This window comes from Girardinichthys multiradiatus, chromosome 22 (assembly GCF_021462225.1).
Source record: "Girardinichthys multiradiatus isolate DD_20200921_A chromosome 22, DD_fGirMul_XY1, whole genome shotgun sequence".
NCBI lineage: Eukaryota > Metazoa > Chordata > Actinopteri > Cyprinodontiformes > Goodeidae > Girardinichthys > Girardinichthys multiradiatus.
In genome coordinates this window covers 1,415,643-1,559,821 of record NC_061814.1, presented here as the reverse complement: position 1 = coordinate 1,559,821, position 144,179 = coordinate 1,415,643, and the positions used below count along the sequence as shown (strand labels likewise).

The window sequence follows — 144,179 nt, the reverse complement described above, 5'->3', positions numbered from 1 at the left end:
AAGCCGGAGTACCCGGTGAGAACCCACGCATGCACGGGGAGAACATGCAAACTCCATGCAGAAAGACCCCAGGCTGGGAATCGAACCCAGGACCTTCTTGCTGCAAGGCAACAGTGCTACCAACTGCGCCATATAAAGTATATATACTTTATATACTTTATATTTTTTTTTATTGTAATATAGATTGGGGATGTACCTTTCCCACAAATGTATAAGAAACTTTGGTCCATCAGAGACGCATTGTTAAAATTTGTTAGAACTCAGATTATCATTGTCCTGCTCATTTGTTTTAAGAGCTATAGTTTCTTGCTATCTATAACATTTTCAAATTTGTATTTTTGTTTACAAGATTCATGAAAGTCACGGGAACATACTGATGCATTACAGTATTAATTTCAAGTCAAATTTGCAGATTCATTCTCATTCAGCTCGCAGCTCCCAGCAGAGGTCAGTCATCAGTCTGATAACAGAGAGAAAACTTTGGAATCACTTTTTCCACTTAGCAAAAGGAAGGCCTTCTGTAAGAGGTTTAAATGGCATCTAAAACTGTATTTAGAATATATTGAAGAGTCATTATTAGGCCCGAGCAAGCTAAGCGCTGCGAAGGCCTATTGCAATTCGAATGCTTATTATTATTATTCAGGCGACAAATGAATTGCCTTTTTCGTTGGCGACAAATTAATTGCCTTTTTCGCAGCTTTAACATATTCACAAACTCATCAAATTTGGCAGAGCCATCAATCATGTGTGAAATTTACGTATTTTAAGGGTTTTGCAAAAGTAAATAAATAAAAATTGCTCAACATCACCCCCCTGAAAATTTCAAAAAAGCCTCCGCATTAACCTTACTTTATTGTACAGTTATGAAATTTGGTACACTTGTACAACTCCCAAGAACTACCTAAAACTCTCTTGCACACACGTCCTACAACAAGCAGGAAGTCGGCCATCTTGGATTGAAGTTTCAATTTTGACCCCATTTTTGCCATTTCTGGCCTCCGTATTAGATCGTACTCCTAGAGATTTTGATCGATCAGCTTGAAATTTGGTCAGTTTGCTCAGGAGGGATGGGGGATCTAAAGTTATCAAAATTTTAAGTTTTTGAGCATGTTGAGGTGGCGGAGCCAGGCCTCAAATTTTGACGACTCGCCAAAAAAATGAAATTGTTATAGCTCTTATAAGAAAAGTTGCAGAGAGATGAAACCTTCTGGTCTTGATCCACATCTGGCCCCGAACAATATTCAACATTCATATCCTGACATCATCCAAGCCCCATCCCCTGACAACAGGAAGTGTCGTGTTTTACTGTGAAAGGTCCAAATTTGACCCCCGTCACCTAATCAACACGAAACTGTCTTCAGTAACAGATAACAAGATGGTCTAAGTTGGTCTCCAGTACTAAGAGTTTTGGCTGGAGGGTGTGGCCGTGGCGGCGTGGCGAAGCCCGACATTACGCCATGGCCTTATGTTTGCTTCTGATTTCCACATTTTTGATCCGATAGGCACCAAAATTCAATAGGATTGATATTGGTCCAGCCCCCTACAGATAGCCAGTGAAATAATTGGTAGGCGTGGCCTAATTGCTCCACATCCCCCTCTAGAAGCATTAAAACAACAAGCTCCAAGGCATGCTTTGTCCGAGGTTTATGAAATTTGGTACACATATGTAAGTTCTCAGGACCTACAAGAAAGTCTCTTGGACCCATTGTGCAAACCCCACAGGAAGTCGGTCGTTTTGGATCAAAGCCGCCATTTTCTCTCATTTACACCCGTCATATCTGAGTGAACTCCTCCTACAGCTTTGAACTTAGAGACTTCAAAATCAATGACAATAGTCTTAAGGCATTGGGGATCAAAAGTTATCAAAAGCTTTTTGCTACATGAACGTATGTGGGTGTGGCCAAGACTCAAAATCTGACATTTCGCCATAAAACGCGGAACTGTACAAGGAAAGTCACAAATACATAAAACCTTCTGGGATTGATCCATATGACACCCTGATCAATATTCAATGGTTAAATGCTGACATCATCAAAGCCCTGCCCCTTGAGAACAGGAAGTGTAATGTTTCACTTAGTATGGTGTTTGATCCCCTTCACCTAATCAACATGAAACTGTCCAAAGTGACAGTTAACATGATGGTCTAAGTTGGTCTCCAGTACTGATTGGCTTGGCTGGAGGGTGTGGCCGTTGCGGCGTGGCGAACTCTGATGTGACGCAATGGCCATACGTTTGGCTCTAAAATACACATGTATGGTCCGATATACTCCAAATTCAATATGGTTGATCTTTTTCATGCCCCAAACAGCTCTGTTGGATTACATTGAAATTTGGAGCAACAGCACCCCCTACGATACTTCAAGGGCTATATCTATATCATACATCATTGAATTGACTTGAAATGTTGTATACATGATCATGAGTTAATGATGGACATGTTGACACAGTCAATTGATGACATCATTTTAGCCCCGCCCACTAATAAACAAGTGAGTGCAGCTTCCATGTGGAAGGTTCTCCCCCAAAATTTTAATGCTTTTCGCTAGACCAGAACTCTGCATGTCCGAAGATAATATGATATGTTTATGCATTTTAGTTTTTTGTTTATATTTTTTCATATTAATGTATTAATCTGAACAGGCATTGTTGTAGTATTTTATTTTTTTGATTATTTTTATGACAGACAGACAGACAGAAAATAATTGAATAATGGTCTAGATAATAGAGAATCCTTTTGTACACAATTCTACTAGTATTTTTGTAAAACATGGCAGAATAGATATTGGTCTGCAGTTATTAAACGAATGTGGCATTTCAGCATTTTCTGAGCTAATTCATAACCAATCTACTGAAAACTTAAACTTAAACTTTTTGGCTATATCATTAAATTTGTAAGAGATGCTAAACCATCTGAAAATGCACAGGGCAACTTGAAATTACCTTTTTATATTTGTAAGAGCTGATTCAGTAATTACCATGTTGGGACCACTGCCAAACACACTGTTTTCCAACATGGCAGCTTCTACCCCACGGATTTCCAACAGGAGAACTGGAAGGAGGGACACAACGCGCAAAAATCTCCTTACCAGCGAGCAGTCATAACTCTTCAAACTGGATACAAAAGTGACTACGATCATATCGATCATATGAACAAAGTTAAGTAATGATTTGGTAATGTTCGAGTACCCAGCATTCATTCATAATGCGGTGTCAACGCTTATGCATTTTGATGGTATTTTTTATTGATGGTATTTGATGTTTCATTTTAAAAGAGTTGTAACAACCTATAATCTTCTGAGATTACCTGACGCCGCTAACGGCTAAGGTAACACGAGACCCACCGCCATCTTATAAGTCTATAAAGAATCCTTTCTGAAAAACTAACTTAACCTCATTTCCAGATTCCTCAAGATAAACTTTGGTTCTCAAACATGAATAACATTGAATCGTAATGTTGCATCTTTCTATTGGTTATGTTTTTTAACCATCTTTGATTCACTTGTTCATATTGTATATAGAGTTTATTGGTCTTACTTATTCGTTCATTCTGCTTGGCAATTTGGTTGGATTGTTCTAGTACAGTAAAGGGTTGGTTGATTGAAATATGTTTGGCTTTGAGTTTACTTATTTTTGCTAATAAATTATTTTATTTTAAGAAATTGTGTGAATGTGTTCCATGCGTGTACATAGTTTTGCTGTTTAATAATGCCAGAGCTTGTTTTACCCTTTTCATTATCGTCCTAGTACCATGGCCTTATTGGGCTGGTATTCACAGGACAACACTTAACAGACCGAATCACTATTAAATAAAATGTAAACATATTTATATTAAATAATATAATCATAATCACAACACCCAGGTAGCTTAAATATCTTTGCAACACTTAAATTTTACACTAAAATATTTCTATTTTAGTTCTGATAAAGTGATTATAATTATTTCTGTAAGATTTATAAACACTATAGGTAAGTGATGTGGGATTTGTAATATAATTGTTGTAAAGTGTATTATTTGTTCTCAAAAGTTTCCAATAATTGAGCTGTAAACCAGCTTATATTCTCTTAAAGTGTGCTCCTGTAATTATTAGCCAGAATATTTATAAACTTAGTAATATTTAACTTGTTCACTTGTCACAAACTCTTGTAACTTTCTTAAAAACTGGAGAAAATAATTAGAATAAAGAACATTTGAAAATATCCCCAGCATTAACTTCCACATTACTGTTAAAGGGATTAATTATGAAGTCTCCTAATAAGTAACAGAGTTTATCTCTCTTCTGAATCAGGTCGAGTGACTTAAGCAGACTGTCATTACAGTCATGCATATTAGATTCAAGTGGGCAATAAATGACTCAAACAATGACACTTTTACAACCAGAAACATCTTAAAACTCTACAAAGACAGCTTCTGCCACCACTAAAGTTGATTTCAAGCATAAATAATTTCTCGTTCTTAATTCATAGTCATAATGAATGTAAAGTGATACTCCACCTCCCATTCATTTTTTCTTACATAACTGTATCTAAGTAATTTAGGATTTTTATTGGAGTTTTCTGTTAAGCACAGTATAATTGTGCTTCAACATACATAAAGTTGACGAATTGATAATATTTACAAGATAAACTTAATATTTAAATGAAACTTGGAAAATATACTGGAATCTATTAAAGCACATGAATCAAATTAAACTGAGACTCAGTGTAAAAACCATAGAAGGACAATAGTTTGTCATATCTCAGGCTCTTAGGCATGCACTGTCACCTCTCTGTCAAGCTGCCTTCATTTCTCAGAGCAGATCTCTTTTCAGAAACGTCTTCATTGATGAAAATCCTACTATTCATTCTTTTTGAGATAATTAATATATTTTAACAGTATTTATCATGTTATGTTATCTCTTCTCTTCAAGTGATTTTACACTGATGGTGATGATTGTGATGAACCAAACTGATGATGACTGCATGGTTTTGCTGTTATAATGACAGATGTGTTGGTATTATTTTGTTATTGCGTTTTGAGCACATAAACATCACCTTCTACCTTGTTAATTGCTAAATGCATTTTCACATTTCTATAATTCTATTTTAAATTTCATCATTGATAAATATGCTCCATTTGGAGACAAATATAAGTTCATTTGTATGTTGTTTTTTTTTTCTTTGAAAGGGTAAATACCTGTTTGGTGGATTTTTCCAAACAAACCCCCAAAACAATTATTATTGAATGGAATGACCATCTATGGTGAGATTCCAGTGAGAAGAAAAGAACCTAAGAAAACAATCCTGCAAGGTTTCAACTGGCAAACATGGTTCCAACAGGGTTAATTTAGAAGGTTTGTCTAGATTGTTATTAACTAATATATTTCTAGAACCTTTTTGCTTCACTTTTTTGAATAAATTTTGGTACAGCTAATGGTCCGATTCTGCCCTGTAATTTGCTATATAGTTGGATTGCAACTACATACTTTCAAAAGAACATTCAGACAATAAAATGTTTTTTTAATGTTCTGCTGTGTGCCATATTCATTTACCCTCACTTTTTAGACCTTAGATGTCTGAATCATTCTCTAGAGTTTTTCCTTTATTGCAATACCTGAACTTTTCAAATAAATCTCATAGTTCGTGAGATATATTCAAATCATTTTGCGTAAGCCATTTTCAAGCAGAACTCTCAGAGGCCTTAAAAGTGGAACTAAACCAGATGAAAAAACATAACCCTGCCCTCAGACAAATTTTGAAAAATGCCACCAAAGTGGGCAATGACAAGAGACACTGAGGGGCACAGCCAAGTGTGGGGATGAGTGGAGTGGGTTAAGCGGGGGTGTGGTCAGAAGGATGAGAGTGAGCAGAGATCTTTTGAGGTGGAGGATTTCTGTGGAGCACAGCAGGCTGGAGCCTTATTAGTTGGACCCGCTGGCTCAAGGCGCTGACAGAGATGCCTGAAATCGGTGTTGCCAAGGCAGTGGAGGACAAAATGGGTCCAGTTACTGAGTGGTAAAGTGATGTTAGTAGCATCATTGCTAACATGGGCTAACATTCAAAGCAGTAGCAAACTTACAGAAAGTTTACATTTACATGTAGATTAATATTATCTTAAAGCATCTGATCGAATGTATAAAGCATAAAATGTTATGATCATTGGTCACATTTCTAACTCCTGACCCGCTACGGGGGCATGTGTCTGAGTGAGCTGGTTTTATACCCAAATTTGGGGGTGGACGTAATCATGTACCAAGCTGTACCGTTTGGACCAATAGGAAAATTCAACTGTAGTAGCCACAGTTCAACCCAAAGAGGGTAGCAATGAGACGGTTTTAGGGCAAATAGTGCCGAATTAAACTATTTTAATGGAAAATGTAAACACTTGCACAGTTACATGAAGGTAGCATCCTTAAGGCCCAATTTAAAGAGTTTATCTGCAAAAAAAAATATACGGTTTTAGGTTTACTTCCACTTTAAGGGTTTAAGGGGTTAAATATGGAAGACAAAAATGGGATGGTGACATGAAGTAATATACTCTATCTTGATGGAGTTGATCACTTTGAATATCAAACCCCTGATCACAATACACATACACTATTCAAACTGAGAGCACATCAAAGCACCACACATACTTCAAGACATGATGATGCACAACTTATGCTTGATTTCCTTATGTTTAGTCCTGCAACATACATTTTTCAATACATCAACATGCATCTGGAGATAGAAGACAGTGTGACAAGACCGTAAGGAATTTCCTTCAGTGATCAATATTGTGTGGTTGTTGGTTTCCACTGTGTTTGAAATAATTAATCTGTGTGAAAACAAAGATTAATCACTGCAAGCAAAATAAGGTCTCTGAATTCTAATAGAATTAGTACGTCCAAAGTGTTTTACTATAATTTGCTGAAAAATACAATTTTCAGCAAGTACTGCTTTATTGGAGCTTTTGTCTAAATTAGAATTTTTATTGTCAAGTCGGCTTAAGTGAAAATTATGACATAGCTTGCACAAATTCAAAACTAATCGTTAGGTTCTTACTTCTGCTCATAAAATGATTAAGTCAAAACTCTTTGATGTACTGTATTGCCCTTTATAGATAATCTCTCCACATCTAGATTCTTTTTTGACTTCAAGCACCAGACTAGAGCTTGTCATACATCTGTATCCTGACATTTCTATGCTAACTTGGTTTCAGAAGACAAGAGTCAAAGGTTATTTAGAGCAGTGACCTTAGCAACGTTGTTCAAATACAGCTATTAAATGTAACTGTCTGATCCCACCAGCATTCATTATGTTAGTCAAGACAATGATCAATAGCCTGATTGGCTGGAACCATGTGTTGTTCAACTTCAGATGAGAAAATCTTCAAAGGTCACTGAAACTGGCTGACATTGTGAGGAGAGAGCATCACTGCACCCACTGACTTTTATTTTGTAGCAACTCCTTAACAAGCTGTATACTATGAGGTAGGGTGACTGCAAATCGAAAAGCAAATCACTTTGAGGGAGTGTCTGCAAAATATTTTCCCTGTCATCCAAATAACTGCTTACTTGACCAGAGGGAAACCCCAGGTATTTGACTTCTTGTGGGGAAGTTGAAGTACTGATAGTTGGTAGAATCATGTCAGTCGCTGATACACCTGGTAATAATTTAAATAATAAGGGTTACATGTGTCAACGTATTGGGTTGTGGGGTGTTTTGCAGAAGGATATTAGGGCTGAATTAGATGTATATAAGTGATAGGTGGTGTCAAAAACCACATCCTTTATGGTGATGGTTCCCAGACAAATTATTGAAAGAGTTACAAAACAGAAGTGGAATCCAGGATGTATTCAAAACAGTCATTAATAATCATGTAGGTTTGGATAAACAACTAAGAGTCTCAAAGTCATTGCAATCCCATGCTGTTGTCTAATCGTAGTTCCATTTGCTAACCATATCCTGTTATTTTACTAATGTGCATCTATTTATTTCATGGTTGCAATGTGTGCATCAATAATTTGAGACTAACATGGGTTTTTTTCATACGAGTGATACGACTCCCTGCATATAGTGCCCTTCCATCTGGGATGGCACAAGCCCTCAAAATGAGGGGAAAAAAGTTGTCTGTGAGTTGCAGCCTGAACAATGTCAATATTCCTTCTTTACATGTCCAGTGTATGAGCAATGGAAATTCCCTTATACTAAGCAACTGTAAACACTATAAAAAAGGGGTAATGACCCTGCAGAAACTGCACACACAGGAATAATCATATCTCATCGTCTACCTGCATGCTTCACCGGTACTTGTTTCTGTTTACACCGAAAAATTGCATTCAAATAGCTATGTCGATGAGAACGAGAAAGAGTACCTGTAGCGCTTTTTTGGAGAGGTGGGGCAACTTGGTCTTCACTTGTTGTTGCTGGGAAGGAGAATGGATTTCTCACCCACTTATTTGCTAAGGTCTCCTCATTCTGTTCAATGATCACCTGTTGTTCAGTGCCCAGTTGTAGCTCCGGTGTCAGGGAAGGACTGTGGGTAGGACCAAAGCGCAGACAAGAGCTCGGTAACCGCATCATAGTTACTTCCTTGTTTATTCATAAAAGTCCAAAAGGTAACAAAACACACTGCAGGGATGAAATAAGGACTAGATCAAATCTTGCGCAAACCTGCAGGTACTCATAGCAAGGCATAGCATAGTCCAAACGAAGCATAGGTATCCAAAGCGTAGCATAAACGAAGCATGAACAAAGCATAGACATAGAAACGTAGCATAGAAATGTAGCATAAACGAAGCATAGACATCACCGACATAGAAACAAGGAACCAGCCAGGAACTAAACAAACAGAACAACTAATATACACAGAGCACAGAGAGGGGAACAAAAGGCAGGTAATCAAAGAAACAGGGAACAGGTGTGACAAGGAACAGGTGAAACAAATACAAAGGCTGAGGATGGGTGAAAGGACTGAAACAGAAAACACAAACTAAGCAGAGAATAAATCAGAGGAGGAAATAAAGAACTAGAATAACTATGAACTAAAGTAATCAGAGAAACTAGAGGGGAACATAGAAACAATAACTTAAGAAATAAACAAAGAGCCATAAGGAGAATCAAAATTACAAAATAAACCAACAAGTCCAAAATGTCACTCCATGACATCCGGGTTCTCCACGACATCTTCTGATGTCAGGAATGAATGCAGAGACTTAATTGTGTTCTGTAAAAACGGGGTCCTTGAATGAGGGTTGCTAATGCCCCTTTTCCACTGGCTCATTTTAGGCAGCATGGCTCCGCTGTACTTGGTCTCTCTATGCAGTACAGTACCTGTTGTGTTTCCACTGACGCCTGGAGCTATGGCAGCTGAAGCTTCACTTCCAGCTGTCTGTGTAGTGGGTTGTACTCATATTAACGTTACTGTGACCAACAAGGAGTGTTTCCTGAGATTGCCCAGGCCTACATTTTTTGGCAAAAAAACAACTCCTTATATGGTCACAACATTGGATCCAGTTGGAACAAACATCTAGTTTAGGAGAAGATGAATCCATATTTAATCTTGTTCCAGGATACCTTAAGGGTTGTGATAACTTCTGAGGTATGTGCTTTGCGCACAGAAGAACCCCTTGCAAAATCTAAGAGGTCACCTGGACATACATTAAGGGCTGCATTTCGTCTCCAATTCTCCTTTAACCTGAAAAGAATAACTCTCTAATAACTGTTAAACACAATAAACACCTGGATGCTAATAGAAAATATTCCAATACTGCCTTATATGTTCTGAATCGGTTGGACTTATAAAGAGTGGAAATCTAAAGAGACATTATGAAACCAAACATAAGAAAAGCTGTATCGTCCCACATATTTCTTCCACTTGCAAAGCATTGATGTTTCATCATTTTAAACATTAACGCAAACGTTTCACACTATTGCCTCTCAAGTTCACTTAGAGAAAATTCAGTTCACTTGATCAACTACATCTAATACTTCAGCCAATTCGCTGTAATATTTATTTAAATGTATTTCTTCAGGACATATTGTAAAATAATTCCTTTCAGCAAATTTCCACACTACTGACAGTCCACTTACTTTTGCAGATTAGTTGGTACTTTTCAACTATCAGTATTGTTACTTCATTATATCAGTTGAAGTTATGCTTTTACTGTACTAAAATACATTGAAATTTTTTTTTCTCTAGCTATCTTTAACTTCTAAGGTAAGTTTCAGCAGGTTGTTCAGTTGATTTAGGAGCTCTGTGAAAGCTTTTGGAGCAAGTTTCAGCCAAAAGTAAAGCTACTTTGCAGATCACTGACATTTAATCTTCTCCATTTTTAAGTTAACAGTCTCACTACTTCAGCATATCAGCTTTTAAGTCTGGTTGTACATTGTGAACCTTCTGCTGATTCATTACGTTTTAGCAAGTTTTTTCATTCACTGCAGCTTCTTGATAAATTTCCAGCATACATATACCTATTTCAGTAGATCTACAAGCAGTTCTGCCAGTGTTTTTTTTTAAGTATCCATTTTACTGATTTTACGTTAACTTTAGGGTCTTTAGCACATAATAAAAAGTTCTCCTTTTCTAGTTTAGTTTCTGCCAATAAAGTAGTTTTTAGACATTTTCATATATTAACTTAACCTGCTTCATTAGTATTTAGCTGAAACATTTCAACTTACAGCTTTCACTCTGCATTTTTAAAGGTAATGCAATTTTTTGGTTTTATTTATGATTATCTAAACCATTTTCTGGATACGTTGAAGGACCTGATGATACGCCACTGCCGTTAATTCAAAAATTAAATAAACAAACGACTGACATAGCCTCATCTCTGTGGATCTTGTTCTTACTGTGCACTGTCTCACAAATGATACGTTCTTATAAGTGCCTTGAATCTTTCTGGAATTTTAGGAATACCTGCAGAAAAAGTGGATTAAGATGTACATACTTATATTTAAAGAATATTTCATTCTGCTAATGGTTATTTCTGTCATTTTGTACGCTGCTTGTATCTCACATTGAGCTGTGCTCCCTAGGCTGTATCTGCAGATGAACAAATGAGGCCTGAAATGTACAGGTCCTTCTCAAAATATTAGCATATTGTGATAAAGTTCATTATTTTCCATAATGTCATGATGAAAATTTAACATTCATATATTTTAGATCCATTGCACACTAACTGAAATATTTCAGGTCTTTTATTGTCTTAATATGGATGATTTTGGCATACAGCTCATGAAAACCCGAAATTCCTATCTCACAAAATTAGCATATCATTAAAAGGGTCTCTAAACGAGCTATGAACCTAATCATCTGAATCAACGAGTTAACTCTAAACACCTGCAAAAGATTCCTGAGGCCTTTAAAACTCCCAGCCTGGTTCATCACTCAAAACCCCAATCATGGGTAAGACTGCCGACCTGACTGCTGTCCAGAACGCCACTATTGACACCCTCAAGCAAGAGGGTAAGACACAGAAAGAAATTTCTGAACGAATAGGCTGTTCCCCGAGTGCTGTATCAAGGCACCTCAGTGGGAAGTCTGTGGGAAGGAAAAAGTGTGGCAGAAAACGCTGCACAACGAGAAGAGGTGACCGGACCCTGAGGAAGGGCCGATTCCAGACCTTGGGGGACCTGCGGAAGCAGTGGACTGAGTCTGGAGTAGAAACATCCAGAGCCACCATGCAGGAAATGGGCTACAGCTGCCGCATTCCCCAGGTCAAGCCACTTTTGAACCAGAAACAGCGGCAGAAGCGCCTGACCTGGGCTACAGAGAAGCAGCACTGGACTGTTGCTCAGTGGTCCAAAGTACTTTTTTCGGATGAAAGCAAATTCTGCATGTCATTCAGAAATCAAGGTGCCAGAGTCTGGAGGAAGACTGGGGAGAAGGAAATGCCAAAATGCCAGAAGTCCAGTGTCAAGTACCCACAGTCAGTGATGGTCTGGGGTGTCGTGTCAGCTGCTGGTGTTGGTCCACTGTGTTTTATCAAGGGCAGGGTCAATGCAGCTAGCTATCAGGAGATTTTGGAGCACTTTATGCTTCCATCTGCTGAAAAGCTTTATGGAGATGAAGATTTCATTTTTCAGCACGACCTGGCACCTGCTCACAGTGCCAAAACCACTGGTAAATGGTTTACTGACCATGGTATCACTGTGCTCAATTGGCCTGCCAACTCTCCTGACCTGAACCCCATAGAGAATCTGTGGGATATTGTGAAGAGAACGTTGAGAGACTCAAGACCCAACACTCTGGATGAGCTAAAGGCCGCTATCGAAGCATCCTGGGCCTCCATAAGACCTCAGCAGTGCCACAGGCTGATTGCCTCCATGCCACGCCGCATTGAAGCAGTCATTTCTGCAAAAGGATTCCCGACCAAGTATTGAGTGCATAACTGTACATGATTATTTGAAGGTTGACGTTTTTTGTATTAAAAACACTTTTCTTTTATTGGCCGGATAAAATATGCACATTTTGTGAGATAGGAATTTCGGGTTTTCATGAGCTGTATGCCACAATCATCCGTATTAAGACAATAAAAGACCTGAAATATTTCAGTTAGTGTGCAAAGAATCTAAAATATATGAATGTTAAATTTTCATCATGACATTATGGAAAATAATGAACTTTATCACAATATGCTAATATTTTGAGAAGGACCTGTATGGTTTCACACAAAGCTGACCACAAAAGAACACTTGCTGTAAAATGTATGTTTTCTTAAAGTTGTAGTGTTGTTGATGTGTGTGTGGAGTTACATGGGGTAGAAAATTAAAAGACTGCTGTTAATAGTAAGAAGACTCTGAAGGAAAAGCCTTCTCTGCTCTTCTTCTTCCAGTGATGGAGATGGAGTGCAGAACAGAGTAAAGTGATTAGGTTTTATTGTTTTCTCCAGACTCTTGGTTTGTGGTTGATTAAATTAAAGTGTGTAGAAGCTTGTTTAAGCACAGAAGAGGTCAAAACGACAGAAAACAGAATAGCTCCAGGGTACAAGAGACAAGTTGAATTTAGTATTATGGAAAATATGTTTTTCTAAGGAATTGTATAAAGTGTAGTGTCTTGATGATTTGACGTAAGAAAGGGATGAGGTGCTTGTGTTGTCCAGGTGTGTGGACATAGTCAAGGTGTTGCCCACTCTCTATTACGATATTCCGACCCCTTTAATGCCTCTTTTAAAAAAAATAAACAACAGACCACCAAAAAATCTAGTGACATTTTCTGCTGTTGTAAACATTTGGAGATTGTGATGTTGAAGTCAGAGTAGCATTCTAATGTCAGGTTCAAACAACCTAAAATACTTATAATCATCACAAAAAGAAGAGAAAGACAAATAATTAGTTACTCGCTGCGAGGAGAACGGACAGAGATGTGATTTCAGTTACAAATCTCATACCACTCTGAAAACCATCTGTTCGTTCCTCTCTTTTTATTATCTTTGGGGGTTCCCTAATTACAATAAATGTTGCTCTCTAAAGGATGGGGAAAAACAGCTGCAACGTAAACAGGTCATAAACACCATTATCTTGTAACAACACACTTCCACAATCTCCCCCCATCTTAAGATCAGTGTGTCTTCTATTCAGCACAATCAGCCTTCATCTTTATGACATCCTCAACTGTGACTGCTTCCTTCTCAGCTCCACCTTTGATTCTTGCCTGCAGACAAACTCATCACATCCTTACTCACACATACATCATGAAAGGTTATAAAGATCAAATAGTAAAGTTAAAGACAAGGAAAAATATAAGATGAAAGGAAAAAATTAAGATAAAACTATATACAAATATTCCAACATCTAACTCTTCTCAACAAGTAGCAGGTGCTGCTGTGGACCAGTCCCAAAGCTGGAGTCCCTCACCAGTAAGACTGGAAATATATCAAATATGCAAAAGCTGCTGCTGGCTGATCCTCTTAAAGGTTGGAACTGTTGCGCAGCAATCATCTTGTTTGGTTATCATTAACTATTATTAAGTGTTTAAGGGGATTTATTAATAAAGTAGTTTAGTAATCAATTTAACAAGCCAGAGCACCACTTGATTATCATGAATTCATAGCCAAACACCTTTCAGTTTCTTTCTATTATTGTGCTATAAGTACTGGCCTGATGAGGTTTGATAATGCTTGGTTCACACGGCAGGATTTTTAAATTGTCAGCTTATTTTTTAAACCTGAGCGATCCCATATGTGACAATATAAAATAGATATTACAGGTCCCACAGTGTGTGCTGTGCAGCCCCACGACAAGCACAACACAACACACGTTGCAAACCCTCTCGAGATTAGACGTGAGTTCAGAGTAGTTCCCTTCCGTGTTTCTGTGAAGCCACTTTCTGATTGGCTACATGTCACATTCAACAGGCTGCGTGCTCGTTTGTTGTCGGGGAACACCCCACATGATAGGATATCAGGGCAAGGCAATCCAACATGTTAAATTGAGGTCAGATGGGTCCCAACGCCATTCCGAACAGACTAGATCACTTGATACCACACACAGCAGGATTATCTCATGTGATTACTTTAAGAGCCATCACGATAATCTGGCAAAAATCAGAATAAAAATCCTGCCGTGTGAACCACGCAGTATATAGACCGATAGATGGAGTGAATTCATACTCTGGCCTTTTCTAACAGCATGGAACACTTATACGGAAAGATCACAAGCAACTTCTCTTTTCAACACACCAGAATTTATTAACACAATACTTCAACTTTACAGTTAAAATATGTTAGTCAATAAACTCCAGAAATAAACTAGTATCTTTTAATTTAACTGCACCGCAAAAGAATTAAAAAAGGTTTATAGGTATGTACTGTATGTGTATGTATGTGAAGCTAGGGTAATTAGTAAGCAAGATGGCAGATAAAACGAGAGGTGAGCATACAAGATTGCAGATAGCTCTGTGTAACCCGTGTTTAGTCAGATGACTTTAACTTTTGCAGGCCAAATTCCTCTGTGGCCCAACCCCTTTCCATTTAGCTTCCTTAAAGTCACGGGTCATAGGAAACTTCGGGGTCCGTCTTCACTGTGGCTGTGGCGTGCTCTGTTGGCGTGTCTCGAACAGATTGTAAAATCTGCGCTCGATACAAACTCGATGGCATGGTGAATCCTTTAGCACATTGTAGCACTAGAACTGGCGGCGATATAATTTCCAAACTCCATTGGTATGGTGCTGTAAGTAGCCATTCGGCTGTGCATGAAGTTAAGTCACCCTTACTCCATTGAAAGGGTAAAACACGCTTTTGTTGATGTGTAATGGAAACCGAATTATAGACAAAGGTTTAATATGTGCATCACAATTGTTGTTTGGTGCCCTAATTACATTTCATGCATGTTATGGCATTTTTTTAATTGACTTTGGAATGGCAATGAGGTTTTGTATGCTGATGGAACAGATGGTAGCTACACTTATTTAAAACGTAATGTTGCACAATAGTTTTATTGTCCTACTGAGTGTGATACTAAATTTGATATTGAATGAGTTTGGTCATTCAATATCAATTTAGTATTATTGAAAGTGCACTTTAACATGATTGACTTGAAACATATTTATCATTTACACGAGTTACTATTTAAATCATGATTTAGTCATATAACAAATGTGGGACTCTCGAAATGAAAAATGTAGTGACTTTTAATAATTACATTCTGTATGTATTTTGTATAAATTTATTCATACATTGAATCTTTATATGGATAATGTATTTGATAATTGATTATTTTGAATGAAATCCTCAATGTATGTTTCTGACATTTTAGGTCGTTTTTTTTTTTTTTGGACCAGATTCTTCAGCTGGATTCACAGATGGCGAGCTAGAATTATGGACTTGTATTGATGGACTTTCAATTGAGTTTTGTCACTCAATTCATTTTGTTTTTGTTTTGTTATCTGTAACAGTCACTTTAATACATACACCAAAACTAAAACTGAGTTGCTGCTTCTTGTTTTCATTTACACCTCAGGCTCTTTCAAAGGACATTCTTCAGATGCTGGTTGTGTAGCCCAGTCAAATTGCCTAGCCTTTACACATTACATCTGCATGATAACATTAAACTCAAAAACTGGCGCTAAGTTAAACACAGGACAATGGCTGCGGTTGGCGTTAGCAGCCCAGACAAAAAGGAAAATATCCTGTAAGTCTTTCTGCTCTAAATCCCCATGTGTACAGGTATACAAGTTTGGATGTGTGTGTCTCATAGGCAGGCTAACAAGTAAACAGCGTGGCAAACAGAGCAAGTTGCGCACTAAACAAAACAAGGTGGCAGTTAGCAGCATTAGCAGGCAAGACGAAGGAAACAATCTAGCCCATCTCTGAAAGCAATGCACTGTGTGTGGATGTGTGTTAGTAAGACAAGAAGAAAGGGAACCACAGACAAAGCTTACAGCTTACCAAGATCAGTGGCACTGGTCCTCAACTGCTAGAAATTTAATACGATAATGCAAAGCAAAAAAAAACAGCTTGTAACACCATGCTCACAGGCCTACTAACTCGAACAGTTTAAGCGCAACAAACAATAAAATAAACTAAATGTATATGGTTACATTGTTTAACTAAATGTATATTGCTAAACTAATTATCTCTGTTCAGACACACAGCCTTTTACTGAGGCCCACTCTTGGATAGCAGTCAAAGCACATGGTCCCACTGGGCTGGAAATACATTGCAGCTGCTTTAGCTGGTTAGCGGCTGGGAGCAGTTCTTCGGGAATTCTTTAGGTTCTACTAGAGCTGTGGTTCCAATGGGGTCTTCTTTCAGGCAGTGGAGGAAACTGTTAACTTTGACGGCAGGATTAGATGTGCTCTCTTCCTAGAGAATCTGTGCATAGATACTCCTCTAGCAGCTTGGACCACCGGACACACACAGTTAGTCCTAGATTACCAACTGTCGGGTCAGCAGGAACTTGATGAATATCACCAGAAAGCGAGGTCTTGTCTCTGTGCTCCTTTTATAGCTCAATGACGTCACAGGAGATCCCTCCTACCAAGGAACATTATGTGTAAAAACCTGTAAAAAAAAAGTGCTTGATTATTTTTTACTGTGACTTGTGAGCTCCTAGGACCACAAGGCTGCTAACCTAAAAAAACAAAAAACAAAAACAAAACAAAAACAATATATATATTTATATATATATATATATATATATATATATAAATACAGCTAACTTAAGTGACTCTGCCAGTGTTTACTTGCCTCAAAGTTCTATATGGGTCCCAAGCCCAGATAAAAAAGGAATTATAAAATTTAAATAAGAAAAGAATTACTGACATAGCAGTAGAGCGGGCACCCCAGATACAGTTGCAATATGCCCTTGAGCAGAAACAACTGGCCCATTTTGCAATATAGGCTAAGGGTAAAGGTAACGGGGCCTGAAGTGGGCATCACAAAATCAAAAATAAATCACCATTCATTATCATTATATTAAAACTAGTTATTAATTTTAATTCTAAAAATGGAAAACTAACATAGATTTAAATGTAAACCAATGACCATTTAATATTACTATAAATAGTAAATAATAAAGTTTATAAATAATACCCCCCTTCTCCTACAACTGATCTGTACCTGCTCGCTCGCTGTGGCAATTTATCGATGTGACCTCAGAGAACTTTGTAAATGTCAAAATGAACTGAATTGTCTGGAGCACAGGGAAGAAAACAAAATAAAAAAGAGGAGGAAAAAATTGGAGACAGATGTTAAGATACAGTAATAAAATGAAGCATTAGCTGTACTTCATCAGCACAGTGTGCTGTTAAGTTGATGACGTGCTTCTGGGCGATTAGCCTCAACATGGTATGCTAATCAGTACATAACTAGTTTTATATTTCTTTATATGGGCGGCATGGAGAGTCTTAACTGTTATGGCTCATTTGTAGAGATTAAACCTACTCAGTAGGTGTCTACATTGGCCTAATCTATGCTTTTATGATTTGCTGTATTCACCTGGCTAGTTAATGTTTTCTTGTTTATAATAATAGTCCATCAATGTTGTTTCCTTTTCACCTGTTTATATATCAGATTTTAGCCCTAGTTGTTTGTTGTGTTATATTCAAATTGTCTAAAGCATGTTTATTAAGCTCTACATCCTTGTTAAAGTACAAATTATTATTATTATGAATATTAATACTCCATAATTTCCCCAAATGCCATATTAAACTGCAGTTTCCTGCTTCTTTGCATATTCTAGTCAACATTTCACTGTAATTACAATAAAGTTGAATCAAATCTGACATGCATCATAAAAAAATACATTGCATAGTAGACAACATGTATCTATTATGTTTTTTATCCTTTTTCTAGAAATCATAATTTTTATATATTAGCTATAACACTACTCTTTTCATACTTTTTAGATATTTGAGGCCAACCTCTGCCATTAATAGAGATCACAATTTTAGCAGCTAAAACACAATTCTTCTGTCCCATCCACCTCAAAGGAGCAAAGGGATGTTGCATCAAACAATGCAATTTAATTTCTTTTGCAAGCATATGTAAATCGCCACGGGATTAGGCCACAATACAGGGTAGGACAAGCTCTGCCCTTGATGAAGCCGTATGTAGTTTGACTCCCGACCTTGAGACATTTGCCACTCTTCTTCTTTATTGTTATTGCAGTGTTACTGTACCCAGTATCAGAACAGCAAGCAACTGCTTGGGCAATAAATACCCGCTAACAAAATATTTTTGTTACTTGTGTTACTTTTGTTGCTTCCTGGGTTCTGGTGTTAAATGTGTTTAGTTAAATGCTGATAGATCTGGTTTCCTCTTATATTCTTAAGTCAATCAAGTAATCAGTTTTTGCGTGTTCTGGTCCCCATGCTCATCAAGTTAATTAGTCATTCTCTCTCTGTATTGTTTTGGTTCCCTGGTCCTCAGCTGTCTCACATTCTCCTGATTACCTCCTCTCCCCATTTCATTAGTTCACACTCCACTTCCCTCAGTATTTAGGTTCTCTGCTTTTCATTGTTCGCTACCAGATTCTCTGGTCACATCCCTAGTTCTACATCTCTGTGTTTTGCCTGTTACCCTACCTGCAATCCCCGTGTAAGTGTTTATCATTTATTATTTAATCATTGTCAACTCTCCATGCGGCCCCTCTCCTCCTGCTTGCACTTTCGTACTGCTCAACCTCACATTATGACATCTGGGGCTTCGACAACAAAAACCCAAAGCATAAAGACAAAGACACTGTTTCGGTGAAGTTTTTGTTTACTTATTGCAAGTCATATGTTTCACAATACATTTTCCAAACAGTATTGTATAGCCTATATTTTCCTAATATACAACCCCGCTAACCTTTAGCCTCTAAAGTTCAATTTAAACCAGTTAAAGCTGAACTGATCTTTGATATTAAACATTTATTCTATGTGAAATCGCAAAAAAGAAGCATTTTCAATGCTTTTAGCATTAGAAACACCTTAGAGTAAGATGAGCATTAAAATCTGAATATTTTAATCGTGCAAACTTACAATACCTGTAGTATTGAACCATAATTACAAATTCCTTTGAAATTTAATTTCTTATTAGTGAAACATTCACTTTATGTTTTAAAATAAACTAATAATAAACACATTTTCTAAAAATAATTATTTACCTTTTTTCTCACCAGCGTTTTTTAAAAGTCTAACATAGGTCCAAATCTTCCATACAAGGTCTTTTTTTTATGTCTTAAATTTGTATGTACTTGCATTGTACTTGCATTGGTTACTTTTTAAAGTTTTTACCCAATTCAGTTTATTTATATTGCGTCAATTCACAACACATGTTGTCTCAAGGCACTTCACAAAGTCAGGTACATACATTCCAATTAATCCTAACCATTGAACAGCGCAGTCAGATTCAGTTATTTATTCTAATTGGATAAAACGTTTTTCTATCTAAGGAAACCCAGCAGATTGCATTGAGTCAGAAACTTTCAGCATTCACTCCTGGATGAGCATGTAGAGACAGTAGACAGTCACTGGCGTTGACTTTGAAGCAATCCGTCATACTGAGCATGCATGTAGCGACAGTGGAGAGGAAAAACTCCTTTTTAACAGGAAGAAACCTCCAGCAGAACCAGGCTCAGTGTGAGCGGCCATCTGCCACGACCGACTGGGGGTTTGAAGGAACAGAGCCGACACACACAAAGAATACAGAAGCCCTGATCCAGGAGTACTTTCTATGGGATGGAAAAGTAAATGTTAGTGGATGTAGCTCCTTTAGTCGTTTCACCTAGAAAGAAAGAACAGATAAACTTTGAGCCAGTTTTCAAGGATAGAGTCTGAAAGAGAGCATTAATTCATTAGTTGCAGTAAAAGCTCAGTCAATTGCTATATCTAGTAGAGAGAAAGGGTTAAACACTGAAAGACAGGGCCAAGTGGATCATCTGTAGAAATTGAGCATTAAGTTGTTGCCAGCAGAAGCTCGGACAATGCCCCTCTCCAGAAAGGTGTCACAGGTAGACACAGAGTCAGGCCAGGTGTAGCTTCTAGGAAGAGAATAGAGAGAGAACCTAAAGTGAAAAACTGAAATAACAGCAAATAATGCAAAATTGGAGAGTAGTGTGAGAATGTAGCGAAGAGGGTGAAAGTGGTCATTATGTCCTCCAGCAGCCTAAGCCTATAGCAGCATCACTACACAGATAGTTTCAGTTTATTTATATAGCGCTTTTTTACAACAATGTCGTCTCAAGGCACCCCAGAAAGGGTCCGGAACGGCGCGGGGCTGCCGGGGAGGCCAGACCAAACCACCAAGTGCCTGAGCCAGGCCACCCCAGAATGGGCCACGTGTAGGGGCACTAAGTAAAATAATAAACTGATAAAGTTTGTCCATCAAGAGCCCACTGATGGCCATTCTTATACTAAAAACCACAAGGATCGGGATACCTCTCTCTGTTAGACTGATTGTAACCATTGGAAAAGAGAAGGGGTCATACAGGTAGCAGAAATGGAGGGTGTGTTTGCAACTCAACCATATCCACCTTCCTCCCTCCCCAACAGGGAGGGAGGAAGGCGGAGGTAAAAACTAAGGAAGATCATCTAAGCCACTCTGTAAGCTTTATCAAAAAGGAAAGTTTTAAGCCTAGCCTGAAAAGTAGACAGGGTGTCTGCCTCACGGACTAAAACTGGCAGCTGGTTCCACAGGAGAGGAGCCTGATAACTAAAGGATCTGCCTCCCATTCTACTTCCAGAGACTCTAGGAACCACCAGTAAACCTGCAGTCTGAGAACAATGTGCTCTGTTAGGAACGTATGGAACAATCAGTTCTCTGATGTATGATGGAGCTAGATCATTAAGGGCTTTATATGTGAGGAGGAGAATTTTAAATTATATTCTGGATTTAACAGGGAGCCAATGAAGGGAAGCTAAAATAGGAAAAATATGATCTCTCTTTTTAATTTTCATTAGAACTCTTGCTGCAGCATTTTGAATCAGCTGAAGGCTTTTAACTGCATTTTGTGGACATCCTGATAGTAAAGAATTACAATAGTCCTGCCTTGAAGTTACAAATGCATGGACTAGTTTTTCAGCGTCACTTCTGGATAAGATATTTCTAATTTTGGCAATGTTCTGGAGGTGAAAGAAGGAAATCCTAGAAACCTGTTTAATATGGATTTAAATAAAATGTCCTGGTCAAAAATAACACCAAGGTTTTTTACTTCATTACCGGAGGTCAATTTAATGCCATCCAGGTTAAGTGATTGACTAGGTGCACAAAATTTAAAGTCATCCAAGTTTTTATGTCTTCAAGACATGCTTGTAGTCTGTCTAACTGGTGGGGCTCATCAGGATTCATGGATAAGTAAAGCTGAGTATCATCAGCGTAACAGTGAAACTTTATCCTGTGCTGCCTGATAATGTGACCTATTGGAAGCATATATATAGTAAAGAGAATTAGCCCAAGTACAGAACCCTGTGGTACTCCACAATTAACCCTTGAGTTTAAAGATAATTTATCATTTACATGAACAAACTGGAATCTGTCAGACAAATAAGATTTAAACCAGCCTAGCACTATACCCCTGATCCCTACAGCATATTCCAGCCTTTCTAAGAGAATATTGTGATCGACTGTATCAAATGCAGCACTGAGATCTGAGAGGATAAGTACAGACACAAGTCCATTATCTGAGTTCATAAGAATATCATTAGTGACTTTCAGCAGAGCTGTTTCAGTGGTATGATGAGCTCTGAAGCCTGACTGAAACTCTTCAAACAGATCATTGCTGTGTAAATGCTCACACATTTGATTAGGAACTATTTTCTCAAGAATTTTAGATAAGAATGGAAGAAGTACGCAGATCTAAATTAAACCAGGGAGCCAGCCTCCTGTGAATAAGTACCTTCTTTTTCAAGGGGGCTGCATTGTCAAATACACCACGCAATGATTAAGTAACACTATGAACAAGATAATAAATTTGTGAAGTGGCAGAAACAAAATTATTGCCCTCCACTGTGCTTTTCTGTGATAATGAGGAAATTAAAAGTGGAACAGATTCTTTAAAGGTTGTTACAGCATTGTCTGATAATGGTCTATTATAATTAAATTTTCTTTCAGTTGTGGAGTACTAGGTTAAACTAAATTCAAAGGTTATTAAGAAATGGTCAGAGAGGACAGGGTTATGAGAAAATATTGGTATGTCTTTACTCTCAACGTAATATGTCAGCACAAGGTCCAGAGAATGAAGACAAAGGTGGGTAGGTTTTTTAGTGTTTTGAGCAAAGCCAATTGAGTCTAAGATAGCATTAAAGGCTATATTTAGGCTATCATTTTCAGTGTCAACATGAATGTTAATATCCCCCACTATTATAACCTTATCTGTATTTAACACTAAATCAGATAAAAGGTCTGAAAACTGATCTAAAAATTGAGAATAAGGACCTGGTGGACGGTACAAAACAACAAACAGAAGTGGATTTAGTGCTTTGCAATTTGGATGCGGAAAACTAACAATTAAATATTCAAAAAAGTTGTAGCTATTGATTGGTCTGCGACTAATTAATAAATCAGACTGAAAGATGGTTGCTACTCCTCCTCCTCACCCAGTATTTCGAGGAATGTGAAAATTTAAATAATTAGTAAGAGTTGACTCATCTATAGTAACATATTCCTCTTGCTGCAGCCAGGTTTCTGTGAGGCAAATTAAATCAATCTGATTGTCACAAATCAGGTCATTAAGTAGCAACGTCTTTGAAGAGAGAGATCTTATGTTCCGTAAGCCACATTTAATTGTTTTATTTTTCTTTTCTGTCTGAGTTGTGTTAATTTTTTTAGATTTTTATGATTTCCTCCTTTTACATTATTTTTTAATCTATTCGTTTTTTGGCCGTGGTCGAGACACTGTCTTAATAGGGTAATGGGTGGGTAGCAGTACAGAAGCTGCAGAGAGGAGTGTTAAACTACGACCCTGCTTCCTGGTCTGAACTCTGGGTTGTCAGAGTTTTGGAGAACTAATACATTCAGCCAGATTCCTAGAAAGAAGAGCTGCTCCATCCAAAGTGGGATGGATGCCGTCTCTCCGGATCAGACCAGGTTTTCCCCAAAATGTTGGCCAATTATCAATATACCACATCGTTTTCTGGACACCACCTAGAGAGCCAGCGGTTGAATGACAGCATGCAGCTAAACATGTCGTTACTGGTCAGATCAGGGAGGGGACCAGAGAAAATTACGGAGTCTGTCATTATTTTGGCAAACTTACACACCGAAGCAACACTAACTTTGGTGACCTCCGACTGACGTAACCGGGTGTCATTACTGCCAGTGTGAATAACAATCTCAATGTATTTATGCTTATCCTTAGCCAGCAGTTTCAGGTAGGATTTGATGTCGCCCGTTCTGGCCCCTGGAAGACATTTGACTATGGTTGGTAGTGTCTCTAGTGGCACGTTTCTGACTATGGAGCTGCCAATTACACAGTTGGCTTCTCAGCAGGTGTGTCGCTGAGCGCGGAAAATCTGTTAGAAACGCAGACGGGTCTTGTCCACCGAGTGCATGCAGGAAATTAAGATTAACACAAGTTTAATTTGGAAGATAATAAGTCCAATGATTTCCAATGCAAAATGAATACATACAGAATAACACAAAGAAAGATAATTACGTAAGGCCTTAAGGAGAGATCGCAGGTTTCCGCAAAGAATGGCTGTCTTTACCCATATGTCTACCTCATTACAAATACCAGCCCATCTTATACCCTCAACTTCAAAGCTTACTGACTGTGCCTCCCCCTTATGCAGTCTGGTGCTGTATCCCAACTTAGGGATAAGCAAAAACAAACTATTTCCTTTTTTCAGAAAGGAATATTGCCACTTTTTAAAGCTCCCTTGTTGCCAAGTGATAGCCAATAATCTAGACCATGTCATTCACACATCAACGACCCTCATACAACTTGGATGAGTCAGAGTGTATTTATTGTGTACTTAAAAGTGTGTGTTTTCACTCTGCTTTATAGGCTAGTTTTGGTTTACTTTCTGCAACCTCAGAGGGCTGCTGCTACTAACATTCCATGACTATGATATGTTATGCCACCACCAACACCACACACACATTCATATAAACACACTTACCCCAATTTCATCAGCGGATATAAGGGGAGTAGCCTAGAATTACTCTAAATTAAACACTCTTTTTTCCTCCATTTATTTATAGATGTTTTTGCTTCCTTGCTCCAATGCTCAATGCTTGACTGTTGCATTTGTGCAACATGAGCAAAACCTTTATGGGTTGTGTGTCTGTGTTTGCGTCAATATCTATGCGTGCACATGCATGCACTGTTTTTTCTGTGTGTGCGGGGATGTTTGCACCAACAGCCAGACATCACTTCCCCAGAATTGTGAATGTCATCTTTGAAACCCAGCAAAACATGAAAATGATCTTTAAAAAGAGACTTGGGTAACTGCACACATATTTACTGTTCACAGAATGACAGTTATATCAATTTCCAGCTCAACACAATTAGCACAATCAACTGCAGTTGGTGAATTAAAAGAGCTACAAGCATCAATTTCCTAAGGGGAAAGTTCTGCTGTCAACATTACACAGACATGTTTTTGACAGATAAAATGACATTACAATGTGTTTTTGTTTGGTGTGTTTATCAGAAAATCTTTTCATGGGCATAAATGTGTGAGATTGATGTAGATTGCATCCAGCTGTGCTGGGACTCCCTCATCAGCCCTCAAGAGCAGTCATGATTGCTGGTAAGAAATTACAAAATTAAGAAAAAATAAACACCTCACATTTTGCTTCCTGCTGAGATTTTCAGTCGCAGTGATCAATTTTGTCTTCCCCAGATGGACTGAGTCCAAGTGCGCTTTATGAGTTTGTGTTGAGGGAAGGGGATAGAAGGGCGAGACATGATGATATTTTCCTGTTTGCTGCCAGCAAACACGGAGAACAAGAGCCTGTGGCGCATTAGGAGTGCAGTTTATCACTTAACAGATCTTTTTTATGACGAAAAGTGGAGTGGAAATTATTGAGCAGGGAAATGCAGTTTCATAACTTATTTAAAAACGGAAAAACATGAAGTCATCCGGCATGTGGTCGACTGACTTACAACCTATCTAAGGAATAACATGCTCTAAACAATCCGCGTAAACAAATCTGTTTGGTGTGTAGCTCATTACAAGTGAGAATTCTACAGCCTGAACACAGAGACTATGGGGTCAAATGTGAAATTAACAAGCCACTGAAACATTGTACAAGCCTATATTGTTTTGGTGTAACAAAATCACAGTCAATTGAAATCTTTCTATTGAAAAATCCTTTGAAAAATCTTAATTTTTAAAACCTAAAGATACTGTTGCTTGCAGGAGCATGCTTTAGGTGACTGCATCAATTTACCTCTTTACCAGTTTTGTATGGATGCTGGTGTGTATTTACCCATTGCACACCCAATTTCTCATAGTAGTACTCGTAGTATTTTGATGAATATTGGCAATGAATAATCATGAAAATGCTGACATTTCATCTATGATTTCATTTTATGAAGAATTTATTCTTCATAAAATTCCATCATGTTTCCTCTGATTATATTTCTGGCCCCTGTTTGTGCCAGCTGAGCTGACTCTTATTAAATATCACTGATTGTAAGCCCTGATCAGACCACAATAATTTAGTTAGACATCGTGCTGTCACAAAATATTTCAGCCACATACACCAAAACCAAAGGTTATTAATACAAATGGTAGATTTAAATTCAATCTTTTTATTTTCCCAGCATGTTTTTTTTTTGTGACACATTAATATTAACATCAGAGTTCCATTTTAAATCTAACAGAAAATCTATGAAGGGAGCTAAAGATCCGAGCGATTTCAAGGATCCCTTACAACCTCAAAGACTTAGGGCTCATCTCCAACGATAATTTGTGAAAATACCAGTGGAAACATGCAGAAAGCTGGTCAGCAATTGTAAAACGGATTAGACTGCTGCAATGTCAGTAAAGAGTTTACCATTGATTATTGAGAAGAGTATAAATACATTTACACATGTGATTTTTAATTAAACTGTAAATCAAAACAATTATCTATAAATTGTTTCACAATTGATACTCCTTTTAAAAATATCTTGTTATGCTTTTAGACATGCCTGTCTCATTTTCCTAAAAACCAAAGTCAGTATATCTGTCAGTGGTATGAATAAATTTGGGCTGACTGTAATATATATATATATATTTTAAATAGACATGCATAGTCAACAAAAAAACTTTAAATGATCCGTTCTCAAAGATAGTACAATTTGACCAAACAAGTCATGTATGAAAAGACCAAAAATTTGTTGAGTGAAGATTCTCAGAGCATGACCTGTTGTTCATATCAAAAAACACCAGGCTGCATAACACAGAAAAACAATCTACTGTAAATGTCTTCACTCATTTGAATAAACAAACCATAAAAATTTTGTTTACCTTTTGGTTAATCTATTAACTCCTCATGAGGATGTAATAGCCAATAGAGCTGTGTGCAGATTGATTGATGTTTTTTCTCCTCCTCCTTCATTTACAGGGTGTGACCAGGAGGTGCAAGGTCTGCAGCTGCAGCTCATTAAGGCTCATAAGGAGGAGCTTAAAGACGAGCTGGTTTCCTAAGACATACGCCAGATTGTTTTGCTCAAATGAGTGGTAGTGGAACATCTACCTGAATCCCTCTCCTCTCTGCTGCTCCACCCTCAGCCCTCCTGGTAACTGCTGTCAGAGTCCATACAAGGAGTTCTTACTCTGCCTCTGATCCACTCACCTGCCTGTTCACCCTCTAAGGCATCATCACTCACCTATCACTGCCATCTGGAAGAAAATAAGGACAAAACGTCACTTGACCGATACATCTCACACTACTGACAACCTCAACTCTGGTGATAGACTCTCCAACTACGGGGGCTCCAACCAACTCTACATCAGTAAGCTCCGCTCACGTAGTATTAGTCCATTACTCATCATCTCCATAATTATACCTTACTACCTACCTTCCCTCCTAGTGCCATCCTGCAACCTGGTCCCCCAAACCTGCAGAACATAATTCGTGTACAGTGGAGAGAACAAGTATTTGATACACTGCCAATTTGGCAGGTTTTCCCACTTTGAAAGCATGTAGAAGTATTTAATTTTTATCATAGGCACTCTTAAACTGTGAGTGACAAATTCTAAAACAAAAATCCAGAAAATCACACTGTGTGAGTTTTAAGTAATTACTTAGCATTTTATTGCATGACATAAGTATTTGATATATCAGAAAAACAACACTTAATATTTGGTACAGAAACCATTGTTTGCAATTACAGATGTCAGACAATTCCTATAGTTTATGATGAGGTTTGCACACATGACAGCAGGGATTTTGGACCACTCCTCCATACAGATCTTCTCCAGATCCTTCAGGTTTTGTTGGTGTCGCTGGGCAATATGGACCTTCAGCTCCCTCCAAATGTTTTTGATTGGGCTCAGGTCTGGAGACTGGCTAGGCCACTCCATGACCTTATGCTTCTTATGGAACCACTCCTTAGTTGCCCTGGCTGTGTGCTTCGGGTCGTTGTCATGCTGGAAGACCCAGCCACGACCCATCTTCAATGCCTTAACTGAGTAAAGGAGGTATCATTGGCTAAGATCTCCTGATACATGACCCCATCCATCCTCTCCTCAATACGGTGCCTTCTCACTAAGCTGCTTGGCTATTTTCCTATAGCCCATCCCAGCCTTATGCATGTCTACCATTTTATCCCTGATGTCCTTACACGGCTCTCTGTTCTTGGCCATGGTGGAGAGGTTGGAGTTTGTTTGATTGAGTGTGCGGACAGGTGTGCTTTATACAGTTCAGACAGGTGCAGTTAATACAGGTAATGAGGTGTGCAAAGCAATTTTCTGTAGCGCAACTTTAAAAAGTGACACCAAAACAAAGAGGACTTTCAGCGATCACTAAAACCTGCTATTTTTATTTTTTTTTCTACCGTGTCCTGTCCAGCAGAGTTTCGCTCAGAATTGTTGTCTGGGTGCCAAGTAATTGCCCAACAGATTTACTTTCACAAGCAGAACATCATAGCTAATGCTTTAAAGCTCTGCTTGATATTTATAAAATAAACTTTATTATAAACTTCTTTGGGAATATTTCAATTGTTACACGGAGATTGAAATGAAAAGGAAAACAGAAGCTTGAAAAAGAGAGAGATGGGGCAAAAGGGAAAAATGGGAGAAAAGAAGGAAAGAGTGGAGAATAGAAAGAAGGATGAAGAGAATAAAATATTACACCATGCTTGCTTGTACACCTCCAGCTGTTTTTTTTAAATTTTTTAACAAAATAGCACACGGTATTTATGAATGTAAAATGTACTTAGTGAGAGGTGCAGCCCAATATAGAACATCTGTGTATCTGTCAACACCTGAAGCTTAACACCTATGAGTATGAGTGTGGAAGCGCTTTTGTATACAAGGTTTCTCCACAAAAATATGCCCCTTGGTCCCCGGGCGGACACTGAGGAGATCCGAGCCACAGACATCCAAAGGCCCCACAAAGCACAGGAACCCCAGGAGAACCACCGCCGGGACTACCGCAACCCCCCCAGAGAAGAGCAGTGGAGAGTCCCAGGGAAGCCACCCAGCAGCGACAATGCAGAAGCCCCAGGGAGCCGCAGCGACAAGCCCATAGACCCCGCCGGCTGCCGTACACGCCTGAGCACATCCAGCCATGGACCCAGAGACCCAAGACCCCGGGACACACCACCCCCCAAGCAGAGGCCCGACAGAGCCCAGGGGGCCAGGCCCAGGCAAGCAGACACTGGGAGTGAGCCAGCACACACCAAAGCACCCAGCCTCGGACACCGAGAACCACAAGTTCACCAGCAGGCAGAGACTCCAACCACCGGCAGGTAGTGTGGTGGGGAGGAAATAGGCCCCCCATAAGATGGGGGGGCCTAAGCTGATCCAGGAGAGGGAGCTGTCCAAGACCCAACCTGTCACAAAAAACAGGCACTCACAGTCACAATCACCCACTCCCACCCTCATGCATACACATAAAATCACTCGCACCCAACATAAAGACAAACAACAATGGACGTCATACACTCACTCACACTCCCCAGGCATACTCTATACTCCCAGGTCCAGGCACCGGTACTCCCTAGGGGCAACCATCCCTCGGACCCAGGAGGTGGTCCCTTTCCCTCCTGGGGCAGAGACAGGTAGACAGCCTGTTTCTGCCCCAGGACCCGGCGGTCCTTGCCCAGACCCGTGCGGCCCCGGCCCGGCCCCCGCCCCAAACCCAGTCCCCAACAAACCCCATCCACCTCTGGAGAGGGGGCTATGTACAAAAGAGGGGTCCACATGGCCCAAACCATCCTGCCAACCAGAGCCACCCCTGGACGGAGCAGTCCCGACCCCCCAATGAGCTCCCATCCCAACCCAGGGAGAAACACTATCCAGCTCAGCTCCACTATCGCCACCCAGTCGATCCAAACGCCGGCGACCCCACATCCCAGAAGTGGATACAACCCCTCCATCCCACAGGCTGCAGCCCCTCCTGAAGAAGCCTCTGATTGAAGACACTCTTATTATAGGACAGTCTCAGGAATGGGATGCTCAGGGTTCTCCATAATGTTCTTCATTTTATGAAGACTCCTTCTTTGCAAAATGATCTCCAGAGGTTCCAGATGAGTCCCCAGAACAGAGCTAGTTTTCTCAATTAGCTTGTTGAGCTTTTTTAAGTCCCTGGCTCTGATACTGCTTCCCCAGCAGATGATGGTAAGAGATCACACTCCCCACAACAGACTTATAGAAAATATGCCAGCATATGCAATATTCAACACCAATCTGGTATGTACAGTACAGTGGTGGATGCTGGTCTTTCAAGCAGGGGAAGCTCAATTTCAAGATCGCTGATTCGCTCATTCACTCATTTCGCTGTCAATCAAAAAGGGATTCAGCCTCAGACAGATCATCCAATCATCATGCAGGAGCTGAGCATTCGGGCCAACTGAGGCCAGCCCACTGTCCCATAGACCCCCAGAGACGCTGAGCGTCCGATGGGCGGGACAAAGTCCAGCATTTTTGCTTCGCTATTGAACTCACTGTTTAAAGCACTGTGAAGCTGCGGGAATGAGTGAGATTAAAGCTGCGTTGTTACCAGTGATGAGAAGCTGATTCTGAACAAAAGTAGCGCATATTTAGTCAATGACATGTACACACAACAGTATATATTTGATCACTTATTTTTTGACATTTTAGGGGAAGCTGAGCTTTCCTTGCAGTCTTAGAGCAATCACCACTGGTACATTAGCTCGCTTTGCACTTAACTGAATTACTTACCTAAAACAGCTTCCAGCTGAATGTAAACATCACTGGTACTGGAGAAAAATCTGCTTTAAATTGCTACCTATAGCATCCAATCAGCCCAAATCTGTAAATACTATAAAATGTAAGTCAGAATCTCCATTGATAAGAGGAGAGTTGCTGGTTTAAGGTATAGCTGGGACTCTAAGCTATTAATCGAAAGGACTTCAAAGTAATTTAAAAATATTTTATTTTCAAATATTGGCACGGTCTTACTTAACAATTTCAAAACATTAACATTAACCAGTTTAAAATGGTTAAATTGTTGTATAAATCTATCCAGGCATGTCTATGTCTGCTTATACTACTTTATTCAGTGAATAAATTCAACCGAGTCTTCAGCCAGTTCTATATATTATAAAAGTATAGCTAGTTTGAAAAATTGTACACATAAAAAGTGTCAAGGAAGGTTAATAACTTAACTTCAGCGTGATGCAAATAAGAGGAAATACAGAGGCTAATAACTTCCCCCAGTGAGAATACACAAAACAAGTATATGATTTACTGTTTACCTGACGTGAAACAGTTAGGAGGTAGAAGAACAAAAAAAGGTTTTTAAATGCCTTTTTTACTTAGAGGCTGCAAAGTTCATCCTTTGGAGTTTGCAAAGAGCAATAAAGATGGAAGATGGAAAGGTGAAAAAAAGTTTTGTTGTCTGATGAGAAAAGAGTTCATCAGCATGCCTGTACTATCAGAAAGAGACTGCACAAGTTCAACTTTCATGGGAGGTATTCAAGAACATGAAGGTCACACTAAACATTGCCAGAGAGAGTGAAGGAGAAGACCAGCAGGATTTCTGTCCTAATGTTCTTTGCACAAATTACCATAACACTGAATTATTTGGACACCGGAACAGAAGACATGTTTTGTGTAAATCAAATACAGCATTTTAGGGAGATAACTGTAAATAATGCTATTAGAAGTGTCATGGTTTGGGGATGCTTTGCTGCAGAAGGACTAAGCCAGCTAACCATCATATATTCCTGCATGAATTCTACCATGTTTCAGAAGGTGTTCAAGAATATTAGACCATCTATGAAAATATGAAAGCTGGAGCAGGAATGGACCCTGCAACAAGACAATGAGCAAAAACATACAATACACACAAACTAGATGCATGAAACCCCAAAAACATGTTACAGCTGAAAGTAAGGAGTGGGGCAAATGTTCCTCATACTGATGTTAAAGAATGATTGATGACTACATCTATAAGTAAATTCAGGCATGGCATGCAATAATCATCATGTAGGATGTCCTTCCCTTTTACTCAGCACTCATACAAATTAAATTATGTATCCATATGTCAATATATGAACATATCTTAACAAAGAACTCTATATTTTATGGGATGTCCCAATTTTTTCACAAGACTGTGAGGCAGAGGTAATTTAAATAGAGGTCACAGTGAGTTACTACATACTTAATGTAGAAATTCCAGACTCAACTTTCCCAGTCCTTTCAGATCATTTTAAAAAGTATGAAATGTGGATTTAATGGTTGATATTTTAACAGTTGGATGGGTTTATGTGCGAAATCTGTCTAGAAGGACACAGAATGAAAACAGGAAAGGGGGGCAAAGGAAGGACACAAGGATAGAAAGATGAAAAGAAGAAAGGACAGAAAGTACACAAGAATAAATAAGCAGAATGAAAAAGGGAAAGACTAAGGTGGAAAAGTACTATGGGCACAAGGAAGAAACGAAAGAGAGAATGAAAGACAAGAAGGAGGGGGGAAGAAAAGAAGGAAGGATTTAGGCATACCAGGAAAGACAAAAAAGGAAGCGCATAAGGACACAATATTTAGATAGTGACATAGGGAATAATAATTGTGTCACTACACTTGTCTTTCCATGCTCTTATTTTTTTATTTGTATTTTTTATGTTTTTGCATACTTATCCAGACCTTAAAAGTACTGCTATTGATACTCCGTACTTTCTAACCTTTTTCCCAGACTGTGTAGAAACCCTGCGGTTAAGGCGGTGATAGGGTCCCATCAAAACAGATTTATGCGCTTGCTTCTGTGAAGTACACAGACATCATGTTCCCTAGAATCAGTCTGAACTATCTCTCTTCTCTTTTTTTACAACTGCCATTGGTGCTTTCTGTGCCTCTCTCTCATCTCCTATTTCACCATCCGCTTAAAGTAATTTTAACCACCATGCCTTCTTACTTCCAGGCAGTTATTACCAGTCTAATTAATTCCACATGCTAACGCCGGTCAGGCCTGGTATCGCTTACTCTCACACGTACATGCATACCAAAACATTCAAGCTTTCACTCTCTCCCTCCCCCATTCTTTGATAATTGCATCCAACTGCTTTTAGCAAGAACAATTAAGTTCCCTTTAAAGTGAAGGCAAAGGCCTTGGAGTTAGAACACCATAGACTTGCGGACGTTCTGGGAAGGCCTGTAGAGTACAGATGTAGACATGACACAAAGGCATGGATGCAGTAAACGACTGCTGCAGGAAGTCTCTGAGGGCTCTTATGTTTCACACATGTCACAGGGGAATGCACTCATGTGGTGATGCATTGATTTAGTGTTTGTGGTACAAAATATACATGCTCAAGTTTCCAACCAAAGTAACTGGGAAAAACCCCATTTGCCTACCAACATGTAAATTGTTGGATGCTTGATCTCCTTAACATTGTTAGTTTAAATCCAAACTGCCTTCCATGTAAAATGCAGATTTTCTTAATCGTAACGATAGATATTATTGTACAGGGCACACAAATAACTTTCCAATGTTACCATCCTCCAGTAGACATAACAAATAGCTTTTAAAATGCTAGTTTAGTTATATTTACCTGAGTTTAAAGATGTCCTTCTGACAAAAACAAACTATCATTGGAAAGATAATCAAATGGGCAACATTATATGTGAGTTTATAAGTGAGGTATGTTTGTAAGTCATTTCTTGCTTGCCAGCAAACAAATTCTGTTTCTGAGACTTCAGAATACAATGGACATTTTGCCAATTTTGACTTGAGATTCCATTTTTAAACTTGCTTTACTTCGATTTAAACCAAAAAAAAAAAAAAGGAAAATCTCTTTATTAATACAGAGAAGTGCTTACTGAACTTAGCAATCTGAAAAACTATCATATCATACTTTTTTTAAATAGCCAACTTGATTGGCTTCTACACAAATAAATAGGACTTTTATGACAAGGTTTTAAAAACGCTGCCTTATTTAGAAATTTTCAAATGAAGCAGTTGTTACCAGTAACTCACCACCTCTAGCCTAAAAGATGTGGGAAGGGATGATATCATGGAATTTTTAATCCAGTCACATTCAGACACAAACCTCACTTTTGGTCGGCGACAGTTGGCATAAATGACACATGGTTTTAGGAGATTCAGTCATAAAAATAACTGTGAATTTAAGCCTATGAGAGAAGGTCTGTAAAGAGAACCTGCCCTGCCTTTTCGTAGCTGCAGCTCCACAAATAGATTTACAGGCTTTCATTAAAACAGCTAGCAGTTATGCAGGGCAGTGGCTCTTGGATGGCCATCTGTGTGTGTGTATGTGTGAGTTGGACTTTATGTGACTCGGTGTGTGTGTGTGTGAAAGGCTAGGCCCTAGATTACTTCCAGAAGTGCAGTTCCACAGCCTGCTGTTTCATTACAGCTACAAAGCAACCGCAATGCTACACAGAGTGCAGAGTTGCATTTTTTTCCTCTTCAGCTCTCCTCTATGCTTTGTCCACCCTTCCTCTCCCTCCTACATTTTCTTTCATGGTTACAGTTCGATCAAGAATCAACAGCTGTGTAAATTCACTTCTCTTCATTTTGGGACATTTTTGTGGGAAGGGGAGCCAAACTTATCCAGCTTCAAACAACTTTGTATTTGAACTAGCAGTTTTCTGAGCTGAATATTTGACTCTAAAGCGCAGCCTGTGAAATCCAAGCATTTTGTAACTGGGTCATTTCTCCTACATGTTTTCTTTTTATTTCAGTATAGTTTATAGCATCAACTGAATACAGACTATTCTTTTGGATCAATTTACTATGTTTTTTTTTATTTGAGAAATGTGGAGCAGGATTTTGTCTAACTGTTTTATATTAAATCAAACTAAAGATTTTCTGTTTTAGATGAGATTGTACTTGATTGTACTTGATGAGATTGTGCTAAATGCCAGAATACTAAGAGAGATATTTTTTTCAATAACTATCTTCAAAGTCCAAAATTTATAAACACTGACCTAGCAATTAATTTTTGAAAAAGCCCAATTTGGGTAAGGTCCAGATGGTGTTGTGCCTTTGTAAGCCTGTGATAGGTTAATTCATTTGAAAGAATTCGAGTGTGTCATCATGGAAAACATCAGAAGAAACAGGCATGATATCAAGTGGAAAACTGGGACATCCACAGCTTGATTTCAGTTTCCACATGCTCGAAGGTGCCACATTATGAAGTTTTAAGATTTTTGAGATGTCTAAAATAAAATCTGTGGCAACCCAGCTAAATTCATGATGAAACTATATATGAGATGTAGGATGACAATGCTGGAAAATTATAGGCCAAGAATGGAAACACAAGGCAGATACGCCATAGTCTTTTTTTCCTTTCTTTGTGCGGCACTATTGGCCCTTTTTTGTCATTTCTTGAAAGTAGGCAGACAGGAAATGGGGTGAAGAGAGGGGGAAGACGTGCAGCACAGGTCACCGTGGCTGGGGCCGGAACCAGGGGACAGCCGCATCGAGGGCTGTAGTCTCTCTATTCATGGCTTGTGCGCTCCAGCGCTGTACCTGCACTGCGCCCGCACTCCGCCCCAGATATGCTATAGTCTGATGAGAGCATGAGAGTAAGACTTTCAAGATTGATGTAAATGACTGCAAGAAATTATTTCGGTAGTCAACTAATCCATCAACATGTTTCCCTATTAGTCAACTAGTCAACAAATTTTTTTTAATCCATCTTTTTGTTGTGTAGGCACACATTTTGCTGTCAGTGCCAGTAAATGTTTCCCGGCACTTTCTTGGTGATCCTTCACCGTTGATCTATTCTGTCTCACTTTACTTCAGCTGGATGCCGTGTTGCCATGTGACTATGCCTCTAAAGGTGCAGCCATCACCGAACCACCAGCAGTTTTGTGGCAGTGTCCTGCACAGCTGGGACATTATGCTGACAACTGACTGTCTACCACTTGATAGGACATACTGTACAATCACTTACTAGTGTTCATAATACTTTGATCTCTCCAGGATCTGATAATACATATTGACAGAGATAAAACACTGCCATCTGTTCATGGACAGATGGTTGTGTGTGCTTGGGGTTAGTGGTTATTATCAACAGGACATGATGTAATTGACCAATTGCCCTTTTGGCTTTACAAGCAGAAAACAGGCCCTTCATGGGTTCATAACAACAATGTTACCTGAGTGTGTGTTTGGCTGTTTATGCCTGAGACATTTTGAGACCTGACATCGATTCTCCACACTTCAGACTTCCAGATGTGGTTAATTCAAGCCAGTACCTGGCAGGTTTTTAACAAACACACACACACACACACACACAAACATACTGCAGGTTATTAGTGCTGTTTATTGCAACCTCTTCCTGCACTGCTAATTAATACCATGTGTATTACTGTATGTGGATGGGTGAATTAATCCACTGCTTGACTCCCTTCAGTTGATCCCACTCATGCATCGCAAAAAGGAAGCATTAAGTGTTTTAGTAATTTGATTCATGGATTAGATGACAAGAGCAGAGAAAGATGTGGAAAAGGATAAGGGAGGAAAAAAGACAGAGAAAGACGCGTGGGTGTCTCCTGAGAGTTTTTAGTATCAGAGTTAAAGTAAGCTTGAGACAATAACTGCAGGAAGCGCAGATTATGTTGGTCCAAAAGACTAAAGCTTGGATCGATCAGAACCCACTCAGGTCCATCTAGACTGGAATAAGTGCTTGGTAGCATTTCGTGTGCAGTGCCTACATGAGGTGTATTGACACATTATGCAAAGTGACACTGAAAAGTCTGAACAGATTGACTATTTATAATTTTAAGTGCATTGTCTCATGATATATCAATTATCAAACTTAACACAGTTGATAAACTTTAAGCTCTTCTAACATGTGGATGAGAGCAAGAGTTTTAAATAGCAAATACCGGCAACTGTAATGTATCTAAATGTATGAAACCAAATTTAAAACATCTCACAAATAATTGCTATTTCCATACTTTTGATGTTTGGTGACTGGTGTGTGAAACACTACATCAAGCTCATATGAGATGAAACATGATTTTGGGAAGGTTTTTGCTATTTCTTTAAAGGAAATAAAAATTGCCATTATTTTTGTTTTCACAAATAGAGCAAAGGCTTAACAAATCACTAACTGTATTTTAAGGAATCTGCATTAGTGTATAATAATCCATTCCATATTTAATGGAGTTTTGACGAAAATTCAATCTGGAAGACTCACCTCCACCACTGGCTCCGTACTATGACTCCATCATGCGTCTCCACTCCAACCAATCAGCGTCAAGTCTGCATTCCTCCTTAGCCAATCACCCTTCAAGGCTTCGCTTTTAAGGACCTCCAACCATGGATCTCTCTGCTCTCCCACCGAGCTTCGACCCTCCTCCACCACATCGCCACCATCTGGCTTCTTAGCTCCTTCCCCTTATTATCGGGCCTCCACTCCATCACCAGTATCAGATCCCAGGGGAGGAAGACATTTCTAATCCCAATCCTAAATCATTCATTCAAGCTCATGTCATTCATAGCATTCATGTCTTCCTCCGAGGTCCGAGCGCGAAAGAAATAACATCTGCTATTTAACTTCTCTAATTGGCATCATTGTGTTTTTATTGTGAGTCTTTACAGGATTGAATTACCATTTCATATGATGTGTGGTTACTGCTTCCTAAAGGTGGCAGCGATGTCAAAACACCATTGAATGTTCTCATTTTTAGAGTTTTCAAGAAAGAATGAAAGGTTTTAATAATCTCAAACTGTGTTTTAAGAAATCTCTGTTTAGTGTAAAATTATCAATGTTGAAATAGAGGTGGTCAAATGTGTTCCAGACTTTTACAGCACCGGCAGACATTGCAGTCATCCGGAACTTCACATAGATTAATATATAAAAGAAAAATTTTAAAAACTCACTAAAAGTGCTTAATTAAAAGCAGCTTTTTAAAAAGGTTAATTGAAAACAGTAAAAACAGTGCCAAAGTCAGTATCTTCTCGGAACAACCTAGTACCTGGCATACAAGATCACAGTACCAAACTGGTTATTTAAGAATTAATTATCGGTATGACTACAGGTTTCCTGGCTGTTTATTTATCTCATACCAAGCACTCATTAATGAGCTTAAAAGATGGTGGGATACGTTACTCCCAATAAAATTTACTAAGTGTTTTCAACGATTAGTGATGGTTAGCCAGTCACAGTATTTGCACAGCTCTTACAAATCAGTTCTGTCTTTTCTGTCACGGGTTCTTTTTTTCTACAGAATACCCAAAACCAGCCTGATAAACTGCTCTTGCGTGACTATAGAACTGTGGTGGCAGCTATATTTAGAATCTCACTTTCTTACATTCTTCAAAATAAGAATCTCAAACATACGTGGATACAGCGTACCAAATTCAAAGTACTGACTTTTATTGCCAGGGTCCATAATAATAGCTATCGTCACAAGCTCTGAGCAAGTGAAAAGCATTTTGCGAGACAGATGTCACTTTGCCAAGAAATACACTGCCTGGCCAAAAAAAAAAGTCGCCACCTGGATTTAACTAAGCAAATAGGTACGTGCCTCCCATTGGATAATTACTGCATGGGTGATTGTTTCAGTTATTTAACCCGAACTGGTGCAATGAGTTGCTTCTCATTTCTTAAACAACCATGTCAAAAGGCACATCCTGTGGTTGTGGAAAAGATGTCAGTCTGTTTCAGAAGGGTCAAATCATTGGCATGCATCAAGCAGAGAAAACATCTAAGGAGATTACAGAAACTAAAAAAATTGGGTTAAGAACTTTCCAACGCATTATTAAAAACTGGGAGGAGAGTGGGGACCCATCGTCTTCAATGGTCATCGTCTTTTTTATCAAAAAGCGATATTTGACACAAAACCAAATTTTTTAATTCCTGTAAATCTGTTGATGATGCATGGGTTCGAGTATTAATAATATTTGTATTGCAGATATACAGGGGTTGGACAATGAAACTGAAACACCTGGTTTTAGACCACAATAATTTGTTAGTATGGTGTAGGGCCTCCTTTTGCGGCCAATACAGCATCAATTCATCTTGGGAATGACATATACAAGTCCTGCACAGTGGTCAGAGGGATTTTAAGCTATTCTTCTTGCAGGATAATGGCCAGGTCACTACGTGATACTGGGGGAGGAAAACATTTCCTGACTCGCTCCTCCAAAACACTCCAAAGTGGCTCAATAATATTTAGATCTGGTGACTGTGCAGCCCATGGGAGATGTTCAACTTCACTTTCATGTTCATCAAACCAATCTTTCACCAGTCTTGCTGTGTGTATTGGTGCATTGTCATCCTGATACACGGCACAGCCTTCAGGATACAATGTTTGAACCATTGGATGCACATGGTCCTCAAGAATGGTTCGGTAGTCCTTGGCAGTGACGCGCTGATCTAGGACAAGTATTGGACCAAGGGAATGCCATGATATGGCAGCCCAAACCATCACTGATCCACCCCCATGCTTCACTCTGGGCATGCAACAGTCTGGGTGGTACGCTTCTTTGGGGCTTCTCCACACCATAACTCTCCCGGATGTGGGGAAAACAGTAAAGGCGGACTCATCAGAGAACAATACATGTTTCACATTGTCCACAGCCCAAGATTTGCGCTCCTTGCACCATTAAAACCGATGTTTGGCATTGGCATGAGTGACCAAAGGTTTGGCTATAGCAGCCATGTATATTGACCCTGTGGAGCTCCTGACGGACAGTTCTGGTGGAAATAGGAGAGTTGAGGTGCACATTTAATTATGCTGTGATTTGGGCTGCCGTGGTTTTATGCTTTTTGGATACAATCCGGGTTAGCACCTGAACATCCCTTTCAGACAGCTTCCTCTTGCGTCCACAGTTAATCCTGTTGGATGTGGTTCGTCCTTCTTGGTGGTATGCTGACATTACCCTGGATACCGTGGCTCTTGATACATCACAAAGACTTGCTGTCTTGGTCACAGATGCGCCAGCAAGACGTGAACCAACAATTGGTCCTCTTTTGAACTCTGGTATGTCACCCATAATGTTGAGCAAAACTGTGCTCTTACCCTGCTAATTGAACCTTAACATTCTGCTCTTACTAGTGCAATGTGCAATCAATGAAGACTGGCTACCAGGCTGGTCCAATTTAGCCATGAAACCTCCCACACTAAAATGACAGGTGTTTCAGTTTCATTGTCCAACCCCTTCATATGTAATTGACCACAGCTACATTGCATGGCCAGGGCCCTAATAAATAAATATCATATACTGTTCACATGCGTAGGACCAAGCCTTCTGCCAGAGCTCTGAGGTCTGCCGATTAGAGACTACTGTTGGCCCCACATACACGGTTTTAAACCCATGGGACTCGGCCGTTTCAGGCCGTTGCACCCCGATTGTGGAATTCTGTCCTATTGTTCCTACATTGTGCTGACTCCATTGATTCCTTTAAAACACAGTTAAAGACAGAATATTTGTACAGACAGGCTTTTCAATAATGTGATGTTTTTTTCATGTTTTGTTGTGTTTTCTTTCTTGCATGTTTAAAAAAGTGCTTTGTGATTTTATTATTGAAAGTTGTAATACAAATAAGATTTTACTTACTGATGGGTCTAACCCATATTTGATTATATTCCACAGTCCTTGGGTTTAAGAAATATCTAGTAATACACAACACTGTCTGTCTATGTTTACATGTAGATGACATTTGATTTCATGCTATAAAGCCAAATTTGTTAATGGACCCAAAGGCACTAATAGCAGTTTTATTTTGTAAACATCTTCCACAAGGTTTAGGAGTGTGTTTATAGTTAGACGAGAACTGCAGCCTCCACTCTAATTCATTCCAAAGTTGTTCAAGAAGGTTTAGATCAGGACTCTGTGCAGGCCAGTCAAGTTTCTCCACACCAAACTTTATACACCTACTCTCGGTGGAGGAGGAAGCTTTTTCTCTGTCTCCCGCACCCCTCCCATATCTGCCCTGCTTCAGCTCTGTGTCTTGTCTTCTTTTTGGAGCCTCTTTTTGCATATCTTCCAAATTCTGAGTTATGGATTTGGTCAGCTGGTCTCTCAATGCAATTGATCAAATTTTCTCGACGAGAAGACAGGGTGAAGGAGAGCCCACTTGTCCGGGCGGGACGTTTTTCTCTGGATACACGATGGACTCCTGGCAGAAGTGGAGGATTGTGTGTCTGTCGCTAATGTCAGTCGAGGATGTGGAAGATGCGTTTATAATTGGATGTTTGATATCAGGATTTCTGCTTTTTGGAGTCAGCGGTTACCTGGCATATTGAGAAATTTGGAGAATGTCAGCAGCTGTTCTGGCAATTGTGAGGATGCCTGGCATGCACGATGGGATCTTCAGGGTGATTAGCACTCAGACTGAGATGTTACGTGAGCTGAATCGCAGACTGGATGTGATCCTTACACAGGATCGCAGGCAGGTTGCGGTTCCTGGACTCAGGGATGAAATGGGATAAATCTTGGAGAAAGTTTTTCGCTCAGATCTGGCAAAAGACCAGGAATTTGGCTGTTTGGATTCGCCTTTGAGAAGCACCAGCGAGACTCTCAAGGCTGATGGAAAATTAAGAGTCAGCCTAACCCAAATAATTATTGTTTTTCTGAATCTGGCTCCCCTGCACGGCCTTGATGGCTGGCTATCTTCAACTTCACCTGGAAGTTATGTAAACATGACGCTCTGCTCCCTCCCTTCCCTGAGGACATCAGTGGACCTGCTCAGAACTTTGTGGCCGGTTGATGAACATTCCAACGTACCATCAAGGACAATGGCCTCTGTGACAGTGCTTCATGGACTTGCACACACTCACTCGCACACACAAACATGCTCAAGATAAACATATGCATCCCCTCACACCACCTTCACCGTTCCCATTTTGTAAACTTGTTGCTTCTTTGTGCTGAGGTTTTTTGCAATCTCAAACTGTATCCTGCTAAGGATAAAGTGTGAAATATGATTTTTTCCCTCTACTTACCTAATGTGGCCTCTTTTCTCATCTAGCAAGGGCAGCGCCTGTGAGTGGGCAGCAAAAAAGCAACAGTGACCCGTCTCCCCCTTGTCTTGTGTCATGATGGATGTTTAGATGGGTTGTACTGGAATTCTAATTTCCCCTCGGGGATCAATAAAGTATCTTTGAATTGAGTTGAATTTAATTGAATTGAATATAGTGTAATTCTGTTTCTTGACTGGTAATAATTCATCAGTGTATGACATCGCAGTATTTCCATCTGATTGCATTGTGAACAGATTTGCCTCCAAAAAAAAAACAGCAACCACAATGACAGTGTTCTCTTGGGATTAAAAGCAAACAGCAGATAAGCACCACATTAAATTTGAATTTCCTATCCGATCTCCATCAGTAGCAGTGGAATTGACAAAGCAGATGAAAGTGACTAGAGGCTATTTCTTCAAGTCATCTTCTTAATCTTTGAAAGATGAAGGTGTAGCTATGTTTATATTCCTCTATTTAAAGTGTTTATTTCTAGATGTTTTGTACCATATTTACACTACAAGAAAAAGTTTGCATCTAAAAATCCAGTTCACGCAAAGCATCATAGCTTATAGGAATAAACTGGATACTGAGGGTTATTAGAGATTAATAACAAAACTGATCATTAATTTGAAAACCAAGATGGCGCCAACGATGGCAGCCTCGTAGCTTCACTCTCTCTTTGTTTTTGTGTGTTTTTATGTTTTTCAAGCCACAGTACTGTGGTGTCAGGCCACAATCCTGTGGTCTCATTCAGTAGAGAGGAGCTTCTCAACATCAGAGTCCTCTCTTGGGATTTTTTCACCATCTTTCATTGATTCGAGGTTCACTGAGCTCCTGGTAAGCAGAGCTGCAGCACTATACGGGATACTGCGCCGAAAGCGTCGGAGGGGAAACTGTGCTGGCGCTCTGGTAAAGCTCCGCAAAAGAGGACTTTGCACACCACTGCCTTCAATCCACCTGGCAAATGTCCGCTCTCTAAACAATAAGATGGACGAGCTGCTTCTTCTCACCGATAAAAACACGGACCTCCACGGAACAGCGGTTCTCTGCTTTACCGAGACATGGCTGAGTGAAAACATCCCGGACCGCGCACTGCTGATGCCGGACTTCCAGCTGTTCAGAGCGGATCGCAGCGCGGAGCTATCGGGGAAGAGGTGAGGAGGTGGAATCTGCTTTTATATAAATGAAGGTTGGTGCAGAGACGTAAAAGTGCTGGGAAAAACATGTAGTCTGGATCTGGAGTCATTTTCCATCATCTGTAAACCATTTTATTCACCGAGAGAGTTTTCCTCATTTATAATAATTGGCTCATATTTTCCACCGCATGGCTGCACTTCTGTTGCGGAAAAACATCTTGCTGAGCTGGAGAAAAATGACACGGACTCTTTCATCATAATACTGGGAGATTTTAACAGAGCAAACCTCTCCAATGAACTCCCCAAATACAGACAGCATATTAAGTGTCCCACCAGAGACAAAAACACACTGGACCATTGTTACACAGCTTTAAAGGACTCATATCATGCTGTTACCAGGGCTGCTCTGAGTTTTTCGGATCGTTATCCAATCCACCTCATCCCAACCTACAGACAGAGACTAAGAGCTTCCAAACCCAAGGTTCACACTGTTAAGAAGTGGACTGAGGAATCAAAGCAGATGCTACAGGCCTGCTTTGAATGCACAGACTGGACTGTTTTTGAAACCTCAGCCATTGACATATACCAACTAACTGATGTGGTGACATCATACATCAGTTTCTGTGAGGACATGTGTGTGCAGACCAAGACCTTCTGCATCTTTGGGAACAACAAGCCATGGTTTACTCCACACCGCAGGAATCTGCGCAGAGAAAAGGAAGAAGCTCACAGCAGTGGAGACTGGGGAGCATCTTCTCCCGATCCAGATCAATAAGTACTGGTGCCCCCCAGGGGTGTGTTCTATCCCCACCCCTCTTCTCCCTATACACAAATGACTGCACCTCACCGGACCCGTCCGTTAAACTCGTTAAGTTTGCAGATGACACCACTGTGATTGGACTGATCCAGGACGGTGATGAGTCTGCATACAGACAGCAGGTGGATCGGCTGGTACACTGGTGCAGTCAGAACTACCTTGAACTCAACCCACTCAAGACTGTGGAAATGCCCCACTGTACTTCCTGAGGCAACTCAAGAAGTTCAACCTTCCACAGGAGCTGTTGGTCATCTTCTACACTGCCATCATTCAATCTGTCCTGTCTTCATCCATCTCAGTGTGGTTTGGCTCATCCACAAAACAGGACAGGTCCAGACTGCAACAAATAATCAGGAATGCAGAGAGAATAATCAGGGCTGACCTTCCCTCCATCCAGGACTTATACAGGTCTAGGGTCAAGATAAGAGCTGCTAAAATCTCTGCAGACCCCACACACCCTGCACATACAGGTCCTTCTCAAAACATTAGCATATTGTGATAAAGTTCATTATTTTCCATATTATCATGATGAAAATGTAACATTCATATATTTTAGATTCATTGCACACTAACTGAAATATTTCAGGTCTTTTATTGTCTTAATACGGATGATTTTAGCATACAGCTCATGAAAACCCAAAATTCCTATCTCACAAAATTAGCATATTTCATCCGACCAATAAAAGAAAAGTGTTTTTAATACAAAAAACGTCAACCTTCAAATAATCATGTACAGTTATGCACTCAATACTTGATCGGGAATCCTTTTGCAGAAATGACTGCTTCAATGCGGCGTGGCATGGAGGCAATCAGCCTGTGGCACTGCTGAGGTCTTATGGAGGCCCAGGATGCTTCGATAGCGGCCTTTAGCTCATCCAGAGTGTTGGGTCTTGAGTCTCTCAACGTTCTCTTCACAATATCCCACAGATTCTCTATGGGGTTCAGGTCAGGAGAGTTGGCAGGCCAATTGAGCACAGTGATACCATGGTCAGTAAACCATTTACCAGTGGTTTTGGCACGGTGAACAGGTGCAAGGTCGTACTGAAAAATGAAATCTTCATCTCCATAAAGCTTTTCAGCAGATGGAAGCATGAAGTGCTCCAAAATCTTCTGATAGCTAGCTGCATTGACCCTGCTCGTGATAAAACACAGTGGACCAACACCAGCAGCTGACACGGCACCCCAGACCATCACTGACTGTGGGTACTTGACACTGGACTTCTGGCATTTTGGCATTTCCTTCTCCCCAGTCTTCCTCCAGACTCTGGCCCAGGTCAGGCGCTTCTGCCGCTGTTTCTGGTTCAAAAGTGGCTTGACCTGGGGAATTCGGCACCTGTAGCCCATTTCCTGCACACGCCTGTGCACCGTGGCTCTGGATGTTTCTACTCCAGACTCAGTCCACTGCTTCCGCAGGTCCCCCAAGGTCTGGAATCGGCACTTCTCCACAATCTTCCTCAGGGTCCGGTCACCTCTTCTCATTGTGCAGCGTTTTCTGCCACACTTTTTCCTTCCCACAGACTTCCCACTGAGGTGCCTTGATACAGCACTCTGGGAACAGCCTATTCGTTCAGAAATTTATTTCTGTGTCTTACCCTCTTGCTTGAGGGTGTCAATAGTGGCCTTCTGGACAGCAGTCAGGTCGGCAGTCTTACCCATGATTGGGGTTTTGAGTGATGAACCAGGCTGGGAGTTTTAAAAGCCTCAGGAATCTTTTGCAGGTGTTTAGAGTTAAGTCGTTGATTCAGATGATTAGGTTCATAGCTCGTTTAGAGACCCTTTTAATGATATGCTAATTTTGTGAGATAGGAATTTTGGGTTTTCATGAGCTGTATGCCAAAATCATCCGTATTAAGACAATAAAAGACCTGAAATATTTCAGTTAGTGTGCAATGAATCTAAAATATATGAATGTTTCATTTTCATCATGACATTATGGAAAATAATGAACTTTATCACAATATGCTAATATTTTGAGAAGGACCTGTAAACTGTTCAGAGTTTTACCTTCAGGCCGCCGCTACAGAGCACTGTTCGCTAAAACCAGCCGCCACAGAGACAGTTTCTTCCCCCAGGCTGTTTCTCTGTTGAACATTCAATGGAGTACAAAACAACAGCATACAGGTGTTGCAAATGCACCTTTTTATTATATATGTGTATATTGTACATTGTAAATATGTATAGTCTGTAATGCAAAAACAAAACCAAAGAACAAAGTGTTCCGAAATCAAATTTCTTGTTTGTATGTACGAACTTGGCAATAAAGCTGATTCTGATTCTGATTCTGATAGTTAAACATGTAAAAATATTTCATTTTCTAGACTTATTTTCCTTCTTTTTCTCTACAAAGTGGAAATGTTACAATGCTTAATACTTAAAATAATTTTTTTTTCCATCAGGTATGTTTGGGTACTTGTTTTAACCACTTGACTAAGAAATTCAAGATTAATAAATAAAGCTGATCTAAGTTAGTCCAAAAGTCAGTGTCAGCATTGTAGTATTTCATTTTTGGTGAAACCTAGGGCCTGAGTACTATTAAAGTGGATCAAGGTTGTTATTTTGTACTATGGAAATCTCCAGAATATTTTAAACGCTGCAGAAGAAGATATAGATTTGTTTAGCCTAGAAATTGTGGCACTTTAAAGTAAATATATAGGAACCATCCCTGAATATAGACTGAAAATTCAAAGAGATTAATTTGTTATATAAATGTGAATACACAGTGAAAGTGCTGCCATGAGTGCATTTTACACTTTAGAATCTGAAAATATATAACATCCAACTTTTTTTAATTGTACTACCTGCTGTCTAGCTTGGCTTAATCTGTCACCATTATAGGAAAGTGTTAATTAAAAATATACATATAAAATGTGTAAGCGAAGATAATATATTGTAAACATAATTGAAATGCATGAAAATGCTGTTATTTTCAAAAAGCTTGCCAAAAAAATAAATTGGAAATAAAAGAAATTATCCCACTCTCCTCTAATCAATTAAACACACTCCATCTTTTTCAGCATGTGTTTCACTGTGTCTCACATTAAACTTTTCATATGTGATGTGATTGTGAAGCACATTTGTTGTAGGTTTAAACTTAACTTCATTTTTATCTGAGCTGTACAACTACAGGTGTTAAAGTTATCAACATGCAGATTTCTCATCACATAGAATTTATCGCATCACCTGTATGACATAAAGAAAATGGAAGTTTAGTCACTGGAGTTTTCCACCAAAAGTGATTGTAACACCAGAATCCATTGAGTTGGTGGCATGACCCAATACTTTTGGCAATGTAGTGTATCTGAAGAAAATCCAAAACAGATACTTTTTCTTTGGCTTAGGACTCCAGTGGACCACATTGAGATTAACCAACATCTTCCAAATGCCACAGAGCCCCACCACCTCCTAATCCATCTCCTCCTAATTAGGACCTTCAAATCATTTCTCTGTGATACAGTCTGGGCCCCAGTGGTAACTCTATCAGAAATTGGTATATCCAGGAAAAACTTGGGCCCCTAATAGGAGATAGTTGTAAAATATCTGTGCTTATACTTGACAGAAAGAACAAAGCCAAAAGGATAAGAGACAGTAATTAACAACAAAAGCCATAAACTGTCAGGTACAACCAGACACAGAGTTAATATCAGCAACTAAGTCATATGAACTGGCTTTATTGAACATTAGATCTCTGTCAGGAAAATCATTTTTAATCAATGACTTCATTACTGACTGCGATCTTGATGTTATGGTAGAAAATGACTGACCACTGTCTGACTTCATTACTAGGGATGCACGGTGGCACGGTGGCGCAGTTGGTAGCACTGTTGCCTTGCAGCAAGAAGGTCCTCGGTTCGATTCCCGGCCGAGGGTCTTTCTGCATGGAGTTTGCATGTTCTCCCTGTGCATGCGTGGGTTCTCACCGGGTACTGAACTACAATTTTCTTTGTGAGAGCACACATCAAAGAAAAGGTGAAGGGGTGGCCACTTTGTTTAAAGATTTACTAAAGTGTAAAAAAGTATTTCTGAGCAAATTTGACTCTTTGGAATATTTGGCTCTCCAGGTAAAGAGCCCGGTCCGAACCATGTTCTGAAATATTTACAGGCCTCCTAAGTCCAAAACAAACTTTTTCAGTGATTTCAATGAGCTTTTATCTGTGATATGTGTTGATTATGACTGTTTAATTATTGTGGGAGACTTCAACATTCACATGGACAATCCTGAAGACAGAAGTCCAATAGATCTATGTGACACTCTTAGAAATGTTGGTTTGACTCAACATGTTAAACAGCAAACGCACAAACAGGGATATATTTTGGACTTGATCATCACTAAGGGTCTAAACATTTCCAAGGTGTCTGTAACTGATGTTGCCCATTCTGAACATTTTTCTGTTATTTTTGAAAGCATCATCTCCAATGGCTCATTTAGTCAAAGAGACATGATAAGAAAACGCATCTTTAAGGACGGTGCTGCTGAAACCTTTAACCAGATTTTCTCTTCTACCTCCACTTTGCCCTGTAACACTGTAGATGAGCTGGTAGATAACTTTCATTCTAAAATCTCGGACATCATTGATTTAATTGCTCCAATTAAAGTGAAAGTCATTCTTGGGAAGAAAATGTCTCCATGGAGAAGTGCTCCAGTCAGAAGTGAAAAAAAGGAGTGTCGAAAAGCTGAACGTAGGTGGCGAAAGACTGAGCTCCAGGCTCACAATATTATCTATAAAGAGAGACTATACAGATATAACCTACAACTGAAAAATGCAAGAGAATCTTTCTTTTCTGAGATCATCAGCAAAAACATTAACAATGCTCGTGCATTATTTGCCACGGTTGACAGGTTAACAAACCCTCCTGTAACTGTAGTATCTGAACTCCACTCTACCAGGGCCTGCAATGTATTTGCTAACTTCTTCATTGAAAAAATCCTAAAGATCAGAGGGGCAGTCAGCACATCCACATCAACTCCAGTACCAAAGTTGTCTCCAACTAGAACTGATTTTGACAAAATTTCCCAATTTCACCAAATAAACTACAAAAACTTAGAAGATAACGTACACCAACTAAGCTCTTCTTCCTGCTGTCTCAATGTTTTACCCACAGCTTTCCCTAAGAAAGCTTTGCCTGTAATAACATCTGATTTAACTCAAATAATAAACACGTCCCTTTTGTCAGGTGTTTTCCCCCAGGCCCTAAAAACAGCAATTATTAAACAGCACATCACCCTGGTTCTAAAGTCCCTTAACTGGCTCCCTGTAGCTCAGAGAATATACTTTAAAATACTTCTGTTAGTCTATAAATCACTGAATGGCTTAGCACCAAAATACATTACAGACTTGTTGTCAGTGTATCAACCACCCAGACCTCTCAGATCTTCTAGCTCAGATCTACTCTGCATACCCAGAACCAGAACCAAACATGGAGAAGCAGCTTTTAGTTCTTATGCTCCACTAATCTGGAATAAACTCCCAGAAAACTATAAAAGCGCTGAAACCCTAAGTTGCTTTAAATCAAGATTAAAAACTTGTTTAGTGTGGCCTTTGACTGTGCTATCTAAACATTATTAGTTCAGTTTTCAGTCCAATTTTCCTTTTGTTTTCTTATCCATCATTCTATTCTCTTTACTTTTTAAATTACCTCTGCTGTTTGATTTTCTGTATCATTGTAATGTTTTTCCTTGTGTGCAGTGCCTTGAGTGCCTTGTTGCTGGCGCTATATAAATAAACTTGGCTTGACTTGACTTGAGAAGATTTGGACAGTGCAATTTGGCTTTGTTCACCAAAGACAGAAGGCAGCTGATTCGTCCCCCAACCTGGAACTGCAGGTCCTCAAACTGGGTCATGGATAGACGGACATATTGCTGAAAGCGACCGTGATCCAGATGCAGCTCCTGGAATAGGTGATGGTACTCTCCCAACTGGTTCAATCTCTGGAGAATATGGTGAACCGAGGGACATCAATGGCTGCATCCACAAATAAAGCACCGTGACTCACTCCATGTTGAGTTGAAACCTGCAAGCAGCAGATAGAAACTCCTCCTATTTGATGTCAAGGTGTAGTGAGTGCAGCGTTGTTGCATGTTGGCCATGCAAATTGCTGGCAAAATGTGTGGCGAGTGACAGCATGCGAATGAGGCGAAAAATTTGCTGAAATCACGTTCAGTCTGAACGCACCATAAAATTATCAAAACATTTTCAGAGAAAGGAACAACATACTGACTGTCAAACGTGGTGGTAATATGATAGTCTGCAGCTGCTTTGCTTCTTCAGGAACTGAAAAAATTTGATAGAACCATTATTTCTGCTCAAAGTAGCTGTAGAATATAAACTATCTATGTGTGTAACTGGAAGGTGCAGGTAGAGGGGAGTGAAAACATAGGGAGTGAGAAGCATAGAAAGTGCAAAGTCATAAATTGGTGAATGACAAGGGAGGAAAGGGTAGAAAGAGGGAAAGGTCGTAAATGGATGGGGGTGAAGGAGACAGGGGAGGATGAGTTTGCTAGAAGAGAACAACCAGAGGCACTCCTTATTTGGGCCTAAGGAAATGTTATGTTATATACATGAGTGACATGATATATGTATATGTTGAACACACCCTTAAGACTGAATAAAACGAGCTGGAAACAGAGGATAGCAGAGTTGAGCTCACAGGTTTTGACTGGAGCATCTTTCTCTCACTCTGCAGAGGCGAACATAAGCTGATTGTACTTGTTTTTATTTCACTCTTTTGAAACCTGTACCCAAATCAACGGACCCGGGGAAGCAGAGACGGCTTCGACATAGCCCAAGAACAAACAGAAGGTTGTCACTATTTAGGTATAGGGGTGCTACAACATTTTCACTTCGGGACAGGATGGTTTGGGTAACTTTTAAGACAGTGTTTTGCTTTGAATTTCCTTAAAATTTGTTTTATCATCTGAAACAGATAAGTGTGACAGAAAAAAGCAGAAAAAAATCTAAATGTAATTTAAAAACAACCATTGATGCTCCCTCACTATGATTTTTGTATTCTTCTTTTATATATAGAAACATTTACAAAACAAATCAAAACTGAGCACACCACCATCAAAGCTGTTTTAATCAATGAAGATAACACAATTCAGTCATGATGTGGACAGAATGTGGACATGAGTAATACTACTAATAGTAAAATGGCATTTTAACACTGAAGCTTATAAGATCTCTATGCCATCCAGCTTTGTATTTTCCCTTTTGCTTATTCATCAGTAACACAAAGTTTGCAAAGACAGCCACATCCACACACACACACACACACACACTTAGACCCATTGCTTTTTCAGGAGTAGCTTTTAGGTTTGCCCTCAGGAAACTCCTCAAAAAAACTCAACTTAAATCTCTCAATCCTTGGCATGAAGCACACATACCCACACATTCAGGCACACAGCAATCCATCACCATGATCAAGCCGGGAACGAATTGGAGCTGGCCGGTCATACATCACCCTCTCTGAGCTTGTTAAAGACAGATGAAAACACACTCCAACACACACCTCTGTGGACACAGTGAAGCATGAGGTCCCTTTAAAATGACAAGCAGGGGCAGTAAAGACACTGCTTCACATGTTCAGATGGAAGATTACCAACCTTCAATGCCACCTTAGAAAGCAATGCAACTCCTACTCAGTAAAAGAGAAAGCAAACATATTTTCAATATAAACTCATGACATACTGACAACTGACAGAAGCTCTTGGTGTTAATTCACATGGCAATCCTTACGCATCATTTTCTAACATGACGGCATCCATATTTTCACCTTATTGTTCGACACATAACACTGTGTTTTAAAATAAATCATATTTGGTGACGTTTAGAGTGTGCGTTGTTTTATGCTGTTTTATGCTTCCTGATAATAGCTAAATGAAAACAATGTTAAGGAGGGGTTAGAAGTCACTGAAACTTAACAAATCCATACTCATAGTTCACCAATCAAAGATATGTAGCTAAATATACAGCATGCAAAATGAACTAGTCCACATTCATTCATTATTTTTTTGAAATTCCATGAAAATCCTGGAAACAATTTAAATATTATGAATTTGTTCTTGAGCATATTAATTAGGTTGACTTGTGATATTTGCAACATGGTCAACTTTTTAACATGTTTTAAATTCATTTAAAATCTAATTTAATATGACTCAGGTTTCAATAAAGTTGCTCTTATTTACATATTTCTTCTGTTTTAGTGGTTAGAAAACAATATAAGGTTGAAATGGTAACTTGGAATTAGCCCATTTGGAATACATTTTAATTGCAGATTATCCAGCTATGATTTCTCCTGTATCCTAATGCTACGCTTAGTAAAGACAAAGGTATTTGCTTACCTAGCCAAATGGGTTGACTTCAGTTGTTCCAACCAATTCCATGACCACAGGCATATAAAAGCAAGCACCAAGGCATGGAGTCTGCTTCTCCAAACATTGTAAAGGTGGGATTCTTTTACGAATAAAAGATGGGATTCACTGAGCTCCTGAAAGCAACCTTTGACAAATAAGTCCAGTTGTAAAACGTCCTTAGTGGTGTTGTGCAACAATATGTATGGTTTGGCTATGAATAACTATTAATAAGTACGAAAGACAATTATTGACAAAGTCAGTAATTTAACTACATTTTGCAAGATTACCAAGTTTTATGAATATCTACCAGGTTAGGTGTGATATTTTAGAACAACAGCTGAGGAAGTGAACTTGAACACTGTCATTCTCAACAAGAAGCCCTGCACACAGTCTTTTACTCGGCCAGTGAGGTCCAGACATTTACGTGCGTCTCCCCGATACAGCCACGGGTAAAAGAGGATGAAATGCACTTGGGAGGAGAGATTTGTAGATCCCTGATGTCAGGGATTCCAGCTGTGACACATCATTTCTGGGAGTTTACCAAGTGGATTGGTCAAAACTGTGCATCTTGGGATTGAGAGTTTTTATCAGTATTTTGTTCTTTGTGTATGTAGTTCAGTAGTTGTTCCATCCCATGGCAGGCCCAAAAATGGTATTATAACAAATTGGAAAAAGTTGGGAACTTCAGCAACTCAGTGACTTAAAAAAAGGCCAACAAGCTAATATAAAAGGCTGGCATTGTTGTGGAAAGTCCTCTGGAACCTCTGGAGATGATTGTGCAAAGAAGGATTCCTCTTAAAATGAAGAAAATGGCAGACAACCCTAAGCATCCTCTTCATGAGATTTCCATTCAACATTTCAAAGTTCTGATTCATTATTTTTGCCTTGTGACAGGGTGATGCTTTATGCTGGAATATGTTGTTCATTACCAAATTGCTTGTGGATCCATGGGTAAAATTGCTGGTAGAGGATATGTTGCTGTCACTTTCTGTGTAGTTTTAGCCAAAACCTGAGTGAGTCCACTGCCTCTGTAGAGAGGTAGCTCCACGCATGGATGATCTGAGGTTTGTTCCACTGTCAGTATCACACAGGACTCATGGTAACCTTAAAATGTTCTTCTCCAGACAGTGACCAGATATTTCAAACAGCCAGGAGACTTAATTTGAGAAAATAAATTCCTCTCTTCAGTCCAATCCTTGTACTTCCTCTAGTGTGTCAGTCTGTCTTTGATGGCTTTCCTGGAGATAAGTTCCTTCTTTGATCCCTTTCTTAAAACCAGGCCTGTGTGCAAAACCTTTGCCTCACTGTGTGTATACAAACACTCAAACCTAAGTGCCACTATTCCTCAGCAGGTTCTGCAATGGTGACAACCCAATACCTTATGCCCTTTGTTCACTGGCTTGATTTAGCCTGGCTCACTCTACTTGGCCGACTTTGCGATCATTTCCATTACTCTTTTACCCGTACAGGTACCTACTTTTTTCGCCACTACTTAGCATGTACGACCAGGGCTGAGTAGGGACTATATGTGATGTGAACAGACTGCGGTTAACTGTGCAAGTCAAATCAAAATCTAATTTTACTATTTACAAATCATTAACCATGCCTGAAGGCAGAAAGAAAAGAACGTCCATTTTCTAAATAACACGCAGGCAGGGCGGCCTGTATTTATTGACATCCTAAACCATGAAACAGCGTGTTTGGTTCAGAAATGTATTGATGGTCCTCAAGCGAACCACGGTCTGCAGCAGAAGGTAACAGGCAGAGAGCAGCTGGCAGTAATCACACTGCCTGCATCGTGTCAGATGAGAGAAGCGTCTCTCCTCTCTGCATCACCTGCCACACCTACCACCCAAAGTAGAACGAGACCGAGTGTAGTGCAGAAGCACTGCCTAAATAAAGCCAGTGGAAAAGGGACATAAATAGAACCCTCCTTGGAACACAGTCATGACAGTTGCTAGTCACTCTAGAGTGAGCTAAACGACAACATTTTGTGAGTTGGTTGAAGACAAATACATGGAATTTAATTAATTCAGTTGAATTTGTGGGGTGTCCAGTGGGAGCAATGATCGTCACCCGCGTGGCTTTGTTTACAAGTAATAGTTCACTTGCAAAAAGTACAATGTCAAAGCAAACCGCACCAAATGAAAAAAAATAAGTTTGCTTTTGGTCTGGACCAAACAAGCGGACCAAAGGACCTTTCTGGTATATTAAATTCAGCTTTTTGCAACTACTCTGTCTACCTTTATGTCTACTTATCTTTGAGTGCTCCAACAACACTGAATTATGACAGACATCCCCATAAAATTAAGTTTTACTGCTGAAAATCACAGCTTGTAAGTCCATCATCTAAGCTGCTGAGCAACCTAGGTAGATAAAGATGCAATGGGAGAAGTTATCAGCATGGGCGGATGGAATCACTCTGTTCTGGAAATGCTACGAAAAATAAACACTCAGGGTAAAGTGATATCAGCTTCCCTCCCCCTTCTTTTCCTTGAGCTAATCATAAGACAATTGAAATTCTTATTTGAAGAACATTGTGCAAATTCAGCATTTGGCGAGTTTTATGTTAAGTTGTTTTTAAACAACTTTGCAAATAATTGCATTTATCAGATCACTTTTCATAACAACACAGCTACCATTAAAAGCTGTAGTAGGTTTAGCAATCTTGAGCTAGAGCGATGGTATGTGCTGTGCAGTATGAGGGGTCAAAGTAACAAAAATTGATTTGAATTGAATTAAAGGTGTGAAATACAAACATGGTAAAACTGAGTGCCAACAACTTGTAATTAATATTGTTGCTGTGAAAATTAGAATGTGTGAATTTGGATGTCACTAAAATGATAAAATAGTAAATATTAATGTTATAAATATTAAGTTTATCAAATTTAACATTGCCTGTTTTCATTCACTGCCCTGATTTTAGCACCACTGTTTTTACCACTTCAGTTTTATCATTCATTGTTTTCATAGTGTAATTTTTGTTATTTCCAGTAGATCGGAATACGGCAGCAGCCCCGGCGCAACTGCGGAGTTTTGTAGTTAGTGATCCACAATTTCCAATGATTCATTGCGGGTCAAAGCAGATAGGTCAAGCTCGGGCAACAATGGCAAACTAACTGAATTAGAACTAACTGAAAAACAACATCTTTGTCAGTCTTAAAACTCTTTCATATGGCAGTAGACACAATTAAATATGCCCAAATATTTGAAATGAACATAGTGGATAACCTCTATTTTTTTTTTGTTTTTTTCTTCCTTGTTGTCTTGAATGTTCAAATCTGGAAAGAATCAGGCTGAAAGTGAGTGTGTCCGGTTAAAATGCAGCTGCCTTAAATAACTAACTACATTGTGTTAAATACTCAGTAAAGCAGAAAGATTTCAAAGAGTACTCTTGATTTCTGTGTTTTGTCTTGTTTCTTAATTTAAAGCAATGACGCTATTGATCCAGACTTGGATTGAATGCTGCAGAGTGGGTCTTGAATCGCTGTGAAATGTGCAAGAAAATTCCTGCATATCAGGCGAAAACAAGAGTGACAACAAAACCCATCAATGGCACTACAAGCTGAATCATTCAGCTCCGTAATTACAACTGAGCCGCAACTGGCCCACTGTGGCCTAACAGAACAGGGGACGGGGATGAGACGAGGAGGAGAAAGATAGATTTCACAAGCGAGAGGCTCCCGAGGCACTCATGGGGATTCTGGTTACAATATTGTGCTGTACAACTGTTTACAGCAGAGGGAAAGACAGATGCAGTAGGAGAGACAAAGGAACATAGGGCAGACTGTGGCCTGCTGCATGCTGTCATCTCAGCAATGACATAACTGTACTCAGTTATGTTTCATTCCAATCTTCGCCTTCCCCACAGGCACATGCACACATATTCCCTTCTTTATTTTATTGTCTTCCTGATGTGCTCTGAAAGCAACACTCTAACGCAGGGTTTGGAAGATAGGAGGCTGAAAAACAAATAACAAAAGAGAAAGACAAGCAAAGCTGAGAGAGCAAGAAGGAAGCTCAAGTTGTGTTTAGGGTGCTGAATGTTAATTAGTTTCTTTTTGTTTTTAGCCCATGGCAAAGCTTTCCTCTTGACTCTGCTGCTGGTGGATGCATGTTTGCACATTACAGAGAGCTGTTAGATGTTGTTTGCGACAGGAAGTTTGACATTTGTATTATCAGAGATCCCAACTTCTCTTTTTACTTTTGTCATTTAAAATGATTGTATGTATTCTGGGTGTACATTTCCTGCAAACTGAATTCTGCTTTATTTTAAAATGTTTCTTTCAGGTTTTTGCACAGTCTGGAAAAGTCTGGAACTTGATTTCAGTGTTTTCCAGATATGGAAACATATGTGAAAAGAAAAGAAAATATGCAAATAGATTGGTATTTCCAGACTGTCTTCTATTCTAGCTTTTTTGTACCCTTCCTTCCTGGTTCACTTCTTTTCTCTGTTCCTTCCATTATGACTGTATTTCCTTGCCTTCTTCCTTATACTCTTACTTCTTACCTGGTGTCTTCCCCTCCTTCTTCCTGTTCTTTCATCCTGCTGTCTTACATCCCTTCTTTCTGTCATTATTTTTGTTCTTTCCTTCTTTGTGTCCTTCCATTCTATTTTTCTTCTTTCTGTGCTTCCTTCTATCCAGACATCCATCTTGCCTTCTGTTCTACCTCCTTTCTTTGTGTCCCTTCTTCTGTCTTTTATTCCATTCTCCCACTCTATGGTGTGTAGAGTAACACATCACTGCCTTTCCCCTGCCTGCTGCAGTACACTGCTAGTGGTTTGCAAAAGACTGCTTCACTTTTTCCTCATTTACATGTGATATTGATTTGGCTGTTTGTAAATATTTCTGGTCCCCAAAAACATGGGCATGGTGTGGAATGTAATACAGCGTCACCTATCACTATAGCGCCAATTCACAACACATGTTGTCTCAAGGCACTTCACAAAAGTCAGGTACATACATTCCAATTGATCCTAACCATTGAACAGTGCAGTCAGATTCAGTTATTTATTCAAATTGGATAAAAGGTTTTTCTATTTAAGGAAACCCAGCAGTTTGCATCGCCTCAGAGATTTGTAGCAGTCACTCCTCCCGGATGAGCATGTAGAGACAGTGGACAGTCACTGGCGTTGACTTTGCAGCAATCCCTCATACTGAGCATGCATGTAGCGACAGTAGAGAGGAAAACTCCCTTTTAACAGGAAGAAACCTCCAGCAGAAACAGGCTCAGTGTGAGCGGCCATCTGCCTTGACCGACTGGGGGTTTGAGAGATCAGAGCAGAGACACAAAAAGAACACAGAAGCACTGATCCAGGAGTACTTTCTATGGAAAGAAAAGTAAATGTTAATGGATATAGCTCTTTTAGTCGTTTCATCTAGAAAGAATAAACAGATAAACTCTGAGCCAGTTTTCAGGGTTAGAGTCTGAAAGAGATCACATAGAGTTAGTCACAGTAAAAGCTCAGTCAGTAGCCATGTCTAGGAGAGAGAAAGGTTCAAACACTGAAAGACAGGACCATGTGGATCATCGGTAGAGTGTGAGCATTAAGTCGTAGCCAGCAGAAGCTTGGACAATGTCCCCCTCCAGAAAGGTGTCTTAGGTAGATGCAGAGTCAGGCCAGGTGTAGCTTCTAGGAAGATAAAAGATAGAGACCATAAAGTTAGAAGCTGAAATTACAGCAAATAATGCAAAATTGGAGAGTAGTGTGAGAATGTAGCGAAGAGAGTGAAAGTGGTCATTATGACCTCCAGCAGCCTAAGCCTATAGCAGCATAACTACAGAGATAACTCAGGATAACCTAAGCCACTCTAACTATAAGCTTTATCAAAAAGGACATTTTTAAGCCTAGCCTTAAAAGTAGACAGGGTGTCTGCCTCACGGACTAAAACTGGCTGCTGGTTCCACAGGAGAGGAGCCTGATAACTAAAGGATCTGCCTCCCATTCTACTTCTAGAGACTCTAGGAACCACCAGTAAACCTGCAGTCTGAGAATGAAGTGCTCTTTTAGGAACATATGGAACAATCAGATCTCTGATGTATGATGGAGCTAGATCAATAAGGGCTATATACAGGGGTTGGACAATGAAACTGAAACACCTGGTTTTAGACCACAATAATTTATTAGTATGGTGTAGGGCCTCCTTTTGCGGCCAATACAGCATCTATTCGTCTTGGGAATGACATGTACAAGTCCTGCACAGTGGTCAGAGGGATTTTAAGCCATTCTTCTTGCAGGATAGTGGCCAGGTCACTATGTGATACTGGTGGAGGAAAACATTTCCCGACTCGCTCTTCCAAAACACCCCAAAGTGGCTCAACAATATTTAGATCTGGTGACTGTGCAGGCCATGGGAGATGTTCAATTTCACTTTCATGTTCATCAAACCAATTTTTCACCAGTCTTGCTGTGTGTATTGGTGCATTGTCATCCTGATACACGGCACCGCCTTCAGGATACAATGTTTGAACCATTGGATGCACATGGTCCTCAAGAATGGTTCGGTAGTCCTTGGCAGTGACGTGCCCATCTAGCACAAGTATTGGGCCAAGGGAATGCCATGATATGGCAGCCCAAACCATCACTGATCCACCCCCATGCTTCACTCTGGGCATGCAACAGTCTGGGTGGTACGCTTCTTTGGGGCTTCTCCACACCGTAACTCTCCCGGATGTGGGGAAAACAGTAAAGGTGGACTCATCAGAGAACAATACCTTTCACATTGTCCACAGCCCAAGAGTTGCGCTCATAGCACCATTGAAACCGACGTTTGGCATTGGCATGAGTGACCAAAGGTTTGGCTATAGCAGCCTGGCCGTGTATATTGACCCTGTGGAGATTCCAACGGACAGTTCTGGTGGAAACAGGAAAGTTGAGGTGCACATTTAATTCTGCCGTGATTTGGGCAACCGTGGTTTTATGTTTTTTGGATACAATCCGGGTTAGCACCCGAAAATCCCTTTCAGACAGCTTCCTCTTGGGTCCACAGTTAATCCTGTTGGATGTGGTTCATCCTTCTTGGTGGTATGCTGACATTACCCTGGATACCGTGGCTCTTCATACATCACAAAGACTTGCTGTCTTGGTCACAGATGCGCCAGCATGACGTCCACCAACAATTTGTCCTCTTTTGAACTCTGGTATGTCACCCATAATGTTGTGTGCATTTCAATATTTTGAGCAAAACTGTGCTCTTATCCTGATAATTGAACCTTCACACTCTGCTCTTACTGTTGCAATGTGCAATCAATGAAGACTGGCTTCCAGGCTGGTCCAATTTAGCCATGAAACCTCCCACACTAAAATGACAGGAGTTTCAGTTTCATTGTCCAACCCCTGTATGTGAGGAGGAGAATTTTAAATTCTATTCTGGATTTAACAGGGAGCCAATGAAGGGAGGCTAAATTAGGAGAAATATGATCTCTCTTTTTAATTTTCATCAGAACTCTTGCTGCAGCATTTTGAATCAGCTGAAGGCTTTTAACTGCATTTTGTGGACATCCTGATAGTAAAGAATTACAGTAGTCCAGTTTTGAAGTAACAAATGCATGGACTAGTTTTTCAGCGTCACTCCTGGATAGGATATTTCTAATTTTGGCAATGTTCCAGAGGTGAAACAAGGAAATGGAAGTGGAATCTAGAAATCTGTTTAATATGGGATTTAAATGACATGTCCTGGTCAAAAATAATACCAAGATTTTTTACTTTATTACCGGAGGTCAATTTAATGCCATCCAGGTTAAGTGATTGACTAACCAGTTTCTTTTTTAAGATGACAACTTCTGTCTTGTCTGAATTTAGAAACAACAAATGTAAAGTCATCCAAGTTTTTATGTCTTCAAGACATGCTTGTAGTCTGTCTAACTGGTTGGGCTCATCAGGATTTATGGATAAATAAAGCTGAGTATCATCAGCTTAACAGTGAAAATGTATTATATGCTGCCTGATAATTTGACCTATTGGAAGCATATATATATAGTAAAGAGAATTGGATCAAGTACTGAATCCTGTGGTACTCCACAATTAACCCTGGTGTTTAAAGATGATTTATCATTTACATGAACAAACTGGAATCTGTCAGACAAATAAGATTTAAACCAGCCTAGCGCTGTTCCCCTGATCCCTACAGCATATTCCAACCTTTCTAAGACACAAAATATTGTGATCAACTGTATCAAATGCAGCACTGAGATCTAAGAGGACAAGTACAGACACAAGTCCATTATCTGAGGCCATAAGAATATCATTAGTGACTTTCAGCAGAGCTGTTTCAGTGGTATGACGAGCTCTGAAGCCTGACTGAAACTCTTCAAATAGGTCATTTCTGTGTAAATGCTCACACATTTGAATAGCAACTATTTCCTCAAGAATTTTAGATAAGAAAGGAAGATTAGATATAGGTCTGTAATTTTTTTAAGTCATCTCGGTCAAGCGAAGGTTTCTTAAGTAAAGTTTTAATTACAGCTACCTTAAAAGCCTGTGGTACATATCCATTTACTAAGGATAGATTAATCATGTCTAAAATGGGTCTGGTAATCAGAAGGAACACTTCCTTAAATAATTTGGTTGAGATTGAGTCTAACATACAAGTTGAAGGTTTAGATGAAGCTAATATTTCTGATAACTCAGGAAGCTCCACGGGATCAAAACAGTCCAAACACAGATCAGGTTCTGCAGTTATTTCCAATGTTGTCTCACTTGCTGAGGATGAAGTAATCATATTCGGGAGTATATCAAAGATTTTCTTTATAATAGAAATCCCATTGTTAAAGTCATGACTGCTGAGAGCTAAGGGAATTGATGGTTCAACAGACTACTACTAAAGAGAAACCCAGGATTATTCTTGTTATCCTCTATCAATGATGATAAATAAGCTGTTCTGGCTTGGCGAAGTGTCTTTTTATACAACAGTAGGCTATTTTTCCAGATTAAGTAGGAATCCCCTAGGTGTGTAGAGTGCCATTTTCTCTCCAATTTTCTAACATTGTGCTTTAAAGTATGCAGCTCTGAATTAAACCAAGGAGCTAGCCTCCTATGAATAATTACCTTCTTTTTCAGGGAGCTACATTGTTTAATGAACCACGCAATGATGAAGTAACACTATGAACAAGAGAATCAATTTGTGAAGGAAAAGAAACAAAATTACTGCCCTCTACTGTCTTTTTCAGTGATAATGAGGAAATCAAAAGTGGAACAGATTCTTTAAAGGTTGTTACAGCATTTTCTGATAACGATCTACTATAATGATATTTTCTTTCAGGTGTGGAGTACTCAGTTAAATTAAACTCAAAGGTCATTACAAAATGGTCAGACAGGACAGGGTTATGGAAAAATATTGTTATGTCTTTACACTCAATGCCATATATCAGCACAAGGTCCAGAGAATGAAGACAAAGGTGGGTAGGTTTTTTAGTGTTTTGAGCAAAGCCAATTGAGTCTAAGATAGTATTAAAGGCTATATTTAGGCTATCATTTTCAGTGTCAACATGAATGTTAATATCCCCCACTATTATAACCGTATTTGTATTTAACACTAAATCAGATAAAAGGTCTGAAAACTGATCTAAAAATTGAGAATAAGGACCTGGTGGATGGTACAAAACAACAAACAGAAGTGGTTGTAGTGCTTTGCAATTTGGATGCGGAAAACTAAGGATTAAATATTCAAAAGAGTTGTAGCTATTGATTGGTCTGGGACTAATCAATAAATCGGACTGAAAGATGGTTGCTACTCCTCCTCCTCGTCCAGTATTTTGAGGAATGGGAAAATTTAAATAATTAGTAGGAGTTGACTCATTTATAGTAACATAATCCTCTTGCTGCAGCCAGGTTTCTGTGAGGCAAAATAAATCAATCTGATTGTCACAAATCAGGTCACTAACTAGCAAAGTCTTTGAAGAGAGAGTTTTTATGTTTAGTAAGCCACATTTAATTGTTTTATTTTTCTTTTCAGTCTGAGTTGTGTCCATTTTTTGAGATTTTTATGATTTCCTCCTTTTACATTATTTTTCTATCTATTCAATTTAGGCCATTACCCTATTAAGACACTGTCTTAATAGGGTAATGGGTGGGTAGCAGTACAGAAGCTGCAGAGAGGAGTGTTAAACTACGACCCTGCTTCCCGGTCTGAACCCTGGGTTGTCAGAGTTTTGGAGAACTAATAAATTTGGCCAGATTCCTAGAAAGAAGAGCTGCTCCATCCAAAGTGGGATGGATGCTGTCTCTCTGGATCAGACCAGGTTTTTCCCTAAATGTTGGCCAATTATCAATAGCCCACATCGGTTTCTGGACACCACCTAGACAGCCAGTGGTTGAATGACAGCATTTGACTAAACATGTCGTCACTGGTCAGATCGGGGAGGGGACCAGAGAAAATTACTGAGTCCGACATTGTTTTGGCAAACTTACACACCGATGCATCACTAACTTTGGTGACCTCCAATTGACGTAACCAGGTGTCATTACCGCCAGCGTGAATAACAATCTTACTGTATTTACGCTTATCCTTAGCCAGCAGTTTCAGGTAGGATTTGATGCAAGTAAATAATTTCATGCCATTTATAATTAAATGTGAATAAAACCATAAAATGTTTTAACTGATACTTATTTTGGACTGTTTTAGTATATATGTTAAGAGATATATGAAAGTGAGTTCACAAAAAATAATTTTAATATCCCATGGGTGTGACAATTCTTATCTAACTATAGATGACTTTAAAATAATGGTTATAATTACCTGTTTCTGGGACTAGAGTTTATTTGGCACAGGTTATGTCAGAGTCCACCATAAAACCACCAATTCTAAAATCTCTTATAATTTACCATCAATCATTAGCAGGACCTGAGCAAAAAATTGCTTCAATTAGGAACCACAAGACTTTTGGAAACCAACAGCAAACTCAAATGTTGTGAGCTCCAATCTTGTTTTATAAACTCTGCCAACTGTAATATTATAATTATAAGGTGTTTAAAAGTCCTGATGTAATTCCATCTAGCTTTGGTTTGTGCAGTTTATATCCCAAGGACTGATTTTAGGTCAGCAGTGTAAACAGCATTTACAAACATCCTCTGCTGTTTAAACATTATTAGCATACACCAGGAGTATTATTATTAATAAAGTGATATATGATATTACATGCTGCTGCTGTGGCTCACTACCAAAAACCAGCTCCAGTTTTGGTAGGTGAAAAGGAATCTAAAAGGAACGAGAATGACATCTGGGATGAAAAGAGTTCTAAATAGGAAGAAGAACATTAGGAGATGAAAGGGGTTCTGAAAGAAATAAGAATGACAGATGTAATGAAACGGGTTCTAATCAGAGTGACAAGTAGGATGAAAATGGTTCTAAAATGACAACTGGGAAGAAAAGGGTTCTAAAAAAGAATGAGACTGACAAGTGGGATGAAAGAGATTCTAAAATAGATGAGAATGACAAGTCGGATGAAAAGCATTCTGAAAAAATGAGAAATGACAAATGGGATCAAAAAGATTCTAAATGAAATGAGAATCATACATTGAATTAAAATTGTATTAAATAGAAAAGAGAATGACGTGGGATAAAAAGGTACTTAAATGGCATAAGAATGACAAAAGGAATTAAAATGGTTCTAAAAAGGAATGAGAATGACGTGGGATGGAAACAGTTCTAAAATGAAATGAGAATGACAAGTGGGATGAAAAAGGTTCTAAAATGAAATGAGAATGACAAGTGGGATGAAAAAGGTTCTAAAATGAAATGAGAATGACAAGTGGGATGGAAACAGTTCTAAAATGAAATGAGAATGACAAGTGGGATGAAAAAGGTTCTAAAATGAAATGAGAATGACAAGTGGGATGGAAACAGTTCTAAAATGAAATGAGAATGACAAGTGGGATGGAAACAGTTCTAAAATGAAATGAGAATGACAAGTGGGATGAAAAAGGTTCTAAAATGAAATGAGAATGACAAGTGGGATGGAAACAGTTCTAAAATGAAATGAGAATGACAAGTGGGATGAAAAAGGTTCTAAAATAAAATGAGAATGACAAGTGGGATGGAAACAGTTCTAAAATGAAATGAGAATGACAAGTGGGATCAAAAGGGTTCTTAAATGGAATGAGAACGACAAGTGGGATGACAAGGGTTCTAAAAAGAATGAGATTAACAAGTGGATTGAAAAGTGAATGAAAATTATGCTGGTCAAGTTGCCAACTAATAAAGTATCTCTGTGACCTTCATTCTGGTTTGATTTGTTTTTTACAACCATGAGCTGCTGTTTATCAGACATATTAAATAATACTTGAATTTCAACCCCAAATTCCAGATTAGTTCAAAGGAGTTGAAGGGAGGAAGTTCAAACTATCTCTTCTATCAATCATAATATGCAACGTGAGGTTTTTGAACTGTTAGGAGTAAGTTCAGACATATTATTTGCCAAGAGAATTTATCACTGTTACAGACACTACATGCAATGTCATCAAATCTATTGTTGCAAAGCTACAGACACAACACCCTGTTGCGGTCATCCATTTTGGTCGCACATTTTGACATGCGCAGCTCAACAGACGTCGCAGCTCTCACGTCACTGGGAGTATAAACCGGCTGAGATGGAGAGTTTGTTGCCATTTCCCACGTGTCTCACAGGACAGCGCAAAGGAGGCGCATATCTGGAGAGACAAAAGCTCACAGGCGAACCTTTGCTCCACAAGGCCATTCCCAGAATTGCTAAGAGCACCCAGCTCATCGTTTTATCAGCTGACCACTGGGATCGAGACATCAACACACCAGGAGAACTTGTCTTTCCATTTAACCCAAATTACACATTTTGTCCATAAAACTGCTGGTTTGATCTTCAAAGACACTAAATGCATATATATTTTTCTTTTATTATTATTGTTAGGTAGTCATTTTTATTCCCTTTATGTAGAATGGTGCTTGTTAATTAGGAGAAGGTTTTTGGACCAGAATAATGGTATATCTGGATTATTTGGCTTCAATAAATCTTAATTAACAGGGGTTGGACAATGAAACTGAAACTCCTGTCATTTTAGTGTGGGAGGTTTCATGGCTAAATTGGACCAGCCTGGTAGCCAGTCTTCATTGATTGCACATTGCACCAGTAAGAGCAGAGTGTGAAGGTTCAATTAGCAGGGTAAGAGCACAGTTTTGCTCAAAATATTGAAATGCACACAACATTATGGGTGACATACCAGAGTTCAAAAGAGGACAAATTGTTGGTGCACTTCTTGCTGGCGCATCTGTGACCAAGATAGCAAGTCTTTGTGACGTATCAAGAGCCACGGTATCCAGGGTAATGTCAGCATACCACCAAGAAGGACGAACCACATCCAACAGGATTAACTGTGGACGCAAGAGGAAGCTGTCTGAAAGGGATGTTCGGGTGTTAACTCGGATTGTATCCAAAAAACATAAAACCACGGCTGCCCAAATCACGGCAGAATTAAATGTGCACCTCAACTTTCCTGTTTCCACCAGAACTGTCTGTCGGGAGCTCCACAGGGTCAATATACACGGCCAGGCTTCTATAGCCAAACCTTTGCTCACTCATGCCAATGCCAAACGTCAGTTTCAATGGTGCAAGGAGTGCAAATCTTGGTATGTGGACAATGTGAAACATGTATTGTTCTCTGATGAGTCCACCTTTACTGTTTTCTCCACATATGGGAGAGTTACGGTGTGGAGAAGCCCCAAAGAAGCGTACCACCCAGACTGTTGCATGCCCAGAGTGAAGCATGGGGGTGGATCAGTGATGGTTTGGGCTGCCATATCATGGCATTCCCTCGGCCCAATACTTGTGCTAGATGGGCGCGTCACTGCCAAGGACTACCGAACCATTCTTGAGGACCATGTGCATCCAATGGTTCAAACATTGTATCCTGAAGGCGGTGCCGTGTATCAGGATGACAATGCACCAATACACACAGCAGGACTGGTGAAAGATTGGTTTGATGAAGTTGAAAGTGAAGTTGAACATCTCCCATGGCCTGCACAGTCACCAGATCTAAATATTATTGAGCTACTTTGGGGTGTTTTGGAGTACTGAGTCAGGAAATGTTTTCCTCCACCAGTATCACGTAGTGACCTGGCCATTATCCTGCAAGAAGAATAGCTTAAAATCCCTCTGACCACTGTGCAGGACTTGCAAAAGGAGGCCCTGCAAAAGGAGACCCTACATATATATATATATATATATATATATATATATATATATATATATATATATATATATATATATATATATATATATATATATATATATATACATCTTCACTAAACCCCCAATATAAGCAGCTGAATTGAATTTTAAACACCAAATTTCATCTGGCATATTGTCATTGAGCTCAAAATGTGTGAACGTGAATACTTGAGTTGTCCCTCTTCACTTGAATTTCTATACCTTAAGAAAAGAAGAAAATGTGCAAAAAGCAGTTTTGAATACATTTTTATTCATCCCAATGACTCAGTTTCTTTTTTTTTTTTTCTCCAGTGAACAATTTGTCTGTAGATTGTAGATTTTAAGAGAAACAGGAATAAGTCAAAAACTATTTCTATCATGGGAGAAGAAGTGGAGGGGGTGGAGGAGTATAAATACCTCTGTGTTCACCTGGACAACAAACTAGAGTGGAGATGCAACTGTGAAGCCATCTACAAGAAGGGACAGAGCAGACTGTACTTCTTGAGGAAGCTTAGGTCCTTTGGTGTTTGCAGCAAGATGCTGCATATCTTCCATAAGTCTGTTGTGGAAAGTGTGATCTCTTCTACCATCATCTGCTGGGGAAGCAGCATCAGAGCCAGGGACTTAAAAAAGCTCAACAAGCTGATAAAAAAGGCTGGCTCTGTTCTGGGGACTCCTCTGGAACCTCTGGAGATCATTGTGGAAAGACAGATTCTTCATAAAATGAAGAACATTATGGAGAACCCAGAGCATCCTCTTCATGAGACTGTCCTGCAACAACAGAGTGTCTTCAGTCAGAGGCTTCTTCAGATCTGCTGTAAGACGGAGCGCTACAGGAGATCCTTCCTGCCCACAGCCATCAGCATCTACAACGGCTCTTTGAGGAAACCTTCATAATATGAGCTATAACAACATTTAATTTCCCTTTGGGATTAATAAAGTATTTTTGAATTGAATTGAATTGAATTTAAGACAATGTACAATACAAAAAAATTAAAAATAACATAACCCATTCAACTAATTAGCACATGTAGGGCAGTATAGTAAGTGCACAGCCCTTGCAGATATATTTCTTACACCTGCAGCACACAGTATGTGTTTTACAGTCCTTCTTTTGAGGGCAGAACTGACATCTCTTCCTCTTACTTGCCCTAGCTGGGGAAGTGGCTGTGGTAGATGGATCCTTAGGTTGATCAGGAGCTCCTGCACTCTGAATAGCTTTCACAACTGCTGCTGAGTTTTCCGTGCGGGGGACATGCTTCCTTATTTCAATGAGTGGAGTTACAGTGCCTTTCCTAGCTGCTCCAGGAACAACCTCCTCTTGTTCTGCTTGTGAGACATCCAGGTTGGGTTGATCTCTCTCCAAATCACAAAGGCATTGTAGGAGGAAACATCAATTATGTTGTGGAAGATGACCAGGGGCCAGCGGGCAGTCATTCTTCTGCAGCTATATGTTCCAATCACCTTATCCAGGTTGTCCACACCTTCTTTGTTGCGGTTATAGTCTAGTATGATGATTGGCTTCCTGTCCTCAAGATCACTAATGTCACCGTCTGGGTGCAGTGTGCTCTGAAGAAATACATTATTGTTTTTCTTTGGGAGGTAGGAAACTAGAGTGGTGTTGGGCATGAAGGCAAACTTTGAGGAGAAGACCTCTCTATTACTTTGACGCAAGCAGTGCAAGTGGGAGCTCAGGCTTATTCTTTCGAACTGTACCAATCATGGTGATCTTCCTCTTCAGGAGCTGCTGTCCGAGTTCATAAGAGGTGAAGAAATTGTCACGTGTCACATTGTGACCCCTCAGTCCCTCTGTCACATCAAGCACAACTCGCATCCCCTGGTTCTTCTCTGGGCATGCACTGGTCGGCTTTCCAGTATAGACTTGCATTTTCCAAGCATAGCTTGATATGGCATCGCAAGCCACCCATGACTTGGTCCCATATTTTGCTGGCTTGCTGGGCATATACTGCCGGAAAGGACAACGACCTTTGGACAAAAGACATTAGCATCAGTGATTAGTATCAGTGTCACAGAAAACAGTAAAAGAAATCAATAGTGAAAATCACTTTTATTACAAATATGACAACAGATTACCTCTAAATGGAACCAGTTGCTCATCCACTGTTACATCAGGCCCTGGAGTGTAGAGGTAGGGCAGCCACTCCACCCACTTGTCCCATACCTCTCTTATGGCTGCAAGTTTGTCTGTCACAAGTCTTGCTGGTCTTGACTCACGGTCATCAAATCGTAGCAGTCTTGAGTAGGTGTGAAAACTTTGAGTGGCATTGTGGCTCGGAAAATTGGCCTTCCACTCTGAGCATCCTATAGACTAGCTGCAGCCTCACCTTGGGACCTCTATACACCTGCTAAGATTAGCACCCCTAAGTAGGCCTGCAGGTCAATCTCGTCCATCTTTTTCCAGCTGTCTCCATATTTGCGAAAACCTTCCAGATTTGTCATCCCCAGGATTATTTTTTCTATTGCAGGTGTGATAAAAAGGTAGAATGTAGAGACAATATCATGGGCATGAGAAACGACATACCTTGTGGGTCCTGGGGTCATCTTTATGATGTTTTGCTCTGCATGCCTGCCGTGTTGGTCATATGCTGCTGAGGACCTTGTTATTTTGCAATTTTTTGAAAGGAAAGTCTCTTTTTCAGCTTCAGGGTTTTCTTCTTCTTCTGAAGATGATTCATCATGCTCTGGGTTGTATTCCTCCCCATCTTCTTCTTCGGACACATCCTCCACTTCCTCTTCTGAATCAGAGTTGTCTTGCTGGACATCTAAGAAAATGCACACTCATGGCTTCAGCACAGACAGAATTCGGGGTCCTGTTATGAGCAGCACCTTTATAACCTCTGGAAATGAACAGGTGGTCTTCTGAAGGCTGCGATAACACCACCTGATTTGCCTTGTTTACTTCTGCTACTGATTGATCTGAGACACATCTAAAACATTGTAACATTCTGTTGTTTGTAAATAACTCTGTGACCTTGATTTCAACTCTATTTGTCTCACGGGTCATTTTGACCTGAAGACCACCTTTGTACCTTTTTTTGTACAGCTTATATGGGAATGTGAATAAAAGCAACATTTCACTTTTTCTATTGTTGGGGCCAATCTAGGAAAAGTCATAACATTTCAAGTTAAAAAAATAGCATTTAGTGGATTTTTTGGGGGGTTTTAACACAGTGGCGGGTCATTTTGACCCGAGGACAACAGGAGGGATATCTATATATATCACCTTCAAATTATTCAAAATTTATGTCAACCTGGAACCCAGGGAGTTATTCTATGACTCTCATCCCTATAAGTATTCATACCACATTCCAAGTAACAAAAGCAACTACTTGTTTACTTTCTCCTGTCTTTGTCTATGATTGCAATGTGTTTTTCTCCACCGTTTTTCTTTTTTTTTTTTTACCATTTATTCATTTCTTCCACTGTCATATTAAGCCAGCCCTTACTCTGTCTCATCCCTGTCTCATGTGGCCTGCCGCAATCAGTCCATTTAGAAGGAAATGCAAATCCGTAATTAGCACAATCACATTAACTGCAGATGAAATGGTTGACGCTGCCCAAATTGGATTTTCTTCAATGCCCCTGTCTCAAAATCAAAGTCTTAATTAGTCACTGTTGCTTCTTTCGCTTAAGGCCTGAGTCTTCTTAGAGAAGTAAGCCGGGGTTGACAGCTCAAACAACAAAGTTGTTTGTAATGTTTGGTGTGGAGCTGTGTGTTTACCTGATCTATGAAATTTAAAAAAGTGAAAGTGAAAATAATGTTCAAGTAATCCAATTATCTTGTAACATGCAGAGATGAAAATATAGTGCATTGTGGATTTTCACATACCTCTTGAACTTTTCTCTACTTTTTTCTTGTTACAAGCATCCAGTTTTCTGGAACTTTTGTGACATAACAACAGAGAGTTCTGTATAATTGTGAAGTGCACCTTGCACCCTGTACAGCACCTTGTACACTAGAAGTAGATCACTTAATCTGTGAAGCTTTTCTTTAGTAATTATTGTAAATTTAATGCTAAGTAAACTTTGCTTCCGTACTGTTACCCACCCATTACCCTATTAAGAATTGAATAAATTAAAAAATAATCTAAAAGGAACGAACCATGAAAATCTCAAAAAAAAAATCAACAACTTTGACTGAAAAGAAAAATAAAAGTATTAAATCTGACTTAATGAACATAAGATATTTCTCTTCAAAGACTTTGTTAGTTAATTACTTAATTTGCGACAATCAGACTGATTTATTTTGTCTCACAGAAATCTGGCTGCAGCAAGAAGATTATGTTATATTTAAATAAATGTTTTCTAAAGATTGTAATATAAAGTTTTTAATAAATGACACAAGAGGTAGTATCTTTAAATCTTGAATCACCCCTTTTGTCTGCTGCTACTGCTCAATGCTGCTTAGCTTCGCCTCAAGTTGTTTCACTCTGTGCCTATATACTGTAACCCTGGATTTACACTGTATCTGCTCTGGTCGTGAACTTCTCCGGTCTTCTGATTTACATCCGCACCACCCTGCTCCGCTGCCAAGCCCAGAGGAGCTCCAAGAAGCAGACGCAAAAAAGCCAATGATAAATGTTTGTGAATGTCCAAAACAAATTAAACCGAGTAAAGCTGCTTAAATTTTTGTTTTATGCTCCAGATATTTTCATATGTTTTGTTCTACAATGGGGCAGTACACTGAGTGCAGGGAAGCTAATTTGTTGATAGGTTTGGTGCATTTAGTGTAAAATGCTCGGTTTATAATACCGTAGTTAATCCAGTAACTGAACTAATTGATCTAATATAACATATTGCTAATATATATATGTGTATATATAAATATATGCATGTATTTATTGATATAGCAAGATCTAGTCCGTCTTAAGTGAATCATTTTGAAAACCCAGATGTTATGCTCATTCTGTTTCCTTTTGGTACGGTATGATTCGTTCCACATTGACTCCAGCTGTGCTCCAGCATCCGGCAAAAATACTTTGGTCGAATTAGATGGCTATTAGATGATTATAAATCAATTACAAATCAGGTGCAAAACAAATTGCGTGTGTAATATCTACTTGGGGGTGCTGTTGTTCCCACGGGCAGTTAGAGTTGAGCCAGGGGTACTTAAGACCCACTTAATAAACTGAGACGTGTTTGCCTCTCATTGTCCTATTAACATGAACTCGAGCCCATTACTTTGGTGACAATGGTGCTTGGGTAAGTTTTCTTTCTTATACTATTAGCACTGGATGAACATGCTTGGAAGACTGCGTGGAAGCTCTCTTGCCAGTAAGGATGACTAGGACAAATACAGCTCGGTATGGGCTTATGATGTGTGTAATGTCAAAGTTTAACCGCCACCGTTATTCTGTGGGTAGGACAATAAGCTCTTCACTATTTGGATCAAGGAGTCTGAGGCTACCATGGCTCTTAAACTGGAGCTACACCGCTACTTTGGCCGCTCTTCGGCTTACTAGACTGGATGGCTCTGCTTGTGGGACAGCCTTCCTGCATCTACACAAGGTGAATTTGAGCGTGTTAAAGACAGACTAAATAAGGTGTTTGGACAGAAGCATTTCATGCTGTACTTTAAGGGTGTCTAATGGCACAGCTGGATAGATTACAAATGCAGGTAAAGGATTTTCTTTTTTTTTCACATGCCCTGCCGCAACATTTCAGGCATACCACATATTGCATATGGCTGCCTACATGTGCCAGGGCAGTTTTGCTCTACAAAAAAGGATATCTCAAGACAGTTTTGCAATTGTGTGATTGACTTTATTAAATCCAGATTCGATCCAGCATCAAAGCAGGCAGGCGACATTGATGTAATAGTAACTTGCATTTGTGACCTTAATCCATTTGTATTTTTTAGGTCTTGGTGAGTGGGTACGTGCATGTGTCTATGTGGGTGGGTGGGTGAGTCCAAATGTGGAGGGAGTTGATGTTGCAGCACTAGTCAGTCAGTCATTTTCTACCGCTCATTCCATAGTGGGTCGCAGGGGAGCTGGTGCCTATCTCCAGCAGTCTATGGGCGAGAGGTCACCAGTCCATCACAGGGCAACACACAAACAACCATGCACACACTCATTCATACACCTAAGGACAATTTAGAGAGACCAATTAACCTAACAGGCATGTCTTTGGACATTGGGAGGAAGCCAGAGTACCCGGTGAGAACCCATGCATGCACGGGGAGAACCTGCAAACTCCATGCAGAAAGACCCCTGGCTGGGAATTGAACCCAGGACCTTGTTGCTGCAAGGCAACAGTGCTACCAACTGCGCCACCGTGCAGCACTAATTGACTGAATTTAAAATGTCAGACCCTGCGCTATGCAGAGGTGTATACAATACTATGTGTATAATACTATACTATGTGTATATTACTGCAGTATTTTATTATCACATTTGCACCCCTAATAACAGCACAAAATAATGAAAAGAAAAAATCAAGTCTTTCAAAGTATTTAATAAGAAATTGTAAAGATGCAATCCTAGAAAGGATGAACTCCTCTGAAACCAGCCCTTTTTGTCTCTCACGCAATAATTGACTGGTTAGAAAAAGTAGTACGAAAAAAAATAGCCTGGACTTATGGGTTGTGGATCAGTGATAACAGATAATTAGACGGCACCACCATAGCAAGAAGACTAATTGTTCTCATCAGATTAAAGAAATAATTGCGTGTGGATACATCGTCAAAACACGGCAGAGGCAAATTTGATCAGAGCAGATGTTGAATTAATTGGTTTTGAGGCTGATTGCATTAATGCTCTGAGTCTATTAGTGATACAGAGAAGTAATTAACACCCTGCCTCTAACTTACATGTTGGCAACAGGACCCCTAACACACACAAATGAAGGTGATAAAACTTGCACCACATGAGTGATTTTTCTGTTGTTTGTAGAAAATAATGGTTTTGTTCTTTGCTTTTTTTTTTGTTGAATGTTATCTGTTAGTTTACAGTCCCAAGTAGAAAAATACATTAAGAAGCTGTTGGACTCACATTGGTAATCAATAGACATACATAATTTCAACTAATAAGCAGCATATTTATTGTTTATTATTCATGACTTAAAGCCAAATTTCCCTACATTGCTGTTCAATGATGCCTTTAAGTCCATCTTTAGATTTTCTTTTTTTTTCTCTGTTTTCATGTTTTATGATCATGTTTCAAGCTTCTATGTAGTGTTTAATCTTTCATTTACTAATGGTTGAAATCATTCAACCTTTTATTTTGAACATAAAGTTGTGGTAGCATTGAAACCATGTAAATATATAATTGTGCAGCAGGGCTGTAATCTAATATCAGACCAATTATGTAGCTTGTCATGAAACAGTTAAAAAGCCTAAGAGCTTGCTGTGTTGAGAGGGTTAAAGGGAAGGGCCATTTTAATGACTTAATGGGAAGCATATGATTCTGACATTTCTGTTTAACAGCACTTTTGCTGCATAGACCCAACAAAAATGGAGACCTCTTTCTGATGTTAAAGTCCCATGCTTTTTATGCCAACTAACCATTTTAAATGGTGTTACCATTACATTAAAGGGCTTTTTAATCTGCCAAAATCACTTCTAATAAAAATGTGGCCTCTAAACAAAAGCTGCAAAACAGACAGCAAATTTTATTTTCTAAGAGACAGCCTTCCAGAATAAAAACACGCTAGTTACTAAAGGCACAGGTTTGTTTCATGCTACACTTATTAATGGCTGTGGTCCCTTTGAAACCAGGTGGTTTTATGCATTGCATTAAAATAGACATACTATTTTTTTTCCTTACATCATAATTGTTCGGTTTTAGCTTAGTGAGGATTGCTAAACCAATGTCCATTGGCTAGATTCCAGAATAATTAAAGAGATAATTCTGAATATCTTTTATCTTTTTACATAAAGTCAGAAGCTGAAATACCAAGATTACCTTTGAACAATTTGGTAAAGCTCAAATGATGAGGTCATGGCTTTGTAAAATTCAGATTCCAAATTAACAAAATTGAATCAAATAGACCCCTCCCTAGGCTGCCACCTTAACATGGTGGAGGAGTTTGAGTGTCCCAATGATCCTAGGAGCTATGTTGTCAAGGACTGTATGCCCCTGGTAGGGTCACTTAAGGCAAACAGATCCTAGGTGAGGGATCAAACAAAGCGCAGCCCACATGATGGCCTTATGATGATGGCCAAAAATGGACAGTGTTCCCTCGCCCTCACCAATATCCCTCCTGTCTGTCTGTAGACTCATTATTGTCCTGAATCAGACCAATAACAGTGGTGTCATTGGCATACTTCAGGAGTTTCACAGGCTGGTCCAAGGAGGTGCTGTCATTTATGTACAGAGAGAAGAGTGGGGAGAAAACACACCCCTGGAGCTTTCAGTGCTCATGGTTCTTGTGCAGGAGAAAATACTATCCAGCTTCATCTGCTGTTGCCTGTTAGTAAAAAAGCTTGTGATCCAGTCAAAGGAAGAGGCTAGAACTGTGAACTAGGTGAGCTTCTGCTGGAGGATGTCTGGTGTTGAAGGCTGAGCTGAAGTCCACTAACAGGATCCTTGCATACATCCCTGGGTGGACAAGGGACAGGATGAAGTGTAGTCCCAAGCTGACTGCATAGTCTGCCGACCTGCTTGCCCATTGCAAATTGCAAGAGGCCTGTTTTGTCCTTCATTTGCTTCAACACTAGATGCTTAATGACCACAGAAATTAGAGCAACAGGGTGGAACACTTGAAGTAAGAGGACCCTTATGCTCCAGAGACTTAAAGATCGGAGTGAAGATCGCAGCCAGTTGGTTAGCGTAGGCTTTTGAGCAAAAGACCATCAGGTGCTGGAGCTTTGCTGGTCTTCTGACACTGAAAGAACCTGTTGACATCTTTCTCAGAGGTCTTTAGTGCAGGCAAGGGGGTCAGAGGGGAGGGGCTGTAGAGTTATCGGTGGAGGTTGCAGGCTGTTGTATTGTATGGGTGGGAAGAGTGACTGACTTTTTATCAAAATGGCAGAAGAAGCTGTTGAGGTTGTCTTCCAGTTGGGGGGATTATCACAGCATGGAGGGACAGGCTCCTGCAGTTTGTGATGTCATTCAGGCTCCTGCAAACTGCTGATGGGTCATTAGCTAAGAAGAAGCTTTTTAGCATCTCATTGTAGCTTCTCTTTGCTGCCCTGATCGCCTTTGTCAGTTTCTTTCTGGCCTACTTATAGAGGGCCCGGTCCCCCTGTAAACCTCTTTTTTGGTCCGACGCAATTTCCTCAGATGTGAAGTGAAGCCTGTTATATTGTTGTATGTACGAAAGATCTTGATCTGCACACACATCTTCACAAAAACTGATGTATGATGAAACAGTTTCGTCAAGTTCATCCAGGTCAGTGGCTGAAAGGTCAGTCTCTTCAAACACACTCCAATCTGTGCAGTCAAAGCCCAGTCCTAACAGTCCTAACCACAGGCTTCGAGGTTTTCTGTTTTTACCTGTAAGTTGGAATGAGATTTACTTCAGCAAAAGGATATTTCACAGCAGGCCAACAGCTTTGTTTGGATGAAATGATACTGGCTTCCAGGCTGTTTGTACATCTAGCTTCATTTAGAGACACCGTTTTGAATAGTCAAGGACAAAAACACAGCAGTCTTACTACAGCTGTAAACTTCATTTTGTCATATACATAACCTGGAGAATGTAATAGTATAGTTGTTTCCTGCAGATTGTTACATACCAAGCACACCGCCTCCCATGCATCCACCAATCCTTCATACATCATCAAAGTCTTCTTTATCACCATCGAAAACTGGAAAAAAGCAGTGCCTCATAGTTCACAGAGACAAGAATATACTGTGCTTTTCATGGAGTAAGAGGGACTGTTGCAGATGTGCCCCAGCCAATGTCAAATTATAGTCCTAGAGTGTGAACTATTATTTTGGTTTGAGAAGCAATAGTTTCTTTCTTTTAGCTAATCCATCTAAGAAATGCCTAAAAAAAGAGAAAATAGAAAATGATAATTTTCCATCAATTAACTAGAATTTGCAGTCATGCTTCACTGTTTACTAATTAAAATTATGCTGTAATCACAGCAATCAGTAATAAGCAGACATCAGATATTCCCCCCTCAAACAGGAACCCACTTCTTGAATGGGAAAAAAGCTAAGGACAGCAGCAGTGTGAGGTGCGAACTGATCTTCCTGGAGGATTTCATTTCATTGCATTTTGGTTTCATGTTCTGTCACATACATACATTTTAGATTAGGGGTTCTTTCATCCTTTTTATTTTTGTACTTTTCATACTTTTATGAGCCACATTAGTAGTTAGGCCAAATACATCAAAACTTTACTGGCATTACTCAAGTATTCTCAAAAAGACACCTGTTTGCCCCTTACAGATTTCTTTGTGTTTCTTTTTTTTTGTCACACTTTGTCCAGTTTGGCATTTTATAATTATAATTTTTTGCTACATTAAGGAAGAAGTTGTTCACCAATTAGTCTTTGATTTGATTTTCAACTGGAGCCATCTCTAGGCAAAGCCAAAACACCCAGATATTTTGCATGAAACTTAGTAGCAAGCAATAGATTCCAACTCATCTTCTTCTCCTGTGCCAAAGTGGCTGAGGCCATAGGAAAAAAGAACATACCATATAAAACAGCAAGTCAGGCTACAGAATAAATTTCTAGCCTCTTTTACAAGGCTCTCCAACTCCATCTTATAACCAATAGAAGTCAACATCACCACAGACATAAAAACCTAAAGCTAAAGCTATGCAGAAAAAAACATGCAACTGAGCCACATGTTCTGATCATCAGAGACAGTGCTGTGAAATGTTTAAGGAACATATTCAGTAAAACCACCAAGGTACTTTGTCTGTCTGACGCTATGATCTATGACATAAAGGAGAAAAGTGTGAAAATTATGGATTCACATCCAAAATTAGAAAAAAATGTTTTGCATACTAAGACAAATGACATTGCAGATCAGCAATCGGAATTACTGAAAAAATGACTTTTTGGCAAGCTGCTCTCAGTGGATGTCTAGCTCCTGTAACAAGACAAGCTGAAAGGTACAGTCTAAGCCAGTTGTTCTTTCAGAATAACTGGCTTGAATCAAGCTGGCTTGAATGAAATTCAAGCTCTCCAGTTTATCATCTTTTTTTCTGGGACCGGAAGTATATTTTAAAAAGAGATGAGATGGTCTCTCGCTCTCCTAATACGTTTGGGGCTAAATGTTTTGCCTCAAACAAAGCCTTTTCTCTGTATTCATTCTGTTCTTCCAGCCAAAGATAAAAGACAAGAGGAATTAAAACAAGCAGACGATAAGCTAGCACACAAAGGTCACAATGCAGCTGGAGTGATATCTAACCACTCCAGAGAGGTCACTGCGTTCAACACACCAACAAATTCATTTCTAACCATTTCACCATCTGAAATGTCACCCAGGTCATCACAGGTCATGGTAACCACAGTTGTTACCATTACTGGATTTTTTTGAGAAATATTACTACTTCTTAAAGCTGGAATTCAGAGAACACAAGAACCAAACAAGATGAGGCAGCATTTGGTTTTTATGCTCCTCAGCTCTGGAACAAACGTTCTGAAAACATGAAATGTCCAGAAACTGAGTCTTTTAAATCAGGACAGGAAACATTTTTGTTTAATGCAGCTTTTGAACAAATAATCTGACTAATGGACTGTTTGAAAAATGTGTTTGTGTTATGTCTTTAATTTCTGTATTTTAATATATTTTATGCTTATGTCTTTCATTCATTCATTCGTTCATTCATTCATGTCTTTCATTTGATGTTCTTTAAAGCACTTTAGATTGCTTTGTGCATACATGTTGCTATATAAAAACAGTTGTCTTGCCTTCATGAGTGCAGCAAGGTTTTTGTTCTCATGGTCTAAACCCTAGTGGAAATGGATACTCCTAACCCTAAACCTTACCTTAGACATAACCAAGATTTAAAAGAAGCTGAAACAGTATTTAGTTTTTCTTCTTTGAACATGCATTAAACATACAGTTGGAACTTTAGAGTGGTGCCACAGCTGAGTGGTGTTGAGGGGCTGCAGCTAGATATTGTAGAACTTGGAAAAGATAGCAGACACTCCTTCTATTGTTATCTACTGGAATAAGACCAGATACAAGTTATAAGTAACAAGCATCTATACCCATTTATCCATGTACGTGGGGCTAGTGCATATCTCCAGCACTCACAGGAAGGGCACAAGTCCATCACAGGGCAACGGAGACACTCATGAAACTTTCCACACACAAACACTCAATTAAGAGAGACCAGTTAAGCTAACATGCATGTATTTGAATTATGGGATGAAGCCACCTGGAGTACCTGGAGAGAACCCATGCATGCAGAGGGAGAACAACATGATGCAGAATGCTCCTGGTTGGGATTCAAACCCAGGACTTTCTGGCTGAAGCGTAACAGTGCTAACACTACACCACCATGCAGCCCTGTGTTCCTGTCTTGTGCTTCAAAACTTGCATTCCACATAATCACACATAGAGGACAATTTCTATTGGTGCTTATGTTGAACTATAGCAAAAGCTGAGAAGGGAATTCTGCCCTCCTCAACTTCCTAATAAAGGAAGACTCCTTGCTAAGTCTTCTACACCAAGTAGGATATGTCTAGATGAGGTCTGCTATTATGTAGGTCACAGGGAATGCCATTCACATGCTCTTCTCCCATGTATGTGTAGTAGAGGCTTTGCTGTTAATCTGGAGGTTCCAAAGTCCACAACAATCTCCTAGGTATCTGTTGGTATTCAGCACTAGATTATTGTCTGAGCCCCTCTGTGAAGAGGGAAAATTCCCTCCATGTAGAGAGCTTCCTAATTTTCATGAGACTAAAAACAGTCATGTCAACAACAAATATCACAATGATGTTTTAGGGAAAAATGATAATGCAGTGATATGCAAAGGGACAAGATTCCACAACCTTGTGGGTTTCTTGTGTTCAGGACAAGTGTAGATGATGTGAGGCCTCCTATTCTTATCACCTGGTCCCTCTGAACTTGTCAACTTGTCATCTCAAGGCACTTTACAAAACAATAAACAAAAAACACTTAGTTCATGTTTTTAGCCATACAGACAGATTCAAAGTCAATTACATACATCCCAGTTTCATCCTAGCTGTAAAACAATGCAGTCAAGTTCATTTTATTTTTCATTATGGTAACAGGTTTTCTATCCAAGGACACCCACACGATTGCATTGATTTGTGGAAATTTATCCAAATGTAATGACAAGTATATTACGACACTAGAAAGAAGAACTTATCTTTAACAAGAAGAATTCTCCAGCAGAACCTGGCTCAGTGTGAGCCGGCATTTGCCATGACCGATGGGGGGTTCCGAGGAGATGGAGAAGACACACAGAAAACTAATTTAAAAGCACTGATGGACCGACAGCAGCAGGTGAGACTGGGGAGCATCTTCTCCCGATCCAGATCAATAAGTACTGGTGCCCCCCAGGGGTGTGTTCTATCCCCACTCCTCTTCTCCCTGTACACAAATGACTGCACCTCATCGGACTTGTCCGTGAAACTCCTTAAGTTTGCAGATGACACCACTGTGATTGGACTGATCCAGGTCGGTGATGAGTCTGCATACAGACAGCAGGTGGATCGGCTGGTACACTGGTGCGGTCAGAACTACCTTGAACTCAACCCACTCAAGACTGTGGAAATGGTGGTGGACCTTTGGAGAACACCACCCCCATACACCCCCCTCACCATCCTCAACAACACTGTATCGGCCGTGGACCACTTCAGGTTCTTAGGAACCACCATCTCTGAGGACCTGAGATGGTCTTCACACATAGACCCTGTTTGAAAGAAGGCCCAGCAGAGACTGTACTTCCTGAGGCAACTCAAGACGTTCAACCTTCCACAGGAGCTGCTGGTCATCTTCTACACTGCCATCATTCAATCTGTCCTGTCTTCATCCATCTCAGTGTGGTTTGGCTCATCCACAAAACAGGACAGGTTCAGACTGCAACAAATAATCAGGACTGCAGAGAGAATAATCAGGGCTGACCTTCCCTCCATCCAGGACTTATGCAGGTCTAGGGTCAGGAAAGGAGCTGCTAAAATCTCTGCAGACCCCACACACCCTGCACATAAACTGTTCAGAGCTTCACCTTCAGGCCGCCGCTACAGAGCACTGTTCACTAAAACCAGCCGCCACAGAGACAGTTTCTTCCCCAAGGTTGTTTCTCTGTTGAACATTCAATAAAGTACAAAACAACAGCATAAAGATGTTGCAAATGCACCATTTTATTATATATGTGTATATTGTACATTGTAAATTTTTATATTCTGTAATGCAAAAACAGAACAAAAGAGTAAAGTGTACCGGAGTCAAATTCCTTGTTTGTATGTACGAACTTGGCAATAAAGCTGATTCTGATTCTGATTCTGATTTAGGTGTTATTTAGAAAAGAAGGCAGACAAAAAATTACATACATACCGAATTAAGACAGACATCTGCGGATTTGCTTAGGTGTCAAGAGTTCAGGATCCAGTGAGGGTGTCATCGAAATTCCACAGCACAACATCAGGAGGGATAAAAAGAACCCTAACCCGCTTAAATGCTGCATTTGTTAAAAGGGGTTGGTTGGTGTATGACAAGAGACGCCGTTTTTCTGATGGGACAACTCTGCCTTTTGGTTAATAGAGCATAAGAAGGGGAAGAAAGATTAAAAAAAATAAAAAATTTAACATTCCGCCGATGTACAGGTAATTGATTTTGATCCTAGATTCAGAACGCCTTTCTCGTGTATGATTGTAGGACCCAGCGGCTTTTGTAAAAAGTGTTTTGAAAAGTTGTAACCAAGTCATGGATGTTGTTCCAGAAAATATTGTGTGGATTTACACATCTTTTCAGCCGATGTATGCTGAATTGCAGAAGATGAATAAAAATATTAAATTTGTGGAAGGATTGCCTCATTCTTTTGAAGATGAAAACCTGTTTCCTCCTGATCAGAATCATCTGGTTATTTTAGATGATGTTATTGCCCAAGCCTCAGATGATGAAAATGTAATGAAGGTCTTTACACAGTTTCGTCACCATTGTAATACAAGGCGTTCTAAATCTAGGATCAAAATCAATCTCCTGTAAATCCATGGAATCTGACTTTTTTTTTTATCTTCTTCTTCTTATGCTCAAATAACCAAAAGGCAGAGTTTTCCCGTCAGAAAAAAGGCATCTCTTGTCATACACCAACCGAAACCTTTTAACAAATGTAGCATTTCTTAAGAGGAATCTCTTTTTATCCCTCCTGATCATGTGCTGAGGAATTTAAATGACAACCTCACTGGATCCTGCTAAGTAGCCCTCAACCAGCCCTTTGATGCTGTCAAAATTGACCCTCTCGCTGCATTCATGCACCTGAGTGATACCTTTAGCACACATCACTAGCTTTTTCTAGTTTTTGGTTTGATATGCATAACTCTGGGGTCATGTTGATGCAAACTCCAAAATGCTGTCTCCTGCAAACTTGTCAGTAAGATCACCCAGATAATTCCCCAACTCCAGAAGAGTTTCACCACTTTTTGTCACATAAATCAAACTGTCCGTGTCAATATAAATCAATCTGTCCTGCAATTGCTCCATGCTGCTGAGAAGTTTAAAACATGTTTAAGCAGTGGTGAATGCAGCAATAAACCCATTGTTTACCTTGCTTGGGGGAGAGATGACACGTTTGCTGTAGTTCCACTGCACTACACACATTTCAGGGTTGAAGAAATGGAAGTAGTTAACCCTGTATTTACTCGAGAACATGAAGCTGAAAAACACATCAGGGTTAGTGATGACTGTGGTCTGAGACAGATCACTTCGCTGCGCAAACTTTCCCCAAAAGCTGTTTAAGCACAGTTTTGCTACCTGTCTTTTGGCAGGGTTCACCTCAATTTTGCCTGCGTCTAATTGGATACCCTGGTGGAGTTTGTAGTCTGCTACATACTTAGACCTGCTCTCCTCATCCACCGCTTCAGAAGGGTAGCTTGAAGCCTCCTGCTTACCCTTTAAAAAGCAGTGAATGTAACCTTTAAAGATTGTGTCACTGGTCTTCTCAAAATGCCAAACTTCAGTGATTTTGGCGAGGCGATAACCACACTGCAATGCTTTACAAAACTCTACACTCACCCACACACCTGTCAGAGCTCTGTCCTCATCATTATGCCTGCAGGGACCTGACTGGTTATTTATTTCAGCACATGTGTGGCAGAAAGTAAACACCAGTTTACCTTGGGATGTTCTGTAAGGCAAAACAGGGAAAAAGAGACCTCGTGGGGGGTAGACCACAGCTTTGATGATGCCAAAGTAGCTGCTGGGATCATCAAAATTTTTGTAAATGATGGTGGGGTGCCCGAGGGGAAAGACGCAGCTAGCATTTACATAAGGGTACAGAGATGTGTAATCCACATAGTGTACAGTTTCAACTGGCCCCGCTGTGTAACTCAACCTCATAGGGCAGGTGCGTCCACCATACAGAGCATCTCGGGGTGATAGCAGTAGGGGTGCATTAACTTTCTCAAGAAAGCTGATCACACCCGGGTCTGATTTTTTCATTTCAGTCCACTCATGCTCCCGAATAACCTCGAGATGAAGGCCATAGACAGTTAGGAGTACCTTGCTTCTCTCAACAGTGGCTGCATAAAACTGTTCAAATGCGACCCGTCTCAAAGGACATGTTGTCGGGATCTGGGAGCCTGTCTGTTTTTTGCCTTCTGCTAACCTTATTCGTCCAGCAGAGTGTGTCGAAGCTACAGAAGGAACGTGGACAGGTGTTTTCCATCTTCTGATTGCTGTGTACGCTACTTAAGCCGTGGCTGCCTGCTACTCGTCGCCTGAGTGTTGAGCCTAAGTGGTAACCAGCTCAAGCCAGCTTTCTGGTTTTGATCAGTTCTGTTTTCGGTCTGTTCTGACTTGTGTTTTCGCCTTAGGAAACTGTAACCTCTGTGTGCGACGATCCTATCATTGTTCCTCTAGCGCTTGGAGCCTTTTTGATTACCTGTCTGGATTCTGCATACACTCCAGGACCGAGCATTCTTCATCTACTACTGGACCTATGCTACACTACGACAAGGGTACTCCTCCTGCAGACCTGTTCACCCTCCAACGTAACTCCAGCTTCACCCTCCGCTCACTTCCCACGGAGAGTACGAGTGCTGTGAACTCTACGTTAGTTTCTTAACTCCGTCTCCCCTGGCGGATTCCATTCTCTCTCTAGTAAGAGCATTTATCTTTATTTTTGATTTATATATATATATATATATATATATATATATATATAGGCTTGGTAGGGCCTACGCCAGGGTATTGGAGAAGAGAGTCCGACCGATAGTCGAACCTCGGCTTCAGGAGGAGCAGTGTGGTTTTCGTCCCGGCCGTGGAACACTGGACCAGCTCTATACCCTCTACAGGGTGCTCGAGGGTTCATGGGAGTTTGCCCAACCGGTTCACATGTGTTTTGTGGACCTGGAGAAGGCATTCGACTGTGTCTCTCATGATGCCCTGTGGGGGGTGCTCCAGGAGTATGGAATCGGGGGCCCTTTATTAGGGGCCGTCCGGTCCCTGTACGAGTGGAGCAGGAGTTTGGTCCGCATTGCCGGCACTAAGTCGGACCTGTTCCCAGTGCATGTTGGACTCCGGCAGGGCTGCCCTTTGTCACCGGTCCTGTTCATAACTTTTATGGACAGGATTTCTAGACGCAGCCAAGGGTCGGAGGGGGTCTGGTTTGGGGACCAGTGGATTTCGTCTCTTCTTTTTGCAGATGACGTGGTCCTGCTGGCCCCCTCTAGCCAAGACCTACAGCATGCGCTGTGGCGGTTCGCAGCTGAGTGTGAAGCGACTGGGATGAGGATCAGCTCCTCCAAGTCCGAGGCCATGGTACTGGACCGGAAAAGGGTGGCTTGTCCTCTTCAGGTTGGAGGGGAGTTCCTGCCTCAAGTGGAGGAGTTTAAGTATCTCGGGGTCTTGTTCATGAGTGAGGGAAGAATGGAGCGGGAGATCGACAGACGGATCGGTGCGGCTGCCACAGTAATGGGGGCGCTGTTCCGGTCCATTGTGGTGAAGAGAGAGCTGAGCCGAAAAGCAAAGCTCTCAATTTACTGGTCGGTCTACGTTCCTACCCTCACCTATGGCCATGAACTTTGGGTCATGACCCAAAGAACGAGATCCCGGATACAAGCGGCTGAAATGAGCTTCCTCCGTAGGGTGGCCGGGCACTCCCTTAGAGATAGGGTGAGGAGCTCGGCCATCCGGGAGGGGCTCGGAGTAGAGCCGCTGCTCCTCCACATCGAGAGGAGCCAGTTGAGGTGGTTCGTGCATCTATACCGGATGCCTCCAGGACGCCTTCCTCGGGAGGTGTTCCAGGCACGTCCCACCGGGAGGAGGCCCAGGGGACGGCCCAGGACACGCTGGAGGGACTATGTCTCTTGGCTGGCCTGGGAACGCCTTGGGCCTGGAGGTGGTGTCTGGAGAGAGGGACGTCTGGGCATCTCTGCTGAGTCTGCTGCCCCCGCGACCCGGTCCCGGATAATCGGAAGACGACGAGTACGAGTACGAGTATATATATAGATATATATATATATATTGCCGTCTTTGTTTCTTACCTGCTCTTTTCCCTGCACAGTTGGAGAGACCAGACTCCTGTCACTTCCTTGTAGGATTTAGGAAATAATAAACTTCTATTCACCGTGAGATTATCTCTGCTTGTGTTCTTTCTGTATGTGGGTCAGATCAGTGTCAAAAATGATGTCACATGTCTCATGAGGTGAATAACACAATTTATAGCCGTGGACAAAACAGCCATAAAATTCGAAAAGCAACCTTTCCACCGTTAATCTCCGCAAACCCATCCACAGAATATGGACCGATTTTCTTTTCCCCCCTTGTTTAATGCATGTCTATTTTTCTGCCGTGTAAAATCCAGCCAAGCCATTGAATGGACGCGCTGGAAAACGTCTTACTACTACGCCTGTAGTCCAGCGGTGAGGGGATAGCCAAGGTTTTAGGAGGAAGGAAATTGGTTACAAAAACCTTCATGCTGGCTTAGGCTATCGTGACGCATTTAAGCGGATCCACACTTGTCTCCTTAAAGAACTCATCCCTGAATTTAACACAACCTTGATAAAGAATGTCCACATCATTTTTACAATAACGAAGAGCTTCGTTCTCAAAGTCAAAGACCCCTTTGCTCGCTTCTCTGTACCATCTGTTAAACACCTGTTGTTCTTGAAGACTCATGCGTTCTACAGTGTAGGAGGATGGAGGAGGATATGGCCCCACGTACTGGAGATGTTGTTCGGAGGAGAATAGGTGGGGGAAAAAACCTATGGTCTGATCACTAAAACCTAATGCTTTCGGCATCGCACTAAGCTTCATACACATGAAGGACAGGCTATCAATGTACTTTAACCTGTAATCAGGGTCGGTTAAACAGAGAACTTTACGTCCCTGCATGCTGAGATGAGGTTTAATGCCTAACTACAGCATGGCTGTGAGAATCAGGTAGCTGTCATATCCACGCGCGTTATGAGCTATTAAGGTAAAGCCTCTGTACATCGGTCTCCTGAAATGGAGAAGTAATTTTTGGGTGCAATTCAATCCATAAGCATGCTATTCCACACCTTTCAGCGTTTTAACACAGACCAGATAGGGGATGTGCACACCGTTCTCGTCAATGAAGCATTCAAAATCATCTAACTGATTACAGGCTTGGGTGGTTTGAATGTAACACAGATGACCATCGCACGTCACATCTAAATCAGGAGGTATATTCTAACCGCAAATACGGCATTTTACACACGTGTGGTTTATCCTGCTTGCTGATTGGAATAACGTATATCCTTTTGCACACCTTGCACAGTTTTACCAACTCACAGTCACTCATAGGCCTGTCAGCACTATTTTGCGGGGTTCCCTGTGTCTACTGAAACAAGAAGAGTTACGTCAGATTCTGTGACAACCTGCACAGGCGACAGGTTTGTTAATTTCATGCATACATTGATACGAGTGACACACCGGACAATAGCCTTCACAATGGTGTGTGTCTGGCTTTTCATAGCTCCCGTAACAATATGCACAGATGTATCTCGATCCTATAAAACCCTTGAGATTTTTTATCCCATAGTAGTGACCTTGAAATAACAGCAGAAAGAGGGGGTTTGATCGATCAGGGAAACTGGTCTCAAATTTACACAGAGCTGCAGAGTCTGTAACGGTTCTGTGAAACACTACAATTTTTCTCTTTAGAATGTTTTCAAATTTACCAATGTCGCTGAAAGTTACTGCTGTCTGATCATCTAAACCAGCCCTGTGTTGCCACTCCCTCCCCAGCTCTAAAGCCTGATTATCAGTAAGGTTAGAGTCAGAGACATGTGCAAGACTTATGGCAAAACATAACTGATTACCGGTATTATCTACAATATACAGGTGACGCTTTTTCTTATTAATCAGTTCACAGTCTAACGTTCCTTTAACCTTATGTTTTGACCCTCCTGCAGGGTCATTAACTACCTGTAGAACAAATTCCAGGTTATTATCTGTAGGCATTTCAGCGTTGGACTGTACTAACTCATCTAAAAAATCCTCGAAAGCAGGCAGAATCATATTCCCATCATCGTTAATGGTAAACGTGACGTTACGGTTCAGATTTTCCCCGACTAATTCTAGCTGCACAACATCGTTATGTCTGGCTAAAGATCTTGCAGTATCGGCTAATTCAGTGAGAATACGCATGATGTTTATATAGACTGCAGCGAGATCAGGGACATTACCAGGGCAGGGAGGTGGGATGGTAAAAGGTCTCCTTATTTCAATGTTATTAAAACGTTCACGTTCAACAGTCACAGGAGGATCTCCCTCAATCTGATCAGGGTTGACTGCAACCTCTGGATTGAAATTTCCGCCATGCTGCCCAGTATGATCAGCGGTGTGTGACGTTGAAGGAATTTGTAAGTTATCTGATTAATTTTGATGAATGCCGGGTGGAGACGGTGTTCTATTTAAATCTTCAACAGCCTGTTCTAATGTGCACATTTCCCCCGTTGTTAGCAGGAGAAGTTTCTTGATTTAACCCGATGTTATCTGCTACTTCTGAATTAACGGAAATTTCACTGAGCAACTGACAACATTCCTTATTTCATTCAGCACATGTGTGATTTGGTTATCCATATTTACATAAGTATAAGAAGAATAAAACCCAGGGATCAGTTGATAATCACCTTGATATCAGCACAACGTGTCAGTAACAGAGTCTGGCATGCAGCCAAAAGCGTTAAGGTTGACGCTTTAGTACGACGGTCACATAAGGCTAGAAAAAGGCTAGAACAGAATTTGAAATACTATAACTTACTCCGTACACGGGGTATTTGAACGGTTGTGGGCGGTTTCAACTCTTCCTGCACTGAACTAGTACAGAATGTTATCCAGGCTTGGGTTCTGGATTAAATAATTCAATATATCTGTAAAATATTTATTCAGGGGTTAAAACAAGTCTGCAATATCGCATACACCCTTGAAAACATATGCATAGAAAAACATAGTTTTTTTACTTACTCTCCTCTTCCGGGAGCTGTTAATTTTTCCGGCGCACGATCAGGGGATAATACAGACTGTGGTGCATGAATGGTGTCAAGGTAGGAAAACTTTACTGGCCGTCCATTAACTCTTACATTACTCCTCACCTCTCATTGACTCTTTTTATTTGGCACTCCAAAGGACAATCCTCAGTCAGAGATCAGTTGTACATTTCCACAAGTTTATTATAACCAATCTGAATTCAGAGAGGGAGACATCACACTTACACTGTTACCTGGAAACGTCTGTGTGTTGTTTCACTGGGGGCTGCGTTACATTACATTTTATACCCCACGCTGCTATGCAGTACACATACACAATCATTCTGTCTGTGGATGTCTCCCCAGCAACAATATCAAAGAAACAGAGATACATTTCATCATTGAATTAAAGAATTGTTTCCCACACATCTTCAGGAATCTTCAGGGAGAGGAGTACCATGCCTCCCCAATACGCTGTCGGCTTCTCACGATACAGACAGAAAACACCTACAAGCTTTAATCTTGAATAATAAACACTCATTGTGTAAAAACTGGACTCTATAATACTAGAAGCTACTGTTAAGGTTTTTTCTATCAAAAACATAACTAAAACCTCCTAATAAAAATCAATCTATAAACAGCAAAGTCCCAAATATATCTTGGTCTTAGCTACTAATAATAATGCATTTATATTTCCACACTACTAATAATAATGCATTTATATTTCCACACTACTAATAATAAGGCATTTATATTTCCACAATTCCGCCTTTTGAGCTCCACCAGGAGATCACTCCACATAGGGTGCAGCCAGCTCCAGACCCTGAAGTCCGTCCGTCAAAGCACACATCTGATAAGTAGGAGGTTTAGATTCAGCACTCCCCTTCTCAATTGTGGCAGTGATGAAGCGAACCATCAGAGCCCTGATGCATGGTACACAGCAACAACCACAGGTAACCATTATGGCAACAAAAATAGCAATAGAAATCATTAATGACATGACTAAACCTTTCCATTTTCCAAACATATCAGTGAACCATTGCTCCAATGCATTGTCAATCCCTCAATGCTCGTGCATAGTTTTACTCAGAGTTCTCAGTAATTCTAAGGCGCTGGTTACAGATCCATCAGGAGCTGTGTTATTGGGGATAAAAGTACAACACATATCTCCAAACATGGCACAGACACCCCCTTTTTCAGCTAGCAACATATCCAATCCCATTCTGTTTTGTATGGCCATGAGAGAAGTGGGGGCTAGTTGTTCTGAGAGACCTTCAACAGCGTCCCGGGTTAAGTTGGCCAGTCGTAGTACATTGTAATGAATATAATTAATGCGGTCTACATTCTTGTTAGGAGTTATTGGAATAAACGCTGAGATTATGGGGATATTTTCAAAGCCAGCTGCTACTTGATTCGCTAATTTATACTCATCTGGGACTCCTTTAGGCACTCCGATTGCATCAATATAGGTGGGAGAGTTCTGCGTGAGATCAAAGGAGTTAGTTGTGCGCTTCCTTAATACATGTCTGCGCCTCCGAGCTGTTAGGACAGAGGGTAGATGAGTGTTATTAGTTCTTTTTATGACTTCACCAATTAACATCAGTGGTGCCTGTAATCTGACCATAGCACACACTCTCCAGGCTTCCTGAGGGATCCTAATCAAAAGTCTCCTGTCACCACAATATTAGTATAAACCAGCTCTAGCCCACCTGCCAATGTTTGAACCAGGTTCAATTCTGTTACACCAATCCTGTGGGATTTCACCTAGAAGCACAATAGCATTTGGAGAGGTAAAATTGACACATGTGTAGCTTCCATTGCCTTTATAAGGGGTAAATGGTCCAGCGAGAGTTTTATTGTTAATGGGCGGAAAAATAGTAGCCAGTGTGGTACAGTTAGTGGTTGGTTAGATTTAGCATACAATTATAGCAAGTATCAGAGGGGTACAGAGGAGCAGGTTCAGTGTAAAGGGTCTCGCAGCTGCACAGGCTACACAGTTAGACATATTATTTTCTTGCGCAGTCTTAGCCATCCATTCTAGCCATAGGTTAGCTTCAGTAAATCCTGTTTCCAATGTTATAAGGTCCTTCACAGTATGTACATCTACATAATGGACAAGGGACGGCCCAGGACTGGGAGTAGGTGATGCCGTGTCCTTAAATACTGTTTGCTGAGAGGGGGCAGAAGGTTTACTAGTTGTACCTTGATAATGCCTTTAGGGTCTTTTCCTGAGTTGTCGACACCTATGACAAAATAATACCCATTAATTGTCTAGTGGTGGATATGAGGGGGTTCGCAGGTCCACCAGGTGTTGGTGTGGCTCTAATCAAGGATATATTCTTTTGCAGCTGTCCTAAATTGTTCCTGTGGTCATAATGATGAGTGTAACTGCCTGGTCCAGTGTTCCACAATACCTGGTCCCAACCTCCACACCACGGATTCTAAGACAATTCACTGGGGTGGCCTCTCAACACACACATATAAGCATCATAACCATGCCAACCAATCTGGTTGGTTCCACAATTAATAATGTTACATAAGTCAAGTTGTGCTACCGTCATTCCTTTAGTATTAGCATGAATGGTCAATTTGGCGCCATAAGGGTCAGACAGGCTGCACATAACTATAGAAGGAGGCTGTTTAGTTTTGGTGCTCCCACCAGCGCCCTCCATTTTGGTTATTAGTGCGGCCGCTAGTACTGTAATTACACATGCCTGGAACTGACAATGCAATGGAACTTGCTGAAATTTAATCATCCTGTAAACTTTAATTAATCCTTTCAGAGAGAAGATAAAAATGAATTAAACCAATATCAATATACACCTCCTACTCCAGAGGGGACAGAAGGATTCTTTTACATTAACTGCTTTAGGCCCTGCTGCCTCTGCCTTACTTTTGCCTGAGGACTAGTGCATTTCCTGCTTCTGTAGTCTCAGGGTGCTTAAAACCTTCTGATCCTCAGCAGGGATTTCTTGACCCCTTCTAAGTGGAGAATGTCTTCTCGGTCCTATTATGAGTGTGAGGTTTTCTGAAGGTTTACAATTCACTTTTTACAGTGGTGATTCACTTTACTTATTTTCAACATGGTCTTGTTTTTCTGGTGTTTCTTTTATATTTTTTTCGGCAGCACCGAGCTTTTAGCTGGGTGTGATGGCCGGAAGGAAATATGGTTCTAATGGCTTTAGGAGCCTTTCCCGTCGGCATGGTATTAAAATACCGGTTGGCATGGATTTTTCGGTTGAGGAGTGTGGTTTAGCTGTTGTGGAAGTTGTCGGTTGTGAAAGCGTGAAAGCAGCGTCTAGGATGAGTAATGCGGTGGTTATGTTCCTGGACTCTATTGACAAGGTGAATAGCGTAGTTGAGAGGGCAATTGTATTGAAAAATGCACAAACTACTGTATTCCCTCAAATGAACCCAGCAAAAGGGATCATCCTGTCTAATCTGCCTCCTTTTATTAGTGATGATGTGTTGCTGAAGGAATTGTCACGTCATGGTCAGATTGTGTCAGCAATGAAAATGCTCCCATCTGGTTTTAAATCATCAAAGTTGAAACACATTGTTTCTTTTAGAAGACAAGTGTTTATTCTAAAAAATGATAATGAGGAGCTGAATAAAAGTAATGAAATTTAAGGTTGATGGATTTGATTATACTATTTTTGCATCAACAGAAACCATGAGGTGTTTTGGATGTAATCAGGAAGGGCATTCAGTCTGTAATTGCCCTGAAAAGGTTCAAAAAGAGGCAGAGTTTGTTCAGGTTAATGAAAATGCAGGGGAAGGGACATCAGATGTGGCTGAAGCTTCAGCAGTTAATGAAGGGAAAGGAGGTTCACCAGGCAGCGAAAGGAAATAGTTTCAACAGTTAATGCAGGAGAACAAAGAGAACTTTGCAATCAGGAAAGCATTGTGGTTGCCTCTAATTCTGCTGAAGTGTGTGAAGAATTAAGTCAAATGTCTACACAAGGAGTTCAAAAGGGAATGGATGTTGATGAATCAGTTCACAGTGGAGGAGACCTGATCAGGGATGATTAAAGTGTTTTTAAGGTACCCAACACTAAAAGAAAACCTAAAGAATTTAAAGGGGCAAAACCTAAAAAGATGCAGGTGAAAAAAAAGGGTGCAGAAGAGAGTGAGTCTGATGCTTTAACTGACTCTGATAGTGATAGAGAGTCTTCTGACTCCTCTATTCCTGATGGCCAGAGAACTAATGGATACAGTCTAGAACAGATTAGAAGTTTTTTGGAAGTAACCAAAGGAAAACGGGATGTGGCAAAAATTATTTTTTCCCTAATAGAAAACCTTTCGTTGTTTCAGTTAAATGGTTAATGAGACAAATGACTTCTGATGGCTTAAAAGACACTGAAATATATAGACCTCAAAAACTGATGCAGAAAATCAGAGCTCGAATTAAATTAACAGTTGACAGTTGACATAGCTTTTGCTCAAGAAACTCATAGCAGTGTTGATATTGAAGTTGACTAGAAGAAAGAATGGGATGGGAATCTTGTTCTGAGTCATAAAACTTCACAGAGTGCAGGAGTAGCAATTCTTTTCTCTAGAAATGTTCTTCCAGTTTCTATTGAAATTGAAGATACTGTATCTGGAAGATTGTTAAAGGTTATTGTTAAGTATGAAAATATAAAGTTAACTTTATTGAATGTGTATGCGCCTGTGGCTTCAAGTGAACAATGTGATTTTTTAGATAAATTAGCAAATACGCTGTTGTGAGTCAACAGATTACCTGATTTTAGGAGGTGATTTTAATTGTACGGTTGATCATTTGGATAGGAATCATTTGGAGCCACATATAAATTAGAGGAGGATATTGAAATGTATGAGACTTATAACTTGGTTGATATGTGGCATTCTGAACATGGAAAAACAAGGCAATATTCATGGACTCATTAGATAATTATATTTATTTAGCAAGATTAGGTAGGTTTTACTGTTATGGTCACCGTTTACAAATATATAGATCATGCAAAAAAAGATAATTTAAAAAAGGATTTTCTTTTTTTTTTGGATGCAATGGAGAACCATGAAATCTCACTTTACATCTGTGCAGCAGTGGTGGGATATTGGTAAAATAAAAAGAGAAATGGTCAAATCTATTGAAAAATTATAGACTGATATTGTGGATCTTCAGAATTTTCACGAGTCCAGAGGAAAATAAGGCCATATTCAGGCACTCAAAAGACTGATCTGCTTGGGTTTGGAGCACAAGGAGCTCTGGTAGGTTCACAATTTAAATATCTCTGAAATGGATGCTCCCTCTAATTTTTTCTTTAGTTTGTAGAAGATAAATGGACAAAATCATCTTATTCATTGTATTCGATCAGATGGAAAAAAGTTGACAGAACCCACTGAATTGCGGAAAAGAGCTGTAGACCTTTTTCAAAGCTGCAGGTCAGTGAGTTTAAAGATGACTCTTTGATAACTGAAGAGTTTCTAAATAACTTGCCAAAGTTTTCAGGGCAAGATAACACTATTTTGGAGCATATTGTAACCTTGCAAGAATTGCAGGAAGCACTGTTGAGCATGGAAAATGGTAAAGCTCCAGGAATATAGATGGCTTGACTGTGGAATTTTATAATTCATGTTGGTCTGTGTTGCCTGAAGATCTGTTGGAAGTCCTCATTGACAGTGTATCAAAAGGAAAGCTACCCCTTAGCTGTCGCAGAGCTGTGCTCACTCTTTGTCCTAAGAAGGGGGATCTTTATGAAATAAAGAACTGGAGACCTGTTTTTGGCAGCATCGCTGGTGTTTTAGACTAACCTGCTGTTGCTCCTAATAAAACCACGGAGTGATCTCCCAGTCCTCCATATAGAGTTTATCTACAGCCACTGTAGCTCTGGTGCCTTCGGTGATATATTTCTTCATGATTGAGAATGATACTTGCCTTCGATCGAGGATCTCCTTTGGAGACTGGTCATTAACGCTATCGTTCGTTCCCTGCAGATTTCTGCCCCGACTTATGACCTGCGGTTTTTGCTTGTAGTGCTCGAACTTTGCTACAATTGACCGAGTTCTGTTGTGATCGGGCTTCCTACCTCTGAGCCATTGAACACGATGGAATGTGATTTTTTTTACCTCGTCACTTGGGAGTTTCAGTTGACTTTGGAGAAATTAATGGACCATGGATTCGGCGTCCTCCTCTGCCCATTCTGGGATGCCGGAGAAGACAAGGTTGTCCAGAATGCCCCGAGCCTGTATTATCCAGGATGGTCTCCCTAATTTTTTTATTTTCTCCGAACAGCTGCATCATTCCATCAGTAAGTGTTTTTATGCTATCCCTCAGTGTTTGGTTCTCAGCTGTGAGCGAAGCTAGTTGTTCCTAGCCAAACTCCAGAGACTCCCTCAGAGCTAGGTATTCCCTATGGAGAACCTGCACCAGGGCGAGACAGGAATTCAGGGTGGTTAGCTTCCTGTCAATAGAGTGCAGGACATCAGCATAGCTTTTCTCTGGAGAGATAGTGGAGGTGCTGGCCGAACATTCTGAACGGGTGCGTTTTGATATTGGTGTGGCAATGGGTGGAGATTTTTGTGGCTTGCCTATTACAGTGTTATCAAAACATTTGTCCACATTGCTCTCCAGGCTGTCCAAGGTTTCCTCATCCAGTTTATTTTATTAGGAAAATATAAGACAGTGGTTAGTTGTTTAAACGTTTCTATGTTTGGCTTGAATTAATTGCTTTGTTTTACCTGAGTTTTGTTGTGTTCGTTTACCAGTATACCGCCATATTACTTATGTACAGCTCTCGTGAGATCTCAGCCGCTCATCACCTCCAACCTCCTTTTGACGGCAACTTGGATTTTGGTTGGTATTCAGTACAACCCCCCTGGTCCAGCTGACCAAACCTACATTGTTCCCTGAACCTGTTCTAAACATTGGTTCTGGTTGAAGGCATTTCCACGCGAAAGCTTCGCCACTTGACGTGCCCGACGTGCTATTAGCGAAAAAAGCTCTTCGAAACGAGCCAAAGAAATACAGTAGCCTTAAAATTTTGCGTAGTCTGTTATGATTAGGGTCTTTTTGTCTGCACCTCCCCAGTCTGCCTCTGATTCCTCTGTGTGTAGAGGCAATCTAGAACATTGTTTTCACCTGCCCCTCCCCTGTCAGCACCCTAATCATGACTCACTTACTCCATCTGTTGTCCTGGCTTTATATGCTGTGTGCTGGCTCACAAACAGCCCCATATTATCAAAAGCCTTGTGTGAGTAAATGTCCAGCGTACCTTCCCTGCCTGACTGCCTGATCTCGTTTCTGTCTCCTGGATTTCCCTGTTCTGCCCTGCCCTTGTCGGATATTTCCCTGGCTTCTGATCTCTGGACATTGACCTTGTATCTGCCTCCTGACTGCCGCCTCTTGCCTAACCCCTGGATCTGTCTGCCCGCATCTTCCTCTCTGTGTCTGACCTCGTTTTTGTGTCTCGTCTACCGATTCAAGCTAAGTCCCCTCATCCTGTCGCCTGTTACCACTTCCCCCGCTTCAGCCCTTTTTCAGTCCCCTGACAACTGCATTTCACTAACCTAGTGTGTTACGTTAAACCAAGGAGTCTCATTCTCAGTCTCTCAGGTCTGCTGTAATGTCATCTCACAGTCACCAGCCGAAAATCAGCATCCTTACTCTCTCATGGATTCTGAAAAGGTTAGAGGCTTTCTCTTTGAGCTTCTCCTTGCCCACAGTTCTCTGCTCAGCCACTAACCTATCTGTCTTCCCTCAGAGGTTCCTGGTCTCACATGGTGGCTTCCTGCTGAGCATGAATCTCAATAAGCCTTTTTAGTTTCATTTGTTATCTGTATCCTAACCAGGATACAGATATCCTCCAGAACAGATATCGAACACATGCCCCTGAACTCAAATGCCATGAATTCCCTCCCCACAGGGGCACACCCCCACAGATGAGCTTCATCTCCGAAAAGCCAACAAAGATACACCCACTTGGCAAGCTCCATACACAACTCCTCTCCATGCACCCCCGCCGCATCCTGCCCCCCATCACACAGCAAACTAAACCCGGCAAGAGATCCTCGACCAGCACCTGGGGCTGGCGGCCCCCACCACTCCCCCCTCAACCACACAAACACCACATCACCAGCATTGCAATGATAGCCCAGCGAGAAACATTAAGCAGTTCAGCTCCACGATCGCCGCTCATCCAATTCAAATGCTGGTGACCCACATCCAAAAAAAAACAAAAACACAACCCCTCCCACCCCACACGCTGCAATCCCTCCACGCCACCCTGCAGTCCTCAATGCAACCGTCTGGGAATCAATTCCTGACCCTGAGGCATCTGAGCATGTAATTTCTCTCTTCTCACTCATCTCCTTATTTCCTTATATGAATTGTTTATTTTTAATAGGAATTGAGTCATTGATATTCTATTTAGTGAAGATCTTCACCGGCTATTAAGCATTAGAATGGCTTGACATTAGCAAGTTATTAAGCTATCTGTGTACATTAGACAGTCATGATCATTGGCTGTTCTGATGTGTGTGAGAGAGTGTTTGTATAGTGTTTTCCCCCTGAGCTGGTGCTTCCATTGGTGGGTGGGGCCGAGCAGGCAATAGCAAAAACATCCGACTTATTTATCTTCATCAAGCAGCTAGGGATAGCTGCCAGACACCTTTACCTTGCATGAAGATCAACCAACATGGTAACTTCAAGCCTTGATTCATGTCAAGCTTTATGTTTATGTCCAAGTGACTAACTTTGTATGTCTTATACATCTCCCAGACTAATTCCTATCAAGAACTGTTAAATTGAAAAAAATGGCTTCCTTGAGCCTCAAGTCACTTCCTCATTCTGTGGAAAATCTGAATACCTGGATACTCACCTGCTCCACAGTCATCTTCTGGGCTGTTATTTCTCTGGTTGGCTGAAAATGTTACCTGCCTGCCTTTCCTTCACTACTCCTTTCTGAAAACTCCCACAACCACTGATTTCACATGACCTGCAAGCAGATCAGATAACTCCTCTGGAGCCGCATACAAACCTTGGCCCAAGTTGATCTTATCTCTGTTGAGTCCTTCTGCAACAGGAAGCAAGGAATTTTTGGTCTGTTTCATGAATCTGAACTTTGCCATTCATCTATGTTTTTCCCTTGCAATATTGTGTTCTGTGTGTGTGTGTGTGTGTGTGTGTGTGCGTGCGTGTTCGAGCATGTCTGTATAACCTTGTGTAGATCAATCCTGGACGGAACACCAACATTGCGTGGACATTTTCCTTGGTCCACACGAGGTCATGTGGGTTACAGGTTAGGTTTCGGACTAAGGTGTGTAAGTGAGTAAGTCAGGAATGAGTGTAATCAACACAGAGAACCAGAGACTATGACTTGCTGCTGGGGTTAGACTCTGAGAAATAATTTACATCTGCCCATTAATCATACGCATGATCACATTTTCTCTTTGGTGTTCTGGATGATCCAGTTTCTTTGCCACAGCAAGCTAACTTCACCGGGGCTTATTTGGTCACATTATCCAAGGAACCAAACTCTGCTTTGTTTAATGGGGACCAAATGTCTATTTTAAAACAAGAGTAGATAGTTGAAAAGTTGAAAGGTAACTACACTGTACCCAAAACAGCCTTATGTTCTGGGCCACAAGATTTATTGGAGATTTTAGTTGTACAATTTAGTGGCAGTTTATATATGCATAACAGAAAATTAGAATGTGGTGATGGACAGTTACGTAGCATACCCTGTTTGCTCGAGGACACTGTGTCCCATAACTGTCACTTAACCAAGTAAGCAATAATTCCCTCAGTAGTTTAATGAGCCTGGACTTAATCAAACCTTAAATACAAAGGTGTCAGAGAAGGCGACGCTAATGAAGGTCAACTGTAAAACTGGGACGTGGATCATTTTGGAGGCAACTGATTTTACTTTGCAGGTGTCCACTTGTGTACTCTTTCTATTACAGTTTCATAAAACAAATCCATTAATACTCATTACAGAGTGGCTCTGTGTTTCTTCTGAAACACACACACACACACACACACACACACACACACACACACTTCATGGTGGCTAGCTAATGCAGTGTGACCCCATCTGTCTTTCAGCTTTATCTCCCCTGGAGAGTGTCTGGTGGGACTGACTGACTAAATGTCCATGACTGTATGTGAGACAAAAGTAAGGGAAGCAGGATTAAATTAAAGAAAGATATTGCTCCTTGTGTGTCCAGAGGCTTCTCCTCTTTTCAGTTTTCCTCTCCTTGATAAGCTCCCAAACTGTTATCCCTGCAGAATAGCCTATGATTCATTGCCCCTGTATACATGCTCACTTACACATTTGGGGCCTCGTCTTTACACAAGCAGTGTAAGAAGGCTCAGATTGAGGGAAGAAAAACTTGACAGCTTAAGTATTAAATTTAACCGTATATTTATTGTTGCAGCTATATACAGGTCCTTCTCAAAAAATTAGCATATTGTGATAAAGTTAATTATTTTCCATAATGTCATGATGAAAATTTAACATTCATATATTTTAGATTCATTGCACATTGACTGAAATATTTCAGGTCTTTTATTGTCTTAATACACATGATTTTGGCATACAGCTCATGAAAACCCAAAATTCCTATCTCACAAAATTAGCATATTATTAAAAGGGTCTCTAAACGAGCTATTAACCTAATCATCTGAATCAACGAGTTAACTCTAAACACCTGCAAAAGATTCCTGAGGCCTTTAAACCTCCCAGCCTGGTTTATCACTCAAAACCCCAATCATGGGTAAGACTGCCGACCTGACTGCTGTCCAGAAGGCCACTATTGACACCCTCAAGCAAGAGGGTAAGACACAGAAATAAATTTCTGAACGAATAGGCTGTTCCCAGAGTGCTGTATCAAGGCACCTCAGTAGGAAGTCTGTGGGAAGGAAAAAGTGTGGCAGAAAACGCTGCACAACGAGAAGAGGTGACCGGACCCTGAGGAAGATTGTGGAGAAGGGCCGATTCCAGACCTTGGGGGACCTGCGGAAGCAGTGGACTGAGTATGGAGTAGAAACATCCAGAGCCACCGTGCACTGGCGTGTGCAGGAAATGGGCTATAGGTGCCGCATTCCCCAGACCTGGGCTACAGAGAAGCTGCACTGGACTGTTGCTCAGTGGTCCAAAGTACTTTTTCGGATGAAAGCAAATTCTGCATGTCATTCGGAAATCAATGTGCCAGAGTCTGGAGGAAGACTGGGGAGAAGGAAATGCCAAAATGCCAGAAGTCCAGTGTCAAGTACCCACAGTCAGTGATGGTCTGGGGTGCCGTGTCAGCTGCTGGTGTTGGTCCACTGTGTTTTATCAAGGGCAGGGTCAATGCAGCTAGCTATCATTAGATTTTGGAGCACTTCATGCTTCCATCTGCTGAAAAGGTTTATGGAGATGAAGATTTCGTTTTTCAGCACGACCTGGCACCTGCTCACAGTGCCAAAACCACTGGTAAATGGTTTACTGACCATGGTATCACTGTGCTCAATTGGCCTGCCAACTCTCCTGACCTGAACCCCATAGAGAATCTGTGGGATATTGTGAAGAGAACGTTGAGAGACTCAAGACCCAACACTCTGGATGAGCTAAAGGCCGCTATCGAAGCATCCTGGGCCTCCATAAGACCTCAGCAGTGCCACAGGCTGATTGCCTCCATGCCACGCCGCATTGAAGCAGTCATTTCTGCAAAAGGATTCCCGACCAAGTATTGAGTGCATAACTGTACATGATTATTTCAAGGTTGACATTGTTTGTATTAAAAACACTTTTCTTTTATTGGTCGGATGAAATATGCTAATTTTGTGAGATAGGAATTTTGGGTTTTCATGAGCTGTATGCCAAAATCATCCGTATTAAGACAATAAAAGACCTGAAATATTACAGTTAGTGTGCAATGAATCTAAAATATATGAATGTTAAATTTTCATCATTACATTATAGAAAATAATGAACTTTATCACAATATGCTAATTTTTTGAGAAGGACCTGTACAAGCCAGTTTATGTTTTAGTTTACTATTTGGAGAGTTAAGGAACGCCCCTTTTAGTGCTGGGGAGTTCCAGCCGGACTCAGCCATAGGGTCTATGTGCCATTTCTGGCAGTTTCCTTATCGTCAACCCGCTATGCAATGTCTCCTTCAATAAATACAGAAATGAATAAAAGATGAAAAGATGAATAGTGGTTTAATTTATTATATTCTTTGCCCACCTAAGAGTTCTGTCTCTGAGAAGCCTAATGGAGATCTTACTTGAATCATCAAGAAAGGAGCGAGGAGATCAGCGAAAGACCAAGGAGCACTGGAGGAAGAAGCCCCAACAGTTATTGAGCTCCCTTGAGAAGGGCCCTAGTGTCAGGGAGATGACTTCTCAGAAGGCGGAATGGGCAGATTCAGGTGGAGCGGTGGACTGAATTAAAGGAAAAACAGATGGGGTCAGGTTGGTTAAAGGAAGAGTTTGGAATAAAATCCTGAAAGTGACAGGTGAGTTTATCCAGAGTGCGAGCCATGTCTGTTGTACAAGGGACTGGAGGATGGAACTATGATGACTGAATAGGATGACTTGCAGGAGAGAGCTGTCCGTAATTGTGCCACAGTGTCGAGATGACCAGATTGTTCTAGACAAAAAGAGGAGCAGTGAGGAGACTAATGGCAGCGATCTCAGAAAGATTATTTTTTAGATCCAAGGAACACTGGAGAATGGAAACTTGGAATCGAACATGGAACTGTTTCTTCAAAATAGATATAGGAAGACAAGATAACAATGAGAAAAGCTTAACCTGATTAGCATACTGACTGAGCTAACAATCTGGCATCTGCTGTTTGAGATCGGTTCCTCTTTAAGCTCCTCCTGATTAGTCCTGACAAGCTGCAGCTGTGGGGCCACACCTCCCAGTCACACCCTGCATAGAAAAGGCGAGAGAGACACAACAAACACACACCAACCAACACACAGCTCTGTAAATATAACAATCAAAGGTTTCTGTAGTGAAAAAAACACCTATTAGCAGCTGACAGAATTCTCAGTGCTTGAAAATGGTCTGTCTGTCCCTCTTTTACTGGGAGCTGCCACACCAAAGATTTAAGAGGTTGTCAACAGCCTGATAAGCAGTCTTTACTAACCAACTCAATACAATATGGGAATCCAGGGCTATTTTCCTCCCTCAAAATAATGGTCCTATACATAGAAACATCAGGTTTTCAAGCTTAGACCAAAAATTAAATATAATACCCATAATGAAACTGAGATGTGCTTATGTTTGGGTTTGAGTTGAAGATGCCATCATGCACATGGTTCTATAAACCCACTGTCATCTGGACTAAGCAGGCAGCACTGTGATGATTGTGTTCTTTGATTTCCCCAGTGCATCTAACACAATGCAGACCTAATTACTGTAAAAGAAACTCCAGAAGACACAGGTGGATTCCTCCACAATCATCTGGATTTCTGACTACCTGACATACAGACCATTTCTTTTCCCTCTGTATAGCTCAATCTTATAGTACAAGAACACAGTATTTTCAGTCTGAGGCCTCCACAGATCCAGTGCAACACAAACCGCCACACGAGATGGTTCCTGTCAAAAAAAACCTTCTATTATGACTCTTAGAATAAACTTGAAAAATGGGAGGTACTATAAAATGTACCTTAAATCATATTGCATAATTCATATTGATTCACCAGTTGAGCTCTTTAAATGTAGGCGGGCCAAGCAAAGACCTTCCCAACACATTCACATCTGTAAGCCATTTGGGGCTTCAGGGAAGGTCATCAGTGGTTCAAGAAAATTAAAACATAAATAAATAAAAAAAGAGTTTGTGCTGTTCAAAGATGTTCCAGGACACTAAAACTGAAGGTAACATAAGGAGGTAATTCATACAGACAGAGTATTGACAAATTAATCCAAATTGACACACTAAATTCAGTTTCAGTAGAGCATCCAATTGCAATGTGCACTTTTAAAATAAAGCACATTATTTTGGAGAGAAAGCTGTGATGAAATTGTCTGCATTTTAATTTTTGTTATTTTAGATTTTATTTTTCAGATTAGTAATATATTGGCGTTTCTTAATGTTTCCAAATATATATTTCAATCACTAAGAAGTACTTGATGTGGATGCCACTACATAGGTTGCTTCCATTTTGACGTTTGTAGAAAATGATCGGTTAGAAATTTAAATGTTTATATTGAAGAAGCACGGACATACATTATACGCATTATACATAATACATTTAAAAATTTACTTGTGAATGATGTGATGTGATTCTTTATCCATCCATTGTGTACACCTGCTTATCGTCACAGGTTTCACAGGACAAACAACCACTCACGTCCAAACTCATGTAGCATGGATGAAACAGAACACAATTCATTCCACCAAAAATCTCTCTTAATTATTTTATTTATATATATTTTATTTCATTAATGTTATTGTCTTTCATTTTTATCTTGAGATTATTACTTAAACAAAATCTTTGTATTAATTTTGTGGAAGTTTAGTTTTTTTCCGCGGTCGTGACTTGTGATGTCATTTCCTCCTTCTCCAATCCGTTCATGGCTGATATGGAGGAAGGTGAGTTTTTCACAGAGTCTTCGTTGATTTGTGGTCTAAAAGTTGCTGTAGGAGATAAAATGTTGTACAATCTTTTAGCTAACATGTTAGTCAGATGTTTATTTCATTTTGAATATGTAGTTCAGCAATGGAATGAAAGTTAAGCCTTACTGTTGTAGCTTATGTGTTTCCTTTGTCATGGGAAGGTGAACTGATGTCGGCTGGGTGTTTATTTTGTGCTATTGAACTGTTTGAGTTCATTCTGTGCAGAATAAACATGCCATCAGTTAGGCTGACCCAATGATCGGTTAGAACTCCTGAGCCCTCGTCATTACACAACGCAGCATCTTATCGATGATTTAAATGGTGTGACATGGCCGCAGCAAAGCCGGTAACGCTCAAACTTAATGGCAATTTAGAGACACCATCAAATCTTGTATTTCTCGAGTTTCCTGAATGTCTAATATTCAAGCACATTTTACACACGTTTCATGAGCAGAGTCACTTGTTTCTTAGAATGTTTTTTTGATTTTACTAATGTTAACATGGATGGCTAAAGCTTATTTGAAGATACAGTAAACAATGTCATCCCATCTTTTCAGACTCGGTGAGATATCTGCTCCAGTGAGATCTCTCAGGCGCAGAATGGATTAAAACATCAGAGCAGTAAATTGCTCTAGTGAAAGGCAAACACACATGTAGATTTGCACATGCACTAATAAAATAAGAAATGAAAAGTCATAACATTACACTTGTAAGAAGAGTTAGACATACTGGCACAGTTTTAGGAAACTGATTAAACATCAGGCAATATTACTACATATGATGCCATCTGTTTTTACATCTTATTTAAAAAAATATGTTATAACCTGTAAAACAAAGCATACTGCAGAGCACGATGCCTTTATAGAGAGCGGTTCAAGCCCTAGAGTCTTTCAGTACGTATAAAGTCTTATTTTCAGCCTGACAATGGGTTATTGTAAGTGTAGCACAAGTCTCAGTCACTGCTGAGTCATTATCTCATTGTCTTGACGTTAAAAAGACAACTGCATTTGGGGAATGAAAAAAGTTTCCAATTAAAGATCCAATAAAACGACTTTCCATTTGAAGTACATGACTTCTCATCCAACCCAGAGTAAATAACCCAGCCAGCCACCTGCCTTATGCTTTGTAGGAACATTCTTTCCCTACCACTGAGTTTCACGCCACTCATTCACCCTCTCATGTTGAAGTCCAATATCTGGTATCCCTGTAATACATGTAACTGGGATTTCCCAATTGTAAAGTCTCCAAAAGCACTAACTAAATGCAAGTATTACAAATCTGCAGGGCCTTGGCTTAATATTCTACTTTGTCTGTGCCATCACAATGAATTGCTCAACTTCATCCCTTACCCTATCCTAAGCACAACTCTATTTTGTTTTATCTACCTGGTTTTTAAACTGTCTTTTGTTTTTTTAATCTCTCTGTGTGTTTTGTATATGTGATGATTTTGTTAAGCACTTTGGTCACCAATATTGTGGATATGGAAAGAGCTATACAAAGACCTTCTGTGTTTTCAGGTTTACAGTTTGAATCAATTTCATTTTATTTCTGACACTTAAAACTGGTTCTCTCAAACATGATAGCAGATCAGTATTGAACTTACAGTTACTTTTAGCGTACTAAGTAATGGTATTAGAATAGAAAGGCTCCAATTTATATTGCAGCTGAGTACTTGAAGTCTTAGAAATAATGGTGGAGATTGTGCAATAGTATAATACCATGATATTTCTTTTGAAAGTCAAATCTAATTATCACATAAAAAGGTGAGTGCATTTTGGGTGCTTGTCAGATAAAAGAATAGTGAGAGTGACAGACACTGACTGTTGTAAGGACTGTGAGAATACCATGACCTTTGTGAATGACACTAATGTTGGCATTTCATTGAAGAATCTTTTCAGCGAACTAAAAAGCTGTTTCACATTGAAATGATTCTGGGCAATATTTGATCATCTGCTCAGAATCTAAAATACTTACTTTAATTACCCCAACTGGATAATTCTACTCTGAACAGCGACATTAAAACACATGTTGAGCTTTATGAAGAAGTCTTTATTTATGCAAACATTAAATGGGAGCATTTTTAAAAGCTTTTTCAGCATTTAATGTTTTTGTGTATTTTTGACCATAGATTACAATTTTGAGTTAAAAGTTGGTGTACTATACCTAAGGTTTACTGCTTGGGCAACAGGAGATGTGACAGATGCTTTTAGATTGGTTTATTAAAATCATCTCATATTGTTTCCACAAAGCACACTATTTCTCATATTTCCAATAAAACTAGCAAGTAAGCAAACCTAAAATGTGATTTTCGTGGATGCAAATTAAAAAAAAAAATCACAACTTAGCCTCATTTCACATTATATTAGCAGGGTGGTTTCTTTGTTAATTTGTCATTTTCACCCATCAGTTCAAAATGCCATATTTATATTTATATTTGTGCTGTATTTAAAAAGAAAAGGTAAAACAAAATGCTAACCATTAACCGATCTAGCAGTACGTGTGCTGGTGCTGTTTCTGAACTTTCTATCAGCGCCACATAAAAGTTTGATTCTTAGTTCAAAACCTAAAGTTAGACTGTTTAAACTTGAACTAGACAATTTGACACTAAATAAAGCTTCTTTACCACAAAGTGAGGTTTATGAAGATTTTATTTGAGAAAATACAAAAACTTGTATTATAAACTTGAGTCTTGTATTAAAACATTTTTCTAGGTAGACAAGCATAAACACTAAACTATAGGCATATTATAGATTGTTCAAGACACAAAATAGTTTCTTAATTTTTTTTAAATGCTGCTAAAAGTTTGTGTTGTATCATTGTTGAATTGGACGAATTACTACATCTCTACATCAAAAGGTAAAAAAAAAAAGTAGTTTATGGGGTTAGTTGTGTTTTATTGCTTAATATTGCAAATCAGTTTTCTGGCAGCATACCATAGATGGCTGACAGAGTTTGACCAACTAAACATAAATGCTCATTATGGAGAGAAGTAACCATGACATGTTTGCCGGCTAATTTCCCTAAAAGGATGACAGTCAGACATAGGACATATATAGATAGATATAAATATATAAGCATTATTTAATATTTAATGCAAAAAATAATACATATATACAATTAACATGAACAAACATTAAAAATTATCTAAAACTACTGTTGGGGTCATCCATTTGGGCCGATGGCTGCGCAGTTGGATATGCGCAGCTTTGCCTTCGTTGCAGTGATAGACATCGAAGCTGATGTCATCAGAGCTGAAGAAACAAACTTTTAAACCGCCATTTTCAGTGTGTCTCACTGGACGACGCATGGAGGCGCATCTCTGGAGAGACAAAAGCTTGCAGGCAAACTTTTTTCTCCACACGGTCATTCCCAGAAGAGCTTGTAAGCTGGAAATCTGTCTGATACAAGAAGGTCAGAAGATTATATTATATATACACCGATTGAAGACCCCGCTGACACCCGGCGCAGGTAAAAACACACAGAGGTTTTATTTCCAAGGAGGTGAGTTTTCCTCCTTGTGATTCAGTCAACTAAATGGTTCTTCTTGTTTTTTCCCGTTTTGGACGGATGTGAAGTTTACCGTTTTTGTTTTTTTATTTTAGTCGATCACGGACGCGTGATCCCCCCACCCCTCGTTTTTCTTCATACCTGACTCATCCTCAACTGGTGGAGAGAAGCAATCACAACAAAGTAACTTCGTTCTTTTTTTATGTTAAATCGGATAGGTGCATTTGGAGATCTGGGCAGGGTGAGGCATAGTTAAGGTTATGTAGAATCACCAGTAGTTAATCCAAGGTATCAACATGTTGTGTCCAATACTGATTTAATTGTTTTATGCTGAGCTCCCTTTGATTTGCTGTGCAAATGCGCTTAATCACGAGGGGTGGATGCGATCAGCAAGGTGCGTGTTTATGTTTTTGTCCGGCTGATTCCAAATCAGCCAGGAGTTAAAGTTGGACTTTTAAAGTTTTTCCATTAAAGCAACTGCAGTCTGGGCCTCGCCGGACCACTCCTTTGTTCCAGTTTTATTAGTGGAGTTTTTCCACTGACCTCCCACCTCAGACTTTTATAACTCTTTTATCCTCTAGTTTGGACATAGTTCTGTCATTTATTATTTCTGTGTTCTTCTTCGTATTTATTAGTCCACCCACTCACTGGTTTATTTTATGACCTTCTGTGTTTCCTGTGTTCTGACTTGTCCTTCACTTGTGCCCCTTAGTAGTTCCTCCTCTTGTCCTTAGATCCCCTTCAGTTATTATTTACTTAGCGGTTTGTTTCCCTTTAGATTACTTGTTTCTCCCCAGCCTTGCTTATAGTAGTTTCCTCCCGTTCAGTTCTTTATGTTTATTTGTCCTCCCTGATTCATTATGTTAGTATAGTTCTCTGTGTTTAGTTCCTCTCTGTTAGTATTTAGTTATTGGTTACTTTCCTTTACGTTCTTGTTGTTGTTTAGATTATTGGTTGTATTTGGTTTTCGTTTCCCTGCTCCTCCTTGTGAGGTAGTGTTTGTTTATCTTTAGATCTGGTTTCCCTTTGGTTTAGCTATAGTTTAGTTTCTCTAGTGTCCCTGCGATTCCCAGTCCTATTGCCATATTAATATTCATTCCCTCAGTCTCCACAGCTGGTTCTCGCACCTGTACATTAGCATCCCTCCTATTGGTCCATTCTCCTCCTCTCCCTGCTCTTACACCTAGTTGTACTCATTATTCTCCACTGGTTCCTCACATCATGCAAGCCATGAATCGTCAGGTCTCTCCTCGAGTTCCTTGTGTTTCCTTGCAACTTGCTAGTAAGGTATTTTGTCTGTGAATCTCCAGCGACCTTGTAAATGCTGACTACAAACCTTTATTAAAGCAGATCTTACTTTACAACATGCCGAGCCCTAGTCCCTGTTTGCTTTTTGGTCCAAAACTACCTCAGACTCTGACAGAATTATATGGCTTCAATAAATCTTCACATATATAATTAAGAGAAGTTCGTGTTTATTTCGTGCAGGAGTGAATTATCTGTCAAAATAAGGTCGAAGGTCCCCCACCTTCCGTGAAGCGGTTGAATAAAGAGTGATATTTAGTGGTTTTGGTAAATATTTATCAATTATTAATGATAATTAATTAATTGTAAGTATTAAGAACTTTGTGCCCATAATCACAATACCAGAGGACATCTCTGATTTCTATTCGTAAGTAATGATTTTTGTTTAAGAAATAATTTTTCTGAATTATTATTTTTAAATATAATTGTTTATAAATATTAAATAATCAATAATCATAAACCTTACACTACCAAGCAAACATGAAAGAATAATAGAAACTTATGAACCATCCAAATGTCCATATGAAGAAAAACGGAGCACATGATATGGTTGAAAACCATAACCAAAAGAAATGATGCAATGATATTACAGTTCAGTTCGGATATTTATGTTTGAGAACCAAGGTTTATTATGTGGAATTTGGAAATGAAGTCAAATAGTTTTACAACTAATTAACAATAATTGGTAAATGTTAAAACAACCATCACAATGCAAATAAGAGGGTTGAGTAAAACATTTTTTAATAAAATAATATTTTAAAGAAGATTTGCCAAATTTGAAATCAATAACCCTTTTTGGACAATTGATCTTAACGTTGTCTTAATTAGCCACCATTATTTTATTAAAAATATTTTAGGAACTAATATTTTCATAATTAGAAATCAATAACCCTTTTGGACATATGATTTTTAGTCTTATGTAATTATTTCTCAGCAAATTGTTGAACTGAGTTAAGAACTCTTAAAATGTTGGTGGTAAACTTTTTTTAAAGACGCCAGGGGGTGCACAGCCAATAGACATATGGAGAAATGTGGTGAAACGACATCCAGGTCACCGGCTGCTAAAACAAACAATAAAAAAGCTTATTTAACAAACTTAGAAATATTAAAGTGCGTATGAGCGCTGACGGTAGGCTAGCTAACGAAGGAGCAAATGAAACAAACTTTGTTGTAACACACAACTGACTACTGGTTGGCTATAGCAGGACTATTAGCTTGTTATGCACTAGTGGACAAAACATTTGGCATGTTTTAAGCATTATTTGAACCTACTTATAGCAGGTTTATGGAGGTTAAGTAAAACAACTTCACATTACTGGGCAATCAGTGTTACAATATCTCATTAAAATAGTTTTTAAAAGTTTGTTCGTTCGTTCGTTCGTCGTCTTCCGCTTATCCAGGACCGGGTCGCGGGGGCAGCAGACTCAGCAGAGACGCCCAGACGTCCCTCTCTCCAGACACCTCCTCCAGCTCCTCCAGGGGGAGCCCAAGGCGTCCCCCGGCCAGCCGAGAGACATAGTCCCTCCAGCGTGTCCTGCGCCGTCCCCTGGGCCTCCTCCCGGTGGGGCGTGCCTGGAACACCTCCCGAGGAAGGCGTCCAGGAGGCATCCGGAATAGATGCCCAAGCCACCTCAACTGGCTCCTATCGATGTGGAGGAGCAGCGGCTCTACTCCGAGCTCCTCCCGGATGGCCGAGCTCCTCACCCTATCTCTAAGGGAGTGCCCGGCCACCCTTCGGAGGAAGCTCATTTCAGCCGCTTGTATCCGTGATCTCGTTCTTTCGGTCATGACCCAAAGTTCATGGCCATAGGTGAGGGTAGGAACGTAGACCGACCAGTAAATTGAGAGCTTTGCTTTTCGGCTCAGCTCTCTCTTCACCACAATGGACCGGCACAGCGCCCCCATTATTGTGGCAGCCGCACCGATCCGTCTGTCGATCTCCCGCTCCATTCTTCGCTCACTCGTGAACAAGACCCCGAGATACTTAAACTCCTCCACTTGAGGCAGGAACTCCCTTCCAACCTGAAGAGGACAAGCCACCCATTTCCGGTCGAGTACCATGGGCTCGGACTTGGAGGAGCTGATCCTCATCCCAGCCGCTTCACACTCGGCTGCGAACCGCCACAGCGCATGCTGTAGGTCTTGGCTAGAGGGGGCCAGCAGGACCACGTCATCCGCAAAAAGAAGAGACGAAATCCACTGGTCCCCAAACCAGACCCCCTCCAGCCCTTGGCTGCGTCTAGAAATCCTGTCCATAAAAGTTATGAACAGGACCGGCGACAAAGGGCAGCCCTGCCGGAGTCCAACATGCACTGGGAACAGGTCCGACTTAGTGCCGGCAATGCGGACCAAACTCCTGCTCCGCTCGTACAGGGCCGGAGGGCCCCTAATAAAGGGCCCCCGATTCCATACTCCTGGAGCACCCCCCACAGGGCATCACGAGGGTCACAGTCGAATGCCTTCTCCAGGTCCACAAAACACATGTGAACCGGTTGGGCAAACTCCCATGAACCCTCGAGCACCCTGTAGAGGGTATAGAGCTGGTCCAGTGTTCCACGGCTGGGACGAAAACCACACTGTTCCTCCTGAAGCCAAGGTTCGACTATCGGTCGGACTCTCCTCTCCAATACCCTGGCGTAGGCCTTACCAGGGAGGCTGAGGAGTGTGATCCCCTTGTAGTTGGAACACACCCTCCGGTCCCCCTTCTTATAAAGGGGGACCACCACCCCAGTCTGCCAGTCCAGAGGCACTGTCCCCAACCGCCACGCAATGTTGAAGAGACGTGTCAACCATGACAGCCCTACAACATCCAGACACTTGAGGTACTCAGGGCGGATCTCATCCACCCCCGAAGCCTTGCCACCGCGGAGCTTTTTAACCACCTCGGTGACTTCAGCCTGGGTGATGAAAGAGTCCAATGCCGAGTCCCCAGCCTCTGTTTCCACCACGGAATGCGTGATGGCAGGATTGAGGAGATCCTCGAAGTACTCCTTCCACCGCCCGATAATGTCCTCAGTCGAGGTCAGCAGTCTCCTGCCCCCACTATAAACAGTGTTGGCAAAGCACTGCTTCCCCCTCCTGAGGCGCCGGACGGTTTGCCAGAATCGCTTCGAGGCCAACCGGTAGTCCTTCTCCATGGCCTCACCGAACGCTTCCCAGGCCCTAGTTTTTGCCTCTGCCACAGCCCGGGCCGCAGCACGCTTGGCCTCACGGTACCCGTCAGCCGCCTCAGGAGTCCCACAAGCCAACCACAGCCGATAGGACTCCTTCTTCAGCTTAACAGCATCCCTTACTGCCGGTGTCCATCACCGGGTTCTGGGATTGCCGCCACGACAGGCACCGCAGACCTTACGGCCGCAGCTATGGGCAGCAGCATCGACAATAGATGCAGAGAACATGGTCCACTCGGACTCTGTCTCCAACATCCCCCGGGATCTGGTCGAAGCTCTCCCGGAGGTTTGTATCAACCTCAAAACCAAACCGATCTAGCTTGTAACCTCAGGCTTTGTGGTCTCTTAGCATTCGAATAATTCAACTTTAGAACCACAAACAAAAGAAAACACCATCAAATAAACAATATTTAAATAGTTTCATCCTAAACTAATTTTCTCTGCCCAGACACTACCTCTTACATGAACCGTTCTGATGAACAGGAATTAGGAAGATCCGAAGGGGATTGAATTGATAAGCAAAGGTGAACAAAGAAAGGATTATTTAAAGTAGCAGAGTCGTACTCACCAGTGTGTTTCAAAGTCGTTCAGATGCTGCATAATCTCCCTGATGCGATCAGCTGGGCTGCCCTAGGTAATGAGAAAGAGGTGTGGCTGGGAGAAGTGTTTTGTTAGTGGCTCCATGACATCATGGGTATTCCAGCCGCAATTCCTCCTTCCTGGGTTGTACTAAAATAGGTTAATGCAATGCATTTTGGGATTGGGAGTATTTACCAGTCTCTTTTTTGGTGTACAGTTCGAGTACATGTTTCATCCCATAGCTGGGGCACAACATACCAAATGTGGCATTATTACTGAATCTATACAGTTTATTTTGTGGGTCCATATAACATGTTTCAGAAGCTTTGTTTAGATGTAGTTACACAAATATGAGCAATAGTGCAGTGTTTTTTTCTTAGAGAGATTAGTTTCCTCTAGGAAACCTTTCAAACAGGCTATTCTCAGTCTGTTTTTCTGATTGTACTGTTATGAACCTTAACACTGGTAAAAGAATAACTTTAAAATGAAGAGACTAAGACTGAGCTGTTGGGTTAATTCTAATTTCCCTGAAGATACAGTCTCATTTCAGTGTCTGAACGTTTCCACCTGTAAATCCTCCAAAGCACACCTACAAATCTTACTGTCAATGCCCCCAAAAAGAAGGTGTTGGGTGTTGAAGTACCTTTGTCAAACTCTGCAGTAAGAATACTAACATCTGATTAAGATGTTGTGGAATTACCTTGAACAAGCGGTTTATGCTTAAAAAAACTTGAACTGAAACAATTCTACAAGAGTAGTGGATCAGAATTCCTCCACAGAAATGTGAATGATTCACACCCAGTTATTATAAAAACTTTATGGCAGTTGTTGGAAATGGTGGAACAACCAGTTTTAAGGTTTAGGGACCATTAACTTTTTTATATAGAATTAGATTGGTTGTATCTCTGATACTGAAATGTGTATAATGATTTGAAACATTTAAGAGTGGAAAAAAAGCAAAAACAAGAGAACCCAATGAAGCCAGAAATACTTCTTCATGGGACTATAAAAGGCTGTGAATACCACAGTTTTTGAATGCTCGACCTGTAAAAGAAAAGAAATAACTGAAATAACATTTTGAAGATACAGTATGCGGTGGTTCATAATAAAAGCAAATCAGATTGCTGCAGTGTTAATGGAACAGTCAGAGCAAGACATAGAGCCAGCCTCCTTTAATCTGTCTGATAGGGGCAATCAACTGAAGAAACATACAGAAAGATGGAGCAATGCAAGAGGACCCACTTTCACTCTGATTTTCTCACATTGCCCTTATCTCTGTGCCCCCTCTCTATCTCCAGCTGTCCTTTCTCAAGGCTGTTCTCCTCCTTTTAATCATCTCTCTTTCTCCACTCATTCTTATGTGAGCAAAAAGCAGGGAGGAAAAAAATGTGGAGTGGGAACATCTCAACAAACAGGGACAGTCACATAATGGACTACTCTATTACTGAAACAAGCAAAATGGCATTGTGCTTATGAATGACAGATGTAATAGGGTAGACCAAAGAAATGGGAGTGGGAGGAGAGGGAAGATGGTCAGAGAAGCTGAAAGAGAGAAGGGTAGGTGCTGTGAGAAACAGAGAAGAGGCCTGGAACAAATTCGTGGAAATCGTAGATAATAGTCCATAGGCACCAAAGATAACCTCTATTATTTGAGGCAGATTTGTATGGCGCTCCGTGTGATACAAACCTGGTGAGATAATACCAATATTCACTCAGATGGGCTATGTTAAACCTAAATTTAGATTCACTTTTTGTCTAACAAGCATTATGACCTTATCTGGGTTTAGTAAAAACTTTATGTTCCCCTGCCAGATAAAAAAAAAACTTATGCATTTATCCTTTGAGTTATTTAAACATTGTTTATCCTTTTAGTTTCTTGAACACATGCGCGCAGTTAGACCTGGGATTCCAGGGTGGAAGCCCTGGATGTTTTTTGAATAGCCCTGGACTTCTTGATAGAAGAAATTTAGAAGTATTAAAAAGATGCAGCCACAAAATGGTATTGTACTTCACATTTTTATTTAAAAACAATCAGATTTTTTCAATTGTATTCCATATAATCAAGTCCCGCTCCACCTAACCTGACAATGAGTTAAAACGAGAAGACAAAAAATTGTTATTTGCGCACTCGCAGCACCGTCTCTGGCTGCGCAACTACGTGCACAGCCAGAGACGGACTCCATTCCGGAGAAGTCCAGAACAGCAGTTTACTCCAGGTCGACCTGCCTCCTTCATTACCTGAAAAGTTACACTGAGCGCCTCAAACAGGCGCATTTCAGAGCAAGCACGGAGCCAACTGGCGAGTGGGAGCCTGGTGGGTGTGTGTGTTCAGAAACAGGTGGACGCGAGCGGTATAACCCAGGAGAAGATAGCGGTAAAACATGAATGCTGACTCAGGATGAGCTGATTGTAAGTTACAGCTAATCACTTATACACCCAGCAAGACATGAGGTGGAGGTTCACTCTAATGAGCATCTTCAGGGTCATGATGAGGGACTTTCACCTGAGCTACAGGTGAAGTTAAATGATCTGTCTGTGATAGAAAACAGTAGCAACCTTCTCTGTGAGCTTCTAGCCAGATTTTGAAATAGAATAAAGACAATGGAGCCTCAGGAGTGGAACACTTTGATGAGAATGTAACGTTTAAAAAGGTCATTTATGTAGATGACAAAAGAAGCACATTTATCTGGCCCATAGTAAACATCTCTGAGTTTAAGAAAAACCTTTTGTCAGCAAAAATTCAGATTAAGTTATTTTCTAAAATCCTCAACATGTCATTATTTGCTTCAGCAAAATGGTTTTTCATCAGGTCTAAATGCCGTTTCTCCTTGTCCTTCATTCAGCTTCTAACAAAAATAAAAAGTAAAATAATTTTAAACCTTTTTTGTTTGATTGACAATAATTTACATTCAGTCTAAAACCAGCCGAGACAAGTTTCTTTTAAATTACCTAAAGGTCCTTCTCAAAATATTAGCATATTGTGATAAAGTTAATTATTTTCCATAATGTCATGATGAAAATTTAACATTCATAAATTTTAGATTCATTGCACACTAACTGAAATATTTCAGGTCTTTTATTGTCTTAATACGGATGATTTTGGCATACAGCTCATGAAAACCCAAAATTCCTATCTCACAAAATTAGCATATTATTAAAAGGGTCTCTAAACGAGCTATGAACCTAATCATCTGAATCAACGAGTTAACTCTTGCAAAAGATTCCTGAGGCCTTTAAAACTCCCAGCCTGGTTCATCACTCAAAACCCCAATCATGGGTAAGACTGCCGACCTGACTGCTGTCCAGAAGGCCACTATTGACACCCTCAAGCAAGAGGGTAAGACACAGAAATAAATTTCTGAACGAATAGGCTGTTCCCAGAGTGCTGTATCAAGACACCTCAGTGAGAAGTCTGTGGGAAGGAAAAAGTGTGGCAGAAAACGCTGCACAACGAGAAGAGGTGACCGGACCCTGAGGAAGATTGTGGAGAAGGACCGATTCCAGACCTTATAAACGTGGACAGTTTTCATTTACTCCAGGCCAACAGACCCAAGGAGAGCAGTAAGAAGAGAGGAGGGCATCTGGCTGTGTTTGTGAATGATACGTGGTGCGACTCTGGGCATTTACCTATCAAGAGGCCTCTGCAGTAAGGACATTGAGTTGCTGTTTGCATGAGGTTGTATTAACTGCCCTAGGAGATTATACGTGTTATTGTGATAATGGTGTATTTGCCCTGAGACAGACTGCATCGCAAACTACATTAACCTATGTGTGGACAACACTGTGCCCCTCATGAAGGTATGGTGTTTCTTTCATATCAAGCCTTTGATCAACCCTGAAAATTAAGGCTCTCCTCAAGGAGAAGAAGATAACCTTTACATCAGGAAACAAGGAGTAGCTGAGGGCTGTACAGAAGGAAATGAGAAGGAAGATCAGAGATGGAAAAAACATCTACAGGAAGATGGAGGACCAACTGCAACAGAACAACATCAGTGGGGTTCGGCAGAGCCTGAAAACAATTGCATGTCACAAATAAAACTCCTAAGCTGTAGGAGAAGTAGGATGAGGGAATGATCTGAATTAGTTCTTCAACAGATTTGATCAGACACTCACCTTGCTGTTAGTCTTTAGCTGATTTCTAATGCAAAAGTATATATGAACATGTACTTTTTAAATTATTTGTATTACGTTGTCATTTTTCCCTCACTGTACAGTCTCTTGTCTTGTTTTTTTTTTGTTTTGGCGCTAGTAGACCTGAATTTCCATATGGAGGGACAATACAGGATATTGCAGAAGGTAGAGCAAAGGTAGAACAAAATTATTATTGAGGTAACAAACCTATTCAAACTAACCTTGTATTTTAAAATATAATCGTTTGAAAATGGCTTTTTTGTATTCACTCAGGTTATGTTTGTCAAATAACATACGTTGTTTGATGATCAGAAACATGTTAGTGTGACTAAGAAGTAAAACCAGAAATCGGTTAGGAGGGAAATACTTTTTCACAGCACTTAATAATTCCAATTGCTGCCAATTACATCATTCTTCATGACCAAATGCTCGAGCTCACTTGTTAATATATGTGATTTTAGGCTAAGGATAATTCTGTAACTTTCTGCAGATTGCCTTAAGCAGCATGTGAATTGGGGTTTAAAATGCTGGCTGCATGCTGGTGTTTCCTGGAGGAATTAGAATTAATGTATCTTCAAAACCAGCTTTTGCCTCTCACTATCATGGGCCTTAGTCAGCAAAATGAACAGAGCATTTCTCCAAGACGTGATACAGGCCTGAGATATTATCTGTGCTGAGAGAGTTTATAAATTGTCTCACCTGGAAAATGTCAAGTGCGACCATGTTTTCTGTGTCAGCAGGAAGTAGCTTGCCCTGAGTGCTTCTCATTATTTTTCTGCATTGCTTTTTAGCTCCATTCTGTAAATGTGTATGAAATGGCTGCAAAGAGGAACTACAAGAAGAAAGAAGCTGAAACTGGTTCACTGAGAGGTTCAACTAGCCAAAAGCGACACGTGGACCTACATTATTTGAATCATGGACAAACAAATAATGGGACACATTTTTCTGCTGCACATCCATGATCTGACTATTCAGTTCCACAACATAGCACAGGGGCTCTTGGAGGCAGTAGGGTACAGTGAAACCATTGTCAAGTTCACCAAACTAGTTTGAGATTATTTGATCTTAGTGACATGGTGGATTCTCCTGCTGAAGGTAGTTATCAGAAGACGGGTAAAGTGTGCCTGTACAAGACACACACACACACTGGACACTGGATGGAATCATGTAATGTGGTTCCTTGTGTTCCTTATGGTTACCTTTTATTTAAATGTATCCTTTTAGATTTGAGTGGCCTGTATATGGTGTGGCTCTTTTCTAACTCATTTTCCCTTTGGTGCAGAAGTTGCCGAGTGTGACCTTATGTGTTCACCATAAACTGTCCAGGAGCTACATTTAGACTCTTCTAAGTCTTGCTTTCTTTACGGAATAATGTGATAAATTAACATTAATTGATTCATGATCCTTCTTATCTCAGTGCTTCTTAAAATTGATACACCCATAAGTCATATAGCTTTGAACCTAGGAAACCTAGCAAAAATACTCAGGTAGGTTGTGGTGTTTAAACGATGCACACTTGGTACCAACAGGTCCAAAGTACAAATAAAATAATCCCACACCATTACACAACCACCCCCGGCTGTCCGAACTGTTGATTTTGGGCCTTTATGTTGTTTATGCCGAATCTGACCCTACCTTCTGAATGTTGCAGCTGAAATCAAGACTCAAATGACTTGGCAAAGTTTTTCTAATCTGATTTCAAATCTGATTTTAGTGAGTTTGTGCAAAATGTAGCCTCGATTTCCAGCAATCTCCTGGCATAATTCTTGCTGGATTTTTGAACAGACTTAATTAAAAACAATGAACCTCATTTAGAATCAGTTCAGATGTGGGTTTGATATCATCACCCTTTTGAAACACCCCACTGAGTCCAGTTGAGTTTTAAATATCCGGCTGTATGTGAATTTAACTAAATTAGAGAAAATTTTTATCTTCATTAGTCTATCCACTGTACCGCAAGCTGGCAGTGAAACATCCACACACCACCGTCCTTGAAAGTTACGAATGTTGTTCTGCTTCCTCCAAAGGATTTTTTAAAACTGTGACAAAACAACTCAATCTTTGTCTCAGCTGACTCTACAATGGTTCTCCAGAAGCCATTTTGGTTGTGTGGGCACTTAACTTCAGCTGTGCCCAAGGATGTTGAATGTGGAGAAGGCAATTCTGTCTTGGCCAACACTGCTTTCAGTTTAGGAGAAATAATGAAAACATTTAAAAGAAGTTTTGAATGCTATTTTCTGCGACTGAAATCTGCAATCAATTTTACGTTTGGTTATAAACAAGCAATACTTTTTCTTTTTTAATTTAAAATTGTCAGCATGTTAAAACATTTGGTATGGAAAACCCTTTTCTGTGTCAATTGACACATTGCCCATTTAAGATTTGATCTAAATTCTGTTGAAGATTGTGTACTGGTCCACAGTCCTTTAAACATTTGAAAGAAAATGTACTTTCTGACCTGACATGTATAGCGTGACAGTCCGTCAGCAGCAGAGGGTAACATTTTGCCAAATATGTTGATTAGCCATATGTTGGTTTTTGAGGTTAATAATATCTTTACTTTTTTAAACTACATGCATCTTTTCTTCATGAATCCTGGTAATACAAACCACTGTGGTTAAAGTCCAAGTTATTGGACGTTTATTTGAACATCTAGTATAGATTTGGGGAACTGTAACAGAGTATCTGTAGAGTATGTAAAACAGAGTGAGAGAAAGTGCTTTCCACCATCAGGTTCCTCTCTGTGGAACCACTTCCCAGGTATCTGTGAGGCAGACATCTGGTCTACTTGTATGACTGGACTTAAACGTTCCCTTTAGAAAAAGCTTAAACTTAGGGTGGCTAGGGCTATCCCTTTAGTTAAGCTGTTGTAGATAAGGACAAGAAGCCAAAATGGTGAATCATTATATGTAGCTATTGACAGGACATTTTAATTATATTTTTTATGAAAAATCTGTCTCATAAAATAAACAATATTTTTCTCATCAGTCTCAATTTTTTTTTAAATGAGAAAGCTACGTTAATTGACATAATCAATGAGCCCTAATTGCATTGAACAAATCAATTATAAAATATGTTTATTTAAATATTTGTATAAATTGAAACTGAGTTATTAAATTGGATCTAGTAACAAATTGAATCAATAGTTAACCTAGTTATCAGTTATCACAGTACTACAGGTCCTTCTCAAAAAATTAGCATATTGTGATAAAGTTCCTTATTTTCTATAATGTAATGAGGAAAATTTAACATTCATATATTTTAGATTCATTGCACACTAACTGAAATATTTCAGGTCTTTTATTGTCTTAATACGGATGATTTTGGCATACAGCTCATGAAAACCCAAAATTCCTATCTCACAAAATTAGCATATTTCATCCGACCAATAAAAGAAAAGTGTTTTTAATACAAAAAACGTCAACCTTCAAATAATCATGTACAGTTATGCACTCAATACTTGGTTGGGAATCCTTTTGCAGAAATGACTGCTTCAATGCGGCGTGACATGGAGGCAATCAGCCTGTGGCACTGCTGAGGTCTTATGGAGGCCCAGGATGCTTCGATAGCGGCCTTTAGCTCATCCAGAGTGTTGGGTCTTGAGTCTCTCAACGTTCTCTTCACAATATCCCACAGATTCTCTATGGGGTTCAGGTCAGGAGAGTTGGCAGGCCAATTGAGCACAGTGATACCATGGTCAGTAAACCATTTACCAGTGGTTTTGGCACTGTGAGCAGGTGCCAGGTCGTGCTGAAAAATGAAATCTTCATCTCCATAAAGCTTTTCAGCAGATGGAAGCATGAAGTGCTCCAAAATCTCCTGATAGCTAGCTGCATTGACCCTGCCCTTGATAAAACACAGTGGACCAACACCAGCAGCTGACACAGCACCCCAGACCATCACTGACTGTGGGTACTTGACACTGGACTTCTGGCATTTTGGCATTTCCTTCTCCCCAGTCTTCCTCCAGACTCTGGCACCTTGATTTCCGAATGACATGCAGAATTTGTTTTCATCCGAAAAAAGTACTTTGGACCACTGAGCAACAGTCCAGTGCTGCTTCTCTGTAGCCCAGGTCAGGCGCTTCTGCCGCTGTTTCTGGTTCAAAAGTGGCTTGACCTGGGGAATGCGGCACCTGTAGCCCATTTCCTGCACACGCCTGTGCACGGTGGCTCTGGATGTTTCTACTCCAGACTCAGTCCACTGCTTCCGCAGGTCCCCCAAGGTCTGGAATCGGCCCTTCTCCACAATCTTCCTCAGGGTCCGGTCACCTCTTCTCGTTGTGCAGCGTTTTCTGCCACACTTTTTCCTTCCCACAGACTTCTCACTGAGGTGTCTTGATACAGCACTCTGGGAACAGCCTATTCGTTCAGAAATGTCTTTCTGTGTCTTACCCTCTTGCTTGAGGGTGTCAATAGTGGCCTTCTGGACAGCAGTCAGGTCGGCAGTCTTACCCATGATTGGGGTTTTGAGTGATGAACCAGGCTGGGAGTTTTAAAGGCCCCAGGAATCTTTTGCAAGTGTTTAGAGTTAACTCGTTGATTCAGATGATTAGGTTCATAGCTCGTTTAGAGACCCTTTTAATGATATGCTAATTTTGTGAGATAGGAATTTTGGGTTTTCATGAGCTGTATGCCGAAATCATCCATATTAAGACAATAAAAGACCTGAAATATTTCAGTTAGTGTGCAATGAATCTAAAATATATGAATGTTAAATTTTCATCATTACATTATGGAAAATAATGAACTTTATCACAATATGCTAATATTTTGAGAAGGACCTGTACATTTCAATGAATAATAAAGCAAAACTAAGGTCCCCTAAAACTTAATTGGAATTTCTTAAAGTGGTACTAAACCCTAAATCAACTTGATTTTGCAGATAAAATGTATAAATTGGGTCTCAAGAGTGCTATCTTTACATTACTGTGCAAGTTTTTTTTCATTTTTATTTAAACTTGTTTAATTCTGCAATATTTGTCCTAAAACAGTCTTAGTGCTACTCTGGTTGAACGGTGGCTATTGCAGTTGAATTTTCCTTTTAGTTCAAACAGTACACCTGGGTACATGTCTACGTCACAGCCCTGGGTTCGGGTATAAAACCATCTCACTCAGACACACACCCGAGCATTGATCATAGCGTTTTATGCTTTATATCTTTTGTGGAAATATAAATGCCTTATCATTAGTAGCTAAAGCTAAGATATATTTGGGATTTGCTGCTTATAGATTGATTATTATTAGGAGTTTTTAGTTATGCTTTTGAGAGTTAGAAAAATCCTTAAACAGTAGCTCCTAGTGTGGTCACACAATGAGTGTTTATTATTCAAGATTAAAGCTTGCAGGTATTTTCTGTCTGTATCGTGAGAATCTGGCAGTGAATTGGGGAGGCATGGTTCTCCTCTCACTGAAGATTCCTGAAGACGTGTGGGAAACAATTATTTAATTAAATGATGAAATGTATCTCTGTTTCTTTGATATTGTTGCTGGGGAGAATTCCACAGACAGAATGATTGTGTATGTGTACTGCATAGCAGCGTGGGGTATAAAATGTAATGTGGCGCACCCCCAGTGAGACAGCACACAGACGTTTCCAGGTACCAGTGTAAGTGTGTGTCTCCCTCTCTAAATTCAGATTGGTTTTTATAAACTTGTGGAAACGTACAACTGATCTCTGACTGAGGATTGTCCTTTGGGGTGCCAAATAAAAAGAATCGATGAGAGGTGAGGAGTAATGTAAGAGTTAACTGACAGCCAGTAAAGTTTTCCTACCTCGACACTTTGATCATATGTTTTACTTGAGATAATATAAATAGACATGTAAATGTAAATTTTCTGAAAGTTTGCTGTTGCTCAGAAACTGGACTCATTCTATCCTCCACTACCTTGGCAGCACCAGCTTCGGGCATTGCTGAGTCAGCGCCTTGATCCAGTGGCTCAAATTGACAAGGCTCAGGCCTGCTGGGCTCCATAAGGCCTCCCTCAACCTCTGGTGATGATGGGGGTGAAAAATCCTTCACCTCAAAAGATCTATCTGTTGCGAAAATATCAGCGTCGCTCTGCTCACTCTCCATGCTTCAATTTGTTAAATTAAGCTAGCTGCCACCTTCTGCCATCCTTCTGGCCACAACCCTGCGTAACCCCCTCCACTTATCCCCATACTTAGCCGTGCCCCTCAGTGTCCCTTGGCACTGCACATTTTTCAAAATTTGCCTGGGGTTGGGTTATGCTTTTACATCATGTGTAGTTACACTTTCAGGTAATTAAGAATGAATGTTCAGAGTTTATTTACCCAAATACTGTTAAAATTATTTGAAACCCTGCCAGATTCAGGTTTAAACTTTCTTTTAAAACTGATACATCCTCTTACTGTCAGAGAATGCTGGACTTGTGTAGGACCAAGGTGCAGGGCAAGGAAGTGGCATGGTGAGCTGAATAGTACATCTTTAATAATAAAAGGCAAAAGCTTACAAAAAAGTCCAGGTCCTTGAACACAGGCTTGTAAATAAGGCTTGTAGTTACAGACATGGACAAACAGGAACAACAGTGGGTAACAAGCAGGAGAATCCAGTGGCAAGAACAAAAAAGCAGAGAACATAAATGCTGAGGGAAGTGGAGAATGGACCAATGAACTAAGGGTGCTAATCAAGGAGAAAATCAGGAGCAGCTGGTGTGGGAGAGAAATGATGCAACTGAAGGAGGGTGATTAATTAACACAAATGAGCAGGGATTCCAGAGGAGGTAACAGAAAACATCTAAGTGAACAGAAATAAATAAAACAATGAAACTAATTAAAGAACATAAATCAGAGAAATCAGACCTATGAGCTGAAATAACAGCAACAGAAGAATGTAACAAGAAAAGATGAGTAGACATCAAAACCAAACACAGGCAGATTATGACATTCCACCCCCACCCCCCCACCCTGCCTTGTTCAGGCGGAGGGGGCGGGGGCCCCAGAAGAAGGGCAAGAACCCAGACAAAAAACAGCCCAAACAGCACAGGAGGGGGCCAAAGAAGATGGGCAAGAACCAACACAAAAAACAGCCCGAACAGGGCGGGTGGAGGGGGCCTCAGAAGAAGGGCAAGAACCAAAACCAAAAACAGAGTGGGCAGAGGGGGTCTCAGAAGGAGAGCAAGAACCAAAACAAAAACCAGAGTTCAGGATGGCAGCCAGGAAAATGTCCTGGTGAGACACAGAGTTCAGGAGAATGGCCAGGAAGTCATACCCAGCAGGAACAGAGTTCAGGAAGATGTCTGTAAGGTCATTCCGGGCAAGAACAGAGTTCAGGAGGATGGCCGTGAGGTTGTCCCGAGGAGGCACAGAGTTCAGGAGGATGGCAGTCAGGTGGGCGATAAAGGAGTAGGGACCTAGGAGATCAACGATGGTTGAGAAGTACCTGGTGGCTGGCAATGTAGAGTCTGGACGTGTCAAGGACCCTTGAAGAACCTGGTCTGGAGGCCGGCCAAGAAGCATGGTGGGGGCTCTGAGAATCTTGTCCGGAGGTCGGCCGACAGAGGCGTGATGGACCCTCAGAGAACTCTGTCTGGTGGCCGGCTGAGAGGTGTGGAGGACCCTTGGGGAACCTTGTCTGGAGGTTGGCCATGGAGGGAAGAGGACCCTCGGGGAATCCTGTCTGTAGGTCAGCCAGGGAGCACTGACAAACATCTGGGAACCCTGTCTGGAGATTGACCACAGAGCGTAGAGGAACCTCCGGGAACCCTTTCTGGAGGTTGGCCACAGAGGCGCTCTGAAGACTTGGGACCACTGAGGAGCTTTGCAGATTTGGGACCAATGAGGAGCTCGGGACGCTTGGAACCACTGTGACACTCTGGGAACTTGGAACCATGGTGGAGCTTAAGGTAGCACCAGGAGGATACTCAGCAAGACCCTGAAGAGTGGTGCAAGAACCAGTGGATTCCGGTTGAAACCTAGACAAGGCTCTGGAAACAGGTGTTTGGGGGCCTTGATGGAGCCCGGATGATCTGCGGTGGAGCCCGGATGACCTGCAGTGGAGTTGTTGTGGACAATCAGGAACACGAGGCGGGTCCACCTGGATGTCCTTATCATGAAGGTCAGGAGCAGGAGACGATAGCAATGAAGGTGATGATGATGGCCGGTCAGAAGAGACTGATATGTCACGCTGATCCTCAGAGGACGGAGCTGAAGCGTCACGTTGACCTTCAGTTTAAGGGGCTGATGTGTCAAGCAGATCCTAAGTGGACGGAGCTGACATGTCAACGTGACCCTCAGTGGACAAAGATGAAGTGTACTGGAGACATGCTGGTGGCTGTGCTGTAGCGCTCTAGATACATGCTGCTGGCTGTGCTGTAGCGCTCTGGAGACATGCTGTAGAGGAAGGTGATGACTGTGTCAGGAGTATAGATGTCAGTGCTGGGGATAAAGTAGTAAAAATGTAGGTGGTGATGCAAGAGCAGCAGATAAGACGGTTTTCTGGTGCAGTTAAGCAGCGAACTCTGCTCCTGGAAGCTGCACAGGGAAACCACAGTCAGCTATCTCCTGCTGAAGCCCACTGGAGGGCACTGGAGGAGCAGTGGAGAATCCTGGGCTTGGAGACGAGTGGAAAACTAAAGCGTGGAGCTTGATTGGAAGCTGCAAGCCGGAAGCGGAGTCAGAGATACCGGGCAAAGTGGGAAGGTGTCGACCAGACCCTCCGAAAGAGGTGAGGAGGCGCCTGTCTGAACCTTCAGTACAGTGAAGACTTCATCTTGGCCATCTGGGAAAATGCAGGAGGCGCCAGCTGGACCTTCTGGAATGGGTCAGGTGTGTCTCTACAAGGGTGTAGCTTACAGCAAGAAGAGGACGAAGCTGGTGATACAGGAGGAGGCAGCATTGAGGAGTGTGGATCCCCAGAAGCTGGAGTGGATGTGTCAGCCTGACTCCTGGAATTTGGAGCGGAGGTAGCCAGTCGATGCCGTCTGCTCCGAGCAGTGGTGGAAACAGCAGGAGACATCTAATCAGATGGTGGAGACAGGGAAGGCTGTGACCAAGGTGGAGAACTGTGCTGATCCAGGCAAAGGGAGAGCATAGCCTCAGACATGGAACCCAACAGCGAGTACCGGTGAAAATGCTGGTGTTCCTGGCCCTGAACTGGGCGGTCTACCTGGCGGAGGTGGAGAAGAGGTTCATCATCGTAGCCTGGTACCTGGCAGGGAAATCTTCAGCGTGGAACCCCAAAAGGTCCACTCAATATTCTCCAGCAACAGTGAAGAAGGCAGGATCTCTACATCCTCCCCATACATGGACCTCATCTCTTCCTTCTGCTGCTGGATCCAGCTGATCAACTTCTGCTTGGTTCATATGACTGGATTCTTCTGTCAGAAATGCTGAAATTGTGTAAGATCAAAGTGCAGAGTGGGGAAGAGGCATGGTAGGATGAATAGTGTGTCGTTAACGGTAAAAGGCAAAAGCTTACAAAAAGTCCAAGTCTTTGAACACAGGCTTGTAAATAAGGCTCGTAGTTACAGGCACGGACAAACAGGAACAACAGTGGGTAACAAGCAGGAGAACCAAGAGGTGAGAACAGAAAACCAGGGAGCATACATGCTGAGGGAAGTGGAGAATGGACAAATGAAATAAGGGAGCTAATCAAGGACAGAATCAGGAGCAACTGGTGTGGAAGAGGATGGCGGCAACTGAAGAAGGGTGATTGATTAACACAAATGAGCAGGGATTCCAGGGAGGTAACAGAAACTCCTGTAGGTACCCTTTCTGTTCTAGACCGCCTCCTTGAGTCCGTGAAAAGCAACGCCTACTACATCCGTGGTAACTCCGTCGAGCTCCGAAGAGCATGTGTGAGAGGTACAAGTTCAAGCAATAAAAATCTACTTGGAGAGGATTACAACGTTTCAACTGAATGTCTAAATGACAAATCTGCTTCCTTATTTGGTGCAGAAAGAGTGGTTTGCATCCTATATTTAAATAAAACAGTTAACTTTATTGTAAATATAAAAATAAATAAAAAATTATATTTCATATATGGTTAAAGATCTCTATTTACTCTACAGGTCCTTCTCAAAATATTAGCATATTGTGATAAAGTTCATTATTTTCCATAATGTCATGATGAATATTTAACATTCATATATTTTAGATTCATTGCACACTAACTGAAATATTTCAGGTATTTTATTGTCTTAATACGGATGATTTTGGCATACAGCTCATGAAAACCCAAAATTCCTATCTCACAAAATTAGCATATCATTAAAAGGGTCTCTAAACGAGCTATGAACCTAATCATCTGAATCAATGAGTTAACTCTAAACACCTGCAAAAGATTCCTGAGGCCTTTAAAACTCCCAGCCTGGTTCATCACTCAAAACCCCAATCATGGGTAAGACTGCCGACCTGACTGCTGTCCAGAAGGCCACTATTGACACCCTCAAGCAAGAGGGTAAGACACAGAAATAAATTTCTGAACGAATAGGCTGTTCCCAGAGTGCTGTATCAAGGCACCTCAGTGGGAAGTCTGTGGGAAGGAAAAAGTGTGGCAGAAAACGCTGCACAACGAGAAGAGGTGACCGGACCCTGAGGAAGACTGTGGAGAAGGGCCGATTCCCGACCTTGGGGGACCTGCGGAAGCAGTGGACTGAGTCTGGAGTAGAAACATCCAGAGCCACCGTGCACAGGCGTGTGCAGGAAATGGGCTGCAGGTGCCGCATTCCCCAGGTCAAGCCACTTTTGAACCAGAAACAGCGGAAGAAGTGCCTGACCTGGGCTACAGAGAAGCAGCACTGGACTGTTGCTCAGTGGTCCAAAGTACTTTTTTCGGATGAAAGCAAATTCTGCATGTCATTCGGAAATCAAGGGGCCAGAGTCTGGAGGAAGACTGGTCAGAAGGAAATGCCAAAATGCCAGAGGTCCAGTGTCAAGTACCCAGAGTCAGTGATGGTCTGGGGTGCCGTGTCAGCTGCTGGTGTTGGTCCACTGTGTTTTATCAAGGGCAGGGTCAATGCAACTAGCTATCAGGAGATTTTGGAGCACTTCATGCTTCCATCTGCTGAAAAGCTTTATGGATATGAAGATTTCATTTTCAGCATGACCTGGCACCTGCTCACAGTGCCAAAACCACTGATAAATGGTTTACTGACCATGGTATCACTGTGCTCAATTGGCCTGCCAACTCTCCTGACCTGAACCCCATAGAGAATCTGTGGGATATTGTGAAGAGAATGTTGAGAGACTCAAGACCCAACACTCTGGATGAGCTAAAGGCCGCTATCGAAACATCCTGGGCCTCCATAAGACCTCAGCAGTGCCACAGGCTGATTGCCTCCATGCCACAACGCATTGAAGCAGTCATTTCTGCAATAGGATTCCCGACCAAGTATTGATTGCATAACTGTACATGATTATTTGAAGGTTGACGTTTTTTGTATTAAAAACACTTTTCTTTTATTGGTCGGATGAAATATGCTAATTTTGTGAGATAGGAATTTTGGGTTTTCATGAGATGTATGCCACAATCATCCGTATTAAGACAATAAAAGATCTGAAATATTTCAGTTAGTGTGCAATGAATCTAAAATATATGAATGTTAAATTTTCATCATGACATTATGGAAAATAATTAACTTTATCACAATATGCTAATATTTTGAGAAGGACCTGTATAAGGAAATACAAACTAACTCATCGAACACAGGAATCCCTGAAAGTCATCTAAACACAAGAATGGAATGATGAATTTAAACGAGATGAAATAACAGCAACAGAAGAACATAAGAGAAAACTAGGACTAGAGACTAAGAACTCAAATTCAAAACCAAACACAGGCAAATCATGACACCCACATTGTTTTATTATGGTTTGAGACATGCCTGTCTCATTTGCTATGCAAAACAAACATACTAGGTTGAATGAAAATCATTTTAAATTTAAATCTGAAAATGAACTGTACATGTGTCAAATTTACACAAGATTTGGAGATAAATTTTTAACAGCTTTATAGTTTGACAGTCTCAGGCACACACTGTAGAATAAATTATTATTTTAATTCAGTGTCGTTTGATGATGAAGACAGTTAAACAGCCTTTGTCAAGTGATAGGTGTGCATGTATGTTTATATATTAGTATAACCTCTTAACAATACTCTGCAATCAGCTGTCTTTACTTTATCCACAATTTACTTTTTGTCCAATTGTTGTTCCCGTTAGGTTTGTATTCTTTATGTTTGTTTATCTTCTGACCACATACATGAAAAGGAATCATCTTAGGAGGAATGATTGCTGCTCATCAGTGTGGGAAAAAATATATGGTCAATAGTTTACTATTCAAAGTCCATCATTATAGAGAGTGACGAAAACTATGTTAAAGTCCATCACAAGACAACTACAGAAAGATCGAACAAAAATATATTCTCTTTATAAAGCATATAGCACCTGTTGGGACCCACAGCCATGGATTTCAACATTAAACTCCAGTACGGACATTTCTGGAACTTTCAAAATAAATTGCATTTAACAGACTTTCAGCACAACTTCAGAAGGGGGAAAGGGGGTAGCAGAGGACATCCCATGATGCCACTGCCCGCATAAACCCCCCCACCTTCCCACAAGTCTTTCTCTTTCCACACGGCCTTCGAGAAGGACTGGTCAGGGGAGGCCCAGCGCGCTGATGTCTTTTGCTGACAAAAAGACATAAACTCAAACTGGATCCAAGAGTGTCATAAGATCACGCGATCATATGCACAGGATAAGTATGAGTGGAGCACTGTTTGTGTACCCGGTGATTTCATTCATGAACAGGGAAATTAAGGTATAAGAGTTGCTTACCTTTTTTCTCCGAAGCCCCCGCAGAAGCAAAACTGTGTCGCAGAGAAATCCCCAGTAGAGAAGCTGTTTCTACAAGCCGAGTCTGAAGGAAGGACCACGGCCTGAACCACCGTGTTTACGGTAACAAACAGCTGGTTGACGGACAGAACGAGCCGTCTTTCAAGGGTTAGCTGAAAGACCCTTGACCCCCGAAGCTACCGAGCTAACCGCTTGTTGACTGTGGATACCTCCTTCAAACTTCACCCTTGGACAACATTTCCTCATCATAGTCAGAGGTTAGGTTTTGGGCAGAGACAGATTTAGGATGAAATGAACTAAACGTTTTTCATTTTATGAACTTTGTGTGAAACTCGGCTATCTTAGTGCTAGCAGGCTATCTGTAGCACACGTGCTGGTTTGTGTTCTTTGTATTTGTTAAGGTTAAGATAAACTTTATTTAAAGGGTGATTTTAAACAGAACATTGCTCATAACGCGCCGTCCGCGCTTATGCATTTTAACCCTTTTATTAACCCTGGTATTTTGAAAGGTATGTGTTGATTCTGGTGCTCAGCTATCCGCTTCTTTGTTAGCTTAACGGCTAACCGGTAAAAACACGTGGTTGCTACAGATAGCATGCTAGCACTAAGACTATTCAACAGAATGGTTGTTGTTTTCAAGCTAGTGAATAATAGTCCCTGAACATCATTTACTAGATCTGATAATTAAGTAAACACCATTAAGCCCAGTTCTTCAGAAAGATTTGGCTCTTTTCCAAAATACTCCCTTAATAATATTTATTCGAATATTATTTCAATAACTAAAGGCAGCTAATTAGACACTGTTGAGAAATGGCCATCCAGAAGGTTGGTTTTATTCAGCAGATCATTATTTAAAACATTAAAATCATATTTTATCTGATCTTGCATTGTGAAGGGTTGTCTAAACGTTTGCTGATTATTGCCTAAGTTGGTTCCAAGACTAACTTAACTTCACTTCCAGATTCTTCAAGATAATCCTTGGTTCTCAAACATAAACATTGCATGGTAATGTTGCATCACTCTTTTTGGTCATGATTTCCAATCATCTTTAATCAACTTGTTTATATAGTACATAGCCCATTAGTCTTCATTATTCTTTAATTCTGCTTGGTAGTTTAGTTGGATTGTTTTAGCATAGTAAAGAGTGTTGATTGAAACATGTTTGACTTTGAGTTGACTTATTTTTGTTAATAAATTCTTGTATTTTAAGAAATTGTGTGAATTAATTCCATATATGTGCAGAGTTTATGCTGTTCAATAATGTCAGAGCTCGTCTCACACCTTTCTATTTTGTCCTAACACCATCGCCTTACTGGGGTGGTATTCACAGGACAACTCTTAACAGACCGAAATATTATTTGATAAAATATTAAAATATTAATATTAAATATTAAATAATATTCTCATATTCATAATTACAACACACCATATGACATACAAAGTTCTAAATGATTCACAAGACTTCTGGGACAATTTTCATTGACCAGATCAGGTTAAATTAGAAGTGTTTGACCATAATATACAGCAAAATACTTGCCAAAAGCAAAACAGCATCAGCACAAACCCTCCATGTGAACTGTCAAGCAGCCATCAAATTGACATCAGGGCATAGTAGAGTGATATATGATGCCATCTGTGCAAAAGCAAAAATCCTACCCTGCTCAAAGGTTATGCAGAAAGTCAAGTATTTGCTGTTTTTGCTGTTAAAGACAGTCCTCCAAGCATTTGAATCATGTTTTTTTTTTTACGAACAGGTTTTCTACTTAGACTGTATCTGTGTTTTTATAGGAAATGGTGAAGTTAAGAAAGTTAAGAAAAGTAAAGAAAAGTTGGAGTACAGACTAAAATAATTAATTCTAATATTTTGGGGTTGAACTGTCTGAAAATCTTATGTTTTAATCCATTCATTGATGCACTTGGTGTTTTTTGGTGCATATTTTTTCTTAACATAACATCAAATTCCTTAGAGCTCTTCTGTCACATTACACATCTGGCTAATAGGGGAATATTCCTTTAAAACTGGGAATTCTATTTGGTCTCTATGAAAGCCTAAGGTTATATTTCAATAATTTTACAATCTGGTAAAGACCTAATGATTGTTATTATGTTGAGATATATAAAACCTCAGAGTTGAAAAGGCTGTGATTTATTTTCCCTATAACTTCCCTGAATCTCTCCTTTAGCAAACTAACTTAACTTACTTTTGTATTTTCTGGTACAGTAACACAGAATAGGAGGTGATATTTCATATTTCATGTATTTTTTGCAAATATTTTGCAGAAATCTAAAACATGGTTTGCAATTTAAGTGACACAAATTAATCTGTTTTTTGTTTTAACTTTTCATGTATTTAGTGTCAGTTTTTTAGATGAATTAGTTTACCCCTAAATTATTTGAGAACATAGAAACGGCAAGTTGTACACATTGACCTTGGTCATAATGTGATAATCTGTGTGCTGCACTTCTATTAATGTTTCTGCTGTGTGTATCAGGGGAGTTTTGAGCATTTGCTGCGTGTTTTTACAGGTATTTTCTTGCACGTCTCCATGTATATGAACGCACTCTGTCCATACATGGGTATGTGTGTATATTGGTGTGTGTCACTTTATATATGCATTCACAGCGGCCTCATCTATCACATGAGGAAGAGAGTTACAGAGTGTGAAATCAACTTTGACATTCATGCTACTAACCTCCCAAGGCCGTCTTGAGGCGGAACACTTAGAGTCGAGTGTCACTTTTCAGACAGAGAATAATAGCGAAGTCTTCTCCGCCCTTTGACGGCAACTCTTATTCATTTTGACCTCGCCAATAGAAATAATAGACTTAATACTCCTGTTGCTTTCCTCTAATGCTAATGCTGTCATTGCACCCTTCCTTATCATTCTGGTCTTTTCTTTCGAGTAGTTTAAAAAGTCACATTGGAGAGTATAAATCTTGAACAGAAATGTCTGAAATAGCAAAAAACAAGAAATGTACAACTATCAAGCAGTAGTTGCATGTGTTAACATATACACAAGGTCTTGAGAAACAAAGGCCTCCTGATGGTCAAAAACATTAGCTCCAACCAAAAGCAATTGATTATTTATTATAAAATATGAATGTAAATCAGCAAGTTTTGATGATTTTCAAAGAACACATATATGACACTACCCTGAGTATCTGTATGTTTTCTCAGTAAATGTCTGTTATTCTTAATGATGTGACATGAATAAATTAACATTTGAGCATGCTGCTCAAGGGGCAATTTTGTGTTTCACCTTCTAATCTCAATTAAAAACAAATATTGACTTCCTCATTACTGCCCTTGTTTTATGTCTTTTTATACGTCCCTCATCAACCTCTTTGTTTGACATTACACTTTTTATGACCCTTTCACATTAGTTTCCTCTCTTTAGGGCTGACACCTAGACAATAAAAAAACCTTTAAATTTTTGTCTGTGTTTTTAAACTCCTTGAACCTTTTTATATTTTGTAAAATTCCAAACACAACCATCAATGTATTTTATTCAGACTGCATGTTGTAGGTAAACATAAAGAAAGGTATATTTCTGAAGCAGATGGAAAAGGATACATGATAAAAAGAAATTTCAAATTAAAACTTAAAAATGTGGCATTTTTATTTTGCCCTCTTTACTCTAATACCTCTCAAAAAAAAAAAAAAACAACAACTCAACTTATTCCCTCCAGAAGTTACCTAATTAGCAAAACAGTGTAACGAGTAACTCTGAGGGCCCAAAATTTCAGCTGGACACAACAGGTAAGATTCAAAAAGTTTATTAAAAGCTCTGGATGTTGTTAGGCAGGAAACCCCCAGCGGCAGGCTCAGGAGCCTCTGAAGGCAGACAGGTAGGTTAGTGGCTGAGCAGGAAACTGAGAATAATGTTAAACTCAGAGAGAAAGCCACTAACCTTCTCACAATCCGTAAGTGAACCAGGAAGCTGATCTTAGGTTCCTCCGAGTGTTGACGGGGCCACAGCTGGGAAGCGTCCTACAGATTCTTGGGTTTATTAACCCAGTGACTGAGCAGATTCTGGTGGTCAGGAGACAGAAACTGGGTCAGAGCTGTGGGAGCAGATAAGGGCAACAGGATCCGAGGGAGAAGCTTGAATCTGGGTCCAGGGTGCAGAAACGAAGTCATGCACGGGAAGGCAGATTCAGACTGACAGATCCAGGGGTTAGGCAGGGCAACTTTGTCACGAGGCAGAAGCAAGGTCATTGTCCAGAAAGCTTAAGCCAGTGAGTTATCTGATGTGGGCAAGGCAGAACAGAGAAATCTGAGATGCAAAACCGAGATCAAGATCAGGCAGGCAAACAAGGAAGGAACGCTGGACATTTACTCACGCTAAGGGTTTCAATAATCTGGCACTGTTTGTTTGTTTGCATGCTGCTTATAAAGCCAGGAATGCAGGTGAAGTGGGTGAGGTTTTATTAGGAGCAGGCTGGGAAGGAACAAGTGAATATAATCATTAGCGGCAGACAGACGGAAAACAAAGCAGATGTTGTAAATATGAATCTGAGAATATTATTTAATATTAATATTTTAATATTAATATTTTAATATTTTACCAAATAATATTTCGGTCTGTTAAGGATTGTCCTGTGAATACCAGCCCAGTAAGGCGATGGTATTAGAACAGAATAGAAAGGTGTGAGACGAGCTCTGGCATTATTGAACAGCATAAACTCTGCACATATATGGAATAAATTCAAACAATTTCTTAAAGTACAAGAATTTATTAACAAAAATAAGTCAACTCAAAGTCAAACATATTTCAATCAACACACTCTTTACTATGCTAAAACAATTCAACTAAACTACCAAGCAGAATTAAAGAATAATGAAGACTAATGGGCTATGTACAACATAAACAAGTTGATTAAAGATGATTGGAAATCATGACCAAAAAGAGTGATGCAACATTACCATGCAATGTTTATGTTTGAGAACCAAGGATTATCTTGAAGAATCTGGAAGTGAAGTTAAGTTAGTCTTGGAACCAACTTAGGCAATAATCAGCAAACGTTTAGACAACCCTTCACAATGCAAGATCAGGTAAAATATTATTTTAATAAAATAATGTTTTAAATAATGATCTGCCGAATAAAACCAACCTCCTAGATAACTAATTCTCAACGATGTCTAATTAACTGCCTTTATTTATTGAAATAATATTTGAAGAAATATTATTGAGTATTTTGGAAAAGAGCCAAATCTTTCTGGAGAAATGGGGCCTAATGGTGTTTACTTAGTTATCAACTCTAGCAAATGATGTTCAGGGACTATTATTCACTAGCTTGAAAACAACAACCTTTCTGTTGAATAGCCTTAATGCTAGCACACACGTGTTCTTACCAGCTGGCCGTTGGGCTAACAAAGAAGCTAATAGCTTAGCACCGGAATCAACACATACCTTTAAAATACCAGGTTAATAAAAGGGTTAAAATGCATAAGCGCGGACGGCGCGTTATGAGCAATGTTCTGGTTAAAACCACCCTTTAAATAAAGTTTATCTTAGCTTTAAAACATACAAAGAACACAGAACCGGCGCTTGCCGTAGCTAGCCTACTAGCGCTAAAGATCGCCAGGTTCCACAAAACAAAACTTCATAACATGAAAACGTTTAGATCATTTCATCCTAAACCTATCTGTTAATCTGCCCAAACCTAACCTCTGACCGTAGTGAGGATATGTTGTCCAAGGGCGATGAAGTTCGACGAAACGTCCACAGTCAAACAAGCGGAACATCTGCGTTCGCTCTGTGAATGATAGGGTTAGCTTCCCGCTAACTTCCTCAGTTCCTCCCGATCAGAAGGTGCGTTCGTTCTGTGAACAAAAGGTTAGCTTCCCGCTAACCTCCAGCTGTGGATGAAGAACGAACGTTGTCCGCTGCGGTCTCTACCGTTTTCCTTCAGGCTGAGAGACTGCGTCCTGGCCGGGGTCTCTCTCTCTCTCTCGAACAGTTTTGCTTCTGTGGGGCCTCGAAGAGAAAATGTAAGCAACTCTTACACCTTAAGTTCCCCGTTCATGAATGAAAATAACGGATACACAGACAGTATTTCATTCTACTTAACTTTGCATATGATCGATGATCGTATGGCTTGGGATCCAGTTGAATTTATGTCTTTTTGCCAGCAAAAGACATCAGCGCACTTTCCTCTCCTATCCGGTCCCTATGGAAGGCCTCGTGGAAGAGGAAGACTTGTGGAAAGGTGGGGAGCAACAAGCAAACCCACCCCAGCTCACCGCCTTCTCCACGCGGGCCACTCTAGAGTAGAAGAGAGTCCAGCCCCTCTCGAGGAGATGGGTTCCAGAGCCTGCGCTGTGCGTCGAGGTGAGCTGACTATTTCTAGTCGATATCTCTCGACCTCCTGCACAAGCTCAGACTCCTTCACCCCCAGCAAGGTGGCATTCCATGTCCTTAGATCCAGCCTAAGAATCCGGAGTTTGGGCCGCTGAGGTCTCCACCCGCCCAATCCTCTTTGCACCAGTCCCTCATGGTTGCCCCTGCAGGTGGTGGGGCCACTGGGGGATGGCTTCACGTCTCTCATTCGGGCTTGGCCCAGCCAGGTCCCACAAAGAGCAACCCCACCACCAGGCACTCTCAAATGAGTCCCGATCTCAGGCCAGGCTCCAGGCTGGGACCCCGGCTCATGCCACGTGCCTCAATTGTGTGGTCTTCATGAAGGTGTCTTGAACCGCTCTTTGTATAACCCGTCACGCAGAGCCTGTTCGCCATGGGAGACCCTACCAGGAGCATTTAAGCCCCAGAAAACATAGCTTCTAGGATCATTCGAGCACTCAAACCCCTCCAACACGTTAAGGTGGCAGTTCAAGGAGAGGTTCCCTTTCCAGCAGGTCAGCAACTTTAAACATGCAGCCAGAGCTATAATTGTTTGGATCTAAAGCATATTTAAGTTTTAGAATGGTCTAAATCAATTTGAGAATTTGTGGTAAGAAATGGAAATTTATGTTAAAAGACTTCCTTTATTCTGTCGAATTGAACTTGAGGTAGTTTGCAAAGAAGAATAACAAACTTTTCAGTCTGTAAAAATGAAATGGTAGAAACATCACCCCCAAAAATGGCTGTAATTGCAGCAAAAGCTGGCTATATAAATCATAGACGGTAATGACAAGAATACAGATACACATCACACTATTGAGATTTTTATTCATACTACTTTTTGTTGGTCTGTCACATAAAATCCTTTGCGTTTGTAGTTGCGGCGTAACAAAATCTAATCATGTTAAATGTGAATAAATGCTTTTGCAAGAGACTGTAGAGCTATGTAAGTAAAGGTGTGTTGGGACCCAGCCACGGGTACAAAATGAAAGGCAAGTACAAAATTTTCTGGAACTTTCAAAATAAATCGTATTAACCTACTTCCAGCACAGCCAGAAATGGGGGTAACAGCGGACTTCCCTTGACGTCACTGTCCGAATAAAAACAACAAACTGACCTCTTTCATGCAGGTTCCCAGAGGAACTGGACAGAGGGACACAGCGCGCTAATGTCTCTTTGCTGGTACACAGACATAACTCTTCAAACACTTCACTTCACTAAGTTAAGTAGGAATGAATTGCTGTTTGCGTATCCGGTATTCATTCCTGAACAGGGGTAATTAAGGTACAAGCGTTGCTTGACTTTTCTCTCTGAGGTCTACAGAAGCAAACTGTGTTCCAGAGAGTTCCCAGCAGAGACCCTGTCTCTACAACGCTGAGTGGAGCAGTTTTCCCAGTCTGAAGGAAGGACAACGGGACCACATCACCGTGGTTACAGCAGTAACATGCAGTTTGGCCGGCCGACAGAGCGAACCTCTCCACCCCACAGCTACAGAGGTTAGCTGCAGCTACCCCTTTGTTCACTGTGGATGCCTTCTCCAACTTCGTCGCCCGGACAACTTTCCCTCAGCATGGTTCACGTAAGATGTAGTGTTGGGCAGAGTGTAGTAATTTAGAATGAAATAATTTAAACATTTTTTGTATTATGACGTTTGGTTTTGTTTATGTTGAAAACTCTAGTGCTAGCAGATTATCTGCTCAACACATGTGCTCAGTTTTGTGTTCTTTGTCTGTGCATTTTAAGGTTAAGACAAACTTTATTTAAAGGGCGATTTTAAACACAGAAGATCGGCCATAACGTGTCGTCCACGCTTATGCATTTTAACCCTTTTATTAATGGTATTTTAAAAGTATGTGTTTAATTCTGATGATAAACTATAAGCTTCTTTTGTTAGCTTCAACCGCTAACAGCTAAGAACATGTGCTTGTCTGCTAAAGATCATTTACCCAAAAAGGTTGTTAGTGTTCAATCTAGTAAAATATTTCCCCAAATATTATTTTAGTAAACTTGATAACTAAGTGACACAATTAAGCCAATTTCTCAAAGATTTGGTTCTTATTCAAAATAATATTTTCTTTAAATATATTTTAATAAATACAGGCAGCTAATTAAACACCGTTGATAATTGGTCACCCCGAAGGTTGTTTTTATTCAGGAGATCATTCTTTAAAATATTATTTTATTAAAACAATATTTTATCTGATCTTGCATTGTGAATGGTTGTTTAAAGGTATGCCAATTATTGCCCAAGTTAGTTCCAAGACTAACTTAACTTCCATTCCAGATTTTTCAAGATATTCCTTGGTTCTCAAACATAAACATTGCATGGTAATGTTGCATCACTCTTTTGGTCTTTGGTCATGATTTCCAATCATCTTTAATCAACTTGTTTATATTGTACAGAGCTCATTAGTCTTCCTTATTCTCTAATTCTGCTTGGTAGTTTAGTTGGATTGTTTTAGCGTAGTAAAGAGTTTGTTGATTGAAATATGTTTGACTTTGAGTTGACTTCAGAGCTACAAGTGGTGATCCAAATCCAGTACGCTAAGCTATCTCTCTGATTTTTAAATCTATTTTCTTAACACTTGCTCCTGTATTGGGACTGAATTTTGGGTCATCTGTGTAAATCCTTGTAAAAGAATATTTCTTTTGGAAAACATTCCAAACCTGTAAAGGGTGATTTCTAAAACAAGTGGTGCTCAAATACTGAAGGAATTGCATGTGAAGTAGTTGTTCTGGGATGAATTCAAGGATCACATTGATGTAACTTTAAAGCCAAGCAAACCATAAACTGATTAAAAAGGGAGAGATTGTTTGTCCATGATTCTAAATTTACCTAACAGACTGCTTTATAGTGCTGTTTAGTATTTGACCCCATCTTTGTCACACAAAAATTAACCCTTTGTTAAGTCATTAATTATTTTTGTGTTTAAACATTTTTTTGGGTTCAGTTTCACTTGTAGCCACAATTAGGCCTCATTATTGCCAAACCTGTAAACACAAGAAATCACTTAAAATAGAACTTGTGTGACAGCATGAAGTAGACTAGGAGATCTCAAAGGCAACACATCATGCACTGATCAAGAAATTTAAGAACAGATGAAAAACAAAGTTATTAGCATTTATCAGTCTGTAACCCTTTCCAAAGTATTTTCTAAGGCTTGGAAACTCCAGCACACCACACCTTTATACACAAACGTAAAACAACGTGGAACAGTGGGACAAACTCTAGGAGTGGCCTAGCAAAATTACTCTGAAAGTGCAATGATGACTCAAAAGACCCCTGAACAACTTCTAAAACTCTGTAGGCCTTACTTGAAACAATAAAGGTCAGTGATCATGACACAACAACAGACTGGAAATAAATAGTTTCAATGAGAAAAAGAACCCAAAGGCCTATCTCATCCCTAAGACCTTTGGGGAAATACTCTGTGGACTGATGGGACAAAGTGTAAATGGTTGAAAGGTGTGTGTTGTGTTACATTTCAGAGACCTAAAAAAATGAGAATGTCCAACTGCTGACTAGTTCTTGTGCACACCACCTGAAGCACACCACTAATTTCACCTCTGAAATAACTCAACCCACCCCCAAAACTCTGGCTTGGACTAGTTAAAGTACAGACTCTTATGTGATTTACATGTAGCGACATGATCTTAAACAGCCTGTACATGCACAAAACAAATCTCTAAATTGGTTAAAAAAAAACAAGTCTGCAAAGAAGGACAGGCCAAAACATGAGACATTTACGAGTATGGTATAATGTGGTGACATTAGTTATTCTTTGCAAACCTGAATAGCTACTGTGAATAAGTCAGGATTGTGTCAACGTAGCACTAAGCTTGTTCTGCTTCTAAATTGGCCATTATTAAAAACATAGTCTGGATCCCCTCCTTGAACCGCCACCTTACTGTTGTAGAGGGGTTTGAGTGCTCGAATGATCCTAGTGATCCTAGAGGGGATGTTGTCTGGGGCTTAAATGCCCCTGGTAGGGTCTCCCATGGCAAACAGGATCTGGTTGACAGGTCAGACAAAGAACGATTCAAGACGCCTCCATGAGGACCGCAAAATTGAGGCATGCGGCGTCGCTCGGTACGGCGAAGCCGGGGTCCTACCCTGGAGCCAGGCCTTGGATCACGACTCATCTGAGAGCGCCTGGTGGCAGGGTTGCTTTCCAGATTCCAGGAAAGGCTGGAGACATAGAGTCCGAGTTGACCATGTTGATTTTTATTGTTGATGCTACCCCCTGTAGCTGTGGCCGTAAGGTCTGCGGTACCTGTTGCGGCGGCAATCTCCGAACCCGGTGGTGGACACCGGTGGTAAGGGATGCTGTGAAGCTAAAGAAGGAGTCCTATCGGCTGTGGTTGGCTTGTGGGACTCCTGAGGCAGCTGACGGGTACTGTGAGGCCAAGCGTGCTGCGGCCTGGGCTGTGGCAGAGGCAAAAACTCAGGCCAGGGAGGAGTTCGGTGAGGCCACGGAGAAGGACTACCAGTTGGCCTCGAAGGTATTCTGGCAAACCATCAGGAGTGGGAAGCAGTGCTTCGCCATCACTGTTTACAGTGGGGTGGGGAGCTGCTGACCTCAAGTGTCTGGGTGTTGTGGGGCTGTCATGGTTGACACGCCTCTTCAGCACTGCATGGCGGTGGTGGACAGTGCCTCTGGACTTTTCAGACCGGGGTGGTGGTCCACCTTCATAGGAAGGGTGACCGGAGGGTGTGTTCTAACTATAGTGGGATCACACTCCTCAGCCTCCCTGGTAAGGCATATGCCAGGGTATTGGAGAGGAGAGTCCGGCCGATAGTCGAACCTCGGCTTCAGGAGGAGCAGTATGGTTTTCATCCCAGCCGTGGAACACTTTTCCAGCTCTACACCCTCTGCAGGGTACTCGAGTGTTCATGGGACTTTGCCCAATGTTGGTCCATGTGTGTTTTGTGGACCTGGAGAATGCATTTTATGGACAGGATTTCTAGGTGCAGCCAAGGGCTGGAGTGGGTCTGGTTTGGGGACCATTGGATTTCGTCTCTTCTTTTTGTAGATGATGTGGTCCTGCTGGCCCCCTCTACCTGAGACCTACAGCATGCACTGCGGAGGTTCGCAGCAGAGTGTGAAGCGGCTGGAATGAAAATCATCTCCTCCAAGTCCGAGGCCATGGTTCTCGTCCTCAAAAGGGTGGCTTGTCCTCTTCAGGTTGGAGGGGTAATCCTGCCTCAAGTGGAACTCAAGTATTTATGGGTCTACGTCCCTACCCTCACATATGGCCATGACCTTAGGGTCATGACCGAAAGAACGAGATCCTGGATACAAGCGGCTGAAATTAACTTCCTCTGTAGAGTGGCCGGGCACTTAGTTAGAGATAGGGTGAGGAGCTCGGCCATCCGGGAGTAAATCGGAATACAGCCGCTGCTCCTCCACATCAAGGAGGAGCCAGTTGAGGTGGCTCGGGCATCTATACAGGATGCCTCCTGGATGCCTTCCTCGGGAGGAGGCCCAGGGGACGGCCCAGGACACGCTGGAGGGACTATGTCTCTCGGCTGGCCTGGGAAAGCCTTGGGCTCCCCCCGGAGGAGCTGTCTGGGGAGAAGGAAGTCTGGGTGTCTCTACTGAGTCTGCTGCTCCCACAACCTGGTCCCGGATGAAGCAGAAGACTGCGAGTACGAGTAGTTTGGACCACACTTTAGTTAAGATTTGTTGAGTCATTTTGTGGAAGGCGTTATACAAACATTTTACAAACAATTTGCTGCATTGCACTCAACATGAGCCAGTTGCTGGTACCAATGTCTGCCAAAGTTAAAAAGTTAGGATTTTGAAACTGCTATAATTTTCCATTATACCATTCTCACAGTTTAAAGTCCTTTTAATAAGATGCCAGAGTGACTGAAGTTCTCTCCTGCTTTATAGAACATAGATTGATACAGTGCTGCCCACTGCCAGTCAAGGACATGAACCATTATAGTGCGGAAACCAAATGTGTTCCATGTATATATTATTCCCAATAAGTTAATACTGTTTTCAAATTACAGTAGTAAGCTAAAACAGAAATGTCTATGCAGCATCTGACTGCAGGCTCCACATGAACAGGGTATAATTGAACTTTATGAAGCGTGGAATATTATAAGTAAATTTAATATCATACAATGCCAATATAAAGTATTACACCCCCATGAATGTTGGAATATCTGGACGCTGCCTTTTCTCTTCACTCTTCCTTACAAAACAGCTTGATCTATCTCTCATGTTCTGTTGTAATTTCCTGATCCACTTGCAAAATCAAACATGGATAGATATAGAAGATATAAAGGAAAGGAGGTTTATTACAAATGTTTTTATAGTGAGAACTGTACCCAACTAAGAGTATACTCAGGTCCAGGATTTTGGTGTCATTTGGAACGCACACTGAAAGTTACAATCAAGACTAAATTTTCTTAGTGATTAATTTTGCAATAAGAACATATTAGAGTTGCTTACTGTCTGGAGGAGTATGACAGAGGTGGAGGGGGAAGAGGCGATCGTGGTGATGAATGGAAGTTGTTTGGTATGAGTTTTAACAGGAGTCATGGTGGCTTTGAGCTCGGTGAGCTTGATGAGCTTGAGTTCCGCAGGGTGAGATTGTTTAATGCTGGAGAGAGCTGGCAGGCAGGTGAAGGATGGAGAACACTAAAATCAAATAAATGACTGACTTTGAAAAATGCTGTGACGTTGTACTATTACTATATAATAGGAACTACAAAAAAAAAAAATCAGACCATTTATCTTTGGTTTTGTGTATTTTCAACAGTTTTGTTCTTTAAAATAACAGGATTTTTTTTCTTTTTATAAAATTAAAAACATTACAATGTGATTCAAAATGTATGTACTTACAAATAATATTATTGATGTAAACTATTTTCTAAACATTGGGTAAAAATGACAAATTTCAATCACACTGTTAAAATGGACTCTAAAGTATATATTGCCGACTTTTAAAAGTACTGCTTCACAAACAAAAGTGCAATAACACCTGGGTAAAGGAAAAGGCAGGTGTGTTCACTGAGGTGTGGACAACTCAGCTTCAGTCATTAAGCCAACTTACCACATTTGGGGGACCACTGGGGTTGCCAATGTTATTCCAGGGACCCTGCCCCCCGGGCAACCTGGGAAACATAGTAATACGTTTGAGCAGTGGCAGAGAAACTACAAGAATTCCAAGAGCAAATAAGACTTGGGAAAAAAAACGACAGCGAGGAATCTTAGACTTGACTATACCAACATACGTCGATCAGGTGAAGAATGATTGTCCTGCAGCTCCTTATATTCCCCAGTGGCTTTATTGGGGAAATCAGTGACAGGTGTGTGGTCAGCAGCAGTCAGCAACGCCCACCAGCAGATGTTCTCTGTAGAAAGGAGGACTCACACCAGGATCATAACACCATCACTAATCTTATTTTTGCTCAGTCACTCTGTTTTTGAGTGACGGAGTTTTTCCATCGCTTAATTATCCATGAGATGCCTAGAGTGTTGGAAATATTTTTGTAGCAATCTCCTGACTAAGTAGTGAGGAGATTGCTACACGCAGACAGACAGGTATTTAAATGCTACAATCACATGATGTGTTGTGATCTCCATTTCACTAACCGTGACACTTGCTGAACCTCTGTTCAATTAGGTCCATCACTTTAAAAGGGTGAAAATTTATACAATAATTTATTCAATGTATATTTTGTTTTTATTTTTTAGCAACAATGGTAAATATTGACTGTGACTCATTAACAAAAACACTAAAAAAATTAAACATCCAAAGAGGAAGAAAACATTTTTTTGGCAAAGTAAACATATTATTTATCGATGCAATGGGCACAGAAAAACTACTAAATTTATCAGGTCTTTATTCTGTATTTATACATTCGTTTACATATCAAAATTAGGAATTAGATCATGCTACAGTTTTGTTTACTTGCATAAAAATTGTAAAACCATTATATTTGTACTCAAGCTTATCATACTATCAGGATCTCATTCCGATCAACCTTTAATTACTTTATCATTCGTTTTAATGGCATAATAAGTAAGACAAAAGCAAATATGAGCTTGCAGGCCAGATATGAAATGCAATGTGACAATTCAATTAATGTCTTGATGGTATCTACGATATCTAAAAGGTTATTTCTGTTTTAGGGTAATATGACAACCTTTTTGCCTGTTGCTTCAAAAGTTAGCAATGCCATAGCTCAGTTTATGTGGTTTTATAGGTTTTGTTACTTCAGTGATACACAGCTTCTGCTTTCTGAATATCTGCACTCTGCATGACAGAATGAAGACACAGAGAAGAAGAGAGACTCAGCAAGAGGGGGGGAAATAAAATAAGATCAAAAGAGAATGTGACAGCTTGACACTTATTTTATTTTATTTTTTTTTTTGTGTTTTGACACTTTTTTGTGATGACATCATTACCTTTAATAGAATTTACCTGGTGTTAGGCTGGATCCGCTCTGCTGTTTGATGCGTTTAACCAGCAGTCCCAGGATTTAGTCCCTTCAAATGATTCAGCTGGGCATCCAACTGTGAGATTCTGTCACCTAACCAAAAAGAAAATATCCATGCAGTTCCAGTTATATTTATGTTATCATGGAGTTGTTTTTTCTTGCTGAAGGCTGAATTTTCTGGCTGCTGTGTTTTCTGCTAGCAGCAAATCAGAAGGGAGGAAAAGTTCCAAAACACAAAGAGAATCCAAAACTTTCACAATGTTTTCATTCCATGTTTTTCATTCTCACACTGAAGTTCTTTTTCCCACACTTCTTTTTATTTCATATACCACACACCTGTTTTTGCTTTACAGAAAAAGAAAAGTTAGTCAAAATCTAGTTGATTATTTAATTTATTTTTATTTTTACTTTGATCTTGCAAAACCACAAGGAATATTTTTTCCTGCATTCAATTAGAGAAGAACGTTGAAGATGCTTGCACATTCCGTAGTGAATCAGCATCCACCTTGAAGAGATTCTTAGATGTTTTAGCAGTAATTAAAACAACAACTCAAGTTATAGCGACACAGCAATGATGTGAAAACAGAATACAGTTTAAGCCTAATTTTCACTCTAACAGTATGATAATGCTTCTTATCACGTTTTTAACATAAATTATATTCAATTTAGTTTATTTAAATAACACAGTTCCATCACAAATGTCTTCTCAATGTACTTTACAAGAGAAACACATAGGGTTTATGTACATAAATGCATAATCAATTCAATATAGACAGATTCAGTTTAAGACAATAAAATGCATTCCTATCCAGCCCTAGATATGAAATATTTACAGTCAATTCAATTTATTATACAAGTTGGTTAAAAACAGTATGATGGGTGTAACATCTGTTAGTACATTTGTACTGGTGTCTAACAACTCTAAATTTCAGCGTTATCACATAACCATTGTACCTTATACTCACTGAGTGAATGTGTCCATAACATTATTGAATAAATGGACTGGGCCATCCTCCAGCTTGGGGCAGAAAAAAGCCTAAGGTCATAGTTTCTTACTTTAATAGATACAAGTATGGAGCTCAACTAAATACTCCAGAGTATACCAGAAACCTTAGTGTGGTTATTGATCCCGATCTATATTTTAACAGCCACATTAAAGGGATTAATTAATTAGCCTGTTCCCACACCACGAAAATGGTGCAAATCCTGAGCCATTCTTTAATCACCGTACTGTCTGTTTGTAAAATGATAGTATTTTAAAGCTGACCATTTGTCTATAAGGCATTGAATAGTCTTGGGCCTAAATATGT

The 144,179-nt window shown here is 40.4% G+C and overlaps 1 pseudogene; it reads right to left on the bottom strand.

The window, feature by feature from the left end:
• Positions 1-35,463: 35,463 nt before the first annotated feature.
• Positions 35,464-123,101, bottom strand: LOC124859607 (annotated as a pseudogene).
• Positions 123,102-144,179: the final 21,078 nt, after the last annotated feature.